At 37.6% G+C, this 144,179-nt stretch overlaps 1 pseudogene; it reads left to right on the top strand.

Annotated features, from left to right (window-relative positions):
* The first annotated feature begins 37,996 nt into the window (after window positions 1–37,996).
* On the top strand, window positions 37,997–99,466 carry LOC119542954 (annotated as a pseudogene).
* Window positions 99,467–144,179: the final 44,713 nt, after the last annotated feature.

The raw sequence follows: 144,179 nt of genomic DNA, 5'->3' as shown, positions 1-144,179 counted from the left end.
AAATAAAAAAAATGAATTTATGAAATGGTGGAATATGCTAATTTTATGCTCTCTCTTAATTCCTTAAAATGTTCTTCATAATTGAAAGTAAAGACTACCCAGTATATGATGCATTAATCAAGAAGCAAATAAACCCAACTCCATATTTCAGTGAATCTCCATTGAGTTGGGGCAGTTTGGGTTGACCAATTCATGACTTGATTGAATTTTGCAATGCAATCTACATGACAGTAGGAGTTATGGCAGAGAGCATAGAACATATAAATGCACTCTTGTCTACATCAACTTTTTCTCCTTCCTCTCTGCTATGTTAAAGAGCTCTCCTTCCTCCTGGCCGAGGCTAATACCCTCCTTGTACTCCATGGGAACCCTTCAGTTTCCTTTGGCATCTTTCTCTAGGTTTTATGCTCTTTTTCCCTTTACCTGTTTCATACGCTCCCTAACTACTGCCTTTTTTGTCATCAGCATTTAAACATGCTCCGGTCTCTTCCAACCTTAGAAACACAAATGAACAAAGCCCCATCAATCCCATGTCCCATTTTTGCTCCTGCTATCTTCCTCTCTTCTCCTTTGGGTGAGATATTTTGAAGGAATCTGTTTTCCCTCACTGTCTCTATTTCCGTACCTTCTATTCTCTGTTTTTTACCTTCTATTCTGTCTTCAACTCAACTCCCTGCAAGATGAACTTACCATTGTTATGACACTTAATATTTCTCGTCTTTGAGCTTGCCTCTGACCTATTGTACCACTCCCACCCAATTTTTTTTTAATTCAATTTTATTGGGATATATTCACATACCATACAGTCATCCATGGTGTACAATCAATTTCACAGTACCATTATACAGTTGTGCATTCATCACCACAATCAATTTTTAAACATTTTCATTACCACACAAAAAGAGTAATAATAAAAGTCGAAGTAAAAAAGAACACCCAAAACATCCCATACCCCCATCCCTCTCTATTATTCATTTACTTTTCATCCTCATTTTTCTATTCATCTGTCCATACACTGGATAAAGGGAATGCGAGCTACAAGGTTTTCACAATGACACGGTCACACCATATAAGCTATAGAGTTATACAGTCTCTTCAAGATTCAAGGCTACTGGGTTGCAGTTCAACAGTTTCAGGTATTTCCTTCTAGCTATTCCAATGCACTAAAAACTAAAAAGGGATATCTATAAAATGCATTAGAATAACCTCCAGAGTGACCTCTCAACTCTATTTGAGATGTCTCAGCCACTGAAACTTTATTTCGTTTCACTTCTCTTCCCCCTTTGGTCCAAGAAGGCTTTCTCAATCCCATGATGCCAAGGCCAAGCTCATCCCCATGAGTCATGCCTCACATTGCCAGGGAGATTTACACCCCTGACTCCCACCTAATTTGTGTGAACATTTTCCTCATTCCCATTACATGGCCCTCTCTTGGCTTTTCCTTCATCTTTTCAAGTGTTCATTTCCCATCTCTTTGGGGGTTCCTCCTTCTCTGAACAACAGTTCTTAAATTATGATATCCCTCTGGATTTTATCAGGATTCTTTTTCTCACTTTACAGTCTCCATTGGGTGACCTCAACACTCTCATCACTTCAACCAATACACTGATGACTCAAAAATATGTATTTCTACCTCTTTGGGCAAATGGGATAAAAAAGGTCATTGAGAAGACTAGAGACAACATTTAAAACTTGTCTGATAAATTATAAGCATCCTGTGGAAATGTAGCTATTATTAGTATGTATTTGAGATACCTTAAACAAAGCATGTTCAAAGCTGAATCATTTTCTTTTCCTCATAGTATTTCCTCACACTGGTTCCTTATCAGCCATCCTGTTCTCATACTTTAAGCCCATCTTAGTTACGAGCTCCACCAGGAGGACTCCCTTATCCCTCTGAAGTCAAGGGCTCCTCTTACGGGTTATCAAAGCAGTCTGTCTTATCAAAATTTATATCCTACTGCATTGTAATTACCTATTTACTTGGCTCTACTCATTGTGAACAGGCAAAACTGTATAACTTTACTCACTATTTTGTCCCCAAAGGAGTATTTATTGAGCCATGAATGAATGAAATGGCATAAGCACATAGAATAAAGCACTGACTAGAAATACCTTAAATATTCCCCCATGGTTACCCCATAAGGCTCTTGGCAATTTCCCTAACTTCATCCTTTCTGGCCTCCTTTGATTAGAGTCCACTTGGTGCAAAACAACTTTATGGAACTGTCCGTTATCACTTTGGTTTCAAAATTACATTGGATGTCATGAAATTTTAACTAATACCAGGGGAGTACAAAGTATGAAAACAGAAAACCTGCTGAAAGGTTAAGGATATGATATATGCAAACATATATGCCTTTGCACAAGCAATGTTTTCCCACAGTTTAGGTGGAAATCCCTCTTTTATCTGAACAACATATTTGGTGTTTATCGTGACAATTAATTGCCTGTAGAAAGAGTCTTCTCTGAAATATTTACATTTAGTGATGTGGATGAAGCCTTTCTATGGGTATCATGCTCAGGAGAAGCTCTCAGTCCTGGTGCTTAGAGGACCCTCATACTATTGCCACTTAGCAGCTGGGCATTGTTTTCAGGTAGCAATTGAGAGAAAAGAAGATGAGGGGTGGGGAAGTATGTGGCTACCATCAGCTGCTGCTATGGGAAGAAAAACCCCTCAGATCAGTATAAATGCACAGCTATCTCAGAAAATAATTAAGTATGACCAAATCCCAGTGTCTGGCAGCCCTTCTGACATACAGAGGAACACACATGCAGTCACTCACTCACATACACATTTAGGCAGCTGTCACCTTGTGACTTACATTCTCATTCACAGACACGCTTTGTGTTCAGTTTCACACACTTACATCTTATAAAAAATTTGCAAGGGCTCGGTTTGGATAGGTGGGAATAAACACAATGTGTATTATTCTGATCTCTTTACCCAATGGGGAAACCATTGAAATTTCCCTGACAACCCACTTGGGGAGGTTGCATGCAACAGCCAAGCTTTGATAAGCAAGAGATTTGATTTTGAATCTAGCTGTGCTTCTTACTGACATGTGACTTTGGGCAAATTCACTTAACATCAGTTGCCTCCCTTGAGAAGAACTGATAGTAGAACCAAATACAGAGGATTGTTGATGAAATTATATGAAGTTATGTGGATAAGATTAAGTCAACAAATGTTCAGTAAAATGTAGCTAAATTAGAGGGCGCTACCCAGATAGCTGCAGTCCACATGAGGTCATTACATCTCAAGTGAACATTGCTAAATCTTTCAGTGCTTTGATCAAAGTGATGGGGGATAAATTGGGTGATATATTGTTTTACCACCTGGAACATCACTGAAGATGTGAACACTAATAACTGTAGCTATCTCTTTAGCTCTGACACTTGTGGGAACACATAATTTCAGAATATATTTTGCAGCAGTAGAAGGTTTTCAACCTGATCTTTATCATTAAAAATAGAAATTTTAACTTGTTTATTGAAAGAAATAAAGGCTAAAATAATTTTAATGACATGGTATGGTGCAGGATAATTACATATTGGAGAAAAAACATTTGCCTTTTTAATTTTCAACAATTCTCCTATATAGACAGAGGGGCTTTTTTTTCCTCTGCTTTTCTCTAGTAGTAAAAGTGTAACTTTATGCAAGAATGAATTTTGAAGTTTAGCCCCGCTGACTTGATTCACTAATTTGCACTTTACTTGTTGAGAATCCATCATAAGATATTGTGGCACATATTTCACATCAGTTAACTAATTTAACCCTCAAAATAATAAAGAAATATATGTAGGTTTGGGGGTAATATTTTCATTTTTATAGATGAGATTAAAACTCAGAGAAGAAAGCAATTTCCCTAATTCCAACAAGAATTCGGCAGACTCAAGATTGAAACTTGGGTGTCTCACAACAAAAACTATTTTTTTCTTGGATACGACCTTGACTCTTGATATGTCGGCACTTCATCTGCTTGGTATCGCAGTAGTTTTATAATTTCAGTGTCATATATTCTTTCTTCCTTTGCTCTTCCTTCCTTCCTCCCTTCTGTAAATACTTTCATTCTTTCCTTGTGTTTTTGCTTTTTTCTTCCTTTTCTTCTTACCTTTCTTCTTCCATTCTTTCCACAAAGTTTTCTACATGTCAATATTTCTCCTAATTGAAGCACCTACCCAGTATTTGGAAAATTATATAGCATGGTCATTTATCTGGAAAAGCTTTATCTCTTGTTACTATTTCTTTTTTTTTTTTTTAATGAAAAGGAAGAACATTCTCTTGTTAGTAATTTACAGTGCCCTCACCCCAGAGAACTCTCTGTCATGGCCCTTTTACATCTTCTTGCCACAAACTTGTGCATAAATTTCCAGTGTGAGTTAGGGAACATGCATGCTTTGCTCTTACTTTCTTCTTCAATTTTAGTTTCATATCTACTTTCGGAATATGAAATCATGGATTAGGAGACCTCAAAATTTTAGGAATGTGAACATTCCTATAAAATTTCTCAAATCCAACTTCTAGTTTATGAACCTCAATATCCAACATTTCACAAGTAGAATTTTCTACTGGAAGTAAATATAGTTAATATATAAATATAATAAAGCAATCCTGTTAAAACCATTCTTCAATGGTGGACTCTGTAGATAATTCAAGGGAAAAAGTTGAAAGGATGAAAGTACCACACTGCACAGATTGGAAAATGTCACCTTTTGAGAACAAAAGGAGACCCATTACACACTTATTGCCTCCGTCAACCTGACACACCTTCTCCAAGTTAGAATCTGAAGTACCGGGATAATTCTTTTTTTTAATCTCTCATTGTCATATGTTTGTGGCTTATGCCACCAATTTCTATTTCTCTGGTTTATTTCTCAAAGAGAACTCAAGGAAAATGAGGGAAGATACATTAGCAGTATCACTTTTATTTGTTAATAATAATTGGGGAAGGCAACTTTTGGCTTGGTGTTTTCTCCTTCCACTCCCCTTTGCTATGAAAGAAAGAAGGTGAAGGACAAATAATGCAAATGAGTAAGGTGGTGTTATTTCTAGAACTCAATGAATCAGATTCTTTGAGTGCTTAAGCCTCACTCAATTGCTTTAAGCAACCTGGGAGGTTATATTGGGTCTTTGAACTCCTCTCTCTACAGGGATACTTGCATTGCTTCAGATATTAAACTCAGTCCTCTTCAGTTGTCCTGAACAATAGGATGGGATAAGGAACCAATGTTTTTTTAACCTCCAGGTATTCCTCTGAAAATGGCCATTTAAGGAAAATGAAGCTTAGAGATGAAGCAACTTGCCTGTATTGATATAGCTAATCCAAGTTAGAACTGATATTCAGAGCCAGATCATTCCACTATATAATTCTGCACCCCTTACAAACCTAATTCTATCTTTTAAATAAAAATGGGTGTATATTATAATGTAACTTTGAGTTCTGATTTTCAGTAATTGTAGAGAAGCTTGTACCTGACTAGTTCCCCTGCTAATAACAAATATATATATATATAATTTAAAAAAACACACAACTGTTAAAGGCACTAGAGAGTGACCAAATGAACTGGAGGGAATTCAACTCTTGAAAGAAAGGAACCACACTGGTTAAGATCCATGGTAGTGAAGGTTTTTTCTCTGAAGGGTAGTACCCAGTCTTCTGAGCCAAGGATGGATAAAAATCAAACAAGAAGACACAATTTCACTACCTTGATAAGTCAGAGTACAGAGTTTGGGGATCCAAAGGGATTAGGAATTAAACATGGGAGGGGAATTGTGAAAGAATGGGATCACAGAGGGGAATATTCCCAAACTGACATATAAACTTCCTTCAAATACTTCAAACTTTGAACTGTGTATGTGTGAGGTGACGCTCCAAGAGCTCAGGAGGAAAACAGCAGCTTAAAGACCAAGGGAGCTGAGAAATTTCAGTAGCTGATCCTGCGAAGGAGACTGAATTAGGACTTCAGATCCCACTAAGTTAGAGGGGCTTGATACATACTTTGGACTTTCTATTGACCCCTCAGAAAGATTAGGAGTACTAGGTCCAAGAACTAAGGGATTAACCTTGGAAGTAATGGGAAAACCAAAATAGAACTACCTATAAAGCTTAAAATAAAGCTTTTGCAAGTTCAAATGGATTCTAGAACAAAATTCTTCATACCTTAGAGAGAGATAATGGAATTCAGAGTCTCAATAATGTATACACAACAATAAAATAAAAAAAAGAAGATATACAAAGAGAAGAATAAATTAATAGAAAAAGACTTATGATAAATGAACCAGATGTAGAAACCAGCAGACAAGACTTTAAAAAAAACTTTGATAAATATGTCAAATAATCTACAGGAATGATGAATGTAAATGTATAAATATAAAAATATGATAGTATGATCACAAAGGAAAGAAGAGGTATAAATAGAATTACACTGTTGTAAAGTTCTTACATTAATCACTAAGTGGTGTAACATTTATGTCAAGATAGACTGTGCTAAATTATGAACATGTATGCTAATCCCTACTGGAATTATATAAAAATCATTTAGAGTAGTTAAGTAAAAGCCAATATAGAATATAGAATGAAATACAAGAAAATGTTCAATTAATCAAAAGAAGACTGCAAAGGAGGAATAAAGAAACAAAAAACAGAAGGAAGAAAATAATAAGATGATGGACTTTCACCCAAACATATTAAAAAATACATTAAATAGACTAACATATGACTTTTACTTAAGTGATATTTTTCTCCAAATCTTTCAAAGCATTTTTGCAATAATTATGGCCTTATTTTCACAACTTTAATTTATTTATCAAATTTATAAATGAATAAAAGCTGAGAATGTTACCACTTAGATTTGCTTATAGAATCAATGGAAGAAGCTACCAAACAACCCTCTATCACCACCCTAGATCAGAAAGATGGGCTAAACCCGTGAACATGAAATAAGTTTCAGAGTTGGAGAGACCTAGTTTAATAATAATTCATATGGAAAAGACTGTAAGGTCATTAACTTCTAACAAGGAGTACATCAGCTAAAAATAAGAAATGCCAACTTAAACTGCAGTAATAGAACTGAGTGAGGAAGTACAGTTCAATGAATGAATCAGACTCTATGTACCAAAAACTGCAGCGTTACATTTAATTTGGGGTGGTTTGAAGGGAGGTTATATTCAATTAGAGTATATTCACAGGAGGATGAGTAGAGTCATAAAGGGTTAAGAAATCATGCTCCCCCCTCCCCCGAAAAATTGATGCTTAAGGAGTGCGGAATGTTTAATAAGGTTGATTGTAAAGGTTCAGAGATGGATAGCATAATATTGAGTGATGCTAGCATGATATTTAAGTGTAATTAACAGAGTTGAGTGTGAGTAGGGTTGAAAGAGGAAGATTAGGGTTGTATATGTCACCAGAAGGAAAGCTAGAGGATAGAAACTTGGACTCTATAACTTACTGAAACCTAGAGTGGACGGTGATGGTGGGTAATTGTACAAACATAAGAAAGATTTTACATGAACTAGAACAAATGTATGTCACTATTACAAAGCATTAATGTGATGGTATATGGGGAAAATGTAATTAATGCAAATGGGAATGTTCTCACATAGATTGTGGTGGTGGATGCATAACTGTGATTATACTATTGATTATACACTTAGGATGGATTTTATGGTGTGTGAATAAAGCTGTTTAAAAAAAAACACAATATCATGTCCATTAGGGATAAACCTGTAGGCTAAGGGAACAATTAGGCTGGAGAAGAAAGTCCTTGGGGAGATGCACTATTTGAAGGACCCTTGTGAGGAAAATGATAGTCTTCTGCGTAGCTCCAAATGACAGAGATATCAGCACCTGCCTCCTCTGTTTCCATTAACACTGGGGTGATAAGTGGTTTCATAAGGTAAGGAACACCACATAGGAGAACAGCTTCTGTCTAGGCATCATTCAGTAAAAGAAGCTGTTTATATGATCTACTGTCTCTGAGTACCAGAATCTTGACTGCTATTAAATGTGTATCATCATTTAATTCTGGATGTCAGCAGGGCTCTCAGCTGATTGTGAAATAAACAATCCATTTTCATAATAATAAATGCATGTGTGTATGTGTGCATGTGATATGTATGACATACATCCTATTCTCTCTACAGTAATCAACTGACACTACCATTTGATGGATGAGGTTATGAAAGCATCTATTCTGTCTGGGCCTTCTTCTTTCATCTGGATTCTGCTTAAGTTCATCTTCTTTGACTTCTTACAATGAGGATAGTATTCATACGATCAGTTCTTTCACTCAGTATTCCTCTGCTAATTCCAGAGAGCCCTCCGTCTTCATATAATAGTTCAATCTTCTGAAGTGTGGAATCTGTACTTACTTAGCTCTATATTGCTCTTTTTACTTTGCTTTTGCCCGGGTCCTGGTTAAATTAAAGCAAATTACATTTCTTTTTCATGAAGCTGCCAAGGGAAAGAGCTTCTTTCTTGCAGTGTAGCTTAGTGGTTGAGTGCAAACTCAAGAGCCAGACTGCCACCATGCAAATCCTAGCCCTGCTGCATACCAGCTGTGGGACCTCGGACCTGTTAATTAACCTCGTAATGCCTTGGTACTGACCTCACTGTGTTGAGTATTAAATGATTAAATAATAGCAAAGTGCTTAGAACGGTGCCTCATACAAAATAAGCACTATCATAATTTTTATTACTCTGTTTTACATTTGGAGTGCCATCTGGTCAAAGTTTCCTACATAATGTACTAGTCATCACTCATTGTGCTACAGGAACCTCTTGAAACTATAGCACAGACTTTTGCCTTTTATTCAGCATGCTCGTTAAATATCAGTATTATAATTGCTTGTTTGCATATCTGTTTCCTCTACTAACTTGAGATATTTTTGAGGTCAGGGACAATGTCTTACATTAACTTCAGTAGAACTTAATATATGCTCAATAAAATCTTGTTTGGTAGGCACTTTTTGAAGCTTGAGTGAAGCATCATTCTTTTGGCATAGGGAAAAAGTAACAAGTTGTAAAAAAAAAAAAAAGGGCTTCCTTTTTGTTAAACACAAAAGCCTGGGATCCATATGTCAAGAACATTATAAAGGGAATTCAACCCAGAATCAGAATTAAAAAAAAATCCCCTGCCATTTCCAAACTCTATTATTTTCTTTTATATTCATTGAATATACATTTATTGAGATTTATAATTAACCAAATGTTCCAGTTTGCTAATGCTGCCATTATGCAAAATACCTTTGGATTGGCCTTTATAAAGGGGGTTTATTTGGCTACAAATCTGCAGTCTGAAGGCCATGAAAATGTCCAAATTAAGGCATCAACCAGAGTATACCTTCACTGAAGGAAGGCCAATGGCATTCGGAAAACCTCTCTTAGCTGGGAAGGCACGTGGCTGGTGTCTGCTGATCCCAGGTTATGTTCCAGCTTCCTCTCAGCTCCTGTGCATTCTTCAAAATATTGCTCTTGGGGCATTTGTCCTCTCTTAGCTCCTCCAGAGCAAATTCTGGGCTAGCATCTCCAAAGTTCAGCAAAAGTCTGCTTTCAGCAGCTGTCTCCAAAATGTCTCTCTCAGCTGCCCTGAGGTCCTTCTGTTCATGAGTTCTCTTATAGAACTCCAGTGATTAAATCAAGACCCACTCTGAATGGGCAGGGTCCATATTGTCATGGAAATAATTCAATCAAATGTTTCATCCACAGTTGATTGAGTCACGTCTCCATGGAAACACTCAATCAAAAGATTCCAACCTAATCAACACTAATATGTCTGTCCCCACATATTGCATTAAAGAATATGGCTTTTGGGGGGACATAATATATCCAAACTGGCACACCAAGCATTAGAGTGAGAAGTGAGAAAACAGCACATGGTCACAGGGAACTTTCTAGACTGAAGATGAATACATGGAGAACCAAAATAAATAATTCAACTGTAACAGAGGTAATCATAGGATTATCCTGCAAGATCAGCTCTAATGGGAGGTCCCCTGAAGAAATGAGAGCTGAGCCAAGTAAAGAAGGCTGAGGTTCAGCCTGGGAAATTGCCAGGTAGGAGAGGACCTTGCAGGATGAAGGTAATGGATGATGGTGATGGTAGCACAACATTGTGAATGCAATTAACAGAGCTGAGAGAGATCTCTGAATGTGATTTAAAGGGAAATGTTAGGTTGTATATATGGTAACAGAATAAAATTTTAAAAAATCCATGGAACTATGCTAGCAGTGAACCCTAAGTTAAACCATGGACTTGAGTTAACAGTACAATTATAAAAACATGCTATCATCAATTGTAGCAAATATTCCATACCAATGCAGAGTGTTGGTGGTGGATTGGTGTATAGGACTACTTTATTTTATGCACAATTGTTCTGTAAACTCACAACTTCTTTAATAAAGAAAAAACATTCTCTCCATTCTCTCTGGTAACATTTTAGGTGATAGGAGCTATCTCAGTAACTCCATTTCTCAGAAGGCAAAGTAAGGACTTGGAAAAGTAAAGGGAATATCTTGTTTTAAGGTTCTTATTAATATCCAGATTTTTAAAGTTTCATCCTCCATTCTACACAGCCATGTCTTCCCTTATGCACCTGATAATTTTAGAGTCTATTCTATACCCATCCTAAGATTCAACATTCGTTGATTAGTTCTCATAATAACACATTCTAACATACATACAATTAAATGTTAATTAAAAAGCATGAGTACGTCCTTTAAGTAAGCAGGAACATTTTAAAGTTTTCCATCTAACTTCCATTCATTTTTTAGAATTTGATAGTTATTCCCAAGGCACACTGGTTTGGATGTCCAGATCTCTGAGTATAGCCTTTCCTTTTGTTTCTTCTTTCAGGCTAGCTCAGTGGATTGTGATCTTTGTGCTCATAAGAATTACACTATAAATCTACATATAAATATATATGAATTTAATGGGTGATTTGCACAATGTTAAGGTTAATTTAATGGTACCTAATTTTTACTTCATAAGCTACTTTTACAATGAAACAACACATAAAATGTTGCTCCACTGTTCTGTAACTGACAGGGCTCTCCAATGAAACAGAACAAACTGGTTTTGTGTGAGTGCATGTCTGTGTGTGTGTGTGTGTGTGTGTCACACTAAGAGATTTATTATAAGGAATTGGCTTATAAAATTATGGGAGCTGGCAAGTCCAAATTCTGTAGGGCAAACCTCAGGATGGAAGTTCCCATAAAAGGTATGTTGAAATCTTCAGTCCAAATTCCTTAGGGAAAACTGGTAGGCTGGAAATTTAAATGCTGTTCTTTAAAACAGAAAAAAAACAACCAAACAAAAACCCCACTATGTGTTAGTTTGATAAAAGGATCAAAGATAATGTTTTATAATGTACTTACACAATAGTCCAGGGCCACATTAAAAAGTATTAAAAAATGGGCAGCTACCCTTGTTGTAATAACGGCAACCAGCCTATTGGGAGATTAAGTTATGCATTGTCTCCTTGCTTAAGAAGCTAGAAAGAATGGGGGATAGGGGGCATTTTCCTTCACCCACCCATAAAAGGCAGCCATATTTTATTTTCTGAGTTACAAGGTCTTTTCTTCAAACAGTTTTTATCAACATTTTGCTCACAGGCCAAAAAAAAGATTGCCAGTTCCTCAAAAGACAAGCTTCATCAAGACTTTTGTTTTGGATAGAAGTCTAAATTCGGGGAGGTAAATCTGACCCATTTGTCAAAAGAGAGAGTTTGGAGAGCATGGCCACCATGGCAAGTTTGGTCTGTCTTAAGAGTAGCAGGGGTTACGAGTGCTCTAGGAGGGGCAGGGCCTCAGAGGTGGAGGGGAGAAGCAGTGCCTGACTGATGGGACATTCCAGAACTCATGCAGCAGTGGTGAAGATGTGTAGAGTTGTAGACTCAGACACCTGTGCCCTCACCTGGCGCTACCAGCCCAGGATTCTTGCATTGTACAACAAATGGAATGCAGGTACCTTGGTGACAACAGCGACTGAGTGTTCAGTGGGCTGAATTTGATGGGGAGAAAAAAAGGAATATCGCATCCCTTCAATTTGTGCATTGTGGTATCATTATTTATAGCAGCCCCTTCATAATGCCTTAGCAAAAGGCATTGACTATTTTTAAAATTCTTCATATTGAGAACTGATTTTCTTCCAGTGTTGAAAAATTCAAACCTTCTACCCCCAAAGTAATGAGTATAGAGTTTATAAAAGGTTTGGGGGGGGGGGGTTGGTGAGAAGGAACTTATCGTGACTGGTTTAGATATATTTTCTTTCATTGATAATGAAGGCTTCAACTACTGGGAGTTAAATGGAGAGGGGGAGTGGCAAAGAAGAAAGAGAAATAACAATCAAATAATACCCTACTGTGTGCTTGGTACCATGCTCTGTCTTTGGGGAGGTATATATTATCAACTCCATATTTGTAGAAACAGACAGTCTCATAGAGTTAAAAATTTGTCTCTGCTTGTTCTAGTTTGCTAATGCTGTGGAATGCAAAACACCAGAGATGGACTGGCTTTTATAAAAAGGGGGTTTATTTGGCTACACAGTTACAGTCTTAAGGCCATAAAGTGTCCAAGGTAACACATCAGTAATCAGGTACCTTCACTGGAAGATGGCCAATGGCCTCCGGAAAACCTCTGTTAGCTGGGAAGGCACGTGGCTGGCGTCTGCTCCAAAGTTCTGGTTTCAGAATGGCTTTCTCCCAGGACGTTCCTCTCTAGCAAGCTTGCTCCTCTTCAAAACGTCACTCACAGCTGCACTGAATTCCATCTCTGAGTCAGCACGTTTATATGGCTCCACTGATCAAGGCCCACCCTCAATGGGTGGGGCCACGCCTTCATGGAAATATCCCATCAGTTATTGCCTACAGTTGGGTGGGGCGCATCTCCATGCAAACAACCTAATCCAAACATTCCAACTTAATCCCCACTATTATGTCTGCCCCACAAGATTGCAACAAAGAATATGGCTTTTTTCTGGGGGACATAATACATTCAAACCAGCACACTGCTAATACAGTTAATAAGTGGCAAAAAATGAGATCTACAACAGGACCTTCTCCTACAACTATTGTTCTTTCTCCCATATGTAAATTGTCTCTCAAAGGTACCTGGTTCTCCCTGGGGGGAGAGAACATATGGGGCAAGTATGAGGTGCCTCCAATTGAGTTATGAACATTTTATGTCACCTGCCATTTGTCAGGGAAACTCTACTTTTGAGAGGGCTGAAGAAATTTTTCTAAACATATACATTTTGAGCTATGAGACTAAAATGTTAGGGACAAGAAACAAGAGTGACTGGAACTACAGATTATCCCAAAAAGACTCTGGGTTCCTGACAGCAGTCCCATGCCCTGAGGTGAGTTGTCTTGGGAAAAGTTGTGCTGAGGTTCTGATTTTTTTTTCAGCTCTCAGCTCACCTGCTCCTGCTGTTCACACCTGTGAATTTGGGCAAGGACCATCCTTTCTATTCATTTGGATGGTAGGGAAAGTCTTTAATTTGTTGGGGCAATGATAAATCACAAGACAATCTGGCTGTTGTAAATTCTACATATTCTTCCTAATTTGACACTCACTACATATGTACAGAAATAGGAAGCCCTATTATCTTTCTCCACCCAACATTTCTTTTATTCTCTCTGAAACAGAATCTGCCCCAAATCAACCACCATAAATGCCCTTCCCCGTGAAGGAATTTAGCTGACAAGCACATGGAAGTGGATATCTTATCTCTCCAGTGGCTCTGAATTCATAGGCCATGTCCAACTTGAAGATATTTTTTTTTCTGATACATTTCACACATTAAGAAAAAAAGCAGAAGAAATGCAAATTTGAAAAATGCTGGCAAAATAATTATAGCAGTTCTTGAAATATCCATAAAGGCTGGGTGAATATTAAGAATGCTTATGTATGAAGAGGCAAAGCATCATTGCTAATTTTAGAATGGAAAGGCTTTTCTCCTTGTCTTACCCTCCCCTTCTCCCTTGCTCAGTAAGCAATATTTCTAGCAAGCAAGTCAAGAACAAACAATACATAGCCAGATTAAATAAATGCAATGAGATGAGGTGGATGGTGTGGACTTCTGAGGACAGTAGTATCTCCATTCTAAATTTCCAGTCACACTGTGCTGCATCCAGAGTGTAAACCAAAGATGAGCAAGATACTTCAGAAGTAGTAAGTGGTGCTTCTGTATACAGAGAAGGATGATTAAGGAGACCGGGATGTAAATGTCATTCAGAATGGCCTAGATGCACCTCTTTTTCTTGTTCCATGTATGCTCTTCCTCAAAATCATTATGTGGTTATAGAATATTTCTTTGCATAAAATACCTTCCTTGGTTTGAGACACGTCCATCTCTTCCCTTCTGCCTCTACTTCTCTCTCTCCATGACAAATTGGACCTCAGAGTCATTGAGAAGAGTAGATAATTTTTCAGATATCAACTTGCTGTCATTATGAGTCCCAGTTTTCTTTGATGTTTTTCCCTTCCCCCTTTATTTTCCTATTTCCTTTCACTACCCCCCCCCCTTCAAAGGCATCTATTCTGTTTTAAATGTATGTCATTAACTATGTATGTGCTCATCAAAAAGGTTTACGTGTGTATGTGTGCTCATTGAATTTAGATAAGTGAAATTGTGCTCTGTATTTCTTTTTTATTTCTTATTCTTTTCAGTTAACATGGTGTTTTAGAAAAAAAAAAAACCTGCTCATGTGTCTTAGCCTGGGTTCTCCTGAATGATCCTGAGACAAAGGATTGTACATAGATCATTTGTTTGTAAATGATCCTAGAGTAATGATGTGAGGAACAAAAAAGACTGAACAGGGGTGGAAGAAGATGGTGGCATATAGAGGAGTGGAAGATAGTTAGTCCCCCTGGAACAACTAATAAACAACCAGGAATAAGAAATAAATAATCTGGAATAACTATGCAGGGACAAATACGATTGTCCACTCATCATACACCGACCTGAATTGGGAAGAATTCCCGAGATCACAGCATAAAATCTGTATGTAAAAACTGTTGATCCAAGCTGAGAGCCCCCTCCCCACCACTGGCAGCCCAAACTACAAAGCCTTGTTGTGCTAGAGAGCAGCACTCTCTGAGCAAGCAAATATACCTCAGCCCAGCTCCAACTGAAGTTCTAATTAACAAATGTGGACTGCTCAATACAAGCTACAAATCCTCAAGCAGACAGAGGCTTTTGATGATGACTGACCTTGGAGAGCCAGAGGACCTCTCTGGGAGGGAGGGGGAGCCCAGAGGACCAGGTGCTATCTCTGGCTGATGGGTGAAACAGAGGGTGGCCACAGATGGGCCCTGAAGGGGGGCTTTCTGCCCCTTTTTTGGCTCAGTGGAGAAAGCCTCAGCCATTTTCAGTTCCCAAGGCTCTGACCCAGACAAGAGTGGAGACAGCAGAGTCAGAGAGACTATTCAAATGCAAATGATATCTCCCCAGGGAGTGTATCTTCCTAAAAGGAAAGAGCTGGGGCCAAGCTCTACTACCCACCTTCCATTTAGAATCAGACCCCAGAGCCTGGGGGAAAACAGCCATGGGCCATACCTCCTTACACCAGTCTGGAGCTACAAGCTGACAGGTGCCACCTGCTGGGCAGAAAAGCACAGTGACTTGAGACCTTGCAGGGTGTATCAGTCTTCTAAGACAGCCTCAGGGAAACCAGATACTGTTGCCTCCTTCCAAGATCTGATCCTCTTCTGGTTTGAGAAAACCAGATTGGGGTAACCAAGAGAACCAGACTCCTAGACAACAGAAAACTACAACCTACACCAAGAAAAATGAAGTTATGGCCCAGTCAAAGAACAAACTTACACTTCAACTGAGATATAGGAATTTAAACAACTAATGCTAAATCAATTCAAAAAGTTTAGGGAAGATATGGCAAAAGAGATGATGCACATAATGAAAACACTGGGTATGCATAAGGTAGAAGTCGAAAGTTCAAAAAAACAACCAGCAGAATCTATGGAAATGAAAGGCACAACAGAAGAGATGAAAGACACAATGGAGACAGTCAACAGCAGATCTCAAGAGGCAGAAGTAAACACTCAGGAACTGGAGAACACGGCCCCTGAAAGCCTCCACACAAAAGAACAGATAGAGGAAAGAATGAAAAAATATGAGCAACATCTCTGGGAATTGAATGACAAAATGAAATGCAGGAATGTATGTGACATGGGTGTCCCAGAAGGAGAGGAGAAGGGAAAAAGGGCAGAAGCAATAATGGAGGAGATAATCAATGAGAATTTACCATCTCTTATGAAAGACATAAAATTACGGATCCAAGAAGTGCAGCATACCCCAAACAGAATAGATCTGAATAGGCCTACACCAAGACACTTAATAATCAGATTATCAAACATCAAAGATAAAGAGAAAATCCTGAAAGCAGCAAGAGAAAAGAGATCCATGACATACAAAGGAAGCTTGATAAGACTATGTGCAGGATTTCTCAATAGAAACCATGGAGGTAAGAAGGAAGTGGTGTGATATATTTAAGATATGGAAAGAGAAAAACCAACAATGAAGAATCCTATATCCAGCAAAGCTTTCCTTCAAATATGAGAGAGAGCTTAAAATATTCTCTGACAAAAAGACAATGACAGAGTTTGTGAACAAGATACCTGCTCTACAGGAAACACTAAAGGGAGCACTGCAGACAGAAAGGAAAAGACATGATTGAGAGGTTTGGAACACAATTTTGAGTGATGGTAGCACAATAATGTAAGTACACTGAGCAAGGATGACTGTGAGTATGGTTGAAAGAGGAAGGTTAGAAACATGTGGGACACCAGAAGGAAAGAGGAAGAATAAAGACTGGAACTGTATAACTCAGTGAAACCTAGGGTGCTCAATGATTGTGATAAAAGGTACAAGTATGTTTTTACATGAGGTGGAACAAATGAATGTCAACATTGCAAGGTGTTAAAATTAGGGTGGGATTGGGGGGAAATGCAATCAATGCAAACCAGAGACCATAAATAACAGAAACATTGTATTATGCTTCCTTTAATGTAACAAAGGCAATATACCAAAGCTAAATGCATATGGTAGGGGGGACATAGGGGAATGGTATGAGACTCTTGGTATTGGTGATGTTGTCTGACTCTTTATTCTACTTTAGTTTAATGCTATCTTTCCTTTTGTTTCTTCCTAGCTGTGATGTTTTGTTTTGTTTTACTTTGTCTCTCTTTCTTTTTTCTTTTTCTTTTGTCTCTCATTTCTTTGATTCTTTCTCCTTCTTTGTGGAAGAAATGTAGATGTCCTTATATAGATAGAGATGATGGTGGTGAATACATAAATATGTGACTATACAGGGAACCATCAGTTGTTTACTTAGGACGGAATGTATGGTGTGTGAACAAAACTGTCAAAAAAAAAATGGGTTGATGAAGAAAGCTTGAGGGCACTATATTGAGTGAAATAAGACAGACACATAAGGCAAATATTGCAGGGTCTTACTTATATGAACTAATTATCATATGTAAACTCATAGACATGAAATATAAGGTACCAGTATATAGAACAAGGCTAAAGAATGGGGAGCGGTTGCTTATTATGAGCAGAATGTTCAACTAGGGTGAACCTAAACGTTTGGAAATGGACAGAGGTGAGGGTAGCATGTTGTGAGAATAACTAACAGTGCTGAATGGTGTGTGAATGTGGTGGAAAGGGTAAGCTCGGAGTCACGTATGTCACCAGAAGGAAAGTTGGAGGTTAAAAGATGGGAATGTATAAACAGTGAATCTTTTGGTGGACAATGTCCGTGATTAACTGCACAAGTATTAGAAATCTCTCTCATCAACTAGAACAAATGTATGGCACTACAACTAGAAGTTAATTACAGAGGGGCATATAGGAAAAAATATATACCTATTCAAACTATATACTATAGTTAGTAGTATTTTAACATTCTTTCATCAACAGTAACAAATGTACTATATCAAAACTATGAATTAATAATGGAGGGAGGTGGTTAGGGGTATGGAAGAATTCGAATTTCCTTTTTTTGTCTTTATTTCTTTTCTGGAGTAATGAAAATACTCTAAAAATTGAAAAAAATATTAATTGTGGTGATGGATGCACAGCTGTATGATGGTACCATGGGCAATTGTACACTTTGGATCTTTGAATAATTGTATGGTATGTGAACAACCACAATAAAAATAAAATAAAAAAAAAAAGAATGAACTGGGAAAGAAACCAAGCAGATACACAAACACATTATAAGCTGATGCCGCATGCTGTTCCTGGTTTCCTGTGATGAGTGCTTGATCCCTCAGGATCTTCTTAGGAGTCTTATGAAATGTATCTTAGAATCATCACCCCCTGGGCATCAAATTGGGAAGCATGTGTTTATCCATTGTTTTCTGTCCTCTGGAGCACATTATAATATTTCATTGGTGGAATACACCACGTTTTACTTACAGAGTCTCCTGACGTAACATGACTCTATGAAACCAGGGCTGTAGTGAGTGTCCTCACACACAGTAATGCCCTTAGACCTGACACAGAGGCCCGTGTCCTGGGCCTCAGCATTCAAGGGTCTTCCACTTTGAAGTGCCTTCCTTGATGTTTTCTAAGGAATTTTTTTAAGCTCCTCTCTGAATAACCACCCGTGGTACCTGGAACTGGGCATCTGGCAGAGCCAACAGGGTCAGTTACTGTGAACATGGATCTCAGTTCCCATTTCTTCCCCTTGGGGCTTTTTGGCCCTTTACCCTGGTTGACCAGTTGCCTTGGGGAGTTGAATTCATGCCTATGGGTTTTCCTGGGTCTTGGGATCCCAGGTTTTAGCAGAGCATTTTGGGGTGCAAATTATTCCCACTGTTCAGGGTGGAATTTCTTTCATGACATTCCAATGGTTTGGTTTTCCAGGATGGTGTTGACACACTAATTTGGGATAACTTTTTAAGGTGGCAGGGTGTGCTAGTTTGCTAAAGCTGCTGTTATGCAAAATACAAGAAATGGATTGGCTTTTATAAAGGAGATTTATTAGGTTACAAATTTACAGTTCTAAGGCCATAAAAGTGTCCAAACTAAGGCATCAACAAGAGGATACCTTCACTGAAGGAAGGCTGATGGCATCCAGCACACCTCTGTCAACTGGGAAGGCATGTGGCTAGAATCAGCTCGTCCTTTGGTCCAAGGTTATATTTCAAAATGGCTTTCTCCAAAATGTCTCTGGGCTTATGTCTTAGCTTCTCCCTCTCAGATTTTGTGCATCCTTGCTTCTCTCTCCCAGGATGTATCTCTTTAAGTTTCTAGGGGTCCTCTCTTAGCTTCTCCAGGGCAAACTATGGGCTTCATCCCTTTGCTTAGCATCTCCAAACAACCTTCTGTCTGCATCTCCAGGCATCTATAAGTGTCAGTGTGTGTATTGGCCTTTGAACTCTCTTAAGTACTCCAGTGAACTACTCAAGACCCATCCTGAATGGACAAGATCCACACCTCCATGGAAATATTTTAATCAGAGGTCTCACCCACAGTTGGGTGAGTCACATCTCCATGGAAAAAATTGAAAGTTTCCACCCAACAAGATTGGGTTAAAAGATCTTGGCTCTTTGGGGTCCATAATTGTTCTAAACTGGCACACAGAGTGATGGCACCCATCCTTTAACTTCTGTGCTGCAACAGGGTGCTCCTCCTCTCACAGCTGGCACCTGGAATGTCAGGTGATCCTTGATGGTTAGCCATCCCTGTCTCCTCCAAGGGCATTTGAAGCCAAAACCCTTGCTCTGCTATGTCAGCAGTCCTTCCCAGATATATTTTCTCTTGCCTGTGATCAATGTGGTGACATCATGCTCTCACTGATTGGTCTTAAGCAGTGACAGACAAGGGATGGACTTTCCTGGAGCAAATAGTACTGGTGTCCTCCCCACTGATGGCAATGTGTGAAAGACATAACATTGAAAGAAATCACATCCTAGGGATACAGTGATTACAGCCTAAAGTTTATGAGAAGACATGGGGTTGGATGATGTGTTACTCTAGGCTGTCATTTTTGCTAGAAAATTCCAAAGGTTAACTTTAGTATGAAAGGAGAATAAATTATCATTCACATTTTCTGCATCATCTGACACTCACATTTGGAGTTATCAGCAACGAAGCAGAGTAGCAATCTTTGAGACAGCATGGAAACAAGAATTCATGGACGGCACAAAGGACAACACGGCATCATTAAATATGGTGCAACCAGCATTAAATAATTGGTATTATGTAACCACAGAGGCGAGCAGATCTATGTTGTCTCAATAAAAATAGGTTCCAAAAAGCCATAGCATTATGATTAATAGAAGTGTTTTTCCTCTTTCCCATGGTAGGAGATATGAAATTGGCCAGAAACAGCATGTTGGACAATAAAGAACTTGAAGAAATGATTGCTAGAGCTGAACAAGAAGAAATAGTACCTGACAACTCTACAGTCGATTTGTTCAAACACAATTGCATGGAACTTTGACTAGGAAGTGAGATACGGTAGGTTAGTATAGGCTGGAGTGAAATAGTGACACATCCTAGAGAAATTTGGGCAGATAATAAAAAATAAATTTACAGCCTCCCCCTCCCCAGCCCCGAGGATCTGCGGGAAGGTGTGGATGTGTTGGACATCCTCACCTGGACTGGTGTTGATGTTGTCACAAACATTGGGACTGGCGGTTTGATGTGCTGAGCCCTCGAGCATGGGACTTGCCCTTATGAAGCTCATTACCACAAAGGAGAGTCTAAAGTTGTATGTAATGGTGCCTAAGAGTCTCCCCCTGAGTACCTCTTTGTTGCTCAGATGTGGCCCTCTCTCTCTCTAACTGAGCCATCTCGACAGGTGAACTCGCTGCCCTCCCCACTACGTGGGACCCTACTCCCAGGGGTGTAAATCTCCCTGGCAATGCAGAGTATGACTCCCGGGGATGAATGTGGACCCAGCATCGTGGGACTGAGAGTATCTTCTTGACCAAAAGGGAGATGCAAAATGAGATGAAATAGTTTCAGTGGCTGAGAGATTCCAAATGGAGTCGAGAAGTCACTCTGGTGGACATTCTTATGCACTATATAGATAACACCTCTTAGGCTTTAATGTATTGGAATAGCTAGAAGTAAATACCTGAAACTACCAAACTCCAACCCAGCAGTCTGGACTCCTGAAGACAATTATATAATAATGTAGATTACAAGGGGTGACAGTGTGATTGTGAAGACCTTGTGGATCACACCCCCTTTATCTAGTGTATGGATGAGTGGAGGAATGGGGCTAAAAACTAAAGAGCAAACGGGGTGGGATGGGGGGATGATTTGGGTGTTCTTTTTTCACTTTAATTTTTTATTCTTGTTCTGGTTCTTTCTGATGTAAGGAAAATGTTCAGAGATAGATTGTGGTGATGAACGCATAACTATGTTATCATACTGTGGACAGTGGATTGTATATCATGGATGATTGTATGGTGTGTGAATGTATTTCAATAAAACTGAATTAAAAAAAAAAAAAAGAAATAGTACCTGAACACTGTAAAGAATCTCCGTAGATACTGATTAGATGATATACAAACACATTAACACCTCTTCTCTGCTCGTTATTCTAAATTGTCATCAATAAATCACTATACCCCATGTGGATCAAAATTTGAGTACATTTTCTCATCAAATTTTACATACAGACAGGACTCTGTCAAAAATATTTGCCTGGATTCCTGCATACCCTAGGGGCCAGGAAAAATTATGGGAGATATTCTTGGGTACATACTCTGGTACCTGAAATATAGCATATGTATAAACATATTTATTTTCACTAAGTTCCACCAGTTGGCTTTCCATAATGGCCACAGCATTCTAAACTCCCATCAACACTGCTTGTGGTTCTTGCTTCCTCACATCCTCACCAACACTTATCATCTGACTGTCTATGTTTTATCAGGATAATGGGTTTAAAGAGATAGCTCATTGTTTTAAGTTACATTTTGTTGATTAATACCGATACAGAACATCTTTTTTTACTATCTCTCGTCCATTTGGTTTCTCCTTCTGTTAACTGCATCATCATATCTTTTACTATGTGTCTACCGATTAACAAACCTTTTCTTGCTGGTCTGAAGAAGTTATTTGTAGAGTCTGTATATTAACCCCTTTTTATATCACATATTGGAAATATTTCCCCAGTCACTAATCTGGTATTTTTTTTTAATTGGAGAGAGATCCTTAATTTAGATGCAGTAAAGTCTATGGTTCATCCAGGCAGTCTGCCTCTAGAATTTGTTTTGTTAACCACTTCATTAAGCAACCCAACAAGTATTAATTTCTCAGATAGCAGTCACTGCTGTCTCTACCACAGCTGACAAGCCCTGTGGACAAATAAGAACTAAAATACTTAAGTGCACATTCTAATTAGGGAAATTTCTTGATGACATTTAAATTGCTAGGCACAAATGCCCATACACCTCCAGGACACTGTCAAGATTAAATATTCCTTGAGCCTGTTTTACTCAGTCAATGACCAATATTTTGGGCTCTGTCAGTTGAGAGACAGTTCTCCATGGATTTCCTGTGATTCCGAATGTCTTGGGGGCAGAGGCAGTGACTGTTTTTGTTCCAGATTATCCTTTCAGGAATGGTTGCTGTCTTAGTTTGCCATGGCTGCTGCAACAAAGTACATTGGACTACTTGGCTTGAACAAGAGGAAATCATTGACTCAGTTTTGGAAGCAAGATGTCCAAAATCAAGGTGTGAGCAGGGCCATGCTTTCGCTGAAGTCTGTAGGATTCTGGTGGTGGCAATCCATAACTCAATCTCTATTCCTATCATGTGGCCATCCCTCTCCCTACTGTGTTCAAATTTCCTCTGCTTATAAGGACTCCAGTTATACTGGATTAAGGCTCACCGTGATTCAGTTTCACTTCATCTTAACTATTTTCATCTTCACAGATTTTATTTACAAATGGGTTCACACACACAGGATCCTGGGCTTGTAGGGGACATGATTCAATGCATAACAGTTGTATAGCAAATAATACTGATAATAGAGAACTTTTCCTTCAGAGCAAAGGGCAGCAAGCATGCCAAATTAGAAAAGATATGGGACCTAAGCTCAGGGCTCTTTTCTGGACATATTATATACTATAAGTGCAGTGTCACCCAGCCCTCTTCTCATTTCCCTGTGGGCTCTGGGACTTGGCGAACTGAAGCAATTATGCTGACAACCATGGGGCTTATATCTGCCAGGTGTCTCGTCTTCCATGAATATGTGGCAGGCTAACTTGGTAGCTCGTGCCTAAGGTAAAATCTCACCTTATACAGTTTTTGACAAAGTTACTAGTTTATTTTTTCACTAACCACCTGGTAATTGTCTATACTTCTGCTTTCATGAACTAATTCTCTCCCTCCAAACTTTTTTTCTTTTTTTTTTTTTTTGAGCTTTCTTATATTCTTGTTCTTAAATATTTTCTTGAGCATTTATGGAATCACATTCCTTTGGGGTTTCTTCTACCTCCCTGGCTTTTTCTTCTCAAGTGTCTGTGAAGTTCCTCCCCCATCAAACTTTAAAATGTTTGTGCTCCCAGGGGACTGGCACCAAACTGTCTTTCCTTCTTACTCAATATTCTCCTTAGAGGAAGTGTCCTCATCCACACCATTGCTGTAGTTACTATCACAATCAAAATTTTACCAACTCTACATCCCCAGACCTCTCTTTTGGGCTCCATATCTAAATATACTACTTCCTGCTGCAACTTTCCATCTGGATTCTCATAGGAACTTAAACTCAACAAACACAAAACAGGACTAATGGTGATTCCCTTCCAAACCTATTTCTCCTGCAGGTTTCCTGTCTTGGTGGATGACATTACCACTTCCCCAGTGATTTAAGGCAGAGGCTGGTGTTCACATTGAATCAATCATAAAGTCCTACGGATTCCACCTCTTAAAAGTCTTTTGAAGCAGTCAGCTTTTCTCCATCTCTACTTCCTCACCCTATTCCAAGAAACCATCGTCTCTTACCCATGTTATCACAGTAGTTTCCTGAATGATCTTTCTGCCTTCTTGCTCCCTGAAAACCCATTCTCCATTCTAACCAGCATGACCCATTGTAAGTGAAAATCTGTTCATTTATTTCTTCATCTAAAATCCTTGAATATGCTTCCATTTACAAAACAGTCCTACATACTGAAGGGCTCTGTAAATCCATGGATTTTCTTGGCCAGGCTTATCTCATGCTCCTTTTTACCCCATCCCCTACACCTTAGCTATCAAGGACAGCATGCTCCAGTCCTCCTTAGAATCAAGGTGGTGCTCTTGGTTCTGCCTTAATGTCTTTCTTCCTAGGAAGGTTTGGAGATGTCACCACAATTCTTTGTTCTCTCTACCTCATTCTAAAACTGGAGTTTATTTCCCAGTCAGCTGAATCTCTACTGGCCATGTAAGGTCACTCTGGGATTAAACTTTAAGAAAGCCTGATAACTTTTGCCTGTGTGCTTTTGGGGAGTCTTGTGCTACCACCTAAGAAGCCTGGCTCCCTTCCTGGGGAGACCATGAGGAAAGTCACATGAAGAGGGAAGACCCGGGAACTACATGGAGAGAGAGGTCCAGCATCGTAGCTGACGCCAACTTTCTAGCCAGGCACCACTTACATGGCAGATGTTTTAGACATTCCAGGCTTGTTGAGATGCCCAATGACTACAGCGCCAATTAGCATCAACGGAAAAGAAGAATTACCCAACTGAGCAGTCAACCCACACAATCAAGACAGATATTAAAATGGTTGTTTGAGTAAGCCACCAAGTTTTGGAATGGTTTATTAGGTAGCAACAGAATTCCCTTGTCAGAAACAGGGAATACCAAGAACATGATGAAGTCATTTAAGTAAGTCCATAGATGGTGATTTTGGCAGAAATAGTTTGGGCAGGTAAGGAAAATACATATCTGAAGTGCAAGTGACTATTCTACTGAGTAAGGAATTTCCCCTTTCATAATGGAAGTAGTCCAAAGTCAACACTCTTTCCCAGGAGGCTGGCTGGCCATCCTAGAGAAATTTACCTTATCAGAGGTTCGGGTTTAGTTTCTGCTATTCGGAGGTTAGACACTTAGAACTGGCTCTATCCAGATCAGCGTTGGTGAGGGAAAGCCCATTTTTCTGGGCTTGCCTGCCGCGCTGATCACCTTGTTCAGGAGTCCTTTCAGCAAGGACAGGGGAGACTGGCGAATGTTGGTTTTTACATGTTAATTGTCTTGCTATAATAAAATGGGGACAGGGAAGGGTTTGCTTGGAATTTGGCACATCATCTGGAGTCTTAGTACTACATGTCCTGGAATATAAGATAACAGGAAACAGCCCAATACAGGTAGGATGGCTATTGATATCAAACACTTAGAAAATGCATTTTGGGGTCATTAACAAGGCAAAGAACCATGGCCAGCGTAGATGCTTGCCAAGGAAAGAGGGAATATGGAATTGGTAGTAGAAGAACATAGTTATAACTATAAGTTATGACCATGTTATGGAGAAATGAGGACTGTAGTATTTATGGTTATTTCTTCTGTATTTTGATATAAAATATTTGAATAGATATTAACCAATTCTTTTTAACCCATTTTCCATTCTGCTGCTTTCTAAACTATGTGCGATTAGCACTTGCAAATTTTATATTTCAGTATTTAAGCATGAGATTTCAAATGGAATGTGACTTTGCTAGAAGAGGAATAAACATCACCTATAATGGTTGAAATAACATATATGATTCTGTACTTCTTTAGAGGAAAAGGTATATTTTGGGCTGTACAATGGAAAGCTTCATCATGTTGTTATTTGGAGGCTATATATGATTAAAGAAGGTATATATGTATGCCAATTTGATAAGGAGTGTGTAGGTTTTAAACTGTCAACTTGGCTAAACTAAAAAAGAAAAATTCCTAGGGTATCCTTACCTATAGGATTTCAGATTAGAGTAGAAATATAATCGTAGATAAAAGAAAAATTTTCGAAATTGTGGGAAGGCAGAAGTAAACAGAAACCATTACTCTTTGAAGTTGTTATGGTTGTTAAAAGACAATTCTCCACGGGTCTCTCACATTTATGCACATCTTTTTTTAGATGCATCTTTTGAGCAAAGCATTAACAGGGCTTTTAAAAAAAAATTTTTTTTTTATGCTGAACTATCTTTCCAAGGATGTTTTTACAGAAAATAGTCTTGAAAGATTGAAAGATAGAGATGCTGTTCACTGCAGATTTGTTTGCTGACCAGATGGGTAAAGATAATTTCTCCTCCAGAGCAAAGGTTGGACAGGTTTAGTAGCAGCCCCTTTAAAAGATTGAGATTCCCTAAGCTTGTTGTTCTTCAGCTGTTATACAAACCACTGTGTACACAGCCTCCATCAGGGCTGCTCCACATTGCCCTCAAGGAACGTGGAGGGCAAAGAGCACACATGCAAACATATACCTCCTGCTGCCTACTGAGTAATAAAGTCATTTATCTCACACCCAGGAGTCTCATGTCTTTTGCTAGCATCTATAAATCTATGGCATGTTAATTTGTTAGCTCTTGATAGGGTAAAATCGGAAACACTTTGCACTTCTTGAGAACAGTTAGATGTTCTGAGAGGCAGAAGCCAAATTCTGACAGATTCCAGCTTTCAGGTTTTTTAATTTTTTATTTAGTTTTTATTTCCTTTCCCGTCTTCCAAGTTCAGCTCTTCTTTCCAACTTCCACCTCTGCTGACCAACTGGGACCCCAGATCCCCACCAGAGACCAAAGCAAAGTTTTTCGTAGACTACTCCACTAGCTCTCCTATATAATTCCCCTCCAATAGCAGAATGTGTCTGGATTCCCATATTTCTTTGCAAACTCCCAGTTGTCCACCCATACCAAAGCTTCCAGAAGGCTGTTTGGTGACTTTTCTCTGATCCTTCAACTCCTTCTTTTACTTTGAACTTTACTTTAAACTTTACTTCACAGCTTCTCCTATGATTATTTAAGGTCTTAGTCCTATAATAAATCATAGTTGTTCTTCTTTCCTGATTAAACCCTGATAAATACACCCTGGCCTTCATCTAGGTCAGTAATGTTCTTCATACCACCCAATAAATCACCTTCAGCATACTTGTCACAATTAAAACTGATAATTTGCATATTTACTCTGTATATTCTTTATTGGTCCTTGCAGAAGACAGCCATTTGTTTCTTGTTCACTTCTCTATTTCCAGCATTTTTCTCAAAAACCACTAAACTATTTATTAAGTTAGAACTTTACATAATTTCTCTGAGACTCATATAATGTCATCTTTACTGGATTGTTTTGAAGACTACGTTAGATAACATACAGCCAATGCCTATTACAGCACATGAAATACATAAAGCAATTACTAAATATATTTTCTGCCTTTCTTATGTACCCACATGGTTCAAAATATTTTTAGATATTCCTTTTTGCTTGATCTAGTTTCAAGAAATGAAAAGAGTTTAGCATTTATGTACAAATGTATTACAACAGGTGTTGTTTTATTTACCTGTATCTCTTTCAGCAAATTTAATTATTTAATGTGTCCTTAATATCTCTATCTTCCTATTTATACACATAAAATGCTTATTAAATTGCCTTAGAATTTAATTTTCGTCTTTTATTAAGAAAACTAATATACTATTATAACTTTCAAAAGTGAATTCCAGAGAAACATTTCAGCCTATATAATTTATACAAGACCACACCATTTCTCTAGATATATCACTTCCTCTTCATTTTGTAGAGTATCAGAAATAGACACTGACTATCTGAAGATATAATTATAAAATTTTAAGGAAAAAGTATAATTTTGTTTCTAACCAATATTATTTCAAACCCAATCTGGATTCAGGATATCATCTGAAAATGGGATACATTATGGAAATGTATTTGTTTTCTTCCCTGCATTAGTAATCTAGTTTTTAAAAATAGTATTGTGTAATTGCTTCCATCAAGAACAATGCATATGGTTAGACCACAGAGGGCTAATATCTCAAAAGAAACTTTGGTTTAAGAAGAGAATTAGATTTGGGAATCAAATCCTAACCCAACTACTTAGTAATTGTGTCAGGTATATTCATGGGGTTGATTAATTTTTAGTGGGTAAAGGAAAAAGTAGTTAGAGTACAAGATGGAAAGGCATTGGTATATGATTCTAAGATAAAGAGACAATTGACTGATTAGAAGATACCTAGTAGAGATGAACTGATGAGTAGACACCTAGTAGAGAAACCAAAAATAAACAATATAAATTGACCTTAAATCAAACACCATGCTCCAACTGCTGTCAAAATGCATGCAAGGATTAAGGTGACAACTTTAAGACATATTCTCAGAGTCCCTTTGTAAATGCATTCAGCCTTCCCTTCCATGAGTATTATGGAATTGAGTAATTGAGGACAGAAAATTAACATGAGCTACAAGTAGCATATTGCTTGTAATGATGGGGCCTCAGCAATTATGATCCAACTTCAAGGGACTGTTGGGTACTGAAGACTTTAGGTATTTCTGAGAAGTCAAAGAGGCTATGATTCACCATAATCTGAAAGATTAACCAACTGAGACACCTTTAAAATATCTCAATTACTATGTTTTACTCATAATTCCAAGAAGGCCATGACTACCTAAAGAAGAAGATCCTGGAACTAATAAAATGAGCAATTTAATCTCTTCATTCTCAGTTCTTTCACATGCAGTGTTAGGATTATAATAATCTCACAGTGAAGTTGGTGATGATTGAGATAAAGTCTACATGGCATCTACCACACTGTCAAAGTTTTTTTTTTTTTTTAATTAAAGAGAACAATTAAAAACAATTATTCACTGAGCAAAATGCATGGCTTCATGGAAAATGTAGACTTTGAACAGACTCCAGTCTCATGAGATTTGCAAATCTACTCAGTATAAATGCAGTAATATGTGGATTCATCAGCTTGATAAATAACAATTATATGCTAGCTAAAGAAGATACTGTGAATTGATTAAGGTCTTCCTTACACAAAAGTGTTGGCCGAGTCTATGTATCTGCGGTAAAATGTGAGTAATGAGAATTATAAACACTCTTAGAAGGGAGTATTTTAGAGTTAGACGTTAAATCTAGTAGATTTTTCTAAAGCCAGAAAATTTCATTTAAATACAGCAAACATTTAACCTCCACATTAGACATTTAAATGGAGCCCTAGTAAATCAATTAATTTCCTAATTTGTTTTGGACATCATGGAAGTGTTCAGCTATAATCTGGAATATATACATTTGTGACACCTGTTTATGGAGAATCCAGTTAATAAGAGGGTCAAATCATATTCTAAATTCAGACTTCCTGAATTCTTTTATTTTTATATCCAGAGTTTTGCCTGGGCAGAAAATTCTCTTAGCCACTTTCATATGGAAATTATTTCCACAATATGCACCATCAATATTCATCAAGTATCACACCAATTAACAAACCGTGAATAATCTGGAAGAAAAATTTAATGCATGAAAACCCACAAACATCTAGGTGGCTGTTAATAAGGCTATGTTTGAGGTAATCACACTCAGATTTAATTTTAAATATGCTTCCTTTAAGGAAGTGGTATCAATGTTAATTTAAGAATTTAATTTGTATGGCATTTTAATAAAATCTCTTTCAAGTAATCTTTGCAAAAACATCATGCCAGTGGCTTTACTTATCAGTCAACCATTTAATTTTCTTTCTTGCAATGAAACTGACTTTTCCATTTAAACTTTGGCTTTGACTTTTGTGCCATTAATATGATCCTATGGCAGTTATATAATTTATAAAACAATTAATTCTGGAATTAGTACTGACAGGACTTTCTTTTCAGCCTTAAGCAATATGAAAATTTAGTTGAGGCAACTTGAAGGTTGATCATTTCTGTAAGTGAGCTCAAACTGATTTTAAAATTTGTGTACATTCTAATTAATTGGCTTTTCATACAGCATTTTAAACTGGCAACTATTAAGCTCAGATAATTTCATAATATTTGTGTATCTTGTCTTGGCTAACCTTCATGACATAGGAAGAATGGATGGCAAGCTCTCCTATACAATGAAAACACCAAAGTATAGAAGAATTATAGAACTTTTCTAACAACTAATGAGAGGCAGAACTTTGACAAGATTATTCTTCCTGTTTCCTTATGTAAGTAATTTCCCCCATCAGTAGAAGAATAAAGTAAAGCCAGTAAATGCAGAGGAGAAAAAATTATAAAGATAGAAGCAGAAATTAATTATACTGAAAATTAAGATATAATAGAAAAGACCAACAAGAATAAAAAATGACTTTAACAAAGACTAATAAAGTAGATACATCAAATCAAGGATCAAGAGACAGCATGGATAAAGAATATTAGAAATGCAAAAGAGGATTAATTCTAGCTAGAGTAGAAGTTTTAAACATTACAAGAGAAAATATATAAAATGGTCTTTATGGCAATAAATTTAAAAATAGACAAAATAGTCATGTCCCGGAAAATGTAATTTACCAAAGCATAGTGAAGAAGAAATAGAAAACCTACATAGATGTATCATGACTAAATACTGGGCATAAACTTGTCCCCCACCCCCAACAAAAAAATCAGTAGAAACTTTCCAGGTCTGATGACTGCTTAGGTACATTATATCAAGCATTCAAGGAAGGGATTATTTCAATATTATAAAGCTTCCTAGAGCAGGGGGCAAAAGGGGATCACATCTCCATTCCACTGACAAAGCTAGCAACATAAGGCAAAAAGAGAAGGAAAAGAGAAAATTACTTTCCAATATTATCAACTATGAAAAAATCCAAATTAAATATTAGCAAACAAAATCCAGCAATGTGTTTATGGAAATATCAATTCACTGATATTTTTAACCTGCAAGAATATCTTTGCCTTTTACCTATTTATTTGATTTCTGATTTATTTCAACCATTGTATTAAATGGTTTCTTCTTGTGTTCATTTTCCTTATTTTTTTTGATCTTCCTTTCTTGCTTTCTCTTTTGATTTTATGAATATTTTTCATTCTCTTTCTGTTTCTATCTTGTCCTGTTTTTCCAGTTCATTTTTTTCTTGTTTTCTTCCACATTGATTATATTAATTTTCCTCGTTTCATATCCCTCTCTTTACATATCTGGAAGTTAGAGATTACAAATATCTACAATTTTTAACACAGTCTAAATGTAATCAATATCTTCACTCCCAACTGGAACAGGACCTTAAAAAGTTTTAGTCAAATTGCCCCCCTTCTAAATTTAGATGATATTGTGCTACAAAATTGTAGCTCTACCCTGTTTTTTTCCTTTACATTTTTATTGACACAGTCAATATTTGTTTTGATTTCCCTACAGATTTTCCAGCAACTGTGCCCATCATTCTTTATTGGTCATAGACATTCCATCCAAAATAATTTTCTTTGTGCCTGACGTATTTCCTTTATGATTCCACTTACTGAAGTTGAAGGTCTGCTGGTAGTAAATATTTATCCACTTTGTTTATTTGAAAACATCTTTGCTTTGCCCTCATAATGCAAAGACAATTTTGATTAGCATAGAAGTCAAAGTTGACATATATTTTATTATCATACATGGACAATACTATTCCACTGTCTTCTAGCTTCCACTGTTGCTGTTGTGTAGTCACTTGTCAGTTTGATGTAGCTCTTTTGTAGCTGATTTCCCTTAAGCTGCTCCCACGATCTCCTTGACTGGTGTTCTGAGCTTTACTGGCATGTGGTTAGGTATGAACATTTGGATTTTCTTCTACTTTTTTTATTGCTGTATATTTTTTTAAATCCTGTTTGGGTTTTGTTGGGATTCTTGGATTTGAAGTTCAGTGCATTTCAACGATTCTTGGTAAATCTCAGCTATTGACTTTTCAAATATTGCTTTGCCTCATTCTCTTTGAAATTTCCTCCTGGAAAACTGATTATATATTCATTAATTTATTTTCCATTGCAACTTTCTTGTCCTTTAATCCCTTTTTCTGATTTTTCTCTCTGTTTTCATATACCACATTAGGCATAATTTTTTTTTTTTGGAGGGGGCGGGATTTATCCTTCAGTTCATTAATTCTTTCATCACATGTGCTTATCTGCTATTTAATCCAGACTTTATGATTTGTTTTTTTTATTTTTTTATTCCTGAAAGTTTCATTTGGTTCTTTAAATATATATAATCATTTAGTGATTCTTTCCTTTTCAAAGTCAATTTCCAAGTTTATCTTTTATGTCTTTAACAATATAATGTACATTTTCCAAAATATTCTGTCTCTGAGATGGTTGTTGGAATTTCCGGATACATATGATATGTCTCTTTACTTTTATTTTATATTTTATGCTTACTTTATACAAAATGTCCTATATTCTGGGAAAACATTCATTTCATATTCTTGCTCATTAATTAGTTTTATTACTGTTTCTAATCAGCAATTCAACTTAACTGAGATTTCTATTTTGAAAACACATTTAAATTCCAACACTTCACCCAAATCTCTGAGGATAATAGCTAGACATAGTTTGAAGTATCCAGTTTGCTGTAAAAGGATTATTTCCTTGGGTGCCACTTTGTTACTTCTTATTAGCGGTGCTTGTTTTTTGGAAATGTTTTTGATTCTTGGTTAGCAAGTTGGGTTTGTTGTTTGAGATTCTGCCTCACCAGGTTCAATTCATCCTGATTGAAAGAGACTGGATCTGGCGGCTATGGTGGAAGGGTTTCTCTGAACATAGTGGCTCCCCTTCCTGCTTACTGTTGGTGATGACCTGGGTCCTGCTTCAGCTCTGTGCCCAAGGCTCACACGTGGTGCTTGGTGCTTTACCGACACAGAGGCGTCATCCCTGCTCAGTCAAGAGGGTTGAGGTGGCGTAAATCAATAGCTTGTTTTTCTGACCCCATTTCCCCTTTTAATTTCCACTGTCCCCTCCTGCCCCTGCTCCAGGCAATTCTGAGCTCTGAGTTTCCCTGAAACTGTCCATCACCAAGTGGTCTCTTTATGCACAGGTTTTGGAGTTTTGTCTCCTCCATTCTTGCTTCTCTTTGATTCTGATCACATCTCATTTCTACCTCTTAGGAAGTCCTGAGGAAGTTTGCTCCACCAATGTCTTTTCTTGTTTTTCAGGGCACATATGACTTTATTTTCTTAAAAGCAAATTATTGCCTGATGTTTCATTGGAACTTTTGATACAAAGAGCAGTTAGATGCTTATTTTCACATTACTGTAATTTTCCTATCCCATCCCTCTGACTTTTTTCTTTCTATTCTCTCATTCATTGAAATAGGATTATAACTTTAACGACTCCACAGCAGTTTTTAAATGGAGTTACCTTCAGCACTTTTTGGGAAAAAGAAAACATAAACCATGATTGAATTTTAGAGAGGATTTTTGCTATAGTGGCCAGTGGATGTCAAATCTAAAGTTTAAGGTAGTGCTATGAAGCGGTGTGCATTCTCTAGAGAAAACAGGAGGCTTAATTTTGGGTTCTTCAGCTGTCAGTCTATCCACAATGCTGATCAGGAACAAAGGACTGATTTCACCATGCTAAGTCTAACAAAATTTCACACTAAGTAGAAAAAGTAACACTTCTCCCAGCTGTTTAAAAATCAGTTTATGTGCTATATATAAGTAAAGGGTGAGAGGAGATGTCATCCTTTCTATTTTTATACTTGATTCTACTAAAGCTATATCTGCATCTATAGTTAACAAAATACTTATTTATAATACATCTACACATCTGTATTTGTATATCTATAAACACACAAGTATATGTGTGTATGTGTGTGTGTGTGTTTTCTTTGACCCAAAATGAAAAGCTCTACAGATGCAATCTAAGGAATTTAAATCCAAACTTGTAACCTCATAATTCAAGGATCCTCTCCTTCAGACACCTAAGAAAGCTTTAGAGAAATGGCCTGTTTCTTCTTGATTCAGCTCTTGGCTCTTGGTAGCCAGTATTTCTGGGTTCCTCCCAAATAACTTAGCTTGCTTGATACTTTTCATATTGTTGAGTCCTGCTTTTAGATGGGGCCCTTAGTGATAACTTTTCATTTATTTTGTTCTATTTTCTGTTAGTTTATCCAAAGCCCCATAATTTTGGAGACTTAACATCATACTTTTTATCCCTGTCCAATGAGGATCCTATCATTTGCAAAGAGATTTTTGGTCTTACATGGAAAGTTTCCACACCTGTGGCCCAGCCTTTCCCACTATTTTCACAAAGTCTTTTTTCTTTCTTATAAAGCCAAACCGAATGGGATGAACAGGTCTGTAAATATACTGATACCTCCAATCATTGTGCAGTATAAATGTCACATTATTCTAGGATTTTAAAACCAATATTCCGGCAGGAAGATTTCCTGAGATGAAATCACAAATTCAGAAGAAGTGAGATTTACACTGCGGCAGAGAAATGAATATAGATTTGGGGACATGGATCTCAGTTGGGTTCCTCTGTCTGTAATGCATGAGCTATGGGACTTTGCATTTGTCCTGACATTAAGTTCATAATCTTCAAGTGGGAATAATAATATCATTCCTTAGCATTGTTACAAAGATAAAAATACTGCATGTGAAGTCTCTAGTTTGATGACTAGCACATAATTGTTCCTAAATGGTGATAGGGTAATGGCGATTATAATTGTTTTTTTTTTTTTTTTTTTTGCTACTTTTGCCACCGTGGCTTCCTGTACTGTCAGTTCTGTCAAAGTATGGAATAATCCTCATCTACTGCCCATGCACACTCTCAGTATTCCAGCCTGGGTTTTGAGTTGTGCAGAAAAGGGCTACTTTGTCCCATATTATTCTCTCTTACCATACAATATTTCTGCTTAACCTGTTTATATCTTAGTTTTTTTCATCTGTGAAAAGGGAATAATAATCAAGGTGCCTCAAAGTCGCCATGAATGTTAAATACAATTATATATGTAAAGCAGCTAGGTTATGTGTTCATAGTAAAATTGTAAAAGAAATTACAGTTTCTCTTAGTGATACTTAATATTGTTAATTTCATAATAAATCCAAAACAAAACAAAACAAAAAAACAGCAAGCAAGAATTTCTGGGAAAACCCATTTAATAGCCTTAAAACTTCTCCCAGTTTGTCCCATATCCATTCACATTTCTTTCCTATACCCAAAGCAAAAATTATTTCCTTTGTTTTCTTTATAAGGGAGAGATGTTTCAGAGAGGAAATCAAGTAAATAATACAACTAGAAAAGGCTGTTAAAATGCCCACCCCTAAACAGATTTTGAAAAGATACTAAATAACCCATTGTCCCCAAAGAAAAGAAAAGCAAACAGATAAAATCACAATATACACCATGAAAAAAATCTCAAAGTGAAAAGGTAGTTACATAAAGAGCTTAGCAAACAATATAACTACTATAAATACATACATAATTTTATCATGTGCTGCTTCACTGCTAGCTCTGCTCCCTTTCAAATTGTTCTCACCCATCTGTTCAAGACAAAGCCACAGTGAGCCTCTTAAATTACTCACAGCTCTTAAAAATATACACTTTGGGTTGCAATTTTTAAAGTATGTAAGTTTTATTTAATGTGTTTATAGACAGTTTTATGTCTAGATTTGGAAGGAGAGAACATATTTCCCATAACCAAACCACTCTTAAACATTTAAGCATTTCACTCAATGTTAATTAAAGCCAGAAAATTTGTTGCAAAAAATTAAAATTTCAAGTTCATTGAAACCACATTTTGTAAAGTGTTTGGAAAATAACAAAGGTCTGGCAGGTGTCAGTGAAAATTAGCTGGCAGGGATTTTTATTTTTTGGTTTATTTTCTTTGCCACACTTCTTATTTCTAAAGACTCTATTATTCCTCAATATACTCAGGATGTTTTATAATTTCATTCCCAAGACTAGATGACATGAGTTTTGGCTAACCCATGGTGTACCAGATCATGAGATCTTGAAAACTGTCCAGTTACAAGTCAAAAGAATACTCTAGTAATCATGCTTATATATAGCCATTCTGTTCTAGATTTTTCTGCATGTAACTCTGACTCAAAAATTCAGCATGATATTTTCCATATTTTGTAAAACAATTCTATAACTGCTTCTAATTTATTTTTAATTACGTTAAAGTATATAAGGAAGAAAATTAATGTTGACTTTGGGGAAGAAACCATGTAGATAAATGAATCCATTTAGAGATAGTAGGCTACTTGCAACATTTTCTTCAGTAATATATGTGAAAATGGCATTGATGAGGATCAAGAATTATGAAGAATGAGCTCTTTAGTAGATTTGTTTGCTAAGGATCTGCAGATAGCAATAAAACACCAAGAAGAAACTGAGTCTACAGACACAATCCTACATTTGTCTACTCTCCAGGAGGAAGCAAGGGATACAGTGGCTTTTTTTTTCTCACCAGGGATTATGGAATATAGGAGAAAGCTGCTAGAAGCAAGAACCCAGTGTTATATCCCTTGCAGAATGTGACTGGGAAATGACCCCAGAGATTATTAGAAATGCTAAGGATGCAAGTTAATATCTTCTTTCCAAAAAAATGAACTGTTGATAATCTTCTGGAGCCTTAAATTGTACAAAAAATAGAAAGAAACTGATGGAGTAATACAAAGGATACAAAGTCAGAAAGCTTAAAGCCTCAAAGAAAATTGTTACAGTCTTCTAGGATGGTTACAAGGTTGCCAGTTTCACTTGGTTTTATATTTTTCTACATCCCCATTTTTCTGCTGTGAAATTATGATTTTGCTCTTAAAATTAAAGCTTACTTTTATTTAATAAACGTATAAAAAATCAAAGCACGAGCCATTTTGGGTTTTCTCTGATATTCTTATTTAGTCAAAGAATTTGCACAAAACCCTGAATTTCAAGCAAAGTTTAAGCAAAAATTTACTCTAAAACCAACATACCGAGATAGGTTACTTCTGAGTAGAGATGGTGAATACATCACTTGCATTTACTTTCATTAATTTAATTATCCACCAAAATCTACTAAAATGTCCACAATGAGGACATGCTTTTTTAAAAGACATAAACCCACAATGTTGCCTGGAATAATGTGCCTATCAAAGACAAGACTTTGGGAAGCAAAGTGGCTGCTTCAAAAGATTGTTATGCTGGAAATATTGCTATTAGGGAAGAAGAGTACATTATATTCTTACTGCACTGACAAACTGGTAGAATGAAAATTAACATCTCAAGGCACAGTTGAGAGAACCTGAGAGAAAGATTCTACAATTGCCATCAAATAGTTTCTTTAAGTTCTCGTGGCTGTAGCTCCAAAGTAACCAAAACACAGATTCCATTTATGGTGCAATTTGACTTCTCAATCTCATCAAATTTCTTCTATGATTGTCAGGTCATTGATAGGAAAAGAACACCACCTCGAGAATCGGAATGAAGATATTTTGGTGGTTTCATTGAATCTGAGCATGGTGACCTCTCTCCAAATCCTTTTAAGTTATCCTTAACAGCAGATCCTGCTCCTGCACCTGCTCCTTCTGCCTGGGAAGGTAGCATTCCCTTTCTTGAGGACACTGCAATGAGCTTACATTGAGAAGGAATGTGGATTTCCAAAATACCAACAGACTATCCCTCATTACTTCTAGTCTCATACTAAATTGAGGTCCAACATACCCCAAAAAATGTTCTTAGTTTATATCAAAAAAATAAGATATTTATGTAGAAATGGAATCCATGGGTATTTGACCAGTGTTGAGGGAAAATAACATTGGAATGGCGGAATGCATCAGCATAGGTACACTTGAGAGAGACTCTAGATACAATAGGTTTGCTTAAGTGGCTGGGAATGACTCCCACAATGTTTTCACAGAAGCCTAGACTCAGTGCTGGCCTACATTATACCAAGTTGAGTAGGGAGTTTCCCTGCTATAATGTAGAGGGATAAATCTAAAGATGTAGGGAAATGGGAAATTTGGAGTGGAATTACCACATATGATGGATGACTCACCTACCTCCTGATTGTGACTCCTGGCAGGGCTCAAAGGACACTCTTTGCACACAAATATTGAGCAGTGCATTGGAGATGGAGTGCCACCATTCTCTGGGAGTTTTGCCATCCTCCGGGAGCACTACCATCCTCCGGGAGCACTGTCATCCTCTGGGAGCACCGTCATCCTCTGGGAGCACCGTCATCCTCCGGGAGCACTATCATCCTCCGGGAGCACTGTAGGAAACATCTGCTGGCAGGATGGAGTTATGATGGGTCCACTTGAGGGAATGCCCTGCTACTGTGTCACAAGAGTGCTTTAACTCCTATCCTCATCCAAAGGGACCTGGGGCCATGAGCTGGAGTAACTATGCCTTTGAGAAAGTGAAAGAGGAAGACTGGGGACTACCTCACCCTGACTCTGAGCTGAACGTGTTCCTGAGGGAGTCACATCTCCCAAGAGGTGGAGATTTGTGATGGCTAGGTTATATATAGGTTTTTAGCTTGAATTTCTTGCCCAGGGTATTCAGTGGGTCCACAAATTTATCTGGAGTTTATTTTTCCACATTTGAATATGCCGTTAGAGTAGAAAAACTTGGAAAATGCCATAATTCCCCTCATTGGCTTCCCTTCACTGACTTGTCCCCTTTTGTAAAACTGCTTGAAAATGCACTTGTCTTTGCAATCACCTTTCTTCCTCTTTTCAGAAGGAAAGCATGTCTTCAGATTCACAACAAATCTTACTATGGTACCTTTAAATGGGTTGTTAAAATGTTCAGGGCAACCGAAGAAGTCATAAGTATTGACTTGTGAGGGGGCTTCTCTAGTCCTGTAGTTGTTCCTGCCTTCCTCCATTCTATACCTAGTCTTAGGGGATTAAGCTCGGCTCACGTTGAAATAGTCTTCATCTGAACAACTGAACCAATAGAGTACAGTGACATTGGTTTTTCTAAATGTATATGGAATGTTCCATGGGTCCCAGATCATTTCTTTTTCAGCTTGTCTTCACACTGTATAAAACCAACACACACAGTTTTACATGATTTATCTTATCAAATTCAGTATGTGTGACTCAATAAATAGTTAAAACATTTTTTAAGCAAATCATGCTGTCACATATTTATTCCAATTACAGGCAATCTTCATCGTATTTAATATTGATTATGCACTACCTCAACAAAAAATACATTCAATGTTATATATATATATATATATATATATATATATATATATATATATTATTGAGATCATTCACATACCATACAATTATCCAAAGATCCAAAGTGTACAATCAATTGCCCATGGTACCACATACAGCTGTGCATCCATCACCACAGTTTATTATTTTTTCAATTTTTAGAACATTTTCATTACTCCAGAAAAGAAATGAAGACCAAAAAAAAAAAAAAAAAAGAAGGAAACTCAAATCCTCCCATACCCCTAACCACCCCCTCTCCATTATTGACTCATAGCATTGGTATAGTACATTTGTTACTGTTGATGAAAGAATGTTAAAATACTACCAACTGTAGTATATGGTTTGCAACAGGTATATTTTTTCTATATGCCCCTCTATAATTAGCTTCTAGTTATAGTGTCATACATTTGTTCTAGTTCATGAGAGAGATTTCTATGTTTTGTACAGTTAATCACAGGCATTGTCCACCACAAGATTCACTGTTTTATACATTCCCAGCTTTAAACCTCCAACTTTCCTTCTGTCGACATACGTGACTCTGAGCTTTTCCTTTCTACCACATTCACACACCATTCAGCCCTGTTAGTTATTCTCACAATGTGCTACTGTCACCTCTGTCCATTTTCAAACATTTAGTTCATCCTAGTTGAACATTCTGCTCATAAGCAACCATTCCCCATTCTTTAGCCTTATTCTATATCCTGGTAACTTATATTTCATGTCTGTTAATTTACATATTATAATTAGTTCATATCAGTGAGACCCTCCAATATTTGTCCTTATGTGTCTGTGTTATTTCACTCAATATAGTTCCCTCAAGGTTTCATCATCAACCTATATTTTTTTAAGATGGTTTTGTTCACACACCATACATTCCATCCTAGGTAAACAATCGATGGTTCCCCGTAAAGCCATGTATTTATGTATGTATCTATATAAGGAAATCTCCATTTCTTCCACTGTGCCATTTTGGATGTATTATGTCCCCCAAAATGCCATGCTCTTTGATGAAATCTTATGTGGGCAGACGTTATTGGTATTGATTAGATTGGAATTTTTTGACTGAGTGTTTCCATGAAGATGTAACTCAATCAACTGTAAGTGAAAATGTTTGATTGGATAATTTCCATGGAGATGTTACTCCACCCATTCAGGGTGGGTGTTAATTGGATCACTGGAGTCATATAAAGGAATTCATAGACAGAGGAACTCAGAGCAACTGAGAGTGGCATTTTGGATAGAAGCTGCAGCCTAGAGAGGAACGTCCTGGGAGAAAGCCGTGGAGCAGATGCCAGCCACGTGCCTTCCCAGCTTACAGGTTTTCCAGACACCACTGGCCATCCTCTGGTGAAGGTACCTGATTGTTGATGCCTTGCCTAGCTAGGAAGCAACAAAAGGAAAGATATCATTAAACTAGAGTAGAATAAAGAGTCAGACAACATCACCAATGCCAAGAGTTCCAGAAACCTCCCCCATTCTCCCCACCGATGCATTCAGCTTTGGTATATTGCCTCCATTATATTAAGGGAAGCATAATACGATGTTTCTGTTAATTATAGTCTCTAGTTTGCATTGATTGTATTTTCCCCCAATCCCACCCTATTTTTAACACCTTGCAATATTGACATTCATTTGATCTCCCTCATGTAAAGACATATTTGTACCTTTTACCACAATCATTGAGCACCCTAGGTTTCACTGAGTTACACAGTCCCAGTCTTTATCTTTCTTCTTTCATTCTGGTGTCCCACATGGTCCTAACCTTCCTCTTTCAACCATACTCACAGTCATCTTTGTTCAGTGTACTTCATTGCTGTTCTACTATCTCCCAAAATTGTGTTCCAAATCTCTCACTCCTATCTTTTCCTTTCTCTCTGCAGTGCTCCCTTTAGAATTTCCCATAGAGAAGGTATCTTGTTCACAAACTCTGTCATTGTCTGTCTGTCAGAGAATATTTTAAACTCTCCCTTATATTTGAGGGACAGTTTTGCCAGATATAGGATTCTTGGTTGGTGGTTTTTCTCTTTCAGTATCTTAAATTTATCACCCCACTTCCTTCTTGCCTCTGTGGTTTCTATTGAGAAATTTGCACATGGTTTTATCCAGCTTCCTTTGTATGTGATAGACCACTTTTCTCTTGCTGCTTTCAGGATTCTTTCTTTATCTTTGATGGTTGATAATTCGATTATTAAGTGTCTTGGCATAGGTCTATTCAGATCTATTCCGTTTGGGGTATGATGCACTTCTTTGATCCATAATTTTATGTCTTTCATAAGAGATGGGAAATTTTCATTGATTATTTCCTCCATTATTGCTTCTGCCTCTTTTCCCTTCTCTTCTCCTTCTGGGACACCTATGACATGTATATTCCTGCCTTTTGTATTGTCGTTCAATTCCCAGAGACGTTGCTCATATTTTTCCATTCTTTTCTCTATCTGTTCTGTGTGTAGGCTTTCAGGTGCCTTGTTCTCCAGTTCCTGAGTGTTTCCTTCTGCCTCTGAGATCTGCTGTTGTATGTCTTCATTGTGTCTTTCATCTCTTGTGTTGTGCCTTTCATTTCCATAGATTCTGCCAGTTGTTTTATCGAACTTTGGATTTCTACCTTATGTACACCCAGTGTTTTCATTATACGTTTCATCTCTTTGGCTATATCTTCCCTAAACTTTTTGAATTGATTTAGCATTAGTTGTTTAAATTCCTGTATCTCAGTTGAAGTGTAAGTTTGCTTATTTGACTGGGCCAAAGCTTTGTTTTTCTTAGTATAGGTTGTAGTTTTCTGTTTTCTAGGCATCTGGTTTCCTTGGTTACCCCGATCAGGTTTTCCCAGACCAAAATGAGCTCAGGTCTCGGAGGCAACAGTACCAGGTCTCCCTGAGGGTGTATCTTAGAAGATTGCTACACCACGTGAGGCCTCAAGCCACTGTGCTTTTCTGCCCAGCAGGTGGCACCTATCAGCCTGTCACTCCAGGCTCTGGGATCTGGTTCTGAATGGAAGGCAGGTAGTAGAGCTTGGTACCACCTCTTTCATCTAGGGAAGATGCAGACCCTGGGGAGATATCACTTTGCATTTGAATAGTCTCTCTGACTCTGCTATCTCCACTCTTGTCTGGGTTGGAGTGCTGGGAACTGAAAATGGCTGAGGCTTTCTCCACTGAGTCAAAAAAGGGACAGAAAACCCCCCACCTGGGCCAGTCCACAGCCACCCTCAGTTTCACTCATCAACCAGAGACAGCACCTGGTTCTCTGGGCTCCCCCTCCCTCCCAGAGGGGTCCTCCAGATCTCTAAGGTCAGTCATCACTAAAAGCCTCTGTCTGCTTTTTGGAGATTCATAGCTTGTATTGAGCAATCGGCATTTGTTAATTAAAACCTCAGTTGGAGCTGGACTGAGGTATGTTCACTTGTTCAAAGAGTACTGCTCTCTAGCACAGTGAGGCTTTGCAGTTTGGGCTGCTATGGGGAGAGGGGGCTCTTGGCTTGGGTCCTCAGGTTTTACTTACAGATTTTATTCCATGATTGCAGGCATTCCTCCCAATCCAGATTGGTGTATGATGTGTGGACAGTCACGTTTGTCCCCATGCAGTTATTCCAGATTATTTACTAGGTGTTCCTGTTTGTTTATTAGCTGTTCCAGGGGGACTAACTAGCTTCCACTCCTCTCTATGCCACCATCTTCCAATGAACCAGATATATTTTTTAAATCTCTGGCTTTAAAGTAGAGTCCCCCTGTGCCAGTTTGGATGTATTATGTCCCCCCAAACACCACGTTCTTTGATACAATCTTGTGGGGGCAGATGTATTAGTGTAGATTAGGTTGGAGTCCTTTGACTGAGTTTTCCATGGAGATGTGACCTGTGAGTGAGAACTTTGATTGGATAATTTCCATGGAGGTGTTAACCCACCCATTCAGTGTGGGTCTTAATTGAATCACTGGAGTCCTATAAAAGTGTTTACAGACAGAAGGAGGTACTGCAGCCAAGAGAGAGACATTTTGAGACAGCCATTAAAAATAGACTTTTGCTACTCTAGAGCTTGTCTGGGAGAAATTTTGAACCATCAGGGCTCACAGAGCTCCTGAAAAAGGCCCAAGCATCATCTTCAATGGCAAACTTCTTAAATCTCACAGCAGGAAAATGATCCACCTGTGCTCTACATTCACTCCATGTAAGAAAAACCCTGGTCTTGCAGCAACTCCTCACTGCATAAAACATCCTGAATCTCCTGCAACAGCAATGATTGCAGCTCACAGCAGCTAAAGCAACTCTGTAAGCCAGAGACAAAAGCCTGGTCATTTCTCACTCCTGCAGAGAAAGAAACATTTTGGCTCCCGACCTCAAAACCGAGCGACCAGATATCGCAATGTTATTTTTGAAAAATGCATATAATTGTTCAGAATTCTGATATTGAGTATGCAAGCAAAACATTTGCTATTTCAGGTCATAACATGGCACAGCCATAATGCAGAAAGTTGAAATACAAACAAGAAGATACAGCAAGTATTGGACATTCACTTATCAATTTGATAATTGTGCATTATTTCAGTACATCACTGGCACTCATCAAATGGTGACAATGTCTTAAAATCCTAATTTTTAAAAATTATTTAACCCTTTCACCTCCACCTAGTATAAATAAGATTATTTGGGGCACATAAGGAACTGAGAGTTGGGAAAGCAAGAGGGAGGAAAGGGTCTGTGTGCATGAGCTGGCAGTGTACAGCCGCCTATATGTCAACTATAATGTGGATTTAATTCACTAAATGGTAGAATCCCCATGGTGGTTTCTGAACAGGGCAATTTTTCAGCTTTTGCAAAAGCTTTAGGAAAGCCTTTTTGGCAAAGGTGAATCAGAGGATTACTAGATTGTGATGTCCATTCAAGTTTTACTGTCATCATCTGAGTCTGTCAAAAGTATATGAACAGAAGATGAAGAGACATTCCCAGAATACCATAGAACATTTGTGATTATCACTTGAAGCTTGAACAGAGTATCATAGAAGATATTGTATGATTGTAGTCAGTATATATTCGGGGCCATCCCCCTAATGGGGCATGGCAAGCAAAGGATCATAAGCAGCTCCAAGGGAAGGTTCATTTCATTATTACATGGGAGACATATGCTGTGGGGAAATAGAGATATATAGGATGCATCCCTGCTATCCAGACACACAAAACCATGCAGCCCAGAAAATGTGCCTGGATGCCTCTGCAGGAGACACAAGCTCAGGCCGGACACAAGATATATAGGATGCATCTCTGCTATCCAGACACACAAAACCATGCAGCCCAGAAAATGTGCCTGGATGCCTCTGCAGGAAACACAAGCTCAGGCCTGACCCAACAGGAGTTTGTGGTCCTTACTGCAGATCTGTGGCAATGCTGTGGGCACAGCCTTTCTTCCCTGTAAGCAGATCTGCTCATTCACTTGCAACCCAGCATCACTTTCCTCATCTTCAGGATACAAACCCAAACCCTTAACAGAACTTGTAAAACCTAATATATTGTGTCCTGCCTGATTTTCTAGCCTCACATGTTATTTCTCCCCGCCTTGTTTCTGCCATCCGGGAGAGTTCCTCAAAGGGTCAGCCGTCCTTCTCACCACGGGTTATTCCCACTCACTTGTCCATGTGCTAGAAATCTGGCACTTCTACTCATCCTTCAAACATCACTTCTTTGCCAGAGCGTGTCCACCCTTCCAGCCTGAAATCAGGTACCCCCATCAGTACTTTCACATTTGTGGCGCTCTCTGCACTTACAGTAACTTGTTCTGCCTCTGTCTTCCCTTCTAGTGCTCTGTGAGGGCAGAGGGACTGTCTCAAGCTTGACCAGAACCCCAGCAACAACCACAGTTTCTGGAGCTTAGTCGGGGCTCAATTTACAGGTGGGATATGAATACCTTAAAGTGAAAGTTACAAAAAAGAGATGCATTCTGTAGACAATTGTACTTCCTGTGATTATTTTTCAGTTTTGTTGCTATTTAACTGAGCTATTAATGCATTGCAAATATTTAAAGTGTAAAATCTGATGAGTTTTAACATATGTATACACTTGTGAAGTCATCCACACACTCAAGATGTTGCATGTTTCCATTATCTTCAAAAGTTAACCCCCTCGCTGACTCCCAGCCCCAGGAAAGCACTAGTCTGCTTGTTGTCATTATAGATTAGTTTGCATTTTCAAGCATTTTGTATGAATGGAATCAAACATCATTTACTCTCTTTCGTGTGCCTTCTTTAATTAAGCATATTTATTTTGAGATTCATCCATGTAGCCTCAAATGGTACCAATGTATCAATATTTTTTTTCCTTTGGAATGTTGAGTGATTTCCCATTGTATGGATGTAGAACAATTTGATCATTCATTCACCTAGTTATGTGAATTTGTACCATTTCCAGTGTATAGTTGGAAATAACAAATAAAGCTGTTATGAACAGTCACATGCATGTCTATGTATGCTTTGCTTTTAATAAGAGCTTTAGCTTCTCCTGGTCATTATACAGGAGTAAAATATCTGTGTTATATTAATTATATATTTGGCTTCTTAAGAAATGATCTCACTATTCTCCAAAGTGATTATAATATTTTATATTCCCATTAGTGGTTTATGAGAGGTCTATTTCTGCCACCTATTTTTGCCATTATCAGAGGTGTATAGTGTTATCTCGTACTTTCAGTTTGTATTTCTGTAATGACTAATGGTATTGAGCATCTTTTCATGGGTTTATTTTTACAACCACTTCTTTGATGAAATGTCTTTAAATGTCCATTTTTAACTGGGTTGTTTTTCCATATTTAATTTTGAAAGTTATTTTTATATTCTGCATACAAGTCTTTACCAGATACACGTTTTGTAAATATTTTTGTCCATGCTGTGATTTGTCTTTTCATCCTCAACAACATCTTTAAAAGAATTTTTTATACAATTCCAATTTATCAATTTTGTTCTTTTATCAATCAATATCCAAGAATCCTTTCCTAATCCATGTTCACAAAAATTCCTCCTTTATTTTCCTCTAGAAGTTTTATAGTTTTAGGTGGTTTTTTTTTTGTGTGTGTCTATGATCCATTTGTTATTTTTTGTATATTTTCAATGAATGGATAGAATTTTTTTTTAAATATGCATATCCAATTTCCCAGCACCGTTTGTTGAAAAGAATGTCTATTCTCAACAGAAATGTTTTTAACTTTTGTCAAAAATTATTTCTCTGTATATACATTGGCCTCCTTATGAACTCTACTCTGTTCTCTTGATCTGTTTGTCTATCTTTCCACCAGTACCACACTATCTTGGTGGCTATAGATTTTACAAATTTTGAAATTCAGTATTTTGGTCCTTTAACTTTGTTCCTTTTCAAAGTTTAATTTCCCACAGTAAAGCTTTATGATTTTCAGTGCACAGGTCCTGCACATCTTTCATCAGATATATCTCTAAGTATTTTATACTTCTCAGTGCTAAGTGGTGTTTTAAAAAAATAACTTTTGAATATTCATCAATAGTATAAAGAAATACAATTTATTTTTACATGTTAATCTTGTATCCTGCCATCTGCTAGCACATTTGCTTACTTTAGTACCTTTCTTGTAGAGTCCAGCAGATTTTCTACATAGATGATCCTGTGAATTGTGAATATGACATTTTGCTTCTTTCTTTCCAATCTGGATGTCTTTTTGTTCCTCTGTGGCACTGGTTAATATGTCCAGTAACATACTGAATAAAAATGGTGAGAGTGGACATCCTTGTCTTATTCTTGAGGAGAGAGGGAAACCATTCTATTTTACCATTAAGTCTGACCTTAGCTGTAGGTTTTTTATAGATGCCCTTTATCAGATTGAGTAAATGCCTTTTTATTTTTAGTTTGCTGAGGATTTTTTTTTTTTTTTGTAATAATATACATTGGATATTTTCAAATTCCTTTTCTATTTTGATTGATAAACCCATATGATTTTCTTTTTCAATTTTTTAATATGGTGAATTTTATTGATTGGTATTTGAATGCTAAACAAACCCTGCATTCCTGGATAAACCCCAGTTGGTTATGATGTATTATATTTTTTTAGATCTTGTTGAATTCAATTTGCTAAACTTTGGTTTAAAATTTTTGCACCTGTGCTCTTGAGCTATATTAATCTGCATTTTTTTTTCTTCTGATGTCTTAGTTTTGTTTTCATATTGTATCATAATATATCATATTATTTCAGGGTAATTCTGACCTCAGAGGAATTAGGACAGGTTTCATCCTTTTTGACTTTATGGAAGAGTTTTCATAGAGTATAGGTATTTGGTGGAATTCACCAGTGGGGCCACTAGGGTCAGGAATTTCTTTGTGTGAAAACTTTAGACTACTATTTCAATCTATTTAATAGATACAGGGTTATTCATATTATCCATTTTTTTCTTCGGGGAGCTTTTTCAAGGAATCCATCCTCATCATCTAAGTTGTTCTATTTATTGGCATAAAATTGTTCTTAATATTCTCTTATTGTTTTATTAATATCTGTAGAATTTGTAGTGATCTCTCTGCTCTTTTTCCTGACATTAGTAATTAGTGTCTTCTCTTTTCTTTTTCTGATCAGCCTGGTTAAGGCATTATCAATTTTATTTTTCTCAAAAAAAAAAAATAAATAAAGGAAAACACAACTTTGATTTTATTAATTTTCTCTGTTGCTTCTCTTTTATTTCTTTTGTTGAATACTGTTTTAAAATTATTTCCTTTTCCTGCTTACTTTGAGTTTAATTTACTCTTCATTTCCTAGCTTTTTATGTAAGAAGCTGAAGTCATTAATATAAGATATTTTTAATATATAGACCCTTTCTGATATAGGCCTTTAATTCTATGGATTTCAGCTGAGTACTGATTTGAAGACATTCCACTAACTTTGATATTTGAGTTTTTATTTTTATTCAGTTGAATTTACTTTGTACTTTCCCTTTTGATTTCTTCTTTGACTAATGGGTTGGGTAGAAGCATGTTCTTTAGTTTGAAGATACCTGGGGATTTTACATAGATCTGATTTCTAACTTAATTCCATTATAGTCAGGAAACATATGCTATTTCACTTGATTCCATTTAACTTTATTGAATATTTTATATGCACAGCATATCTATCTTGGCATATGTTCCAAGTACACTTTATCAGATTTAAACTTTGCAAATATTTTCTTTCATTTGGTGATTTGCCTTTTCCCATTCTGTGATTTGTCTTTTATGTTTTCTCTTGTTGTTGATTGCAGTCTTTTGTATGTTGGTTAATTTCTTCCTATTTTTTTCCATCAATTAAGAATACAGTTTTGAAATCTCCAACTATAACTGTGTCTTTGTCTACTTCTCTTTGCAATTCTATCCATTTTTGTTCCATATCTTTTGAAGCTCTGTTATGAGATGCATTACAATTTATGACTGCTAGATCTTCTTGATGAAATAAACTCTTATCGTTATGAAATTAAATTCTTTATTTTTGGCAATATTGTTTGCTATGAAATCTACTGTTGTGGGAAGAATTCTGAGATGACTTCAAAATTCCTATCTTCTGGTACATATGCCCTGTAAAATTGCCTTCCTGTGAGTGTGGATGGGGCTATGAACAGGATAGATTCATAGGTTAAATTATATAACAGAAGTGAAATGATTTTGCATCTGTTTTTAAAGTGAAATGATTTTGCATCTGTTTTTAAGGTTTTGAATCAACTGAATTTTAGTTGAACTAAAGAGAGATCATTCTGGGTGTACCTGAGCTAATCTGATAAACCTTTACAAAGGAATAGGCCCTTCCTGAAGGAAGAGATTTGACATACAAGATATTCTCCTGCTGGCTTTGAAGAAGTGAACAGCCTATGGAGGAGGCCACATTGTAACAAGTATCCTTGAAATTACATTTTGCACACATTTTCTTAGGATGCATTTTAGAAGATATTAAATTTATAAGTCAGAACTCATATATATATTTTTAAAGAATATTTCTTTTTTTTCCCACCCCAGGAAAACACAAATGAAAGAGCTCAATCTAGGCCCTTTGTAGCCCCAGTCTGCAATTTTACTTTACCACTAATTACCATATAGAGACACAGAATCTGATTTCCCCTTTCTTATATTCCTTAATCTTATCCCTCAGCCATTAAAAAAGAATCCTCCCATCTATCCTCAAGTTCACTGATTCTTTCTTCTACCTACTCACATCTGCTATTTAAACCCTCTAGTGAGTTTTCTTCATTTCGGTTATTTTACTTTCAACTCCAAAATTTTTATGTCATTTCTTTTTACACTTTCTTTTACTTTATTGATATTCTCTGTTTTATGAAGTGTTCTCCTAGTTTATTTTAACTCTTTGTCCATGGTTTCCTCTAGCTCTTTAAAATTTTAAATTAGTTGACTTAAAGTCTTTGTCTAGTAAGTCCCATGTCTGTGCTTCCTCAGGGACAGTTTATTTCTTCTGTGACTGATGCATGCTTTATATTTTTGCATGTTTTATATATTTTTTGCATGCCTTATATTTTTTGTTGAAACCTGGAAATTTTGAACATTAGAATGTGGTGACTCTGAAAATTAAATTCTTCCCCTTCCTCAGGGTTGTATTTTGTTGCTTCCTGTAGGCTGGTAGCTGTTTGTTTATTAACATTTCTGAAATAATTATGTAAGGTTGTATTATTTGTCACGTGTTGTCTCAAGCATCTCTTTTAATGTTCAGTTAGTTAGTCTTTAGAGAAAAATTTCATTGAATTCTAGGTGAGAGAAAGGGGGGAAGGAATAAAAAAAGAAAGAAAAGTAAAACAAGATAAACGCGAAAAAAGGAAAGAAAAAAAAAAACAGGTAAAATCTCTCCCCCAGTCTTTGCAGATTGGCTTGGTGCTGGGATACTCCTTCAATGCTTAGCCAGGCCATTCACCACTCTACCTTATATTTCACTTCATGCTTGCACGGAGTCTACTGATCAGCCAGAGTTGAAAGATTTGGGTGTTCTTAAGTCTTTTCTGAGCACGCACCCTCCCCTGGACACGTGCAGAGTTTTCTAAACTTCCTGGTATACACAGGTGCTTTTGAATGCCTTAATTTCCCAAAGAAGCTCTCTCCCCAGTTGTTCCTCCCAGGTTTTGGGTGCTCCATTGCATTGCCTCAACTCTAATAACCACATACACCCCCATGAAACTGTGGGTTGTTCATTTATCTAATAATGTTTTTGAGGAATGCCTTCTGATTTCCCATCCTGAGTACATTCTGGACTGGATGAAAAAACAGAAGAAAGCAAACAACCAAGCACCTTGATTCAGTCCTCCTGGTTAGATAGGTTAGATAGACAAAGCCATTTCTTTGAGAACAAGGTCTACTCTGCTGCCCAGGGAACCAGGGACCAGAGTTCTGCACTGAGACAGTGAGCTACTATCTTTCAAGGCTGCCGACTGCTCAGGGAGGGGTGTGGGATAAACTCAAATAAAAAACACCACATAGCTTTTCTACCATTTTTAAGTTGTGTTTTTCTTGATTCAGCATTCATCTGGTTTCTGTAAATCTTTAATTATCTTCCAGAGTTTTGACAAAGTTGATTCAGACAGTTGGGATTGACTTTTCAATGTTCCAGTGGGGAGATGGCCTCTTAGAACTGCCTACTGTGTCGTTTTCTCTGATCTCTCTCTCTCAGTAGCTTTTAGGATTTTCCTTGATATAATTTTCTCTCTTACCATCAGCCGATTATAGTTCTGGACTTCCATCATAACTGTTTTCCCTGTTCTGGATACAGACTTTATTCTTGTGTATGTATATCTCCTTTGCTCAAATGTGAAGCACCCAGAGACTGAAGCCTTTGCCTTGTACCTTTATATCTCATCATCATTCCTAATATAGTATTTTTCCACATAAGCTTCCAATTTATGTGTGCTAAATATAATTCAATAACATTAATTTTTATTTTAAATTTTCTCAAAATGTCTCCATTTTCTATTATTAACATTAGTAGACCTGTGCCTAGGTAAATTTATTTATATTAAAAATGCTTTTGGAGTAATTTTCTGGTCCATTTCTTTAAAATTTTTTTTGTTTTTGTTTTTGTTTTTGTTTTTTATTTTATTTTTATTTATTTATTTATTTATTTATTTATTTATTTATTTATATGCCCATTTCTTTTAAAAACTTAGAGTAGGAATGTTTTTACTACAACACAAGAGATACAATAAGAGTTTCCAACATGAGTTTGGAATTAAAGTAAGACTGAGAACTATGCTTTGCTCAAGTTCTCTAGGACTCTCTTTGTGTCCTCTCATTTTTGAAGCTTCTGCATATCTTCCTAGGTAAAGTCAACTACTTTCTGTTTTGTTTCCCTCCTGGAGTACTTTGAACTCTGCTGAAATCAGAGCATGTGGTACAATGCATGCTGTTTATTTAGTTTCATAACCGATTCTTATAAGACATTTTAAACTCCTTGTCAGGGAGGGACTGTCTATTTTGTCTCTGTAACTGTAGTTCCTTGCATAAAACAGTGTTTGTATAATGGCATTTTTATCAAACATAAGCCATTTATACTTTGGATATTAGTGATTGAAACAAATAATTTCTAAAATCTGTAACAGATACAGCCAAAATGTAGAAACAACCCAAGTGTCCATCAACAAATGAATGGATTAAAAAATGTGGCACACGTACGCAATAGAATATGATTTTGCCATAAGAAACAGTGAAGTTCTGAGGCAAGCTGCAACATGAAAGAAACTTATGCTCAGTGAAATAAACAAGACACACAAGGACAAATATTGTATGATGTTACTTATGAGAGATCTCTAGATGTAGCAATTCCTTAGAGAAAGGAAGAGGTAATAAGTTACCAGGGGATGGGGCCAGGGAGAAGCGGGGAGTGTATGTTTGGAGGATATAACATGTATAAATAAAATTAGCTTTTAAAAAGTCTATGACAGCACCTTCCTATTGGATAGACTAAAACAAATGTTATGGAAGGCAACCATAAAACCAGCTAGTTTCTCAGTATTTGGAAACTTCATTAAGGAAAGATACTAGGGTTATGGCATTCAACTTACAAATTTCACCAGAATTTGAAATCAAGGTCTCTGTCCCAGGTATATACCAATTCCAGAAATGCACATATACATTGTGTTCCATTAGTGAGATGGCTTTGCAGTTCCAATAGATGCACAGCTGAGTAACAGTTTCCTTAAAACTGTGGGGTTTTATTGTTGTGGATGTTCGAGCAGTGAATGCCATTCATATAAATATAACTGATGAAATTTCAAAGACGCCACAAGGGAATCTTTAGGGAATTCTTCTTTAGATATGTTTTCTCATCTCATGTTGGTTGAAAGTGATAAATTGAAAAACAAGCTAAGCTGCCTCCTAATGTTTTTCCTCTTCTCATTGGTTATTACCTATTTTGTCCCCTGTTTATTGAAAATTCTAAATATTGGACTGATGTTTAAGGTCTTAATTTAATTAAGATTTAAATGGCAATCTGCTTACTTCATCTTCCTTTCAATTTGCATCAATAAGTACACGCCAAAAGAATATTAAGAAGCATTTTGATTGAAAGTTTGCTTTAGTAATTATCATGTCAACCTCATCCTATTATGTTTTTCTTTTTTATAATTTCTTATACATCACCATACTTCCTATATGTTGAGGTGCCATACAAGAATTGTCTCTATTTTTTCTTCAAAATATTCTGGAAAATTCTCCAAGCCAGTGAAAGAGCATCTAGATCCAGAAGGTTATTGCTATGCCCAATCCTTAATAAGGAAAAGCAAAAATTACTGGGTTCATCTCTGAAGTCACTTGAAAAATGTTGAGCTATGCTCTGAGCTATTCAAGCTTTTCTCATAACCATTTAGATTCCCTTGTTACCCTGAAATCCTGATGCCATTCATTCATTCATTTTGCTGATTTAAGGGAATGGGCAAATTCAACCATCTATTTATTTGTTTCTGTTTCAGGGATGCTAAATTCCAGTCCTGAAAAACATGATATTTGCTATTTTCCTTTGCTGTCTAGATCTACTCTTTATCTATCTCTGCCATGAGGGAGACTGACTTCCATGGATTGCATCACTAAATCTCACTCACCTTCTGGTTTCTTTGTGGATTTGGCCAATTTGAGGCTTCAATAGAAGATGAGACGGTGGGAGGAGAGACCAGTTTAAGTTTATATCCTCAGCTTCAGCCCTGCAGAGATGACTGCCACAGTGAGCTAAGGGCCACAGCTCTTGTTAGATGGCCCTCTCTTAAGTGCAGCTCTCACTAAGTTCCACTAGTGTTGTCTCTTCCTGTCTCTAGCCTCCTACACTACCCAACTTGTTGCTACCCCTAGGACACATCGCTAGCTCCTCATGGTTTCTCTTCAGTTTCTCTTTATAAATGACCTTGTATTAAACTTCCTCAATTGACCCATTTGAGTGGTATGCAAACTTGTTCTTGCCAGAACCATTATTATTATACAATCATTACCCCCAAATAAATAGATATAGATAGATAAAAATATACCTAAGATCATTGATCTTTAGTTGGTAGTAATGTGGTAGACATTTTTCCTCTTTTTATTATAATCTTTTCCATGTTTTCAATGAGCATGTCTTACTTTAATATAAAGAAAAAATGAATACGCATAATAAAACACAGTAAAGTCATGGTATTCAACTCAGCTGTGCTCTAGATGCTACTTTTAAATAAGCCTTTTCATCCCTTGTTAATTCCCTAGGCCATTCCATTGTCTGAGTATTTTCTAATCTCTAAGTGTGTTTGAACCGCCCTCCTTTCACTCACTCTTTTCTGTTTATTGAGCTCCAACTTCAGTGAAATAAAACAAGTAAAACTGATGTGAACTCCCTCAGTTTCCTTCACGACTACTTCAAAACTTCATAACTCCAGTAACACTGTCTTCTTTCCTATCCCTGAAGAATTTGAAGCCAGTTTTCTCTCCACGATCTCCACCTGCGCCTGAGTCCTTAAAACCATCTTCTCCTACGTCCTCTTATGGATTGAATCACATCCCCCATGAAGACCTGATCAGGTCCTAACTCCTGGTCCTGAGGATGTGAACCCATTTGTAAATATGATCTCTGAAGATCTTAGTAGTTAAGGCAAGGCCAAACCGAGTCAGATTGGGCCTTAGTACAATACGACTGGAGCTCTTATGAGCAGAGAAAACTTGGGCACAGAATGAGGAGACAGAGAAGGACAGAAATGGCCATGTGACAAGGCAGAGGTGGAGTTACGGATTGCCAGCAAGCCACCACCAGAGCTCTACAGACTTCAGAGGCAGCATGACCTGCTGACACCTTGATTTTGGACTTCTAGTCCCCAAAGTTGTGAGATAATAAATACATATTGTTTAAGTCAAATAGTTTTAGCAGCTCTGGCAAACTAAGACGCCGTAGGATTTGTCTTCATGAAATACCACTTCACCCTCATACTACTTCATCCTCTGCTATCTTTAGCCTCACTCTTTCCACTGATATCTTCTTTAACATCTATAAATATATTCCATTGTCCGCCCTTATATTTTGAGAGGAAAATGACTATTCTCCTTGATGCCTACCATTCATGCCCCCCTTCTCTCCCATAATCCTTATAAATTTTTGAAAGAGCAATTTATTTTGGATGTGTCTACCGCTTACTGCATCCTCTGTCCCCTGACATTTATTTTGTCCTCTCATTGACTCCTCTGATACCGTTTTAAAGGCCATCAATATCTCAATGTTTATCAAATCCCAATGGACTAATTCTCATTTGGTTCACACTCTGGAGCATTTCAAAGTTTCGAAAATGTATCTCCCTTCCCCCCCAGCCCCCCACCCCCCGGCCAAAACCTATTCTCTCTCTCTTCTTTCTTCAATAACATCCCAGATAACTTGTCCTTTTAATCTCCCTCTGGAGATGCCTTCTTGGATTCCTTCACTGACTTTTCTTTCTTTACCTCATATTTGCTACATGCTTTTTCAAAGTTTGTCTGCAGTCTTCTCCCTAGATCTATACACTTCTGGAGCTTTAACAATATTTTTTAGTTTAATGGCCATGCATTATATTTTAACAATATTTTTTAGTTTAATGGCCATGCATTATATTTTTAGCACTCTTTATAGCTACACAGACAAGTTTGCAACTATTGCTAAATATCTCCATATAATACATAGAAATCTGAATTTTGTTATTTTGACAGAATTCATTTTAAGCTGTTTTGATGTTTTCTCAAAAATAGAGCACTAAACTTTATCAAGCCATGTGTGCAGTACATATCCTTGTTGATTACTCATTCTTGACCTAAACTCTAAATCCAGCCCCTTCTCCATGTTTGATATTTTCAAAGTCTTATTTCAAAGATCTTCCAAACACATATCTCATTATATCACCCCCACTTTGTAAATATAACCAGATGTTCTCATTTTCTTCAGAATAAAAGTCATACTCCATAACATGGCACTCAAACTCTATCTCATGTTCTGCTTTTTTCTTTTTTCAAATTTGCCTCTCTTTGTACCCTATAATCCAACACTGGTGAACTCTTTGGAGGTTTCTGAATATGTCATGCACTTGCATGATTTCTTTTTATGCTCTCCACAGAATGTTCCATCTCCATCCCTGCTACTGAAGTTCTACTCATTTCTAAAGCATAGGTCATTTGCCATTAAATGAAAATTAAGTTCTCTTTTGTCCATGTTACTATACCATGTTGTTTTGCAAACATGTTCATTCTATTTTTATAGAGAGCTCTCATCCGTTACAATGGGAGCTATTATTTTTTAACACATCAAAAGAAGAATAAAATAGAATTGTGGGGTCCTATTATAACCAGATGCCAAAATGAAAAAGAGGGAAAGGGAAAAATAACAAATGCCTAGGACCACTAGGATATGTTATTTATTTTATATAAAGTATTGTCTTTTTAATGTATGTTTGTGTTAATGGAAGTTAATTAGGGGATCTCTCACCCCTCCTTATTTTTAAATAATTACTTGAAAGCTTTTAATTATATGTATTTCATATATATTTCTTCTAAATATTCTGTTTACCCTCTCAATTTGTTCAGCAAACTACTTCTTACCAAATAGTACAAATGCAAACTTCCACAGTGTGTATTTCTATATTGCACCAAATTCTAAATTTAAAATGTTCAGCTCAATGAGAATTTATTATAATCTATTTTCCTTTCATTTTAAAAATACTATAATACTTCTAAACTCTTTCATGATCATTAGCTACTTCTATGCTTATTATATTACTGTGATCTATGGAAGAGAGAATCATTATTTTTCCCTGTTTGAAATATAAGCGAGGAGAAGGACAGAGAGTGTGAGTAGCTTATGTAAGATCACGCTTGAGCCAAGTCCCAAATCCAATTTTGCAACCTGGGCTTTTGCCCTTTGTCCTACAAAGATTGGCTTCATGTTATTCTCCTGCCCACCAAACAATTTTAAGATTTTAAAACATTCCAATTTAACCACTCATTCTATTACTAATTGCCAATATTTCCAAATAGAAAGTTATACTGTAGTTGAAAACTGCTGAATTTGTGTTGTTTATGGCTGATAAGAGGATCAGTTTTCCCAGGTTGTACCTTTTTATAAAACAGGTTTCCCATTATATGGTCCAATAGTGTAGAACTTTAATTTCCAAGCTTGCTTATGGCTTAGAGTGGCAGCGTATGTGACCCAAGAAAACCTAAAACGGTGTCAGCAAGACATACTTAATCGAGGCCAGTCCTACAGGCTTGAGTATCTGTTAATTGTGCTTTAAAACTTGGAAAACTCTGCTCCAGAATCTTAATCCCACTCCTTTGCACAGATTTGCTCTGGCTGACTGGATTTTTAGGATACGTGTAAATTCTTTGAAGTGGAGAGTTCAGTAGAGTAAACCAATGGAAACATCCAAATAAAATCAAGTACTCTGAGAATGTAAATGAAGTTGCCAAGAAAACATAATCCCCTACTGATTTTCCTACCTGAAAGTCCAGGCCAAGATTTGAAACCCACCTAGTCAGTGGCAACAAGCCCAGAGAAGTGAGGCACCTCACCCAAGCCAGGATCTCTGGAATGGGAAAGGCAGGTAAGTGAGGAAATAGGGCTTCATTTTAACAGCACAGATTGCCTCCACCATCCCAGCCAAATGGCCCACCAGGTCTGACAAAGGGGCCAGGAGATGAAACAGATGAAGGCTGGAGTGACTGTTCTAAATAGCACTGGAAAGTGACAGTAATTGGAGCGGTGGATGGAAACAGAGATGGTTAATTCATGGAAAAGTTATAGCCATTGCCACCTGGCAGAATGTCCCTTCAGCATCTGCTTTCCTAGGGCTCTTGGGTTTTCTCAGCCTTGGCAAGTGGTGAGCAGGTGCACAGGCAGATGATATTCTTAGTTCCTGCTAGGATAGAGGCTGAATGGCTGCGCTTTGTCAGTTTTCCCACCTAGGATGATGGATGGTGTCATGAGGAAGTCATCCCTTCATTGAGTTCTCTCCCACCGATCAGGGAGCCAGATCCCACAAACAAAAGTGGAAATCATTTGAGAATTATAAAAGGATAGGCAAAGCAAAGAAGCTACTGAGGATATAGCTGACAGTTTGCAGGATAGGACCTTCTTCATAAGAACTGATCAACACATGCTAGCTCTCTCTGCTTTCCCTTTTAATCACACTATCTGAGCAGGGTTATACACACACTAATTTCTTTCTGCATTCACTCTGTGTTTGCTCTCCTTCATCCTAATGCTTCTCACGTTGATTGATATAAGCAAGAAATTCATCAAGATAGGTCATTTTAGAAATGGAGCCATGAAATATGCCCTCAGCCTTATTTAGTCAAATCCACAAGAGAATTGGGAAATGTCACATAAGGTTGATCAGAACAATTCCCAATTTTCCAGGGTTTTCTTATTGAACTAGTTAGAAGCTACTACTCTTTCCTTTTCAATGAGAGAGAATGAAAAACTATGGTTCTGCTAAAATGCTATGTTGAATCAATGGATGTATTTCTAGAAGCCCTTTAATCATAGGTGAAATATCCTTAGAAATATATATATACATACCCCTTTGATACAGAAATTCAACATCTAGAAATTTTCTTTCAGAAACTAAGCAGAAATGAGCACAATAATTTATCTATGAATATTTATTGAAACATTACAAACAACTAAACATCAGTAGAAGATTCACTAAATATGATACAGTTACACAGTTTTTAAAAATCAGTGACTAAAATTAATATCACAGAAGAATATTCTACAATAAGCTCTAAATTATGCTGTGATAATGCTAATACCAAATTCCCACATCTTAGTGACTTATAAAATATGGATTTATATCTTGTTCACACTGCATGTCCAAGGCAGGCTGATTTGGGGCTCTGCTCTACTTTACTGGGATGTAGGCTGTGCTTGGCTTCATAATGCTCCCCAAACAAGTCCAGGACATAATCACTGGAATCTGTGTGTTACCTTAGATCAAAGAACCTTAGATGGAAAGGTTAAGATGTGATTAAGTTATGGATTTTTGAAATGAGAACATTACCCTGTATTACCCAGCTGGTCCCTAAATATAACCACAAGTAACCCTGTAAGAGGGAGCAGAGGAAGATTTTACTGCAGAAAGAAGAGAGGAAGCCACAGGATGGAAGCAGAGGGAAGCAGAGTCAGAGAGAGAAGATGCCAAGACACTGGCTTTGAAGATGGAAAATGGAGCCTTGGTTCTGGGAATAAAGAAATGCAGCTTTAGATGCTGCAAAAGGCCAGGAAATGAACTATCCCCTAGAGCCTCCAAAGAGACTGACTGCACCTTGATTTTAGCCCCTTAAGACTTGTTTCACACTTCCAGGCTACAGAACTGTAAGAGTGAAAATCCATGTTGTTTTAAGCCACCAGTCTTGTGGTGATTTGTTAAAGAAGCAATAGGAAGCTCATACACAGGCTAAGAATACATGCACTTTCTTGATCATTGTGGGTTTCATGGCAGAAGGAAAAAGGACTTTGGTAGGTTTCTCACTGACAATAAAATGCTCTTTTCCAGAAGTGACATACATTATTTCAACTTATACATCACTGGCTGTGTCAGTTTGAATGTATTATGTCCCCCTAAACGCCATTATCTTTGATGCAATCTTATGTAGGCAGACCTGTTAGTGTTGATTAGATTGTAATTCTTTGATTGAGTGTTTCCATGGATATGTGACCCACCCAACTGTAGGTGATAATTCTGACTAGATAATTTCATGGAGGTGTGACCCCGTCCATTCAGCATGGGCCTTGATTCTTTTACTGGAGCACTATATAAGCTCAGACAGAAGGAGTGAGCTTGCTACAGCCAAGAGGGACACTTTGAAGAATGCACAGGAGCTGAGAGAAGAGCTGCAGATGAGAGATAGTTTGGAGATGGCCTTTGAAAGCAAACTTTTGCTCCGGAGAAGCTAAGAGAGGATAGATGCCCCAAGAACAACCGAGAGTGACATTTTGGAGAGAAGCTGCAGCCTAGAGAGGAACGTCCTGGGAGAAAGCCATTTTGAAACCAGAACTTTGGAGCAGACGCCAGCCACGTGCCTTCCCAGCTAACAGAGGTTTTACAGACACCATTGGCCATCCTCCAGTGAAGGTACCCAATCATTGATGTGTTACCTTGGACACTTTATGGCCTTAAGACTGTAACTTTGTAACCAAATAAACCCCCTTTATAAAAGCCAATCCATCTCTGGTGTTTTGCATTCTGGCAGAATTAGCAAACCAGAATACTGGTCAAAGTGAATTTATGTCCCCGCCTGAACACCAAGGGGCCAGGAATCCTAACATAGGCTTGAAATAAGGAGAACTAGGAATATTTGGTGAGTGGCACTAATGGCTATCATCATATAGCAAAACTGGACAATATAATAATATATTGAAATCAGGTTATTAAACAGTATGGCCCCGATAATCAAAAATAAAAGAAATGTGCACCAACAATTAAACATAGCCAACAAGCGATCAAGAAAAGTACCATGTTTTTTTTCCTAGAAAATGACAGTATATGTAATTTTTGTGTGTGTGTGTATATATATATATATATATATATATATATATATTTTCAAACTTTTTCCTATGAGTATATATTTTTATAAATGGGGGGATGCATGTCATTCCATACGCACTAAGCAGGTAAGTAGCAGTAGAAGAGTGGACAAAGCCAAATCTACTAACTGAAATGTAATATTCTTTTGTAAAGAATGTACAGTTGTGAGTTGGACGCTATTTGTTTCCTAGGGCTGCCATTACAAAGTACCACCCATTAGATGGCTTAAAGAAACAGAAATTTATTTTCTCACAGTTCTAAGGGCTAGAAGTCCAAAATCAAGTTGTCAGCAGGGCCACGTCCCTCTGTGAGCTCTAGAGGAGGCTCTGTTCCATGGCTCTCTCCTGCCTTCTGGGTATGGCCATCATCCTTGATGATCCTTGGCTTGTGGATGCATCATTCCAGTCTGCCTCTGTCATCATGTGGCTGTCTCCTCGTGTGTCCAAAATTCCTTCTTCTTCTAAGGACAGAAGTCATTAGCATAGGGTCCACCCTACTCCAGTGTGACCTCATCTTAACTTGATTATATCTTCAGAGACCCTATATCCAAATCAGGTCTTATCCACACATGCCAGTGGTAAGGACTTGAGCATATCTTTTTGGGGAACACAGTTTAACTCACAACAAAGACTCCAAGTTAGGAGGGCATGAGAGGAAACTGAAGCCACAAGGAATGATAAAATTTGTCTAAGACATAGTGGTTATGTAATATTAGGTTCTTCACAAAATCTCACCTTTCCTGATTCAGAAGGGCTGCATTTTTTTTTCAACCACAACACAATATCCAGTCTTGTGCCTATTAATATATTGGATAATTTCTTATTAATTTTCATTATTGTTTCTCCCTATAGTTTTAATAAAGACTTTTGAATAGCATGCTCTTCAATATATTTATTTAATTCATTTTTTTTTTCTCTTTGGGAAGGAAATGCCTGGTTCTGCTAAGGTGTCTCCTGCCTGAAAGCGGGGCTCCATGTCTTCACTGGGGCTCCACCAACTGGCCTGACACAAAAGAGACTCTCAAATAATGCCAATAATTTCAGCCAAAATGGTCTCCATATCTCTGGACATGGTCTCCATCTTGGAGATTCAGTTTTGTAAGGAACACCGTATGCTAATATGGAAGGAGCCCCCCTTTATTTTTAATTAATGGAAATGTCACATCTGAGACAAGATGTTGTCCAGTAGAGCTAAGTATTATTTGGCCAAGCCTTGAAATGTTATCTTGTGGAGACCAAAATCTTCTTGGAAGAGTGCAGTGGTATGTGTGTGTATGTAAATCTGTGAACACGTTCTGCCAGGCTCTTCTGCCTGGTAAGGGATATGAAGGCCAACATGTGAAAATTCCCGGCCCTCTGCTTCAACACAGCAACTGGAGATAGCAGAAGCTTCCGGAAGAAAAGCAATTTACCTCATTCCCTGCTGCCACCCTCAGCAGGCCTGAATTACTTTATTTCAAAACACCCCAAAAGCCACAATGACTCTGGGGACACTTACCAGCATTCTTACCCTCCCTTCCCCATTTTAAAAAAAATCCTGTCTTGAGTATTTATTTGTTCATCCAAAATCCTGGGATCCAAACTGTTACTGGCTCATTCTTATCTTAATATGGAATAAATTCCCAGAGTTGAACTTCAGACCTGGATTTCTCAAACTAACTGCTGTTAGAATAAAAGGGGACGTTACTGTTTATTCTATCACAGGGCAAAAATCCTATCATACGGCCCTCTAGAACTTGCCCTGTATGCAGAGTGGTGCCATTCTACCAATCCCTGGGAAAAGATCCTCAGTTCTTCTCTTTCCTAAATAGTGGGTGTGTGTGTCTTGTTCCAGCATTTATCAAAAGTCGAGCCAAGTTGTTGTCTTTGAGATTCTTGTGATTTAAATTCATAGACGATGTTTCATGGGGCTAAACACTCACCATAATTAGTCAAAGGAAGTCACTATTACTTTCATCCATTGAGCAAAATTATCCTGGATTGATATTTTATCACTTCAGTCTTGGAAAAGATCAAAAGAGCCTCAGAAAACTCTGAGTCTTATGAATATAAAGCAATTAATGTCCAGGTCAAAAAGGCTCTCCTGGAAGTAGGGAATCTTGGCTTCCATAGCCTTCCACTTGGCTCTGTTACACCAATAAATTTTTCTGCCCCACTTGGTCTCAGTTGTTTTATCTATCAAATGGAGATAAAATACAACCTTTTGTGTACAGACTGCTTTATAGTTTAAAAAACATAATTAGCATTTGATCCTTAAAACTAATCAGTGAGGGAGACAGAGCAGGCTTTATTAATTTTATCATTTAGCAGATGAAGAAGCTGAGCTCAGAAGTGACATGCTCATAGTTACATGGCCAGGGAGTGAGGAAACAGCACTCATTTCTTAAAGGTCAAGGGAGAAACTAGATGTGTCTTTGATATCCTTTCCTGCTCTAATATCTATGGTTTTATTTAAAAAAAAAATACAGAAAACTTTTGGAAAGTTTGCAGTAACCTTGCAAAAAATACTAAAGCCAAATATCATTTATTCATACTAAAGAGATACAAAGATAGCATGAATAATTTGTATCTCCAAACAATACCAATCTCATTTTGCTTCAATGTAATTTCATTTCAGCAAACAAAATAATATGTGTGAAATCATCTGCAGTATCTACTTTCTCTTGGTACTCCTATGTGTTGGCTGAATCTATTACACCTATTTTTTTCCTCAGACAGTTCATCTAGGTGTTAATTTTTTTTCTCCTCCACCACTGTTCTCCCTTTAGCGTGCTCCATGAATCACTGCTTGAGAATATATCAAATCCCAGGAATGCAGTCAGTTTTTGGTGGAAATGGTTTCCAGGAGCAGGACCAAAAATAGCTCCCAAAGCTATTTTGAGAACATTCTCTATTTCCAAGAAAGTTTCTTGGAAACCTAAACAGCAACCTTAGGTTTCAAACTAAGTAAATGCCATATGAGTGTAAGCCTTAGGTGTGTTACCATAACAAATCTCATTGCTTTTGGCTTTTTAATACATTAGGCTTTATTTGTCTATATTCTTCTCTTTTTTGGTAAGCAACTTTAAGGCAGGAACTATTAATTCTTGTGTTTCTTTTCTTTCTTCCCCATTAAAGCACCTAGTAAGGGGAGTGGCATGGGGCAGTAAAAAGAAAGAATATGGCTTTGGAGTTAGAATAACTTGAATTTGAGTACTGGATCCCCAAACCAGCAGATATGTGCCACTGGAAAATTCACAGAATTACTCTAACCCTCTGATTCTCTGCTTCTGAAAATAAGAATAATGATTAAAATATTTCACAAGATTCTTTGTTAACCATTGTGCCAAAACAGATGAAAGAGATTCATAGTGGTATAGGAACCGTACAAAATGCAAGTTCCCAAATCAAACAGAGCCTAGGTAGCACATCTCCAAATACTATTTATTTTAATTTGGACACACAAATATATTAGATTTCAAAGCATCCTCTACAGTTTGACATGGCTGTAAGACTGAGTTATCCAATGGTATGGGCAGAAAGTGACTGATGGTACATCCAGGCCTAACTCATAAAAATATCCTAGACAGTCATTTTTAGGTCAGTTGGTTGGAGGTTGAGGCACAGAATGACCTTGGAAACTATGTATGAAGATGGTAGACTCCAACAACCTGGGTTCCTGAGTGGCTACCTCAGAGGCCCCCAATCTACACTGCTACCAATTTGATAAACCTCTGTTGCATCAATCAATTGACATTTTTAGTTTCTCCAGCTAGCATAACTCAAACCAATACAAGTTGCATTAGAAAATGATAGCCAATATAATTTTCTTCCAAGATCTGTGGTGGTCTCATCCACCATGCTAACAGCACACTTTCAAATACTAGAAGGCTTATTAGCACACCTGAAAGAATTAAAAGACTCTAAAAAGATACAAGTCAACAATAATTACAGGGCAATCACTCCTATAGGGTCCTAGAATCTAGAAAAATCATCTACTACTGCACTGTTTAGTGGACCAAACTTCACCTTGTATGGTTATTTGTATAGTCCAGTTGAAAGCACTAGTTCTGCTTTTTGTATTTGTTCATAAGGCAAATTATTGCACAAGTAGTAACCATGTGCATCTTACCTCTTCTGCACAGCAAGTCATAACCCACACATCACAATGTCATAGGACCTGTGCAGCTCAATGGACGTTTTGATGATATTCCATAAATATATGCACTCACCATTACAGCAAAATATAGTTTTTTTAAGTTCAATTTTATTGAGATTATTCACATACCATACAATAATCCAAAGTGTACAATCAATTGCTCATGGCATGACCACATAGCTGTGCATTCATAACCATACTTAATATTTTTTCAATTTTTACAACATTTTTTATTACTCCAGAAAGGAAAAAAAATAAAAAAGAAATCTCAAATCCTTCCACACCCCTAACTCCACCCCCTCCATTATTGACTCATAGTATTGGTATAGTACATTTGTTAATATTGATGAAAGAATGTTAAAATACTACTAACTGTAGTACACAGTTTGCAATAGGTATATTTTTTCCCTATATACCCTTCTATTATTGACTTCTAGTTGTAGTGTCTAGTTCATGAATATTTGCACAATTAATCATGGACATTGTCCACCACAAGATTCACTGTTTTATACATTCCCATATTTTAACCTCCAACTTTCCTTCTGGGGACATACATGACTCTAAACTTCCCCTTTCCACCACATTCACACACTATTCAGCACTGTTAGATACTCTTACAATAATGTGCTACCATCACCTCAGTCCATTTCCAAACACTTAAGTTCAACCTAGTCAAACTTTCTGCTCATAATAAGTAATTGCTTCCCATACTTTAGCCTCACTCTAGATCCTATATTTCATGTCTATGCATTTACATATTATAATTAATTCATATCAGTGAGACCATACAATATTTGTCCTTTTGTGTCTGACTTATTTCACTTGATATAATGCCCTCAAGGTTCATTCATCAGCCCATTTTTTAAGATGGTTTTGTTCACACACCATACATTCCATCTTAAGTAAACAATCAGTGGTTCCCTGCATATTCACATAGTTATGTACTCACCACCACCACCACTACCTATATAAGGAAATTTCCATTTCTTCCACAAAGAAAGAGGAAAAGTCAAAAAAAGGTAGAGACACAAAAGAACAAGAAAAATAAAGAAAAAATAACAGTTAAAATGCAACAAAAGAAAAAATAAAATTAAAATGAACTAAATAAAAGAGTCAGACAACATCACCAATGCCAAGAGTCCCATAAGCCTCCCTTACATCCCCCTCTTATAGGCATTTAGCCTTGGTATATTGCCTTTATTACATTAAAGGAAGCATAATCCAATGTTTCTGTTAACTGTGGTTTCTAGTTTGCATTGATTGTATTTTTCCCCAATACCACCCAATTTTTAACACCTTGCAAGGTTGACATTCATTTGTTCTCCCTCATGTAAAAACATATTTGTACATTTTATCACAATGTTGAGCACTCTAGGTTTCACTAAATTATATAGTCCTAGTCTTTATTTTCCCTCTTTCCTTTTGGTGTCCAACATGCCCCTAACTTTCCTCTTTTCACCATACTCATAGTCATCTTTGTTCAGTGTACTTATGTTACTGTGCTACCATCACCCAAAATTGTGCTTCAAACCTCGTACTCCTGTATTTTCCTATCTGTCTGTAGTCCTCCCTTTAGTATTTCCATTAGAGCAGATATCTTGTTCACAAACACTCTCGTCTATTTGTCAGAGAATATTTTAAACTCTCCCTAATATTTGAGGAAAAATTTGCTGGATATAAAATTCTTGGTTAGTGGTTTTTCTCTTTCAGTATCTTAAATAGATCACACCACTGTCTTCTTGCCTCCATGGTCTCTACTAAGAAATCTGCACATAGTCTTATAAAGCTTCCCTTGTATGTGATGGATTGCTTTTCTCCTGCTGCTTTCAGGATTCTCTCTTTGTCTTTGACATTTAATAATCTGATTATTAAGTGTCTTGGTGTAGGTCTATTCAGATCTATCCTGTTTGGGTTATGCTGCATTTCCTGGATCTGTAATTTTATGTCTTTAATAAGAGATGGGAAATTTCCAGTGATAATTTCTTCCATTATTACTTCTGCCCCTTTTCCCTTCTCTACTCCTTCTGGGATTCCCATGACATGTACATTCATGTGCTTCATGTTGCTATTCAATTCCCAGAGATGTTGCTCATATTTTTCCATTCTTTTCCCTATCTGTTCTTCTGTGTATAGGATTTCAGGTGTCTCATTCCCCAGTTCCTGAAGGTTTTCTTCTGCCTCTTGAAATCTGCTGTTGTATGTCTCTATTGTGTCTTTCATCTCTTGTGTTGTGCCTTTCATTTCCATAGATTCTGCCAGTTGTTTTTCCAAATTTTCAATTTCTATCTTATGTTCACCCAGTTTTTACCATATATCCTTCATCTCTTTTGCCATATCTTCTCTAAACTTGTTGAATTGATTTAGCATTAGTTGTTTCAATTCCTGTATCTCAGTTGAAGTGTAAGTTGTTTCCTTTGACTGGGCCATAGCTTCATTTTTCCTAGTGTGATTTGTGGTTCTCTGTTGTATAGGCATCTGGTTTCCTTGATTACCTCAATCAGATTTTCCCAGACCAGAACGGGCTCAGGTCTCAAAATGGGGCTATATTCAGTTTCAGGTTTCCCTGAGGGTATGTCTTACAAGATTGACAGGCTTTCCTGTGAGGCCTCTAGCCACTGTGCTTTTCCTAATCTGACCAGTAGGTGACACCCCTCAGCCTTCGCTCCCCACTGGTGTAAAGAGATGTGGCCCCTTTAGTTCTCAGCTTAGGTTGTTTCTTCTTTGATTGTTTCCCCCCAAGCCCTGGGGTCTGAGTTTTATAGGGAGGGCTGGCACTAGAGCTGGGCCCCACCTCCCTCCTCTTAGGGAAGATACACCCCCTAGGAATTTATCTTCTGCATTTGAATTACTCCTTTATCTCTCTGTCTCTGTTAATTCCACCCCTGTCTGGGCCAGGGCATTGTAAACTGAAAATGGCTGAAGCTTTCTCCACTGAGCCACTCAGACTAAGAGGGAAAGAAAAGGGAAAGACAGCCCCTTTTCAGAGCCAATCCATGGCCTCCCAGTTTCATCTGTCTGCCACAGACAGCAACCAGTCTCCTGGGCTCCCTTTCTGGGTCACAGCACCCTCCAGCTCACTAAGGTCCATGGTCTCCAAAAGCTTCTGTATTTTTTTTTCCCATCAGCCCCACTTCCCCTCCACTGGAAGCAACCTCAAGGTACTTTGCTGCTTGCTAGGGGTTTGTCTATGTTTGTGGCTTGTATTCAACAGTACACATTTGTTAACTGAAACCCCAGTTGGAGCTAGGCTGAGCTATATTCACTGGCTCCAGGAGTGCTGCTTTCTCCCACAGCGAGGTCTTACAGCTCAGTCTGCCATGGGGGGAGGGGAATCCTGGCATGGTTCCTCAGTTTCTACTTACAGATTTCATGGTGTGATCTCAGTCATTCCACTCAATCCAGGTTGGTGTACAATGTGTGGACAGTCAAGGTTGTCCCTCAGCAGTTGTTCCAGACTATTTACTAGTTGTTATTGGTTGTTTATTTGTTGCTCTAGAGGACGAACTAAATCCCACACCTCTCTATGTTGCCACCTTGCCCCTCCCCTATTTTGTAAACTTAATATTTGAATAAAACTATTTTATTGCTCTACCAGTAAAATAAATTTGTCAGTCAACAAATATTTTTTAAAATGCAGCATATTTCCTAAAACTGCTGGGATGCGCTGGTGAGCAAATAATATAGACCTTGGGTGGCTGACCCTGGGCTAATGGCCTGGAGGATGGGATGGGCACTGACAGAAGAGCCCCAATATAGTTTTCATATGAATTCTAAGTTAGCATCAGGCCTGTCCTCATGTCACTCACTGAGATCCAGAGCCTGGGAAAACTTTACCACCATTGTGAAGCCTATGGGATAGACACACAAGGAATCTGACATGGGTTGGGAGCTCCCAAAGTGCCGGTTTCTTCAAGGCATGGTCCATACACTGTGGTCAAGATGGTGGGAAGGCTCTCATAATTCATTCCACACCACACTGATCAAAAGACTCTCCAGCTCCTTCTCGATTCTGCCAAGTGTTTCAGTTTGCAGTCACTTTCCTACTTTCTTTGGGCCTTCATCTTTCATCTCTTCCCATATTTTGTCCTTATTTCTTTCATCTTGAACAGTTAACTTAAGATTCCTAATTCACATTTCTCACTCCCTAGCACTTGCTACAGAATCTGAACAAATTAGGGACATGGAGAGGGTTGCTACATCATCTTCTGATGTATGCATAACTAAGATTTCCACCACAAGGCACCAGAGCAAGGTTTTCAAGGCACAGTCACATACTTTGACTACCATAACTCTGAGATCAGAGTGGAAAGAGTACCCATTGTACAGAAGCTAAGAGAGAGAAATCACTTGCTTACATCATATGACAAACATCATATGACAAATGAATGCCAGATTTGAGGCCAGCACCATTCTTCTCTAACTTCCAATCTAGTGTTCATTCTGCTGAATCATACACAGTAATGCCAGCATCTGGTGATGACAAGGAGACAGGATCCGGACCCAGCCATGGTCATGGTGGTATCTTCAACATATCTTCCTGAATAAAAATGGTAAACAAAAGGGGTAGCTAAACTTTTTCTCCCCCTGATTTCTTTTGGGCATTTCTGAATGCATATTATTTGTGAATAAACCAGATAGATAGATAGAACTGCTCTACAGTGTGTAACCCTTCCTACCTAACCTTCTTGCATTGTTATCTGAAGGCTCATCCTGTTTTCTCTGTGTTGCTCCCCTTTATCCTTCATAGCTGTTTCCCCAATAAATCTCATGCGTATCTAATCTCATTTCTGAGGACCTAAAATAACACATTGCTTGTGAAGGACTGAGCACAGAGTGATTGGTTCATATTCTTTTCATATTATTTTTATTCATTACTTCGTTGTGGCAAACTTGGGGGCAGTGAGGATCTGTGGTACATCCTCAAGATTAGGAAAACCATGAGCAACTTTAGAAGTTATCATATCATAGCGCATCCTTCAGTGAATATAATGGCCTTGCCACTTTAAGATAATGTAAAATATAAAAAGCATTAATAAACAAATATAAGGACTCATTCAAAATACATGGTTTGGTTTAATATTTTGGGTTCTTAAAAATTTCTTTCCATTCATCCTAATTTTAGAGATGTGGAGAAAAATGGTTGAAGGGTCAAAGGAAAAAGAAGACTGGCTTATCATATATTGAACATGTGGATTTTATAAAAAGCACACAAATTAGCTCTTTCTCATATTTTTTGCAGCCTCTGAGAAAAAAGAAGTGAGAAGAAAATCGGGTAAGTGAGAAAAACTTGCTCAAATAAACAAAGTAACAGAGCATGATTTTCCGTTTGTGCACTCTTAATACCAGCCAGACATTTACTCTCATATTTGCTGATTGTTTGCCCAATGCACAGCCTGATGCTAAGTGATTCAGGGCCATCTCTTAGGGGTGAAGTCAAAGCAGAGCCTCTCACTGGGCTCCTTCAGGCTTAAATGAACCTCCATATGTGAACAATTTCTTAAAGAATAACAATCAAGTATAACCTATGTACAAGGTGCTATAGCAACTTGGATAAGAAGACTAGTTAAGCACTAAATACACCAGTAGTCACCAGTACCATTTCTTGACGGCCATCTGTGTGCCTGGCATTTTAGATACATTGTCTCATTAAGCCCTCTCAACAATATTGTGAAGTCTTTTTATTTTGTGGGTGAGAAAGCTGGGAAAGGCTAAAATAACAGACGTGGGGTTCGATCTGGGGTGTACCTGGGACCAGCCCCTTTGCTTTTAATTGCCACAGCATGGACAACCCACAGTGGATGGAGTCTGCCACCCCAACAGAATGACGGGAAAGACAGTTTTCAGGAAGGCAAATTGGGAGTAGTTAATGTACGTAGTCGCTTTCACTGCAGGCGGTAGGGAATATTCTAAGCAGAGAACAGAGAGTGAGGGCAAAGGTGCAAAATGGAAAGCAAGCAAGCCATGTGTCCTAGCAAGAAACACCTCCTGGCCTCTCAGTCTTGGAAGATTTGTTTGAGGGAGCAATGAAGCGGAGGAGGTGGCTGGATAGGAGGTGGGGGCATGGATAATTGCTAAGCAGCCTGAAAAGCAGAGAGGGAGGCTGGGCACCTGCTGTTTAAGAACCTCTGTTTGGGCAGTTGGGGATTCTGGCTTAGTTGATTTCCTTGGTCTGGGGTCCTGCACTGAGGGGATGAGGACCTGGCTTAGGGGTATAACTACAGAAAAGGAAAGCCAGGGTAAGGGAGTGGAAGAGTGATGAATAAGGAAAAAGCAATTTACAAAGGAGGCATTGGGCGTACGTGGATGGCATCATATAAAAGCAAGCAAGGATCTACTGTTCTCTTACAGGTTTCATGCTGGTCAGGGAAGTTAGAAATTCAGGGAAGTTGGGAAATGCTGCCCATGGAGAGAAAACAGTAACAACCCAACCCCTATTCCCACATTTATCCAATATTTTAGGTGGGAGCAAGGGGCGGGACTGCATGTCCTCTTAGAGCCCCGTTTGCGTGTAGAATTGCCTGCAAACAAAAGGCTCTGGGTCAAGTAAGAGCTGCCAGAGTCAGTAATTAGCCAGCTGCCAGGAGGACCACAGAGCTGTGCAATTGCTCCCACCGCACCCTTTCACCCAGCTATGGCTAATCCCCTATGAAAAGCCTTGGAGGGGCTGCAGCCCCCACGTCCACAAGCATCACTGTGTTTTTCTGCAGCTTAGGTTGGCCTCAGACTCGCAGCTAGCAGTGGGCGGCCAAGCATGGGGCCCCCTACCCGGCTGGCTAATCAGGGCTTATTATGCTGGATAAAGTGGCACTGATGTGCCTCTTAAAATCTTGCCACGGACACACCTACCGTCTGACATGGTGCAATTAGCCCTGTGCTCAGAGCTGCTGGTAGCGCTATATTCCCACATCCCTGAAATCATTATGTGGGATTCAGTGCAGCCTGGGAGCTTGTAGAGCTCCCCTCCTCTTGTAGGCTAAAGGATTGAAGGTGTTATTCTTTATACTGTCAAAAGGTATTAATTTTCCAGAACATTTTCTCTGAGAAAACTACTGTGCCACATTGTCATCTGATCCATTATGATTTTACCCCACTGGGAAGCGTTACCCCTTCTCCAGATGGAGAAATCTTACCTTGCTGACCATTCCTTCCTGTGTTGGATGGGAGAAGAAAAGCTGTTTGGGGAGTTCTGGCATTTCAGTCCACCAGATAATCAGATAGAAAACGTCCATGACACTTCTCTGTGCTTCACATTCTCTCAGTTCTCACCCCCACTCCAATGCTCCCACCCCCACCGCACACATGCACAAGAGCACTTGTACACAAACACACAAACACACACACATGCACTCATCTCACACACACACACAAATGTACACACAGGAGCACACATTACATAAACACAAACACACAAACACATACACCACACACAGATGCACAAATTCACAAACACGGAGACACACAGATTACATATACACAGCAATACACACACAAACATACAGACATAGTCACACATACCACACACACAGACACACACAGACACAAAAACACACAGACACACAAACACACAGGCACATCACACAGAAATACAAACACACAAATGCAAACACACTACACACAGACATACAAGCACACAAATGCACAAACATGCAGGCGCACACATTACATATACAAAGACAAACACACATAGAGCATACAGCAACATACACAACACACACAGCGCACTAACAGGGACACACACAGAAACACAAAACACAAACAAACACACCATACACAGACACACAAACATGCAGACACAGACATTACATACACATAGGACACACACTCACAGACACACATATGCGCACCCATAGTCCAGACTCTGCTTTTCAAATCCAATGCAAAATACCACAAAATACCAATACCACAAAGGTAAACTTCTGCAGCAAAAAAAAAATGATACTTGAAGGTTACTCAAGCATTCAAAGCAGGCTTGTGTATAAATATTATAATTGGAATTTTAGCATAAAAAGTATCATGGTAACAATACTATGATAAAATGTAGTTTTAAGCAATGAGAACAAAGCGTTTAAAAACCTGGATTCTTGGAAAATCTCAGATATATCCTTGCCAGGGTCATGGAAATGAGCCAGTGGTCAGGGGAGTCTGGGAGACAGATTTGCTGAGCTGTGAACTAAACCATCCTGCTTTCCCCCACCAGGGTGTTTTCTGGAAGAGGAGGGAAAGTATTTGGCAAGCCCTATTTACACTCCACCTATTCTAAGTGGCAGTGAAGATTCTCCAGTGAGGAGCATCTGGGAAGTCAGGGCATGGAATGAAAGGTTTTAGGATAATGTAAACTATTCCCTTTAGTGCTGGTTTCCTAAATAGGGAATGAGACAGTTTCCACCATTCTCCAAACCTGTTTTTATCAATCTGTAGTCTCAGGAATTGAGAAAACTCTCCCACGTCAACTTAGAAAAAATGAAAATAAAAGCTGAGTCTTACGGAATCCAAAATATTTCAATAGCTTCTTTTTTGTTATTGTTGTTTTGATGGAGCGTGGGGGCATGTGGGGTGGTGTCCCCTATCCCTCATTCTGCTTCAGCTCCTGTTCGGAAATCTGTGACATTTATTGCAAGGTGCCAGGAGAAGTTTTTGCTGAATTTCCAGTTGGAAACTTTAGGAATTAAAGTATCCCAATATGTCACTGCAGATGCTATTTCTGGTCTTGTTATGAATAAGATTTGACTAAGAATATGGACTTCCAGATTCTGGCAGAAAAAAAAAATTATTCAACTTAAAACACTTTGAAGAATTTCCAAATTCTACCTATTTATTTAAGGGGGAGGTGGTGGCTACCAGCCAAGGAAAAGGCCTATTCTTTTTAATCTTTGGTATTATAGAAATGTTGAAAACACACTTACACCTTTTTCAAGAGCTGCTTCAGAAGACGTATCTTCTGATACAATCCCTGGGCTACTTCAGGTGGTTGATATTTATGTATCAGAATATCTTCAAGCACAGGGCGTTTTCTTTTCTTCTGTTAAACTGCAGAATCCCTAAATGTAGAACTAAACAAGCTTGAAGAAAATAATTGAATGTAAAATCCAGAAATCAATGTCAGCACGTCTTTGAACGAGGTATAACCACGGTGAACTTGTATACCAGTGACACCACCTGCTCTAGGCAGACAGATGGAGGCCCTACGGGGGTCACGACTCCCCTTGTAAAGAAAGCTGGAGCCACAGACGGGCACGGTTTTGGCAGGAAACAAAGACCAGGGCATCGACACTTCATAGAAGATTGTGGTGACTTTGTAAAAGAAATGTCAACAGTCTCAGCTTCCCGGCTCATTTCTATCCTCCATCATTTTACCAGGCAGGACAGCCACATGGTTCCCAAAACCCATTCCCCAAAGAGCAAAGAGGAAGAATAGGATGGGAAATTAGCATTCTCAGAGGCTCTGGCAATCATGCAGATGGAATATGCTGAATGGCTTGTGTAACAAAAATAAAAACACAGAGCTATGCTTCTATTTAGATCTGCACTCTCCTAATAGCAAATAGCAACTATACAGTAGTGTCAGATTTTGGATGATGGATGAGAGCACTGAAAAGGAAAAAAAAGTGGCATAGAGAGAGAGAGGTTAGATGGAAAAAGACAGGGATGCACTGGATTAGAATTCTACTAGGATAATAAGTGTGAGATACACTATGAGGAGATTATTAAGGAGCTATACATAAAGAAGAAAATTGGTACTCTGAGTGGGTTAAAATTGTGCTCTGCCTTTTGGTAAACAAACAAACAAAATTTCCATTAAAATGACATCAGGAAGATGGTAAAGTAGATTACCTTTTTGCCCCATACAAAGTATGGATTGATTTTTATATTAATGCTTGAGCTTTAAAGACTTTAAAATCTCTTTTTCATTGTTTTCTGGGAACCACATTTTCCATTATTGGGAAAATTGGGGTTGTATTTATTTTTGGGGCAATGGATAGGTAAAGTCATTTGCTCATACATATGATAATATTTTTAGCGCTTACTATAATCCAGATTGTCAGTGATTCTCAACAGAGGTGTTATTGTCTTTTAGGTGGGACATTTCACCACTTTGGGGAACAACTCAGGCCATTTATAGTTATTGCTCCACATCAACTAAATGCCTGCAGCATTCTGCAGTTATTGTGACAGCCAAAAAAAAAAAAAAAAAACCTCCTCATATGCAAGTGCAAACATTTCGTGGAGTCATCTCTACTCAGTCCTACCCATTTTCAAAACTTCTGACTGACTCCCGGTTCAGAGCTCAATTCTTCTCTTCCCTGAAGTCAGGCTAAGCTGTGCCCCTCAAGGATTTGGCATGGAGGCCAGTGGTGTGTACCAGGCAGCTGAGAGGCCTCCTTGTGGAATTGATTTCCCTGGTCAGGTTGGTTTCATATGGTGTGGACAGCCTCTGTGGCAGGAAATGATTCCATGTAAGTAGGGTGTGATGGGGTGAGATGCACCTCACTCTGCATCTCCACTGCTGAGCAACTCCTCTTCAGAGCTGCAGCTTTGGAGCTTTGGTGCCCTTCAGCCCTAGCAACAGTTCATGTTCCTAATCTCTTGCCTAGGCTGGGTTTCCCACATTTGGCCCAGCAGCCATTGGAGCATCTCTATAGCTCATGCTCTACCTTCTGTGCTCCCCTGTGTAGGACCATAGGAACAAATGAGGATTTCTTGTTCATTCTCTTAGGATAGGGTGAGAGTTGTCCCCATCCCCTTCCCAGATCTAAAACATCACATTCCCTTGATGGTCTGGGCTATTAAAGTTGATCACACACCTTAAGTAATCTATAGATTAGAAGAGGGACAATGTCATATGTGCAAGTGTGCTCCCAACTTTGGGACACATATGGAAAACACCATAGTGGAGCAAGGGGAATTTGAAGAGACAGTTGAACAGATTCCTGGGCCCCAGAATGCTCTTCCTAAAACTTTCCCTGAGCACCAAGGAGACTCTCAGGATCTACTACTCAGCAAACAGCTGTGCAGAGGAAAAGATCTCATCTTTCTATATAAAGCATGCTTCCAGCTGTGATAATCGGAACATCCCATGGACAATAATTCTAAAATTTATTGTTCACCTCACAGGAAGCGCAGAGCCTAGTGGTCTCAAAAATATCATCAATGAACTAGATATTTTTGCCCATTTTTCACCTGAGGTTTTGCTTTAGTCTTTATGTTTATCACCTCATGGTGATAAGACTTAGGACCAGGCACTGTGTTCTTGCACATCACCATCCATTTGAAACAGTTGGCAAGAGAAGAGGACGAAAGCCCTTCTTGCTTGGCTCTCACTTTCAATGGGAGTCCCCAGAATCTAATAGCTGACTTACAGCTCAAGAGAAAGACCAAGTGACATGACCAGTCTTAGACTGATCACTGGCAAAGGCAAAGAAAATGACAAACTGGCTTAGATCCATCATAATTCCACTCAAAAAATTTTAAATAAAACTAGACTAGGATGCTTGTAGATAGGAAGAAGAGGGGATGGTTTTGGGTAAGCACCAGAAAAGAAATCAGCCACACTTTCTTCTTGTAGGTACCCCCAAACATCACTCATGATTCTTTGGGAGTTCCCATAACTTGACTTCAGGGAGGAGAAAGGGAATATCCAGGAGGGAAGGAAATATTTTATTATTCTCAATAATCCCAATGACTTTCCCCTGTTTTCTCCAGGTTCTTCTTGTTGACTGGATAGTTAGGTCATACGTCATGATAGTTGTTGTGCCAGTTTGAATGTATTATGTCCCCCAAACACCATTATCTCTGATGTAATCTTGTGTGGGCAGACATATGTATCAGTGTTGATTAGATTGAAATTCTTTGAGTGTTTCCATGGAGATGCGCCCCACCCAACTGTGGGTGATGACTCTGGATAATTTCCATGGAGGTGTTGGCCCGCCCATTGGGTCTGAATTAAATTACTGGAGCACTGTATAAGATCAGACAGAAGCAGCAAGCTGCTACAGCCAAGATGGACACTTTGATGAATGCACAGGAACTGAGAGAGGAGCTGCAGATGATGGGACAGTTTGAAGACAGCTGTTGAAAGCAGACTTTTGCTCCGGAGAAGCTGAGAGAGGAAAAATGCCCAAGAGCAATTAAGAGTGACATTTTTGAGGAACTGCAGCCTAGAGAGGAATGTCCTGGAAGAAAGCCATTTTGAAACGAGAACTTTGGAGCAGACACCAGCCACATGCCTTCCCAGCTAACAGAGGTTTTCCAGATACCATTGGCCATCCTCCAGTGAAGGTGTCTGATTGCGGTTGTGTTACCTTGAACACTTTATGGCCTTAAGACTGTAACTGTGTAACCAAATAAACCCCCTTTATAAAAGCCTATCCATTTCTGGTGTTTTGCATTCTGGCAGCATTAGCAAACTAGAACAGTTGGGGTACCTGAGAAACTCTTAGCAATATCTGTGGGACAATACCTGACTTGGAGAGCTAACAACTCATTGAAGGGTCTCTGAATTTGGAATGCAGATATCTTTTGTTTGTAGAAGAAATTATGCACAGTAGGAAAATTCCTACAGAATATCCTGCAAGGCTTGAATGTATGTTAAATATGATCATTGATATTACGGAAACTTAGGAAGGTAAGACTAGCACATATGAATAATAATATGATTTCTGGAATGGGATGCTGCACATTTGGAGTAAAAATCTCAAGGATTAAGTACCACTCTCCAATAAAAGGAACCAAGACTCCTTGTAGAAATGGATGATTCCAGAAATGGGCCAGGAAATGAAAAGATGACTCTGGAGCATCATGTCATGCCAGAAAGTAAGGAAGTTCTCAAAAGTCAAAAGAATTGAGGCATGTCAAAGGGACATTATGGCCAACTTAAATGACCCACACATTGGCCAAAACTGGGACAATTACAGTAATAAAATAAGGAAAATAGTACTGGATAATAATCCAAATTATTAAATAAAAATACATGTCTCCATACTAATATCAATAAATGAATGAACAATTCAACAAATACATGTAGATCCTCCCTCCTCCAAGAGGTAAAGCTTAAAAACTCCCATCCCTCTTGAGTGTGTGCTAGCTTGCTTCCAAAGAATAGAGTATATAAAGGGAAAAACATCAGCTTTTCTGTGGAGAAACCACATTAACCAAATAACCAAGGTTAACTTGCCCAGCAATAAATCATATTGATATCATTCATTAACCCCCCCGATATGATGTCATGAGAAGGGCAGTTCCACTCTGGGGAATTCTTTCCCTAAACCCATAATCCTGGTCTAATCATAAGAAAAATATCAAATAAGCCCAAATTGAAGGGCATCCTACAAAACATCTGCCTAGTAGTCCTCAAAACTTTGAACGTCATGATAAGAAAGATAGAAACTATCACAGGCTAGAGACAAGTAAGAAGATAATGACACCTAAATGCAATGTGGCATCCTGGATTGGATTCTGGAACAGAATAAAAAGAATATTAGTTGTAAACAAATACACAGTTCCATTAACAGTCATGTACCAATGTTGGTTTCCTAGTTAACATAGTAATGGAAGGTGTCAGCCTTAGGGAAAACTGGTTTAAAGGTGTGTGGGAACTTGCTCTACTACCATTCCAACATGTAAAAGTATTCCAAAATTAATTTTTAAATTATTTAAAAAAAAAATTAAGAGAAGTTAGAACAAACCCTCAACAAGAGGGTGATGGCTTGATCAGAAAGGATTTTGTATGTCATGCAAAGTGTGAAAGACTCTTAAGGAATTTTGATATGGGAGAAAACAGTACATTTTATTCTGGAGAGATTAAATTGTGAGCAGTGTTGGGAGGTGGGGGGGTTACAGGCAGCTGGGAGCAGAAGCAGGGTGGTTGGCATGATGAGTTTAAAAATAGAGCATAAATAAGAAGGCTATTGCAATTGTTGAAGAAATAAATCATGTGAACCTGTGTTGGAGTCTCTGTGTGTGTGTAAGTGTGAGTCTACATATATAGGGCAAACGGCATGGGAACAAAGATTTTTTTTTTTTTTGTCAAGTGCTGGCAAGACCAATATATGCATCTTATAATAAAAGTAAAACATAAAGCATTGCTTCTATTTGGGTGCATTAGCTCCTAATTGTATCTTTTCAGCTGCTTTAAAGCTTTTTGAGAAACAAAGAGCACAGCATCATATATTTGGAAAACAGCATGGTAGGCCGTCTCTCAGTTATTTGTTATGTAATCTCAGTCTTATCACTTCAGTAGAAACAGTTTTTCCATGTCTAAGACAAGGCGATTGAAATAGAATGCCTTTGATTTCTCCCCAAATTCCTGACATTTGGTGATTAGATGCTTTTATAGAAAGATAACTATTGGGGATGTTGCAACATAATTACTGCTTTTGGCAAATTATTGGATTAGAAGATGATTAATCAGTTTCTTCAAGGACTAAGGAGAGAATTAATATTTGTGGAGTTCTTACTATTTTAAAAGTATTTTTTATCTTTGATGGTATTTTATATCATGTGATGCTGTTGGCTTCGGCAATGGAAGATTACTTCATCAACAAGAATTCATCCCAAACTCTGCTGTTTTATGAAATGTCCATTAATTTCAACATGACGTTCCCCATCTTCAACATTTCCCAGCAATGAGACATGTTTTGTAGTTAAGAAATTGTTTGCAGCTCTAAAACGGTTCATAAAAATGGTTTTATGCTTTAAAACTTTAAAACTGTTGAAAAAGAAATCAACCATGGAAAAATTAGACAGCCTGTTCTGCAAGGGATGTTCACTGATAAAAAAACAGCCAAAATGTTGACAAAATTTTATAAGCCTGTGTTAAATATTTTGTAAACCATTATTAATACAAGTATACCAATTATTCTAAGATGAAGTGAACAATTAAGCACATTTAAGAAAATTTCAAAACTGAGAAATTTAATATTATTTCATTGAGACAGGGGACCAAATAAAACTTATCCATCATTTAATTCCACCCATTTATTTTCTTCTTGAATAGGCTTAAGCAAATAGGTTCTTCACAGCATTTACAACCCTGTGACACATCTATTTCCTGTTGCTTCTTGTCCCCAAATTATTTCAGATTAGAATTTCTTTTAGCATTACAAAATAAACTATTCTGGAATTAAGAAATAGACTGGCCCTTATAAATACTTTACTTATATATATACAGTATCGCATTAATGAAGTGCTTATTGGCAATACATATCATATCTACACAGTAAAACTCTACTCCTCTATTTATAACAACATAATTCACACTAGAAACCTTACTAGGGATCCTTTAAAATAAAAACTTGCTAGCCATATGTGCCAGTTCAATGTATTATGTCCCCCAAAACGCCATTATCTTTGATGCAATCTTGTGTGGGCAGACATATTAGGGTTGATTAGATTTTGGAATCCGTTGGGTGTTTCCAAGGAGGTGTGATTCAATCAACTGTGGACAAGACCTTTGGTTGGATAATTTCCATGGAGGTGTTGCCCCACCCATTTAGGGTGGGTCTGAATTAAATTGCTGGAGCACTATATAAGCTCTGACAGAAGGAGTGAGCTTGCTACAGCCAAGAGGGACATTTTGAAGAATGCACAGCAGCTGAAAGAGTAGCTGCAGATGAGAGACAGCACCGTTGAAGATGGCCGTTGAAAGCAGACTTTTGCTCTGGAGAAGATAAGAGAGGACAAACATCCCAAGAGCAACTAAGAGTGACATTTTTGAGGAACTGCAGCCTAGAGAGGAACGTCCTGGGAGAAAGCCATTTTGAAACCAGAACTTTGGAGCAGACGCCAGTCATGTTCCTTTCCAGCTAACAGGTTTTCCAGACACCATTGGCCATCCTCCAGTGAAGGTACATGATTGTTGATGACTTACCTTGGACACTTTATGGCCTTAAGACTGTAACTTTGTAACCAAATAAACCCCCTTCATAAAAGCTGATCCAATTCTGGTGTTTTGCATTCTGACAGCATTAGCAAACTAGAGCACCAGGTAAAATATTTGCCATTGCAATTGAATTTAATTGTATGTTAGGAACATAAGGGAGGCTTGCAAAAGTAGCAAAAGCAAGCTCTCAAGATACTTATCATGTTTTTGCAAACAATTCCTAGTCTCTGTAGAGATTGTAGGAAGGAGAGTGATTTGGTTTTGCCTTACAAATTAGAGCAGGAATCCAAACCTGATCTATCAGAAACTGTTGAAGCTCATTTCTACTTGACAGTTATTTTTGGTTCTGTTTCAGTTTATGCCTTTATAGAATAATTAATACATTTTTAATATCATAAAATTTAGAATGTTGAAAGCACTCATGGAACATTAAAGAGAAAAAAATGATGTATGATTACAGATATAACCCAGGAGAACACACTAAAAACTGCGTACAATCTGAAAAAGGAATTTGATATTTGAATGACTTCTTCTGACAATTTTAGAGAAATACAGAAGAAATGTTCATCTCCCTGGGGACACACCCTCATACCTCATTTATATTAGCATTAAATAAATATCCCCATAGCTGCATTTTTCCAAGTACCCACTGCTTTTCCAAGAGCTAACTTTCTGAGCTTTCTTTCTTAATGCATCACAATTCCTTCTATTAAACCAATGCTTACTTTTCAACTATTTTGGACATCTTCTACCTGTTAATCAAATGAGAAGAAAAGCAGACCCTCTGCAGGTTCTGTTTCCTCCGGCTCCTGTGGTGTCTTTGGTCAATAGGACAGCCTTGACTTTCACTTTCGTATCCGTGACCCATAGATGAATGCCACTTGAGCAATAACAAAGAAAGAAAGAATAAATGGAACTCAATATTAAAGGATTATTTTTAAAGTGTCTAAAAATCCACAGCCTCATTTTTGCTTTTTTTCAACAGACCATCAGAACTCACAGTCCTTGATCTTCAAGCCTGTTATTTCAGATCACCGAACCATGTTGCCTCTGCAAATAAGTGGACAAAGACTTAGAAATGCCTCTGCAGTGTGGGGTGACTTTGGAAAATATATTGTATCTAGAACAAAGAAGCAATGGTGCCTTCCTAATTCATCTTGTTACCACTTCTTAAATCTGAGGTTCACTGCTTCCCTGTGATTGAAAAACTATGCAAAGATACACTTCTGATGAGGGTAGTGCATGAAGTCTCAAAAATAAAATTTTAAAATCCTGATCTGATTTATACACATGCCTCGAGTATATACAAATGATTCCTTTCAAAATAAATGCACCAATGATGCAGAACATTATTCCTATGTTTGAAAATGAAAATAACTTGTCAATATAATAGAAGAAGAGATGAGCATAAAAACAATAGCACTGCATGCAATTAAGTTTTATATATTGAAATAGTTTTAAAAGTGTAAGGATCACAGACATTGTTATTAGCTTCATTTACCCACGAACTCACTGACTACCCATGAACTCATCTGCTACTTTCAATTCTCTTATCTGAGGTAGATGTAATTCTTTATTCTCCCTAAAGCATTCTTCATCATACCTATTGTTAGTTGATGACTAAGAATATTGACAATAGAACAAAAGTGAGTTTATATGATTTTGTGGAAAGAGGACCACACTTCATAAGAATTATAAGGAAGTTTTTCCATCAGCGGTATGAATGTACAGAATATGTTCTTCCTTTGTGTTTGATTACATAGGTCTGTCTGCAGTACTCTGACCTGGAATTGAGCAACATCCAAGCATGGAACAAAATGATAAGACTTGGAATCATTCTACTAGGATGTATAAAATTAAATAATTCATTCACTCAACACTAACCCAAAGTTTCTTTGCAAGCCCTCTGGATAAAGAATAAATAGTAATTTTGTTCAGAAGCTATTGCTAGATGAAACAAAACATCACCTCAATGTAAAATACACATAGAGGTAGTTTAAAGTGTTAAATATTAGCCCCCTCCCCACCAAATAGAAGGTTTTCCTAAGTACCTTGTAACCTATTCTACTAGGCTAGGGTGATGCTGAAAATGCAAAACACACATTAAGATTGTGCTACCCTAATTTTTTGAAGTTAAGTATTCATGTGACTGATTTTTGCAAATCAGTGTGGGAGCTGAAGAATAATACTCCAACTTTTTCTTCTCCAGTTGCAATAGGAAGCTAGCACATGAGGGCTGTCCATCAGGTAGACTGTATGAGTTAGAAGAATAAGAGCAAGAAATCAACATGTGCTATTTTAAGCCCCTGAGATTTTGAGGTAGTTTCTTAGGGCAGCATATCTAGCTATGCTGACTGACACAGATTGTGATGGTTTGAAGCTATTATGTATCCCAGAAAAGGTCATGTTCTCAAAGCTAATTCCCTCCTGTGGGTGGGACCTCTTGATTAGTTGATTTCAGTTGAGGTGTGACCCAGGGAGGTCGTAATCTTCTTTTTGGAGTCTTCTCTAAGAGAAGCCAATAGAGAAGCAGACAAAAGCTAAGGGAGAGAGAAGTCAGAGAAAGGACACAGAGAAGCTGGGAGACAAAAGCCAGAGAAGCTGAGAGAGAAGGACACAGAGGAAACAGAAAGAAGCCACGGAAACAGAAAGAAGCCACAGAAACAGAGAGGAAGCCACTGAAGCCAGAAGTTGGAAGCAAAAAAACCTGGGAGAGAATGGAGAGACCAGCAAACATCCCCATTTGCCTTGAGGATCGCCAGTAGCCCGTCTTCAGGGGGAAGGCATTGCCTGTTGATGCCTTGATTTGGGCATTTTCACAGCCTCAGAATTGTAGACTTGCAAGATAATAAATCCCCATTGTAAAAATCAACCCATTCCTGGTGTGATGGTTAGGTTCATGTGTCAGCTTGACCAGGTAATGGTGCCAAGGTATCTGGTCAAGCAAGCACAGGCCTAACCATTGCTGTGAGGACATTTGTGGCTGCTTGATAAACCAGAAGGCTAGTTTGTTAAATCATCAATCAATTGGCTGCAGCTGTGACTGATGACTCCAATGAATGGCATGTCTTCCACAATGAGAGAATGCAATCAGCTGGATTTAATCCAATCAGTTGAAGACTTTTAAGTGAGACAAAAAGAGGAACTTCTTCTTCAGCTGACCAGCAAAGCGTTTCTTGAGGAGTTCATTGAAGTTGCCAGTTCATTGCCTGAGGAGTTCATCAAACATCTTCAATGGAGTTGCCGGTTTGCTGCCTGCCCTATGGAATTTGGACTCATGCGTACCCACAGTTGCCTGAGACACTTTTATAAATCTTATATTTATAGGTATCTCTTGTTGATTGTGTTTCATTAGAGAACCCTAACTAATACACCTGGTATGTTGCATTTTGTTGGCTGTAGCAAACTAAAACACAGATCCTTTGCATTAAATAAATAGCTTTAAAAAAAACAGCCTTGAAAATGTTCTATTATGCAGGTCAAGCAAATCCTTATGATGTTCAGCTATGGAATTAAGTATTCAAGGGGAAATGGAACTTTTATTCATCATCTAGAATATTACCAAAAATTATTTGTCAGGACCCTGTTAACGACAAAGAGAAATGGGTTTCTCTGGTTTGTGGAGGTCACAAAAGAAGTCATCATTTTAATGTCACTATTTCACCTTTTTAAGGCTTCTCAAAGTCACCAATATAAGAACATGTTTGACTGTATTAAAACCTTTCCTTCCCTCCCTCCCTCTCTCTCTCTCTCTTTCCTTCAGTCCTTTCCCAGGATTTCAACTGGGCAAGATATCTTGGGTCACATTGCTGTAATTTTAGAGTGCTACAGTGGGTATGTGATTCATATACCCACTGGAGGGTCATCAGAAAAAGAAAAACATGGGAAAGCTTTTGATATATTTGTTACAAGGTGAAGATCTATAAAGATGAATAAAGTTTTAGAACCAAAAGGAAAGGCTTTACAGGAAAGGAAAAAGCTTACAGAAGCCCTCTAAAATAACAAAAGTGATAGATTCCACTTCTTTTAAAGCTTTTCCTCTATTGTTGTATCTAATCCATACAACATTTTTTGCACTCTGACCTAGAGTGTTTATAACTTGTTCATACTGATAATAGCAGCAGAAGCAGAACTGAGCTCCAAACCCAAATTTGACCACCGAATCTACTAGTTATATAAATAGCAGTGATCTGCTCAATCCCCCTCCCTAGCTCCAGAATATGGCTATGGTGTGGGCTACAGGGAACCTCCAGGGACTTTCTAAATAACTTTTGAAAATTAATAACCTTATACCAACTCATATTTCAATAATTAACATGCAATTTTAGAACTGTGCTACTATGCATCATGAATGAAATTTTAGGTTAATGAACCTAAATAGAGCAATATCAATGGGTTGTATAATTTCACAGATGGTCCGATGGGAAAATCCATCAAATGACTGTCATTCTCCGTTATTGTTTGTAATACCAAAAAAATGGATTTTTCCTATGCACAGATGAAAACTATTTGGTGATGCATTCCCATTTAGAAAAAGCAGTAATGTGTTGCAGTGTCTCAACTGCTCTGCTCCCCATAAAGCACCCTTTCATGGGGATGAGGCCAGGAGACAGGAGATTTAATGCCAGTACATTAGTCAGCAATTACCATATTATTTACACGGGCACTACCAAAATCTATGGCAAGAATAATAAATGTGATACTGATACTGAAGTCTGTGGCAAACAATAAATGCAATACACAAGAAGCTCTCCAGAATGCAGGTGCAATTTAACCCTTTCATTATTAACTTCTATTTTTCCCTTTATAATCCCAACTGCTACTTGCAAGGCAAACATCCCCACTTCCCCCCAAACCAATCAAACACCAAAAATACCTACTACTAATACTCCCCCTAAAGATGGATGTATTTGTCAGGGTTCAACCAGGTAAGCAGAGTATATTCACTACAGGAAAGCAGAATATATGTATGTGTGTATACATACACACAGCGGTAGATTTATTACAAGAAATTTGCTTACAGAACAATTGTGAAGATACAAAGACCAGCTAAGGAAGTCTGAAATCTAGAGGGCAGGCAATAAGGAAATATCATGAACAGACTAGAAATCATGGACATGAGTAAAAGCTACTGTCCATAGACAGAATTTCTTCTTCTTTATGGTGAGCCTTAGCCCTGTCTTTATGGATTTTTACCTGATTAAATCAGGCATATCCAGAGTATTTAGAATAATCTCACTTGCTTGAAGTCAATTGATTAGGGGCCTTAATTAAATCTGCAAAATAGCTTCATGGCAATGCCTAGGTTGCTACTGGGTTGAATAACTGGGAGCTGTAGCCTAACCAAGTTGATATATCACAAAAACCATCACAATGGACATCTAGACCACATTTTACTTCATTGACATTGTCTTTTTTTATTCGCTTGATCACAGTCATTACTCAAGAGAAGATCCAGTTGTCAGAGCAACAAAAAGTAGAACATGCTCTGAAATATCTCAGTTGGAACTTTTCTTCCATTTGGGTTAATATCAGCTCTCCCAAGAATAGGGGTGGGCAAGGCTAATCAAAGATCTCTGCTTTTGATTAGTGAATTTGGATGGCTGGGTCCTGGCTCTGAGGGCAGCCATTGTTTCAACCCTCCCTGGATAGGGACAGAGGCAGTGGAGATTTAAAGACACAGGACTTCCACAGGGCTGCAGAGAACAGTTAGCTGAAGGGCTGCATTTGCTGGGCAGGCCAGGAAAGCTCAGTTTGGGGCAGCTCTGCACCCCTTTCATGGGTTCCTAGCCCTGTTTTCATTAGGGAAGACTATCTTGTGAAAGTCCTCTGGGAGTGACCCTCCAACAAGAATTTGCCCTCCAAGCAAAATCAGTGTGAGACAACAATGGAATGTGAAAAATTATAGAGGCAGACAGTCTGTAACAAAGGCCTGACAGCTTAAAACACCTGGGAGAGGGAGATCCGTCTCCTGGAAAACAGAGGGCACAACATAATTCCTGGAAACAGAGGAACTCCAAAACAACTAATAAGAAAAAGCCCAGAACAAGACAGAGGTCCCGGAAGACAGGGGAAACCTGCACACTGCCCTCACCTTGGGCAGGCCTCCCTGATAGGAGGGCTGGAGCTGAAGGAAATCTGTCTTATCACCAGCTGGTTACAAAATGAAGAAATGGATTCCTATGGAATAAATTACCAGAGTTCACATGTTAAAATATTAAAATGTACTGTGTGCAATAAAAGAGTGCAATACAAACAAAGAAACAGAAAATGGATGTCCCCATCCAAAGGAAGAGGATAAAAATACAGAAAACACCAACAAAGAAGACAAAAATGGGGACATCCAGAACAATGACTTTAAAAACTGATTTCAAAAATGCTCAATTGATGAAGGACAGTGCAGAGAAAGAACTAAAAGGAATCAGGAAAACAATGAAAAAACAATATGAGAGCCTAAGTAAAGAGTTAGAAAGTTTTAAAAGATATCAACTACCTGAGTTGGAGACCACAATGACTGGAATGACAAATGCCTGGGGATGGGGCGTGGGCTTCAAAAGCAGATTGGAGCTGTCAGAGGAAAGAATCAGTGAACTTGAGGAAGAGACACTTGAAATGAGTCCAGGCTGAGAAGCAAAAAGAAAAAAGAAATCATTAAAAGTAAAATAGTGTGAGAGCTATGTGACAAATTAGGCACACCAATATATGCATTATGAAGTCCAAAAAGGAGAAGAAAGAGAGAAAGGGACAGAAGGAATAGTTAAAGAAATAATGACAGACTTAGCAAAAGATATGACTATGCACATCCAAGAAGCTTGGAGAGCACCAAACAGGAAAATCATGAAGAAAAACACACCCATCATATATTGGTTACACCAGCATATGCAAAGGATAAGGAGATAGTTCTGGAAGCTGCAAGAGAAAAGCAACATATTACATACAAGGGAGTCCCAATTAGATTGAATGCTGATTTCTCATCAGAAACCATGGAGGCAAGAAGGCAGTGGGTTGAAATACTTAAATGCTGAAGGAAAACAAACTAACTGTGAGGCAAGACTTTTATATCTGGCAGGACTCACTTTCAAAAATGAGGGAGAACACATCCTGGGAAATGCACAGATGTAGCAGCCAGGATCCCTTCCACCTCCCACTGGGGACATGGATTTTAAAATCTCTCACAGCAGTGAGACATGTCCCCACCTATATCCAGGCATAGAGACTCAAGCCTGCAGGGATCCATGGCAGGATTTAAGATGTAGGGGAGGGCTAATACAAAAGGACAGCAAGAAAGAGCTTCCAAAATGGAGAATCACAGAGTTACCAACAAAGTCTTCCCTAAAAGCAGTAAGGAGCAAGGCAGAGACTACCCACTTAAAGAGTTTGGGGACCCAGGTTACAGGGGACAATTTCAAGGCCTAGGTCAATGAGATGTAAACAGTCAGAAAGCATGGACAAAAAGTGTGTTACCAGGATTTGATCCCGGTGTCCATCTCCTACCCTTGAGGAAAATAGCAGTGAGAGGCCTGATTCTTGCCTGTGGGGGGGGGGGGCTGCAGAATGGGGAAGCTGGAGGAGTCCTCTACCACAAGTACAGTGGGGGACACAGCCCCACAATGAGCCCCACCCAGTCAGACACTGCCAGGGCTCCAAGAGGTATATGCTTGGGAGGATGATTAAGTCACTGAACAGTGCCATCTGCTGGGCAGGCCAGAAAGTGCAGGGGAACTGCAGGGCTTTTCAGAGCCTCTCCAGACCCTGTCTCAGGTTCTTTGGGGCTAGTCTACACACCCTGCACAGGTACCTGGCCCTGTTTTGGTGAGAAACAAGACAACCCTACTGTCAGAGCAGTATCCTAATACAAACCCAGGCAACAACTAAACCCTATACAAGAAAAATCAACCTTAGAATAGACCCATGAAGATAATCAGATATCCAGATATCAGCAAAAACTCACACAGCATACTAAAACTCAAGAAGATATAACCCAGTCGAAGGAACAAATGAAAAAGTCTGAGTAAATACAGAACAACTAATCAAAGATGTGCAGCCGAATCTCCTGAATCAATTCAAAGAAATCAAGAAAAATGTGTATGAAGAGGTAAAGGATAATAAGAAGACTGTAGAAGAGAATAAAGAATTTGAAAGAATGCATAGAAAAATGACAGATATTTTGGAAATAAAAGACACTGTAGATGAAATTAAAAATATACTGGAGACACACAACAGCAGATTTGAAGAGGCAGAAGAAAGAATCAGTGAAACTAGAAGACAGATCAACTGCGTTTGAACAGAGAAAAGAACAATTGGAGAAAACAATGGAAAAGTGTAAGCAGGGTCTCAGGGAAATGCTTGATAACACAAAGCACTCAAATATATGCATCATGGGTGTCCCAGAAGGAGAAGAGAGGGGAAAAGGGCCAGGAAGAATACTTGAAGAAATAATGGCTGAAAATTTCCCAACCCTTATAAAAGACATAAATATGCAAATCCAAGAAGCCCAACATACTCCATGCAGAATAAATCTGAACAGACCCACTCCAAGACACAGAGTATTTAGACTGTCAAATGCCAAGGAGGAGCAGAAAATTCAGAAAGCAGCTAGAGAAAAGCAATTCACTACATACAAGGGAAGCCAAATAAGACTAAGTGCTGATTTCTCATCAGACACCATGGAAGGGAGAAGGCAGTGGTATGATATATTTAAATACCGAAAGAGAAAAATTGCCAGCCAAGAATTCTCTATCTAGAAAAGCTGTCCTTCAAAAATGAGGGAGAGTTTAAAATATTCACAGAAAAACAGAAGCTGAGAGAGTTTGTTAATAAAACACTGACCCTATGAGAACTACTAAAGGGAGTCTTGCCAGAAGAAAAGAAAAGACAGGGGAGAGAGGTCTGGAGGAGAATACATAATTGAAGAATATTAGTAAGGGTAACTTAAAGGATAAAAAGAGAGAGAAAAAAAATTAGATCTGACGAATGAAAAAACAAAAATAAGATGGTTGAATCCAGAACTGCCTTTGCAGTAATAACTTTGAATGTTAATGGATTAAACTTCCAAATCAAAAGACACAGATTGGCAGAATGGATTAGAAAATATCCTTCTATATGCTGTTTATGGGACATTCATCTTAGACTCAAAGATGCACATAGGTTGAAAGTGAAAGAATGGAAAAGATATGTCATGCAAGCAGTAACCAAAAGAAAGTTAGGGTAGACTTTAAATGCAAAAATGTTATAAGAGATAAAGGACACTTTACAGAAATAAAAAGGGCAATTCCCCAAGAAGAAATAACAATCATAAATATCTATGCTCCTAATTAAGGGGCCCCAAAGTACATGAGGCAAACACTGGCAAAACTGAAAGGAGTAATAGATGACTCTACCATAATCATGGGAGACTTCAAAACACCCCTCTCTCCAATAGATAGAACAAGTAATCAGAAGGTCAATAACGAAACAGAGAACCTAAATAATATGATAAATGAACAAGACCTAACAGACATATATAGAACACTGCATCCCCAAATAACAGGGTCACATTCTTCTCACATGCTCATGGAACATTCTCAAGGATAGACTATATCCTGGGGCACAAAACATGTCTTTTTTCAAAATTTTATTTTATTTTTAATAATTCAATTTTATTGAGGTATATTCACACACTACAGTCATACAAAGCGCACAATCAATTGTTCACAGCACCACCATACAGCTATGTGTCCATCACCAAAATCAATTTTTGAACAGCTTCACTACTGTTCTAGTTTGCTAATGCTGCAGAATGCAAAACACCAGAGATGGATAGGCTTTTATAAAATGGGGGTTTATTTCACTACACAGTTACAGTCTTAAGGCCACAAAACGTCCAAGGTAACACATCAGTAATCGTGTACCTTCACTGGAAATGGCCAATGGCGTCCGGAAAACCTCTGTTAGCTGGGAAGGCACATGGCTGGCGTCTGCTCCAAAGTTCTGGTTTCAAAATGGCTTCTCCCAGGACATTCCTCTCTAGCAAGCTTGCTCCTCTTCAAAACGTCACTCACAGCTGCACTCCGTTCAGTCCCTTTGAGTCAGCATGTTTTATATGGCTCCACTGATCAAGGCCCACCCTGAATGGGTGGGGTCACACCTCCATAGGAGTATCCCACCAAAGTCACCACCCACAGCTGGGTGGGGCACATTCCAAGCAAATTTAACCAGCACCAAAATGTCTGTCCCACAAGACCACAAAGATAATGGCATTTGGGGGACACAATACATTCAAACTGGCACATTCCACCCCTTGGACCCCAAAATGACATTATCTTTCCAAATACAAAATACATTCATTTCATCACAATATCACAAAAACTTAAATCATTTCAGTAACGAAAGTTAAGTACAAGATCCCATCAAAATCAATTACAGGCATGGTGGGTCCTAAGGCACAATTCTCCTTTAGCTTTGGATCTGTGGACTTAGAACAAGTTATATGCTTCCAATATACAAAGGAGGGACATTCATAGGATGAACATTTCCATTGCCATAAGGAGAAACAGTAAGGAAAACAGGGTTAACAGGACCAAAACAGTTCCTAAAACCTGCAGGAGAAACTCCATTAGATTTCAAAGTCTGAGAGTCATTTACAGAACGACGTTGCATCCTTGGGGCTTGAGAGAGCGGGAGTCTAACCCTTCCTAAGGGCCTTTCTGGCAGCCCTTTCCTCTCCAAATGCTTGGGTGAGTGCTCCAACATATCCACACATTGGGGAGACCACCTTCTAGGCCCCACCCTCCTCAAACATCGGGGCAGCTCCCGGATTCCCTTCCATCTCCGGGGCACACGCTCAACCCCTTCAGAACAGTGTGGTGGCAGCCAGGCTCTCTTCAATTCCCTGGAAATGTGCTCCGCCCTCTTTGGGACCTCAGATGGCAAAACTCTACCAGAGCATCGAGGCGGAAAGCCCGCCCTCAACCTCCAGGGCAAACTCACCCTTTCCATGCATGTGGGCTGCTCCGCTCTCCCAGCCCCAAACCTCCTGACTCCAGACCTCAACCTCCATGGCTCTGTCTTTGAAGAGATTTTTCCTTTAATTTTTTCCTTGTCTGTCTTCTCCAGTCCAGACCAGCAATGGCTCTGTCTATAAAGATCTCGCAAAAATTCTGTTGGCTTTGCATGAAGCATGCAGGGGTCAAAGCCATCAGACAATAGGACTTTCCACAAATCTTTTCTGGATAATTCCATCTCCAATCCTGGCTTGTACTGAAATGGTGGCTGGGTTCCATGTTTGGTTACATCCTCATGTTGGGCTGTAGCTTTTGGGATTCCACCCCCTGGAAGCTCGTAATTTTCCAAGCCATCAGCTTCTGGTTTCTTGGAACCCAAGAGTTCAGTTCTAAGTTTATCTCTCTCTGCTCGCATTTTACTATAAGCTGCAAGGAGAAGCCAGGATACGTCCTCCACACGTAGTCTGGAGATCTCCTCAGCTAAGTATTCCAAGTTGTTGCTTCCAGATTCTTCCTTCCATCTGACACCAGGACTCAATTTTGCCACTTTAAAACAAGGATCGCCTTTCTTCCAGTTTACAACACATTCATCATTTCTGTTCAAGTCCTCATCAGAAGTATCTTTAGAGTCCATATTTCCACAAACAGTCTCTTTAAAGTAGTTTTGGCCTTTTCTATCAAGCTCCTCACAATTCTTCCAGAGTCTTCCCCTTATCCATTTGAAAAGCCGTTCCAACATGTTTGGTATTTGCAAACACAGCAGCAAAAGCACCCCACTTCCGGTACCAGAATCTGTTCTAGTTTGCTAATGCTGCAGAATGCAAAACACCAGAGATGGATAGGCTTTTATAAAATGGGGGTTTATTTCACTACACAGTTACAGTCTTAAGGCCACAAAACGTCCAAGGTAACACATCAGTAATAGGGTACCTTCACTGGAGATGGCCAATGGCGTCCAGAAAACCTCTGTTAGCTGAGAAGGCACATGGCTGGCATCTGCTCCAAAGTTCTGGTTTCAAAATGGCTTCTCCCAGGACATTCCTCTCTAGCAAGCTTGCTCCTCTTCAAAACGTCACTCACAGCTGCACTCCATTCAGTCTCTTTGAGTCAGCATGTTTTATATGGCTCCACTGATCAAGGCCCACCCTGAATGGGTGGGGTCACACCTCCATAGGAGTATCCCACTGAAGTCACCACCCACAGCTGGGTGGGGCACATTCCAAGCAAATTTAACCAGCACCAAAATGTCTGTCCCACAAGACCACAAAGATAATGGCATTTGGGGGACACAATACATTCAAACTGGCACAACTACCACACACACAAAAGTGATAAGAATAAAAATTCAAGTGAAAAAGAGCAATTAAAGTAAAAAAGATCACTGTGTTTTTTTTTTTTGTTTTTTTTTTTGCCCCTGTTTTTCTACTCATCCATCCATACACCGCACAAAGGGGAGTGTGGTCCATATGACTTTCCCAATCACATTGTCACCCCTCATAAACTACATTTTTATACAATCAACTTCAAGATTCAAGGGTTCTGGGTTGTAGTTTGATAGGTTCAGGTATTTACTGCTAGCTATTCCAATTCATTAGAACATAAAAAGCTTTGTCTATATTGTGTGTAAGAGTGCCCACCACAGTGACCTCTCGGCTACTTTTGGAATCTCTCTGCCACTGAAACTTATTTCATTTCCTTTCACATCCCCCTTTTGGTCAAGAAGATGTTCTCCATCTCATGATGCCAGGTCCAGATTCCTCCCCGGGAGTCATATTCCACATTGACAGGGGTATTTACAACCCCGGGAGTCAGATCCCATGTAGGAGGTAATGCATCTGCCAAGTTGGCTTAGCTAGAGAGAGAGGGCCACGTCTGAGCAACAAAGAGGCATTCAGGAGGAGACACTTAGGCACAATTATAAGCAGCCCTAGCATGGATGCCGCCTGCTGGTTAGTTAGAGAAACCATGTCTTAAAACATTTAGAAAGATTGAAAATATTCCATGTACTTTCTCTGATGATAATGGAATGAAGCTTGAAATCAATAACAAATGGAGACTGGAAAATACACAAATATATGTAGGCTAAACAATATGCTCTTAAACTATCAGTGGGTCAAAGAAGAAATTTCAGCTGAAACCTGTGAATATCTTGAGATGAATGAAAATGAGAACACAATGTATCAACACATGGAATGCAGAGAAGGCAGTGCTAAGGGGAAATTTATAGCCCTAAATGCCTACATTGAAAAACAGGAAAGAACTAAAATCAATGATGTAACTGAACAACTTGAGAAATTGGAGAAAGAACAGTAAACTAATCCCAAAATAAGCAGAAGGAAAATATGACAAAGATTGGAGCAGAAATTAATGAAATGGAATATAAAAAGCAGTAGAGAAAATCAATAAAAAGTTGGTCCTTTGAGAAGATCAATAAAATTGAGAAACCTTTAGCTAGACTGACAAAGACAAAAAGAGAGAAGCTGCAAATAAATAAAATCAGAAATGAGTGTATGTATGTGTGTGGGGAGATTACCACAGACCCCAGAGAAATAAAAAAAAAAGCAAAACATAAGTGGTTACTCTGCACAATTGTATGCCAACAAGCTAGACAACTTAGATGAAATGGACAACTTCCTACAAACACACAAACAACCTATACTGACTCAAGAAAAAAATAGGAGTTCTCAAGAAGCCACTCACAAATAAAGAAATCTAATCAGTCATCAGAAATCTACCAACAACAACAACAAAAAGCCCAGGACTGGATAGATTCACAGGCAAGTTTTACCAAGCATTCCAAGATGAATTAATCCCATTCTTCCAAAAAATTGAATAAAAGGGAACACTATCTAACTCATTCTATAAAGCTAACATTACTCTTATATCAAAGCCAGATAAAGATATTCCAAGAAAAAAAACTTCAGACCAATATCTCTAATAACTATAGATGCAAAAATCCTCAACAAAATGCTTCCAGATAGAATCCAACAGCATATTAAAAGAATTATACACCATGGCCAAGTGGGTTTTATTCTAGATATGCAAGGTTGGTTCAACACAAGAAAATCAACTGAAGTAATATACCATATTAATTAATTAAAAGGGAAAACCCACATGATCATCCCAATTGATGCAGAAAAGGCATTTGATAAAGTTCAGCATCCTTTCATGATATAAACACTTCAAATGGTAGGAATCAAAAGAAACTTCCTCAACATGATAAAGGGTATATATGAAAAAAATTACAACTAACATCATATTCAATGGTGAGAGACTGAAAGCTTTCCCTGTAAGATCAGGAACAAGACAAGGATGCCCACTATTACCACTATTTAACATTGTGCTAGAAGTTCTAGCTAGAGCAATTAGGCAAGAAAAAGAAATAAAAGATGTTGAAATTGGAAAGCAAGAAATACAACTATCACTATTTGCAGTTGACATGATCCTATATTTAGAAAATTCAGAATAAAAAGACAGCAAAATTACTTGAGCAAATAAGCGAGTTCAGCAAAGTGGCAAGATCCAAGATCCCCAAGCAATAATTGATGGTGTTTCTATACACTAGTAATGAGATATCTAAAGAGGCAATCAAGAAAAAATCCATTTACAATAGCACCTAAAATAATCAAATATGTAGGAACAAACCTAAGCGAGGATGTAAAGGACACAGGAAACTACCAGAACATTGAAAAGGATTCAAAGAAGACCTGAATGAATGGAAAGATATTCCATGTTTATGGATTGAAAGACTAAATGTTGTTAAGTTATCAATTCTTCCCAAATTGATCTACAGATTCAATGCAATACCAATCAAAATTCCAACAGACTACTTTGCAGAAACGGAAAACCAATTATTGATTTTATTTGGAAAGGTAAGCTACCTCTAATAGCTAAAAAAACATCTTGGAAAAGAATAAAGAAGCAGGAGGTATCACACTTCCTGACTTTAAAGCATATTATAAAGCCATAGTGGTCAAAACAGCATGGTACTGGCATAAAGATAGACATATTGAATTGAGAGCTCAAAAATAGACCATCAGATCTATGGTCAATTGATTTTTGACAAGGCTTCCAGGTCCTCATAGGATAGAATAGTTTCTTCAATAAATGCTGCTTAGAGAACTGGAAACAATGTCTGAAAGAAATAAAGAGGACCCCTATCTCACACCCTATTCAAAAATTAATTCTAAATGGATCAAAGGCCTAACTATAAGATCCAGGACCATAAAACTCCTAGAAGAAAATGTAGGGAAACATCTTCAACATCTAGTGATAGGTGATAGTTTCTTAGACATTCTCCGCAAAATATAAGCAATGAAAGAAAAAAATAGATGAATGAGAACTCCTCAAAATTGAATACTTCAGTGTTCCAAAAGATTTTGTGAAAAAGGTAAAAAGGCAGTTGACTCAATTGGAGAAAATATTTGGAAACCACATATCTGATAAGGGTTTATATTCAATATATATAAAGAAATCCTATAACTCAACAATAAAAAGACAAACAGCCCAATTAAAAAATAGGCTAAGCACTGTCAAAAAAAAAAAAAAAAAAAAGGTGAAAAAGAGCCCAGACTTCAATTAGTGATATGAATGAAGCAGGTCTGGTTAAGACCAGGGCAAGCCAGGCCAAAGGGTAAAGGTTGAAACTGATTGTGTTTTAAAACTTCAACTTCCATATGAGACCAAGGGAAGAGATATCTATTTGGTACAGGATCTAAATTTTCTAAACGGTACAACTCTACAGTTGATATGTTCAAACACAATTGCATGGAACTTTGAATAGGAAGTGAGATACGGTAGGTTAGTATAGGTTGGAGTGAAATAGTGACACATCCCAGAGTAATTTGGGCAGATAATAAAAAATATATTTACAGACTCTCCCTCACCAGCCCAAGGATCTGGGGGAAGGTGCGGATGTGTTGGACATCCTCATCTGGACTGGTGTTGATGTTGTCACAAACATTGGGACTGGCGGTTTGATGTGCTGAGCCCTCGAGCATGGGACCTGCCCTTATGAAGTTCGTTACCGCAAAGGAGAGTCTAAACTTGCATGTAATTGTGCCTAAGAGTCTCCCCCTGAGTACCTCTTTGTTGCTCAGATGTGGCCCTCTCTCTCTCTAACTGAGCCATCTCGACAGGTGAACTCCCCCTATGTGGGCCCGACTCCCAGGGGTGTAAATCTCCCTGGCAATGCAGAATATGACTCCCGGGGATGAATGTGGACCCGGCATCGTGGGACTGAGAGTATCTTCTTGACCAAAAAGGGGGATGCAAAATTAGACGAAATAGTTTCAGTGGCTGAGAGACTTCAAATGGAGTCAAGAGGTCACTCTGGTGGACATTCTTATGCACTATATACATAACACCTCTTAGGTTTTAATGTATTGGAATAGCTAGAAGTAAATACCTGAAACTACCAAACTCCAACCCAGCAGTCTGGACTCCTGAAGACAATTATGTAATAATGTAGATTACAAGGGGTGACAGTGTGATTGTGAAGACCTTGTGGATCACACCCCCTTTATCTAGTGTATGGATGAGTAGAAAAATGGGGATAAAAACTAAAGGACAAGTGGGGTAGGATGGGGGGATGATTTGGGTGTTCTTTTTTCACTTTTATTTTTTATTCTTGTTCTGGCTCTTTCTGATGTAAGGAAAATGTTCAGAGATAGATTGTGGTGATGAACGCATAACTATGTTATACTGTGGACAGTGGATTGTATACCATGGATGAATGTATGGTGTGTGTGAATGTATTTCAATAAAACTGAATTTAATTAAAAAAAATGGGCTAAGGACATGAATAGATATTTCTCTAGAGAGGAAATACAGATGGCTAAGAGGCACATGAAAAGATGCTCAGCTTCACTAGCTATTTTATACACACACACACACACACACACACACACACACACACACACATATATATGGAGAGAGAGAGAAAAAGTAAATTTGTTTTTTTGTTTTTATTGGGGTATGGGAGATGTGTTGGGGCATAGCCACCCAGGGAATGTATCAAAACCGCAAATGAGATATGAGTTGGGGCATAGCCTCCCAGGAAATGCAAATCAATCCCACAATGAGATATCATCACACACCTACTAGAATGGCCACTATTAAACAAACAGGCAACTATCAGTGTTGGAGAAGAAATGGAGAAATTGGAATTTATTCACTGCTGGTGGAAATGTAAAATGGTACAGCAACTGTGGAGGATGGTTTGGCTGTTCCTCAGGAAGCTAAGTATAGAGTTACCCTGTGACCCATCAATCCTGCTGCTAGGGATATACCTGGGAAATCTAAAAGCAGGGACATGAAGAGACATCTGCACACCGATGTTCATAGGGGCATTAGTCACTACTGCCAAAAGATGGAAACAATCCAAGTGTCCATCAACAGATGAATGGATAAAAAAATGTGGTATATACATGTGATGGAATATTATTCAGCAGTAAGAAGGAATGAAGTCCTGAAGGATGCGACAACATGGATGAACCTTGAGGATATTATGTTATGTGAAATAAGTCAGACACAAAAGGACATTTTATGAACTCATTGATATGAATTAATTATAATAAGTAAACTCGTAGACACAAATATAGAATATAGGTTACCAGGATATAGAATGAGGCTAAAGATTGGGGAGCAGTTGTTTAATAGGTGCAGAATGTTTAACAAGGGTGAACTTAAATGTTTGGAATAATTGACAGTTCTGAATGGTGTGTGAGTGATGTGGAAAGGGGAAGTTTAGAGTCATGTATGTCACCAGAAGGAAAGTTGGAAGTTAAATCATGGGAATGTATAACATAGTGAATCTTGTGGTGGAAATAGCCCATGATTAACTGTACAAATATAAAATGGTCTTTCATGAACTAGAGCAGATGTATAACACTACTATAAGTAGTTAGTAATAGACGGGTATATAGGGAAAATGTACCTATTGCAAACTATGGACTAGAATTAACAGTAATATTTTATTACTTTTTTATCAGCTGTAACAAATGTACCCCTCAAACAATACAGGTCAATAATATGAGGGGATAAGGAGTATGGGAGGAAAAGGGTTTTCTTTCTTCTTTTTATTTTTTTTTTCTGGAGTAACGAAAATGTTCAAAATTTGATCATGGGGCTGTATACACAACCATGTGATGATACTTTGAACCAGTGATTGTATACTTCAGATGGTTTCTATGCTGTGTGAATATACTCAATAAAACCGCATTAAAAAATAAGGGAGCAATTAAGACCTTTGCAGATAAACAAAAGCTGAGGGAGTTTATCACCACTAGATCTGCACTGCAAGAGATGCTAAAGGGAGTTCTTCAGATTAAAGGAAAAACACTAGACAGTGGTTTAGCACAGAATGAACAAATAAGGACTAGCAGTAAAGATAACCATTGTGTAACTATAAATGCCAGCATTATTGTATTATATTGTTTGTTATGTAACTCTACTTCTTTCTTCCTACAGATGCTAAAATGCACATGAATAAAATAATGATAAATCTATATTTTTTGGACAAATAATGTACAAAGATATAAGTGGTAACATGTACAAAAAAAAGTTGGGGGGGGTTGGTAACAAATGTGCCATGTCTGCTAGGGACAGGGGTCATGGACTTGCCAGAGGCCATTGTCCTTTACTCTGTGAAGTAAGGGACCTGCTCTCTGCTTTTGTGGGAACTTCTTTCCTGCCTCAGCAACGTGAGGCTTTTCATGTGGAATGTGGTCCAGATGCTGTTAGTTAATTTTGAAGGGGGGCTCTGATCCGTGGACCTGAAATGAAGACTGAAGTTCTCCAGAAACCTTTCATCTGCCATCACAAGACCTAAGTGGGAGATTAGATGGTGCACTATGAAAGCTACTTGGAAAAGCATGGCACATTATTTCACTCCACTCACACACATGGCAATGGTCAGCCCATTTCATTTACCCTGGCATCCTAGAGGCACTCAAAGTTGGGACCAGGCCTTGAAGGGAATGTGTGTGGAATAGAATAGAGTACACTGATATTCAACATTGACCTCCTGGAGATTCAAAATGGTGCACAATCCCACAAATCATTCCAAGAAATGGATCTTAATGATGGTTGGAGACTCTCTAAGATGAGGTTAAAGTGTATTTAAAGATGGAGTTTAAAAAGCATGGTGCAGGGAATGAAAGTCATCATCATGTTTTGGTGGAGGATATTTTTGATAAAGAAGACAAAGACAAAGATAGCTTTATATCTGCCAGGAAATTTATATATTAACATGATGAGTTACAAAGATATGCCTGTTCATTTTATACAGCACCAAGGGGGCAATCATCATTAAAAAAGTTTTATTTTTTAACAAGGTTTTGTTCCTGCTATATTTTCTAATTTTATATATATTTTTTCTAAATATTATTTAAAGACCCCTCTTAAGGATTCTGTGTGCCCATTTATCTCTGGTGAATTATTGGGAAGAAAGTATCTTCAAATAGGAGACTTTGGGGCCATTTTGCACTTTCACATATGAACTCTTGTGTTTTATTTGCTTACTTGTAATTTTGAAATATTACAAACGGGAATATGCCAAAACAGGAGACCAGGTTATAGCCCAAATCAACACCCTATATTTCTGCCTCCCTCTATTTCTTCCAAGTTAAATACTGCCATATTTAAAAAGCCTTTTGCAATAGCTAAAAGCTTACTGTTCATGTTATAATGAAATAGCTTTGTCTTTAACTGCTTTTGAGTATGCTTAAGGTAAAGGGGGAGATGGTTGTTCATAGCTACTGTTTTATTGAGGAGATGTGCAGTGCTAAAGCAGGCAACAAAATCATAACTTATAAATATGCATGCATTGAAACATTCTGCCTAGGACTTAAGTGGCTAGATAAGTGACTAGTAACTAGTGACTAATGACTAATAGATTATTAGTGTTTATGATTGATGTGTGTTTCTTTGAGTAAAAGGTGTCAAAATATTGTAGACAAGGTAGAGAGTTTATTTATTCAGTGTTTATGTTTTAAGGTTACCAGATTTTCCTTCTGAATTCTTTGATGAATGTAAACCATAGTGTATTATACTGTAATAGGATTATCTCAAAGGAGAAATTAATAAGTCAATGGTGACTTAACCCTGTTCACACTAATGAAATGAACAAGCTGCAGCAAGTATTTTAGACCAAAATTGCCATTATGAAAACAAAGGAGCAGAGGTTTTTAGGGTCTCCTTTGTTCAAATTTGTAAAACTGTCTATTCTGGGGAGACAAAGCTGCGTGGTGATCTTGCCATCAAAGTTTTCCTATTCCTGTGTCATCAAAAATGAAGCACACCCTTCCAGCTTCTAACCTGGGTAAAAAATTGATGAGTTTTATCTTAAATTGACTTTTATCCTTATTACTTTGAAAAAGTGCCCAAAACTCCATTTACTAAGCATATGTCTTTAAAGTTTACAAAGTGCTATCAAGTATATTATTTTCTTTGATTTTATTGCTCTGAAGTCTATGAAATAAGCTGGTGGATTTTACTGTACCATTTTATAGACAAAGAAATTATCATTCAAAGAGATTGAAGGTCAACAGCCAATGTGTAGAACTGGTTTCAGTCCCCCAAGTTGTGTCTTTCTACTGCCCTCTAGTATTGAAAAAGTGAAATTTTGCTTCTAATTCACTGGGCTCGATTCTCTCTTCAATTTGTTGAGTGGCCATATCTGTTGTTCATTTTTGGGTCCTTATCCTGTAAAGATGGTTGACTGGCTGTTTCCTGTGCTTTAGAAATCTCCTTGTGATCCAGGAATGGCTCTAATTTCACAGAATAATCTTGGGTCTAGTGCCAAATTGCCCTATATATCCTGTGCAGTGAAAGGTTCCAGGTGAATTTTTCTTATCCTTTCATTCCTGTTTACTGCAGGTTTTTGTTTCTTGTTTTTCAAGAATGATGGAAAATTATTAAATCATATATAGACTATTTGTATTAATTGTATATTGGCATTTTCCTCACTAAAACATTTTCCTCATTACATTTTTGGGAAGAATATAGTATAATGCCTTTCACTGACAAAATCAACTATACCCTGAAAAGTCTTATATCATATCATTATTGATGTTTTCCTGATCCTGGAGGAGTTATAAGTTACAGTACAGAAAGCCATACATTGTATTGTAGGAGGAAGGAAAATAGCTTGTCCTGTGGTAGGGAAAGAAAAGTAGAGAGAATTTTGATTATCCAGACAGCATATTTCTTTATCATACGTTGTTCCGGTTTGCTAATGCTGCCGGAATGCAAAACACCAGAAATGGATTGGCTTTTATAAGTGGGGTTTATTTGGTTACAAAGTTACAGTCTTAAGTGTCCAAGGTAAGTCATCAACACAGGGTACCTTCCCTGCAGAAAGGCCATTGGCATCCAGAAAACCTCTGTTGGCTTGAAAGGCACGTGTCTGGCATCTGCTTTCTCCCAGGTTGCATTTCAAAATGGCATTCTCCAAAATGTCAGTGTCAGGTTCCAGTGGCCATCTTCAAAATGTCTCTCAGCTCCAGCTAGCTATGAGCTCCTGTCTGAGCTTTTATAGGGCTCCAGTGAACTAACCAAGGCCCATGCTGAATGGGCAGGGCCACATCTCCATGGAAATGATCTAGAGTCATCACCTACAGTTGGGTGGGTCACATCTCCATGGAAACAACCTAATCAGAAGGTTCCAATCTAATCAACACTAATACATCTGCCCCTACAAGACTGCATTAAAGAATATGGCTTTTTCTGGGGGACACAATATATGCAAACCAGCACACATGTGAATTACTATCAATTCCCATCTCAAATATTTGCACATAAATAGGTTCTGGTTGTTTTAAAATTATCTACATTTTAATTTAGCTGTACCTTTGCACCTCTCCATTAGTGGGAATAATAATAAATGAACAGCAACATCCACATGTATATAATATAGACTCTTTAATACTGGTAGATGTGTCACATTTATGTTTATATGACTATGTTGTGTTGTTATTTTTAAAATAAAGTTTATGTGAAAATAAGAAAAAGGGTGGGGGGACAGAGAGGTATAGGAAAACTGTATGTACATGGTACTGAAGTTAAGTTGTTATCAAACCAAATGTGACTGTTACATATTTAGGATGTTACATTTTAACCCCATTTGTAACCACAAGGCAACAGATAGAAAATACATCCAGATAGAAATGAAAAGTAACTTAATATGTTACAACACAAAAAGCAAATAAATATATAAGTAGGTTTTAATAGAAGTAAGGAACAAAAAAGTTATAAGACTTACAAAGGCTACATAGCAAAATGGCAGAAGAAAGACCTATATCATTGGTAGTGACTTTAAATATCAATGGATTAAACTGTCCAGTCACTAGGCAGAGATTGACAGAATGGATTAAAAAAAAAATGACTGAACTATATGCTGTCTGTAAGAGACTCATCTTAAAGTCAAGATACAATTAAGTCAAGGGTGAAAGTACAGAAAAAAATATATACTATTCAAGTAGGAATCAAAAGAGAGGTGGGGTGGATATACTAATGTTGGATCAAATAGACTTTTAACTGTTTAAGTAAAAAAACAATTATGAAGGGAAAAGGTGGTCATTGTATACTGATAAAGGGAAAATTCAACAAGAAAATGTAACAATTTTAAATATATGTGCACCTAATAACAGAGTCCCAAAATATAGGAAGCAAATACTGACAGATTTGAAGGGAGAGATTCATGGTTCTACATTAATAGTAGGAGACTTTAACACACCACTCTCAATAATAGACAGAACATCTAGTCAGAATATCCATAACAAAGTAAAAGACTTGAATGATACACTAAACCAATTAGAACTAACAGATATGTATAGAAAACTGCTCCCAACAAAAACAGAATGCACATTCTTCTTGAGTGCACATGTATCATTCTCCAGACTCAAAAATTTGGTCACAAAACAAGACTCAAAAATTTTAAAAATATTGAAATTATACAATGTGTATTCTCTGACCACAATGGAAGAAGATAGATAACAATAACAGAGGGAAAAATGGAAAATTCACAAATATGTTGAAATTAACCAAGATATTCTTAAACAGCCAATGGGTTAAGAAGAAATCAGAAGAAAAATTAGGAAATACTTCCAGGTGAATGAAAATGAAAATAACAACATACCAAACTTATGGGACACAGTGAAGGCAGTGCTGAGAGGGAAATTTATAGCTCTAAATGTTTACATTAAAAAAAGAAGATAGACTTCAAATCAGAGAACTAACCTCAAACTGGACAAATTAGAAAAAGGACAAACCAAACATGAAATGAGCAGAAGGAAGGAAATAACAAAGATCAGAGCAGAGATAAACAAAACAGAAAAAAAAAAGAGCAAATCAACAAAACCAAAAGTTGCTTCTTTGAAAAGATCCATCAAATTGACAAAGCTGTAACTAGACTGACAAAGAAAAAAAGATAGAGTATACAAATAACAAATATCAGAAATGAAATGAGGGACTCTGCTACCAACCCTGCTGAAATTTATATATATATGTAAGTGGATACTAGGAACATATGTATGCCAATAAATTAGATAACCTAAATGGAATGGACAAATTCTTAGAAACACACAAACCACCTACCTTGACTCAAGAAGAAATAGAATATCTCAACAAACCAATTACTAGAAAAGAGATTGAATAAGTCATCAAAAATCTCTCCTCCAAAAAATAGCCTTGGACCAGATGGATTCCCATGGAAATTGTATTAAACATTCTAAGAAGAGTTAACCCCAATTCTATTCAAACTCTTCCAAAATATTGAAGAGCAGTAAGCACTTCCTAACTCATTCTTCAAGACCAACATTGCCATGATACCAACAGATATATATACCACAAGGAAAGAAAACCACAGACCAATATCTTTTATGTTTATAGACACAAGAATCCTCAAGAAAATGCTAGCAAACAGAATCCAGGAGCATATTAAGGGAAGAATACACCATGATCAAATGGGATTTATCCCTAATATGTAAGGTTGGTTCAGCATAAGAAAATTAATTACTATAATACATCACATTAACAGAGTGAAGGAAAATAACTATATGATCATCACAATTGATGCAGGAAAGGCATTTGACAAATTCAGCATTGTTTCTTGATAAAAACACTTTGAACAGTAGAAATAGAAGGAAACTTCCTCAACACGATAAAGGGCACACATGAAAAGCCCACAGCCAACAACCTACAAAATGGTGAAAGAAAGCAAGCTTTCTCTCTGAGATCAGGACAAGAAAATGATGCCTACTATGACCACTGCTATTCAACATTGTACTGGAAGTTTTTGCCAGAACAATTACACAAGGAAAAGAAATAAAAGGCATCCAAATTGGAAAGAAAGTAGTAAAACTTTCCCTATTGTCAGATGATATGATCTTGTATACAGAAAATTCTGAAAAATCCACCACATAGCTCTTTAACCTAATAAATGAATTCAGCAAAGTAGCAGGGCACAAGATCAACATGCAAAAATCAGTAGTGTTTCTATACACAAGCAATGAACAAGCCGAAGAATAAATCAAGCAAACAATTCCATTCACAATAGCAACACAATAGCAACTAAAAGCATAAAGTATCAAAGAACAAATCTATCCAAAGTAGGAAATTGCTTATACAAAGAAAACTTAAAAAAGAAAAAATGCTAAAAAAATCAAAGACCTAAATAAATGAAAGGACTTCCCATGTTCATGGATTGGAAGACTAAATATAGTTAAGATGTGAATACTACCTAAAGCAATTTACAGATTCAATGCAATCCCAATCAAAATTCCATGTATCTTCTTTTCATCAAATTTCTATTGAAGAGTAAGGGGCACTAAATAGCTAAAGTCACCTTGAAAAAGAATAATATAGATGGAGTACTCACATTTCCTGATCTTAAAGCTTATTGCAAAGCCTCACTAATCAAAGCAGCATGGTACTGGCACAAGGACAGATACATCAACCAGAGGAATAGAATTGAAAGCTCAGAAATCAACCTTCAAATTTATGGTCAACTGATTTTGACAATGTGGCAAAGAACACTCAATTGGGAAAGAATAGTCTCTTTAACAAATGGTTCTGGGAAAAGTAGATCTCGATTTGCAAAAAAGAGGAAGGAAGACCTCACACCTTATATAAAAATCAACTAAAAAGGGGTCAAAGAGCTTAATAGAAGAGGTAGAACTATCAAACTCCTAGAAGAAAACATAGAGAAACATCTTCAGGACCTTGTGTTAGGCAATGGTTTCTTAGAGTTTACACTCAAAGCACAAGCAACAAAAGAAAAAAGGAAATCATTGAGACCTCTACAAAATTAAAAACTTTTTGGGCTTTATTATGAAAGTAAAATGACAACCTACACAATGGGAAAAAATATTTGGAAACCACATGCTTGATAAAGGATTAATATCCAGAATATATATAAAAAATTCTTCAACCTAATAACAAAAAGATAAAAACCCAATTTAAAAATGGGCAACAAGACTTCAACAGATGTCTCTTCAAAGATATACAAATGGTCAAAAAGCACATGAAATGATGTTCAAAATCATTAGCCATCAGGGAAATGCAAATCAAAACCACATTGAGATACCATTTCATACCCATTAGAATGGCTGCTACTTTAAAAAACTGGAAAATAACAAGTGTTGGAAAGGATGCAGAGAAATAAGACACTCATTCATTGCTGCTGGCAACGTGAAAAGGTGCAGCCAGTGTGGAAGAGTGTTTGGCAGTTCCGCAGAAAGCTAAGTACCGAACTATCATATTACCCAGCAATCCCACTACTAGGTATGTACCCAAAAGAATGGAGAGCACAGGTATTTTCACATCATTAGCCATCACAAAATTGTAAATCAAAACCACCATGAGATACCATTTCACATCCATTACAATACAATGGCTGCTGTTACAAAAATGGAAAAATACAAGTGTTGGACAGGATGTAGATAAATAGGAACACATGCATTGCTGGTGGGAATGTAAAATGGTGCAGCTGCTGTGGAAGACAGTTTGACAACTTCCCAGAAAGCTAAGTATAGAACTACCATAAGACCCAGCAATCTCACTACTAGGTATACACCCCCAAATAATAGAAAGCAGGGATTTGAACAGAATTTTTCACACCAATGTTCATAGTAGCATTTTTCACAATTTCCCAAAGACGGAAGCAACCCCAGTGTCCATTAACTTATGAATGGATAATCAAAAGGTGCTATGTACGTACAATGGGATATAACTCAGCTATAAAAAAGATTGAAGTCCTGATACATGCCACAAAATGGATGGACCTTCAAGACATCATATTTAGTGAAATAAGCCAGACACAAAAAGGACAAATATTGTATGATTTCACTGATTTGAAACAATTAGAATAAGCAAGCTCAAAGAGTCAGACTCTAGAGTATACATTATCAGGGAAAGTGGGGGCCATGGTGGGGGGTAAGGAATGGGAAGTTAAGGTTCAAAATGTGCAGAAATCCTATTTGGAATGATGAAAACTAAAAAAACAGCATTGCTGAAAAATATCAAAGAAGACCTAAATAAATGGAAGGACTTCTCATGTTCATGGATTGGAAGACTAAATATAGTTAAGCTTTCAATACTATGCAAAGCAATTTTGGTAATGGATGGTGGTGATGGTATCACAACACTGTGAACTCAGTTAACAGCACTGAAATATTTACCTGAATATGATTAAAAAGGGGAATGTTAGATTGTCTATATGGTAAAAGAATAATTTTTTTAAAAAAATCTGTGGAAATACATTATGCAAACAGTGAGCCCTGGGTTAATCCATGGACTTTAATGAACAATACAATTGTAAAAATGTGCTATCATCATTTGTAACAAATGATCCACACCAAGGCAGGGTGTTAGTGGGGCTGTGGTGTGTGGGAATCCTGTATTTTATGCATGAGAGTTTGTAAATCCACAAATTCTCTAACAAAAAACTCTAACATATAAAGATTTGGTATTCTTTATGAGATATAAGAAAAAATATTTGAGAAGAAGCAATATTCAAAGAAATCTAATGACTGCAATATGTCCTAAGACAAAGAAAGATCTGTGCATGTATACTGATAAGATTTATCATCTGTCATGGAATATTAATAAACTGTTTTCTTTTTGAAACATTTTAAAGTGGCATGAAAGAATCCTATAAATACCCAGGAATCAAAAATTAGTTACATTAAAGGAAACAAAGTTAGGCAGGCCTCTTAGACATTTATATATCATTACATTTAAAAAAACAAGACGAGAATTTCTGCATACTTCTGAGCAAAATGAAACCAAATCCTATACCAACTTGATGCCATTTTTATAAATTCATGGGAAAAATAATGTCATCAATGCAGTACTGTCAACCCCTCTTTAAAATGAATAATTAAAAATATTGATTGGAAGCTTCCAGAGGATACAGCAGAGACAAACCAGGATGCAAAATTCATCTTTTTTCAACCTACTAAATTATTTTATACAAAGCATAAATTTTAAAAAATAAACTAGCAGCAATTGAGCAAATGAGTTAAAATCCATTGCCCAACTTCTGTTTGACAGAATAACAGTAACTAGTGCTAGGTTTTCCCTCACCCTGGACAAAATATATGCAGTAACTATTTTTTTTCAGCAGAATAGGACTTTGGTAAGGCGTGGAAGGAAAATTTTCTGGTTTGAATTGTGTCCCCCAAAAAAGGCATGTTCACATCCTAACCCTTAGACCTGTAAATGTGAATATACTTTTCACATAAATAGGATCTTTGAAGATATTATTAGTTAAAATGAAGTAGATTAAGGTCAGCCTTAATGAACTAGATTAGGGTCAGCCTTAATCCAATATGCATTATATTCTTAAAAGCAAAAGAGATTTGGACACAGTCAGTAGCAAACAGAGCGAGAGATGGTTTAGTGGCAGAGGCAACTGAGATACACCACAAGTCAAGAACATTGTGGACTGCTGCCCACTGCAAGAACTGTAGAGATCTTAGAGGAAGCACAGCCCTGCTGACACCTTCATTCAGACTTCTAGCCTCCAGAACTGTGAGACAATAAATCCCCATTGTTGAAGCAGCCTTTGCAAACTATTTGAAACAGAAAACATAGGAGGGATGCCTCATATTTGCCCTTGCTTTCTGCCTGAGTAATTTCTTTACCAAAGCAAAAGAAGGTAGACCTGAAACAGAGCATGGCAATTTCTCTGTGCTGAGAGATGTTGCTGTGGACACAGAGTTTGGGGTCACTGAAGCAATTAGAATTTGTGCAGCAAGGCCGTGACAGAAATCTTACTGTAGCTTTGCCATTGGTGTCCATGGACATGCACATGGTGAGACTTTGTGAGGCTTTGTGCTTATACAATGGGAGATGAGCAGTGATATCAAAGATCACATAATTCTGGGAGCCTTTGGAGTTCTGGTCCAGCCAGACTTGGTTGAAAAACTTCACAGAGAACCATAGGCATTCTAGTGAGATCCCATGAAGACCATGATTTAAGAATAATGGCCATATCCTAAAATAAGGGTCATGTGCCAGGTATAAGGACAAAACCAGAATAGATGTGACCCCCAAAATATAACTAAGATTGACAAATAAAACAAATCCCGTGGCAATTTGACTGAAAAAACAAAATTCAACACCTTTTAATGGAAGATACTGTATAGCCCAGGCATTTCATTTTCTTTCCTTTTCCTTTGTTTTTTTTTTTTTTTTTTGATTTTCCTCTTGAAATTTATTTTTCTTTAGATATCAGTAGCATTATTTCTCCTTCAATTTTTTTTCTTTTTTTATTAATTTAGTTTATTGAGACATAGTCACACACTCTACAATCATCCACAGTGTACAATCAGTTGTTCACAGTATCATCATACAGTTGTGCATTCAACACAATCAATTTTTGAACATTTTCATTACTCTAAAAAATCATACACTAACACTGTGTATACTACATAATTATACAATCTTCTTCATGAGTCAAGGCTAATGGGTTGCAGTTCAACGGTTTCAGGTATTCCCTTCTAGCTATTTCAATACACTGAAAACTAAAAAGGGATATCTATATAGTGCATAAGAATATCCACCAGAGTGACCTCTCAACTTCATTTGAAATTTCTTAGTCACCGAAACTTTATTTTGTTTCATTTCTCTTCCCTTTTGGGTCAAGAAGATTTTCTCAGTACCATGACGTCAGGTACAGGCTCATCCCTGGAAGTCATGTCCCATGTATGGGGGAGGGCAGTGAGTTTGCTTGCAGAATTGGCTTAGCCAGAGAGAGAGAGGCCACTTCTGAGCAACAAAGGGTTCTCTGGGGGAGACTCTTAAGAACAATTATAAGTAGGCTTAGCCTCTCCTTTACAGTAACAAGCTTCATAAGGGCAAGCCCCCATATTGAAGGCTCAGCATACCAAGTTGGTAGTCCTCAATGCTTGTGAGAATATTAGTAATAACCCAGGCAGGAAGTCTAACCTTTCCACATTTTCCCCCAGTTCCTCAGGGGGTCCTGCAAATACATTTTCATTCCCTGCCCAAATTACTTTGGGATGTATTGGGATTTCACCCTAACCTGTATAAACGTACTGGATCTGGATCTTACTTCCTATTCAAAGTTCTATATTCTTATGGTGTTTGAATAAACTGAACATACAAGTTAAATTATTTAATGTGCTACAGAATATATAGATCCTGCACTAAATAAACATCTCTTCTCTTGGTCGCACACAGAAGTTGAAATTTTAAAACACAATCAGTATTGTCCTTTACCCTTTGGCCTATTTTGCCTTAGTCCTAACCAGATCTGCCTCATTCATATCTCTAATTGAAGTCTGATCTCGTTTTCAGCTTTTTTAATAGTCAGGCATCTCATTTTCCAAATACAATGTCGAAAATAGATTTTAAAATTACTAGGCAGTAAAAATGTAAAAAAAATGTGACACATAATCAAGTAAAAATTGACAATATAAACATATCATGAGATGGAAATAGTAAAAAAGAAAGATTTTAAGAGAGCTACTACAACTATGTTAAGGGCGTAAAGGAAAAGATATACAGGATGAGCAATCAGATTGGGAACTATAGCATAAAATGCAAATAATAAAAAAATTGAAATATCTGAAAAGAAAAATGAATTAGAAAGGCCTTACAACAGACAGGAGGCTGCAGAAGAAAGGGACAATGAATTTGAAAACACATAAATGAAATTATCCAATATGAATAACAAAAAATTAGAATTAAAAAAAGAAAAGGATAGGAAGAACAGAGCTCCAGTGATCTGTATGACGACATCAAGGGGCTAACGTGAAAATTTGAGTCCCCAAAGCAAAGTAGAGTGATATTGTGGCAAAAAAATATATACATAAAGAAACACTGCCTGCAATTTTCCCAAATTTGCTTAAATTTATTTTTACCTCAGCTAATCCTAACAAGTATAAACAGAATAAAAGCATACTTAGGTATATTTTACCCTGTGGAACTATAAAACCAAAAAAAAATGATGGATGATTTTCATCTGGGACAAAATGTATTCCAGAAGAAAATGGAATGAAATTACTAAAGTGCTGAAAGGAAAAATAAAACCAGTCAGCTCAGGATTTTATATCAAGCAAAATCTCTCAGCTATGAGTGTGGATTAAAGAAGCTCTTAAAGAAACAAAAGCTAAAATAATTTATCACTAGCCTATCTGCACTAAGAAATGCTGAAGAAAGTTAATCTGGTTAAAGAAAATGATAATAGAGAAAATTTTGGTTAATATTAAGTAATAAAGAACACCAAAATGGCAAATAGACTTCTTTTCTTAAATATTTTACTTAAAAGAACACTGACTGATCAAAAACACACATAGCATTGCAGTATGGGTATATTACTCACGTGGAAGTAAAATTATGACAAAAATAGCACAAAGGATTGGTATTAATTGAAATTACACTGTTGTGTATTTTAGATGAAGTGGTATAATATTAATTCATGTGGATTCTAATAACTTAAGAATGGAGTTTTTAATCCCTACAGCAACAATACAGTACAAAAAAAGTAGCCAAGTAGCTAATAGGGGAAATAAAAAATAAACAAAAATACTGTTTCCCAAAGTGGCAGAGAAGAGGGAACTGAAGGGAGAAAATGGTAGAACAAAGAGAAAACAGAAGGCACAGTAGTAGGCATAAATCCAGCCATTTCAATAATTACTCTAAACCACTCAATTAAAATGCCAAAATTGTCAGACTAGAAAAACAAGCAAGTCCCAACTATTTTTTCCTTCTTGCTGAAGTAATTTTTTAGAAATTTATTTGTGAGTAGAAAAGTCTCTATGCCTGAAAATGTCTTTATATTTTCCTCATTTTTAAATGGTGGTTTACCTAGTATATAATTCTACATCGAGTCATTTTCCTTCCAGTATTGGGAAGAAGCAATAAAGCAATGTAGTGGGTGAGATAATGAAGGGATTATGTAGGCAGCGAAGATTTAAGGTACTGCCCCACTGAACAACCACATTTAATTGGCAGGAGGGGGAAGAGGCATCTGTAAAGGAGTCTGTAGTGAGAGTGCTAGGATGGTGTCTTTTTGATTGCATGACTTCTTAGCCTAAGAAATAGCAGCGTCATCAGTCAGTGTTGATGGGGTGATATACAGGCCACAGTAAGTTAAAGAGTTTGGGAGTGGTAGAAGAAAGATAAGAACAAATGTAGAGATTATTTATGAGGTTTAGAAGTAAAGCACAGGAAAGAGAGAAGATAGTAGCTAGACAAGGAATCAAGGTAGGATATTAACTGTAATATTAAGGGTTTGAATGCATTTAATTAATGATGGGAGGGCCAAAGTTAGAGAGGAAAAGGCTGACAATAGAGAACAGAAATGGTTCCATCAATAATATAAATATATTAGATTGTAGAGCTGAAATCTCAAGGTGGAGGGTGCAGGGAGAACACTTTATTAATAGTGTAAGAATTTGGTGTTTATTACACAGAGGGAAGAAAAAGTAAGAGGCAGTCAGAAAGCAGGGAGGGGAGGATTGATTAAATGATGGGAACCTTTCTATTCCTCCCTATAGGAAGAAAGTAGAGGCATCAATATACTTGATTCTATGTGCAAATGGGATATATTGAAAGATCAGTGGTGGTCAGAGACTGGAAACTGTGGTTTCGTGATTTCAGAGATGGCAAGCCTCCAAGTTTTGCTTTGGGAAGGGGTGTCAAGTAAAGTCTTTGGAATTGGGTGGGTTGAAGGAAATGAGAAGTCAGCATAATAACTTGACATTGAAGTCCCTTGATGTGATAGCTGTACACTGATGGAGAGAGAGGAAGACTGTGATCCAAAGTCTTCAATGAACGAAGAGGCAGTAAGTAGATAACTGAAATGGATAGGCAGAGAACAAAAAAAGACCAAATTGGAACAAATGTTCAGCCAAATGAGAACAAGCAAAGGCAATTTGTTTGGAGGAGTTGGCCCCTATCACTTTCAGCAGAGACTCAAAGGCAGGCAGAAGAGTAGGAAACTTTATAGAAGAAAAAAGGCAAGTCTTCAGATATGGCCTGACTTGAGGCTTGGAATGGCGAAACTGGAGGTGAGCTAACTAGAAGAGAGGCACCTTATGTGATTGGGTTTGGGAGCATATTTGGCTTTTTTTGGTTGGTCTTCAGTTGGAAGTGGGGGCATATATTAGAGGGCTGTCAGTTACTGACCAGTTCCTGACCATTTGGGACTGATTGTATAGTGGCTGTTTGGTTTCCTGGACAGGTTGCTGCAGGTTGTGGCTCAGATTTCTACTTTTATAAACGATCTTGCCATTGTCTTTTTGTGCATTCCATCTCTCAGTTTGGTAAATAATATGAGTATAATTATTAGACACTGAAATTCTGGGGCTATGCAAGAATGATTAGCCTCTACTAGAGTGTGCTATGGAGGAAGGCATCCCTCAGAGGAGCGCTGGTTCTCAGACCAAGGAGTGGAAGAAATGTCAATGATGTGGAAAACCTGGGAAGCTTGTTATGGGACCAAATCAGGCCTTGCTGGAAAGATAGGGGAATAATGAAGAGTGGAGACTTTGCATGGTGTCTATCCCCTCTGCTGACCAGTGGAAATGAATGCATGGTGAGGTATCATTGACCTAGGTAGGTCTTCCATTTCTCATGTTAGCTGAAAGGATTAATGATATAATTCATGGCCCGAATTAGCTGACCTCAAGCTTGCTGAAACAAACCCAGACCAATCATTCTCCAAGGGATCACCATACCAATAGCATTTGCACCAACTAGGAAATTGTTAAGGGTGCAAACGGTTAGGCCCCACCCCAGATGTTCTGAATCAGAAACACCAGGGTTGGGGCCTTGAATTTTGTGCTTTAATAAGCCCGCTAGATGATTCTGATGCATAGCTCAAGTTTGAGAATCATGGGCCTTGGTAATCCCAGAGTGCCGGAGAGTGGGAATCTGAGATCTCTAGATTTATTTATGGTTGTGTAAGTGACCTTGAGGGATATGCTAGGAGATGACAGCAGTTAGCAGCAGGTCAGGAGACAGGGCAATGGATTTCCTTAGGATGCTGACCAAATGTTCATAATTGTTCATTGCTGACCCCCTTTTTTGTCTTGATTCAAATATAATCAGGCTTTTCTCCTCCCCACAGACTCCTTCTCTTAAAAAAGCAGAACATGCCCCTTTAGTGCTTATCCCAAGAATCTGTTGACCACAGAAGACACGTTTCCTATCAGGCCATGCTAAATTCCCCTCCTTTGCCCAACTCCCCTTTCTTACCGCTTACCCCTGCCTATAAAAGAAAAACCATTTCCTATTTGATTCTGAGATATTTTCAGATTCCTGGTATCTGAAATAGCACAGTCTCCCTATTGCAACAGCCTTTCTGAATGAAATTTCTCTTTTCTCAGTTAAGATTTGTTTTTATTTGACAATCTCCAGGTAGAGACTATTAAAATATAAGATAACACTTGAGGTTAAAAAGCATGCTGGCATGCACAATTCTGTTCCACAGAATACGTGCACACTTCGTCTAAGTAGTTAAAATATTACCATCTCAGATTAAAAGGTTGTGCTGATATTTGTGCATACCATATATGTTGTATTGATATTGACAGAATATTCTTTCATTTACTCAAAATTTATCTAAGTATGTACTACATGTCAGGTATTACAAGCAGAGAACACTGGAAATTTAACAATATTTCAACTAAAACACGACTAGAATTCTAGGGGAAAAGACAGAGCCATAAACAAATTATTGCAATGAAATAGCAGGGTTATCTGCTATTTTAAAAAAGCAATGAAGGGTGTGTAGTGGAGTCAGAAAAAGTTTTTATACTGTAGGTTACCGTTAAGTTGAATCTTTAATGAGAAAGAGTTTCCAAGTGGAAAAGCTGAAAAAAGAAGGCAAAACTGCACATGGAAAACCAAGAAGCATGATAAGGTGTGTAATATGGTTGGAGAATAGGATGTGTGTGGTGGAAGTAAGTTGAGAAAAGCAAATCAGGCCTGTATATGTGCTGGGCACATGATTTAAAGCCACTGAAATCATTTATTTCCATTCACAAATACATTAGTTGTATTTCCTACAAACAAGGATCTTCTCTTGCATATACCACCATAAATATCAGGAAATTATCACCAATACATTTCCAATACCTAATCTTCAGACCCCATTCAAATTTGCCAATGCCCTTGATAGAAAAAGGACCAAGTCCAGGATCAAGTGCTGCACTTGTTGTCATTTCTTTTTAGACTTCTTCAATCTGGAATATTTCCTTACTCTTCCTTTCCCTTTCTTCACTTCACCACTTTTGAAGAGTGCAGGCCATTTATTGTGCAGAATGTTCCTCAGTTGGGTTCCTCATGACCTCTCCTCTTGATTACTAGCAGGGTTTGCACCTTTCACAGGAATTTCACTTCAGTTATGTGGGTTCTTCTCATTGCATCTTATCACGTCCCAAACATAATTTTGATTTGTCCCCAAACCGGTGGTGTTAACTTTGATCACTTCATTAAGCTGGTATCTGCCAGTCTACTATAAAGTTATGCTTTCCTTCCTATGTAATTAAGAAATATTTCATAGGGAAGAACATGTTTGCATATGCATAGTTCCCATTCCTCATTACATTTTCAACTTATTCCAAGATTCCTATTTTATGCAGATTTATTCAGTGTGTTATGACCTATGATTTTTATTTATGATGATGCACAAATTTTCCTATATTCGACCAGTGGGCTCCTTTCAAGCTTGTTCCTGCAATTCTTTGAGCACACAATGCCTTAGATTTTAGAAACAAGAGATTCTGAGCTCTTCTTCCACCTTCCCTGCTCCATACCTGGAGGAAATGTAGTTCTTCTTATGTGAGAAGGTTATTACCCAAGATCTGAGCCTTAGGGCAGTTCATTTCTATTGTGATGTTACCTCTTCCAGGCCCTCTCAGTGGACAGAGCTGGGAAATATATGTGTCACTGTATCTACACATATACACATGCCTGCATATACAGATATATGTATACAATCTTACACACATTGACATCTGTAGTCTGCATCTACCCCTGTAAACTGGGTTCACACCAATATCTCCATTTCCAATTCACCAACACAGGGATCATTCTGCTTTCTTCCCTTTCTGTATTTGCAATTCTTTTCTGCAACACTGATAAGTATGGCTCCCATTACCCTTATTTACTTATTAGATGAAGCTTTTCTGTATGTACTGAGAGATTGGAAATGCAGATGGACAATGAACAGGAAACTGCAACCCACTATCAGTGGTATTTAGACCAGGAAATACTGGCCCACTACCTGCAGCAATCATGTCCAAGAAGCTGGCCACTATTTACAGCAATCAGCCCAAGAAGTCCAGCCACAATCTCTGTAACAATTGACCCAAAATAGCCAGGGCTTGATCAACGATTGACCGCTTCTCTAAGCTTTGCCTCTGCTTCCAACTTAGGACCAACCAGAGAAAGTCAAATATATTCCCCTCACCAGTCACATAGGATGTCCTGTTTCTGGCTAATCCACCTCCAGCTCCCCCATGCCAACAGCCTTCAATCAGGGCATAATGACTTCTTCCTTTTCTCTACAATAAAGCTTTCTCACTCCTCTGCCTGCCTTTGAGTCTCTGCCTGACACAAATGACAGTGGCTGACTCCCTGGCTACATAGCAAGCTCTGAACAAATAGCCTTTGTTCTCATTTTGGAGTTCTTCATTTATTTTCACAGAACCAATCTCCTTTTGCCACAGGCAACACTCCCCCTCTGGCCTCTGGGATTGGAAGCCCCTGTCACCTTGCTGGGCTTGGATGCACCGGGCCAGGCTGATCCCTAATAAGGTCTCAATCGCCGCTCTCAGGCTTCCACTCTATGTGGCAGGCTGCTTTCCTCATCTTGCTTGGGTTCCAACATCATGCAACAGGCTCCCCTCTACTTGGAGCCCCACATGAAAGCTTCCTCATCCCACTGAGGCTCCCAATCCTGCCCCTGACCTTCCTACCCTGACCTTGGGGTATGCTTTCCTCATCCCTCTCGAAACCCACACCCACTTGAGGTTGCTATCCCACAGTCCCCTTCACCCATCTTTGCTACTGTCCCCCCACATACCCATCCAGGCACTCACACATTGCTTAGCTCTCTCTAATGACTTTTGGAATTAGTTTTCAAGAAAGGAAGGGAAGGGAGAGGAATGTGAAGGAAAATAAGAAAAGGAAGAGAAACAGCCATCAGTAGTATTAAATGGAAGAAATGATGCACTGGATTTGAGTTTTAGATAGTTGACCTAGGAAACAATGAGGGGGGTAAGTCAGGGATGATAAGTGGGGTCAGTCCTGGAAAATTAACATCGCTTTAATACATCAGAAGATGCTGAGATGGGTAAGAAATTGGACAGTCAGAACAGGATATGTTTTTAAATGACAACCTCCATTTACTGGGTGCTGTGCCAGTTTGAATGTATTATGTTCTCCAAAATGCCATTATCTTTAATGCAATCTTGTGGTGTCAGACGTATTAGTCTTTGGATTAGGTTGTTTCCATGGAGATGTGACCCACCCAGCTGTGGGTAATACCTTTGATTAGATTATTTCCATGGAGGTGTGGCCCTACCCATTCAGCATGGGTCTTGATTAGTGTCCTGGAGCTCTGTAAGAGCTCAGACAGAAGGAACTCAGTGCTGCAGCTTAGAGAGACATTTTGGAGATGGCCGTTGAAAGCAGACTTTTGCTGGTGCTTTGGAAATACTAGCCTAGTGCTTGCCCCTAGAAGTGAAGCCTAGAGACATTTTGGAGAATGCCATTTTGAAATGCAACCTAGGAGCAAGCAAATGCCAGCCACATGCCTTCTGAGATAACAGAAGCTTTCTGGACGCCAACAGCCTTCTCCAGTGAAGGTTTACTCATGATTAGGCCTTGGTATGGATACTTTTACAGCTGTAGGACTGTAAATTTGTAACTTAATAAATCCCCTTTATAAAAGCCAACCCATTTCTGGTATTTTGCATAATAGTAGCATTAGCAAAACGAAGTAGGTGCTTAGGAAGTACCACGCATTGTGTGTATGCTTTATAGATGTTATCTTTTTTTAAAATTCAGTTTTATTGAGATATATTCACATTCCTACAGTCATCCACAGTGTACAATCAATTGTTCATAGTACCATCATATAGTTGTGCATTCATCACCGCAATAAATTTTGAAAATTTTCTTTACTCCAAAAGACAAGAAAAATAAGAATGAAAATAAAAGTTAAAAAGAACACCGAAAGCATTCCATCCCCCCAATCCCACCCTATTTCTCATTTAATTTTTGTTCCCATTTTTAGACTCATCTGTTCATATAGTGGATAAAGGGACTGTGAGCCACAAGGTTTTCATAATCACACCATCATACCATGCAAGCTGCATAGTTATACAATCATCTTCAGGAATCAAGGCTACTGGGTTGCAGTTCAACAGTTTCAGATATTTCCTTCTAGCTATTCCAATACACTATAAAATAAAAAGGGATATTGATATAGTGTATAAGAATGCCCACCAGAGTGACATCTCGACTGTTTGAAATCTCTTAGCCACTGTAACTTTATTTTGTTTCATTTCACTTAAGAGCAGGATTTTAAAACAAGAAAGAAAGATAGACAGATGTTTGAGGCTGGAAAAATTCAATGATTAATAAGGTAACCTGGAGGAGAGGGAAATGAAGGAGTAAAAGCCGGCTCTGAATTTTAGTTTTCAGTTTGGAAATTAGCAGAAGGTAGTGTTTAATAACTTGGAGATCCTCTACCTCTAAATAAGATCAGATTGGTTTCTACCTTCCCTAGACCTATTCTCTTGGTTCTGTTTCTTTTCTAGATTCATGCTATCATGTGCACCTCTTAAATTATAGTATATCCTTTAAATTTCTCACCAAAAAACTCTCTGATCAGTAAATATTCCCAGACATTTGTCTTATCGAATGACATAATCTATATTTAGAAATTAGCCAAATCTTTCATTTTGTTCCTAGGTGCCTTATCTTCTGTCATATTGCTTCTCTGATTCTGTACTAAGTGATAAAACATATATGATACTTGACTAGCAGACTTGATAGTACTATCAATGGAAAGCAGGGGAAAGAACACTGCTAAGAAAATATTTAAATTGCAGCCAATTCAGCAACCATGAACTTGAATGTTATCAGCTACTAAACTAAGCATTTCTCATTGAGGAAATGGCTTCTGTCTAATGATTAAAAATGGCTGGAGTGAACATCAAAGAATTAAACAGAAAACAAAAATTAGGAACAGTTTTACAATCAAAGTTTTGAAACATGCAAGTGAATGCAACCTTGTTCAATTTCTGGAAGTTGAAGTCTATATCGACAATTTATTTTTCATTTCTTGTTCCCGCTCCAATATCCCTAAGCCATTATCAGCAGAGCAACAGGCAAAGCCTCTCCGTCATGGATGGCTCCTCGTTGCTGGAAGTAATAAGACACGCTCAATTCAGTTCCTTCTCCAGGGATGGTGCCTTACAAAAATCAGTTAATACATTTTGAACAGTGCAATCTATAGCATCTCGAGAAAGATTGGGAAAATCAAATTAAGTATTTGGAATGTCCTGGGCTATAACTGTGGCCTTAAATATCAGTAAGCATCTTTGGATATTAATTCATCTTTCCTTATCTTATTTTCAATTTTCTCCTATTTAATTTTGATGAACTAAGCCTCATTATAGTACCTGACATAGATGAAGTGCTCGGTAAGTGTTTGCTACTTGAACGAACTTGGCATCTTTACCATCACAAAAGCACTATAAAATTATGATAATACTATCATAGGTGGTTCCAATATGGTGGACACTTACTTATGAAATGGTTTATTCATTAAGAGAAGGTATTGAGAGTCTGCTATCTCCAAAGCACTGGGCTTAAATCTGGAAGAGAATAAAAGAATTAATTACTAAGGGCACAATCTTAAAAGAGTATAATCTTAAAAGAGTATTTGATACCATAGCAGTCATCAGACACAGAAGTATTTAACTATATTCTGCTTGTGTGTTAGATGTGTGTGAATCTTAGAAATTTCTGTTAGGACATAGAGAAGGAAGAGAGAAAGGAAGAAAGTAACCATTATAAGCTGAAGTGACATGAAAAGAAACTTTCTGAGTGGTATTGAGTTTACTACGCTACTGTCGGTGATTGAATTATGTCCCCTACAAAGGCATGTCCAAGTCCTAACCTCTGGCCCTGTGGGTGGGAGCCCATTTGTAAATATGATTTTTGAAGATGTTAGTAGTTAGAGAGTCAAGGTGTGGATGTGAACCTATTTGTAAAAATGACCCTTGAAGAAGTTGTTAGTTAAAGTGTTGCCAAAACAAATAAGCATGGGCCTTAACACAATATGACTGGAATCCTTGTAAGCAGAAGAAATTCCAATGCAGTTAGTTAGCAGAAACCAGGGGAGGAGACAGAAAGGACAGATCATCACGTGTCCAAGGCAGCGACTGAGCCACTCCAATAATGCTACAGACTTCGGAGGAAATACGACCTTGCCAACACCTAGATTTTGGATATTTGGCTTCCAGAACTATAAGCCAATAAATTCCTGTACTTTAAGCCATCCAACCTGGGTATTTGTCATAGCAGACACAGCAAACTAAGACAATTATAGATGCAATTTTTTTCAGGAACCTTGGTATCATCAAATAACGGTTATAGACTGCAATGTTGCATGATGGGTAGAATCGATGTGGTATGGAAGAAATGGAAATATCAGCAAAAAATTTGCAGACACGGCATTCAATACTGTCTCAGTTTGCTAGAGCTTCTGTTATGCAAAATACCAGAAATGGACTGGCTTTTATAAAGGGGATTTATTAGGATCCAAATTTGCAGTTCTGAGGCCACAAAAGTGTCCAAACTAAGGCATCAACAAGAGGATACCTTCACTGAAGAAAGGCAGATGGTGTCTGGAACACCTCTGTCAGCTGGGAAGGCACGTGGCTGGTGTCTGCTGGTCCTTTGCTCCGGGGTTGTGTTTCAAAATGGTTTTATCCAAAATGTCTCTGGGCTTCTGTCTTCACTCCTCTCTCTCAGCTCCTGTGGGTCCTTGCTTCTTTCAACCAGAGCATTTCTCTCTAAGTGTCTTGGAGTCCTCTTTTAGCTTCTTTGGGGCAAGCTCTGGCTTTCATCTCTTAGCTTAGCATCTCCAAACATCCTTCTGTCTGCATCTCCAAGCATCCCCAAGCATCTCCAATCATCAGTGTCTGTGTCGGCTCTTGAGCTCTCTTAAGTGCTCCAGTGAACTAATCAAGACCCACCCTGAATGGGCAGGGTCCACACCTCCAAGGAAATAATTTAATCTAACGTCTCACTCACATTCAGGTAAGTGACATCTCCATGGAAGCACTCAATCAATAGGTTCCAACCTAATCAATAGTAATAAGTCTGCCTCCACAAGATTGCATTAAAGAACATAGCTTTTGTCAGAGACATAATAGATTCTAACCAGCACAGATACCTTCCAAATATTTCAGCCCCTCCTACTTTTCTAATTCTATCATCTGCTATTCCTTGTGGCAGAGCTAACACTATGTGTTCAACACACCATTTTCTTCCATCTCTGGACATTTAGGAAGACTATATTTCTCATTCCTCCTGATATCCGGATGTTACCATGTGTCAAGTTCTGGTCAGTGAAACAATATGCAGTGCATCCAGGCCTGCCCTCAAAAACCTTTTGCATGAAAATCCTTTTAATTTTAATCTCTTTGACTGTAGGCCCACTGAACTCCTTGGGGAAATCCTAGAAGAGGGTTTCATATAGAAGGATCCAGGATTCCTGGGTCACTGTGTGGACCATTGCCAGCAGAACAATTGCTGGAACTGTGAGGTGAACAAGAAACACAATTTAATTTGTAAAGTCGCTGAAATTTGGAGTTTGCTGCAAAGACCAATGTTAATTATCCTATTACATTCTACACACGCAGGCTGGACTCCATACTGTTCGTGTAATATACCTTATGTGTTCCTAGTCCAACTTGGTCTTGGGACTTTTGCTTGGAGCATATTCCACAACATATCCATTTTCCAAAATCCTGCATGTATTTCAAGACTCAAATCAAATACTAACACCCTATAGATTATTTCCCCCTAGACTCCAATCACATGGAAATCCCTCTCTCTCCGTCTCTCTCACTCCCACCACCTCTCTCTCTCTCTCTCTACACACACACACACACACTATATCTATATGCCTTTTTTCTATCTATCTATCTATCTATCTATCTATCTATCTATCTATCTATCTATTATCTATCTTATCTATCCTGTTTTTCCTGTTTCCCTGGAGACTCCTATATATATGTATATGTATATATGTGTATATATATATACACGCACACACATATATATGAAATTTATTTTAAGGAATAGGCTCATGCAGTTGTTGATGCTGGCAAGTTTTAAATCTGTAGGCAGACTGGACACTCAGGCAGGATTTTATGCTGCAGTCTTAAGGCAGAATTTCTTCTCTGGGAAACCTCAGTTTTTGCTCTTAAGGATTTTAAGGGATTGAATAAGGCCCACCCACACACCCTTAGAGTAAACTGATTGTAGTTCTTAACCACATCTGCAGAGTGCCTTAACAGTAATACCTAGATTAGTGTTTGATTAAATAAGTGGGCATGATAGCCTAGCCAAGTAGACACATGAAACTAACCATCACATATAGCACGTCTTATGTGTTCCTATTCTCACCTAGTGTTGTGATTTTACCTGGATACATTTCCCAACATGTCCACTTTCCAAAAGCCTGCATGGAATTCAACACCCAAGTCAAATACTAACATCCCATAGATTCTCTCTTTCTCAGCTCCAACCAAGTGAAATCTCTCACTCCATTGAACTTTTATAATCTTTCTTCTGGCACTTGTAAAATTTCCTCTCTCGTGCTACTTATGTACACATTTCTCCCTTGATTAAAAATCTGTCTAGAAATGTACACTCTGTGTTATATTATTTATTCTGCATTTCCTTAATTTATTACTGCATAAATAGCTTCAAAATATATAAATATATAAATATTTGTTAAATTAATGCACAATGTTTGTTGACTTAAAAATCGGATAAAATCAGTTGCCCTAAGATTCTGCCAATAGATACATGCATTAAGTAAAGTTAATTAAGTTATTTAGGCTACTGTATAATGGGATTTCTGGCTGGACTATTGAATGGCAAATTGGAAGAGGTGGCATATTCCTTTAAATGTTAATTTTCAAGAAATGGTAAAATGAAAGAATCTATGTCTGTCAAAAAATTCAGTTATCAGTGAGGAGAAAAGCAAAGTGGGCAAACAGGAGCTCCTCTTGTAAATTCCACCTTTTTAAAACAATTAGCTACCAATTTTTCACACTATTTATGTATACATCTTATATGCATTATAGATTGTTATTTTATATGTCTATGTACAGTGAGTAATCCCCTCATTTCATCTTAAAGGAGATGACAATGTCTATGAGCCTTATAAGAGCATATTTGTGTTAATTGTAGGTGCTATTTTAAAACCTGTACTATGGGAAAATGTCTTTCTATAATACACTCCTAAATTTGTGTCCTTGCAGTCAAAAAATAACATCATTGAATTTCATTGCAACTACTCCGGAATTTTCATACCCTTTAAATCATATGATCTCTGAAAAATAACAATGAAAGGTTAGAACTTGGAATATATATCTTACTCTATAAAAAAGTCTGAGAATAAGCTACTTGGATTGATCTGAGTAAAGCTATTTCAAAGGCTTTAAAACTGTACTAAATTCTAGTTCTATGTAGGTTCCATTGCAAAGGCCATTTCTATTGCGGGTAAAAAAAAAAAAGACAAAGAAAATCACATTAATCTCTGAAATCTGAGGGAAATATGGAAATCACTGCAAGGCCCCAATTTTACCAAAGGACTCATAGTATACCCTCATGCTCAGGATCATAAATACCTAACAGAACTATAATTCTAGCATGGATTCTTACCATAGACATTTCACTTCTATTTCTTAGTGCCAAGGTCCCCCAATATTTGCCTTGTTTGTGAGGCAACTATTTGTTTTCCTAGACAGACATCATCAAAAATAAAATACTAGGGAAATACATCTTAGTCCTCAAGAACTCAGATTCTGAAGTGAGATAGATCTGGGTTGGAATCCAACCTTTGCCACTTCCTGTGTAACCTTGATAAAGTTATTTTGTGTCCTATGGTGCATTGCTTAATTTCCCAAAGCTTATTTTCTCAGCCTCACATATGAGGAACAATACAACACTGCCATTAAAAACAACTTGAAAAGCCAGATAAAATCCCCAAAATCATCTGCGTAAAGCCATCAGAGAGAAGTGCAAGTAATCGGGATTAGAGGAACTAACTCCATGGAGGAGGGATAATTTCTGAAAGTCAAGCTGAGAGTGTGTAGCCAACTTTTTCCTGGAGGCATTTCCTGATTCTTGATGTAACTAGAGTGTGAAGATATAGGCTTGGCCAAGAAATAAGGCTGTAGATATGTTGGAGGAACCAGCATAACCTTTGGCTGACATTTGAAGAACATTAACACATAGCCAATTTCTTTTCAACACATTTTCATAAGTTAAAGCTGTGCAGGATGGGAAGATAACAAGCTAAGTAAAAAGTCCCTGAAAGGTAGAACAGAATCTTTGAGGCACAAAGACCCATCCAAGAGAGAAGTGATGGTGAAAACATCGTCTCACGTCACACAATTCTCAGGTGAAATCTGTGGAGGGTTGTGCCCTGGAAATAAGCTTGAGCTGGAGTAAAACTGAATGTTACCAAAACTGCAATCCAGTTTCACCACAGCTCAGTCCTCTACTAGAGTAAGGAAACCAGCCCCAACTCTATCAGCATGTTAGGGGAAAAGGTGGGCCCGTTTGGGTGAACTATCATATCATCACGAGTCTCTACATTTCTTTATGCAAAATGCCCAACATTTAATAAAAATTACAAGGAATGCCAAATCTTCCAGTTATATAGTGCTGTTTAACAATCCTAGTCATTAGTGGCTTAAAGTCTCCCCAAATCATTTATCGTGCCCATTAATCTGAAAGTAGAGAAGGATGTAGTAGAATTGGCTCATTTCTATCCTGCACAAGGTCAGCTTAGAAAGTTCAATTCGGCCAAGAAGGCACTCTAATATTAATAGCATGTGATAACAGCTGGGAACTCAGAAGTGGTAGTTTACTGGGGGGCTTTGGGTCCTCTACACATGGGTTCCCCATGTGGCCACTTGGGCTTCCTCAAAGAATGGTGCCTGGCTTACAAGAGTAACTTTTAGAAGAGGCTCTAGGAGAAGCTATAATACTTCTTATGATCTAATCTTTAAAGTCTCACAATATCTCCTTCACCACACAACATTGGTCAAGCAATTCACTAAGGCCAAGATGCATATGAAATACTGCTCAACTTTATGTGTCGAGGAAAAACAAATTAAAACCACAATATGATACTGCTATTCACTTAGCTAAAAGTGTAAAATGAAAATATCTATTTTTGAGAAAAAAATGTATGCCAACTTGAAACCTGTATTGTGAGGAGAAAGGATCTTTATATGGACAGTCAGATGTGGCAAGGATGAGTGACACTAGAGATGGATGACAGGAAAGTTGATTAGTGCCAATGGGTCCTAGAACAGAGAAGAGTGCACACTTCTCAGGGTCACAAGGAGAAACATGGCAGAAGCATAGGCTCAACCAAGCAGGTGAGGCACAAAGTTTTATTAAAGCTGAACATACAGGGGCATAGAAGATGTTCCTCCATCTGAGTGGTAAAGTAAAACTCAAAGTTACGTTCAGAGATTAAGTCAACATATGAAATACTAGAAGGCGAGATAAGATGAAGCCAGTTGAAGAAGATGGTGGTGAAAGATGCTTCAGGGTACTTTTCCTCCACAGAATCTTAGAACAACTAGCCGAAACTGGCAAAGCAATCTAAACGAAAACTCTGGAAAACAGTTAAAGGGTAGCAGTAACTAGGCAAGTAGCAAACCAAGAAAACACAGCTTTAAAAGCAGTAGGAAAAGATTGTTAACACTCCTGCTGGCCCCTCCCTCACCTCTCCTTGGCTTGGTGCCAAGCTTTCCAATTGTGGTCCTTGGACCTGTTCTGGAGGGAGCAGAGGAACCCAGATACATATAATGGGGTGGCTGTATATCAGTGCCAATCTATCAGGTGGCAGCGTAAAAGGCTAAAGCAGGAAGATAGTCTCTGGCTCACCCTCCCAAAACTTACCCTGTAAGCAGAAGCACCTTGGGGGCAGCTAAACAGTGCAAGAAACCGTTAAGTCAAAGCAAACAAATACTGGCTTTAAAACATATGATAGAGCTCCCAGGAGCAGGTGAAAGTCTATTTCATAGGGAATAAAGGGGATATTAGGATTCTTATAAATGGGAGAATTTCTAAGGCTGGAAGGAGTGAGCAAAAGCCCAGGTCATTGTTTGGAAACCTTTCTTCTTTTATAGTATAGGTATTCAGTGCTATAAATTTCCCTCTAAGTACTGCTTTAGCTTCATCCTCCAAATATTGATATGCATATTTTTAATTTATTTCATTTCAAATTACATTTTACTTTCATTTTTGATTTTTTTATCCTTTTATTATATAGTAGTGTGTTACTTATTTTCTAAATATTTAGGGTGTTTCAAGTTATCTTTCTGAATGATTTCTCATTTAACTTTGCTGTGGCCAGAACACATACTTTGCATAATTGAACTATTTTCAATTTGCTGTGTAACTATTTTATAGCTCAGAATATGCTCTACTAATAAAAGTTCTGTGCTTTTGAAGTTACTAAGTATTCTGCAGTTGTTGGGTGGAGTGTTCTAAGGTTGTCCATTCCATTAATTGGTTGATAGTGTAGTTTGAATGCTCCATATCATTGCTGATTATTCCATGTGCTTGTTCCATCAGTCTGGTAATCACTGACTATAATTGTGAATTTGTTTATTTCTCCTGTCAGTTCTATCAGTTTTTGCTTCATGTGTTTTGAAGCTCTGCTATTAAGTACATAAACTTTGATGATTTTTATGCTCTTGATGAATTGACCCATGTCATTATGAAATAACCCTTTTATGCCTGATAAAATTTTTGCTCTAAATTCTACTTTTTCTGGTATTAATATAGTCACTCTCATTTTGTTTTATTGTGTCAGCATGATGCATGCTTTCATATATTTGGCTCTTTATATTTGCAGTGTGTCTTTCATAGCACATACTAAGGAATTACTTTTTTATCCAATCCAAGAATCTTTGCCTTTTAATTGTTATTTAGACAATTATATTAATATGATTTTTAATTTAAAATTTCTAGTGTAGAAGATCAGGTTTCCATCTGAAATTATTTTCCTATGCCTGAGGGACTTTCGTTATCATGTTTTGTAGTGTGAGTCTGCTGTTGATGAATTTTTTCAGGTTTTTTATACCCAAAAGTCTTTATTTCATGACTTTCTTTTATGAAAGATAATTCTATGCATATAGACTTCTAGATTGACAATTTTTCTTTAAATCTTTAAAAAATGACCCTCTTGCATTGTTTCCTATTAGAAATCTGCTCTTGGGCTTACATTTTGTCACTTGTACATAGTGCATATTTCTTTAGTGGTTATTTCATTATTTTCTCTTTGTCACTTGTGTTAAGCAATTTCATTATTATATGTCTTATTGTAGTTTTATTCAAGCTTCTTGTGCTTGAGGTTTGTTGAATTTCTTAGATTTGTGGATTGGTAGTTGTCATTTAATTTGAAAAATATTTCACCATTATTTTTCAAATATTTTTCTCTCCCCTCCTCTCTGTCATTTATATTTTGAGGAATCATGTTATACATATACTAGGCCACATGAAGCTCTTGCACGTATAAGTGATGCTCTGTTGATTGTTTTTTACAGTCTTTTTGCTCTGTTTTTCATGCTTGATCATTCTTAGTTATATCTTAAATTTCACTAATCTTTTCTCTTCCAATGTCAAAACTTCTGTTAACCCCATCTAGTATATTTTTTCATCTCAGGAATTGTGTTTTATTTCCAGAAATCAAATGTAATTATTTCTATAATCTCCATGATTCTACTTAATATGATCAATCTTTCCTCTACCATCCTAAACAATGAAATACATTTATATCTATTTTAATGTTCTTGTCTATTAATTCTATCATATGTATTTCTACATTGCTTTTTAATGATTGTATTTTCTCTTTATTATGTGTAATATTTTGTTTGTTCATATTTGCATACCTCATAATTTTTGGATGACAAAAATTGTGAATTTTTCTTTATTGGATTCTAGATAATCTTACATTTTTTACACATATTCTTGAGTAATATTTGTACTTATCAAGTATGGCAAGTTACTTGGAAATAGCTTGATCCTTTTGATGTTTGCTTTTAGGCTTTGTCAAATGGACCAGAGCAGATTTTAGACTGAGGTTAATTTTACCCCACTACTGAGTCACTCCTTTTTTGAGTACTCTATGTGATTTTTCTTCTCTGGATGGGAGTTCAGTGTAAACTCCATTGTGAAATCCTACTCCAGTCAGGTAGTTTTTATACCAGCCTAGGATAGCTTCTTTGCAAATATGTACTGATCACTACTTAGTTGAACACTTGAGGAAGACTATCTATAGATCTTTGGAGCTCTTTCTGCAGCTCTCTTCTCTCCACCACTCTGTCCTTCTATCTTTATCAGTTAGCTTCCCTGGATTATTGACTTTCTCTCTTTAACTCAGGGTAAATGATGATCTCTGCCTGGGTTTCCCCATTTCTATGCTGACTCCTGGAAATTCTCTCCAGGTTTTGTGCTGGAGTAATTGCAAGGCTCACCTTATTTATTTGCCTTTTCTAGGGAATCACTGTCCTGAACTGCATGTTGTCCAGGTGCAGTCCCTGTTACTCCAACTTGGTTGGATGTAGAATCCACATCTCATTAATTCTATTAACTTTCCTAATGCCACTCTTTGGGGAACTTGGCACTTAGCTCCTTCCCTCTAAATCTTTCAATTCTTAATGGTTTTGTTTTCTGTCCTATGGTGTTGGGTGTACTTGCCAATTTAATGTTGAATTTATCTGTGGTGATAGCAGGCATCTTTGTATTATCTAAGTTTTGAGGAGAGTGCTTCTAATGTTCCACCATTAAATATGATGGGTTTTTTAAAATATAGTTTGGGTATTGATCATTAGAAATTTAACAAAAATGCTTTCTGATCTTTATTTGCTAAGAAATTTAACATGAATGGGTGAGTTTTACCTGCATGTATCAATATGATAATTTAGCTTTACTTTTAGTCTCTTAATATTTAACCCTACTTATATTCTTTTGATGAACCCTACCTACTCATGATGCATTCTTATTCAAAAATGCCCATTGCATTTTGTAGGTAAGGATTACATCATTCTTACGCCTGCATACCACATTATAGTTATGAAAGTTCCTTGCAGATAATGGATAATAAAGGAATTTTAATGGATTAAATCCAATTGCATTGACATTATACATTTCAAAATGCCTTTTCAAGCTCTTCAAGCCCTTGTACTCTATATTATCTAATTATAAGCTAGAATGTCTACCATATGTCAGATATGAAAAAGTAACATCTTGAATGAAGGAAGTTGAAGGGAGGTAAACATTGTTTATAGAGTCACTGAAGCCTATACAAGATGGCATCCCAGCTGCTAAGTTTTGGTTCAACAAATGTAATTTTAATGGGTCACTAGTTTGGGCTCAGCTAGAAAGTATGCAACTATGGAAGCTTTTATCAGTTTCACTGTTGTTTGTATTTGGGCTGCATAGTGGGGCTTCCAAGCACTTAATATTTATACAAAGGCATAATTGCCTCAATAGGGTTGACACCCACCAACCATGAGTTTTCAAGAATGAGAAAGTCATTCTTGAGGCAACATCTTCTACATAGACTTTGAAATGCAAAAATTTTCCTGGTCAGTATCTTTCTGCTCTATTTTGGTTTATTTATTTTGTACCCTTAATGCATTTTTATTGATTTAATTAGTGCCACTTTATTCTGGAATAGTCAAATCACTATAAGTTCATGACTGATTACTGGAAATGTTGAGGTGGGGCTGGAGAAGAGCTGCATAAAATAGAATAGAATGCTACATAAGCAAGGTCTTAAGTTTTATGAGACCTTTAGTCTCTGAATTGAGTTGAAGTCAAGAAATCTTGGAGAAAGTCAGTTTGGACTAAAGTATATTTAATAAATTAACACTGCTGTATACCGAATGAAAACTCTCTTTACAAAGCATGGTTCAAACACATTATTTATGAAGCCCTTTAATGTATAGTCAAACATATTGAATGCTTAATTTTTGACCATCTGTATGCTCAACACTTTACCTGTTTTACCTCACTTAATCCTCTCAAGTTTGTAAGAGGTTAATGTTACTACTCCTATTTTATCAACAAGAAAATGAAAATGAGGAAGATAGAAGGTGATTAAGCTGAGATTAAAATATAAATCAGTCTGATTTCAATACCCACTTTGCACCACAGCCTATCATTAAACATGTTATTTAAATATATTAATTTCCAAAATAAATTCTTAGATAAATTTTTGGCCATATAGAAACTTAAAAAACTATATTTGATATATACATCCTTTCACCCCCAGAAATCCCAAACAATATTCACAGTGGAATTATTATTTTATCCATTTCAAAAACAATTTCCTAGTGCTATGCTTCTTGTCATTTTGAAGCTATTTTGGACAATGGTGGTTTTTACAATAACTTTGCCTCCCTTTGTGGTGGTTGTTGAAGCCCTATTGGCATTTCCTATTTGTTGTTCAATCAACAAAAGGTCAACAACTGAGATGACCCTTAGAGATCTGTGGCTTACCAGACGCATTCTGTACCAAAGCATTCTCTATTTATGATGGTTCTCATTTTTATTAGGGGAGCTTTATTTGTGTAGCTGGGTGTGCCAGTTTGAATGCATTTTGTCCCCCAAATGCCATTATCTTTGATGTAGTCTTGTGGGACAGACTTTTGGTGCTGATTAGATTTGCTTGGAATGTGCCCCACACGGCTGTGGGTGGTGACTCTGGTGGGATACTCCCATGGAGGCTTGGCCCTGCCCATTCAGGGTGGGCCTTGATCAGGGGAGCCATATAAACATGCTGACTCAAAGAGACTGAACAGAGTGCAGCTGTGAGTGAAGTTTTGAAGAGGAGCAAGCTTGCTAGAGAGGAATGTCCTGGGAGAAAGCCATTTTGAAACCAGAACTTTGGAGCAGACACCAGCCACGTGCCTTCCCAGCTAACAGAGGTTTTCCGGACGCCATTGGCCATCCTCCAGTAAAGGTACCCGATTACTGACATGTTACCTTGGACACTTTATGGCCTTAAGACTGTAACTGTTTAGCCAAATAAACCCTTTTTTTATAAAAGCCAATCCATCTCTGGTGTTTTGCATTCTGCAGCATTAGCAAACTAGAACACTGGGTATGATATTTTCTCCTTTCATTCCTATGTACATAAAAGGCCTTACTGTAAAATCACACATTTCTCCCACTCAATTCATGTAAATTTTGTCTTTAAATCATTGACCTTGTACCTACCTGCCTTCGACAGAAAATTCAAGCTTCTTAAATTCACCGTTAGTAATTTACTTCACATACAAGTTTATTTATATAACTTCTGTTTTCCTTCTTCCCTCTTGTAGACCACTTTAATGATTCCTTACTCTTTTTTTTCTCAACTTTCCCTTAACAACTTTTCTCCATGCTCTCTAGCCATTCACACAATATCCTCTAAGCCCACCCCACAAGCCATTAATAAAGCCCTGATTAGCCTACAATCTAAAAAAAAAAAAGCAAGTTTCCTTTCCCCTTGATTTTTCCTGCTAAATATGAATCATTACTCAAAAGAAGTAAAAACAGTTGTCCAAAAATTTATCTCCTTGTACTTGAACAGATTAAGTTTGACTTTCTGTGTGTGTGTGCACATAACAAAGACTTCTCCCATTTCTATTCTAATTGTTAATTCTGCTTCTTTAAGTAATCCTTCTTACTATAACCTAAGGCAACTTAATATAACATCCATATAGGTCAGGTTGTATAAAACGTAATGAGTTCTGCTGCTATTAGTTCAACAGGATCCTGCCTGAGAAATAGGAAGGAGTCAGATACTGCAAGTTTCATTGGCATAGCCAACAACACAGAGATAATTAGACTTGGCCTATGCTATAGGAAGATTTCCATTTAACGGAAAGTAAAAGAGGACTATGAAAATAAGTACAGTATCAGGTAGTATATAAGTGCTGGAAGAAAAGTGCAAACAAATGTCAGCATTTTGAAGCTGGAAGGATCCCAACAAGCAATGGATATCAGAGGAGTTTGACGTAGGTGTTGACATTGGAGCTATACCTGAAATGATGGTAAGATCATGGCAGTGGAGAAAGCATGCAATGTGCAAGCACTGTTGCGCCATGATAAAGACATGGAGTCAGGAAAATGTGGGGTGTGTTTAGGGGGCAGTGACCAGAGCCCCAGATAATTGGCACATTGGGTACAAGTGTGGGAGCTGAGAGGGAAACGATGGCATAAGGGACCTTGAGTAAGAGTCAAATTTTCTGCTTTTAATTGGTAAATAATAGATATGGGATTTAAAACTGTTCAAAGTTGGAAGGAAGGTTTACTATATCTTGTTTTATCTTTTCTCCTTCCGGCTTTTAGAGAAAGGAAAGAAAGTTTTCATGGGAATCCAGAAAGTGAATGTCAGTAATTTTAACTGAGAGGGAAAATGAAAGCCAACCTTTTGGATGCATTCAGGTATCTCTGATAGCTAAGCAATGGGGGAAACTGGAACTTATATGAATGGAGCTCCTTAAATGGCCCTGAGCCAGGAAAGGACAGCATATACATAAGTGAATTTCTAAGACGAGAAGAGAGGCCCTCTTCAAACTTGAGTTTAGGATCTCTTGTGTACTTCCAGAATTTAGAACAGAAGGTAGCTAGGAAAAAGATTAGAAATTGCATGTATATAAATTATGCATTCAAATGCATTTATAATTTACCATTTGGGATTGCTTAAACTATGTACCACTATGACTTTGTCACCACCTGGTGACAGATTGCTAAACTTTTAGATGTGTTTGTTAAGCATTAATTTAAAAAATTTTACATAAAACTATACAGTTGCATCATAAATATGACAATGAAAGCTGAAATCAATGGACAAGGCATTTCTGTTACCAATAGAACAAGGAAGAAAAGAAAGCATAATCTAATAGGATGCCATCCCTGCACTATCTCTGATTTCATTTTCCATTAATAAATTATTTCTTATTATTAAACATTTGCAAGGTTAAATTTGGGGGCTACAGAGAACTGAAGGTATACTTTCTGCTTGTAAGTAATTAGTACTCTATTTGGAAAGATATGGCCTGTACATTTAAGAAAAGGAAATGCAGAACAGTGTGAGATGCAGTGGATTCAAGAATTGAAATGAGGAAGAGATGGCTATGAATACGGTAGGTAAGGAAAGCTTCGCAGAGAGGGTGCAACTTGGCACTGGCCAAGGAATAAGAAGGAATAAGACTTAGACAAGTTTCAGCCATTCCAAAGGAGTGTGAATGACAGATGTAGAGTTGGCCATTTGTAATAAGACAAATATGAGATACCCGAATAAGGTGGGTAGGTATGGAGAAAAAGGAGTTCACTCGAAGGCCCTCTGATGATGCCTAATTGTTTAAATCTTGTTCCAGGTTGTTATGATATGATACCCTATGCCATGTCTTAGTTATATGCATATATGCAAAATATCATAGGGCAGGTACCATTTTGTATCTATTTATATATTTCCATTAAAGCTGACTATAATTCTTTATAGCTATTATCTACTTGAGAAATATTTGCTACATTCAAGAATGTAGGAAATGTGGAAGGTAAGAAGAATAAATGACAGAGGTCAAACATCAGTAGGTTTGGAATAGCAACATGAAAAATGTTGACTACCTACCCCTTCTTCCTCAGAGATGAAGTTTTGGTTTTGGTAATAGAGATGGATATAAGTGATGGTTAGGCCTTTATTCAAGTTTTTAATAGGCATTAATTAGTACTAATCATATCATGCCATTTTGGTGGCTACAAAGCACTTGCACACCTCCATTATTTACATGTTCATTAATATATGGTTTGAGGTCAATTATAATGGGAAGGAAGACCCTTCAGATAGTGCAGCTTTTATTTTTTTTAATTAGAGAAGTTGTAGGCTTTACAGAAAAATCATTCTGAAAATACAGAGTTCCCATATGCCTCCCATCACACAGTTTTCCCTATTTTAAACACTTTGCACTTTGTGGTACTTTCGTTAAAAGTGATGAAAATATTATTAAAATTATACTATTAGCTGTAGCTCATCATTTACATTAGAGTTCACTTTTTGCATTGTTTGTGCATGCATTCCTTAGGACCAAGAGTGAATAATAAATCAGATCAAGTTTCCACTCAGAAATCCTGCTAGGCAGTGTGAAAGTAGTCCTTTTCCTCCCTCCAAGTTTTGTGTTGTAATAAAGGTTTATGTTGGGTGAAGCTGGGAATAGCAAATAAGGAAATTGCAAGTCTTCTCAAAAAGTCCAGCTCTTCATTCTAAGGTTACAAGTAGGCAAGCTTATTTTCATCATTTAAATTTTATTAAAGTGTAGTACTTATTAAACAGAATACTCAAGCATCATTCCTTCTTGAGGAAGGCATTTTATTTGTTGTGGTCAGGACTGAAGGGTTAAGACTGTATATTAGAGCTGCCAGCCCTGCCAGTCAGCCTTAAACCCCATGGAGGGAAACTAGCAGACCTTCCAAAGAAAGCTTTGCAGGAAGAGCTAATTACCTTTGCTTCTGCTCAGTGGTGGAGAGGATGAAGGGAAGAGGCAAGTCATATACTCTATATACTTCTACATGGACGTGGGACTCCTACAGAAGGAAAGCCATTCTGCTAATCAGTCCCAAGTTTTCTAGAACATCAACGTTTCAGACTAAACACATGAATTTGCTTCTGCCACTTCAATTTTCAGCATAAAAATTGAAAAAATAATTCAAAACCATATAGTGAACAAAAGCCTACTGCTTCAAACATAAATTTACCTTTGCAAGAATGTTCCCCTACACCCATTACTTACAAACTGAACGTTTGAAAGCTTTTATTAAGCTTAATTCCCTGTGCCTCAAACCATTCAGTTTGGTAACTTATTTTTAAGTCCAAAGACAAGTTCAGTCCTTATTCTTTCAGAATTATTCTTCCACAATAATATAAAATAGCAAAAGGCAGTCTTTCAACTTACTCAGTTGGATTCTTTAAGTTACTTTGTGTGTTACGTTTCAAATTGGAACAAATTGTCTCATAAGAAAAAACAAACATGTCATGAACTGTAACTAGGTTCTTAGCCTGGGGCTATTTAGAACAATTACCAGCCCAGCATTTAGTACAGGGGAACAAAGGAAACAGAGAATAGAAGCAGAAGTCCCTCTACTTAAAATCTGCAACATTTCCATGAGGCTTAAGTCTTTGTTCTTCCTTTAGCTAGACCAAGTGCCCTCATGACGATTTGAGAAATCTGCTGTCACACCCTGCTTGAGGGTAGATGGGTTAGTCTGTCTGTGCTGTTATCCTGCCCCACGTTTCTTCTTTATATTTGGATGAAAACTGGTGCACTGTAGGAGCTGCCAATATCTAGGTGGGAAAGATCAGTGGTCAAGCCCACAGGGCAGCCTTCGCAGGTGCTGAGGCACAGTATGTGCCGTTTCCACTCATACTCAGTTGGGCAAAGCAGGTTACGTGGCCAAGCCTTGAGTAAATGAGGACAGCAGTGTCCTCCAGCACGCAGGCGCTGCAAGTTCTATGAGAATGGGCAGTAACAAACAAGTCTTTCATAGAAAGTAACTAGGAAGAATAATACAACCATTTACAGATTATGACCTCTTGATGGTAAAACCAACACATGACAGATCTCAAAGTGAAATGGAAATAAGCTATGGGGAATTTTCTTTGGTATTTCCCACAAATCTGCTATCTCTACTAGATGAGAGAAGCAATTAAGACTTGGTATCAGATATTGGATGTGTGACATTAAAAGTCACATATCATAAAGATGTCAGTTTTAAGTATGAATGATCTCAGTGTGAGTCACAGAGTCGTTTGCCAAGAAAAGAAAATGGTATCTTTGAATGGAGAGTGAGAGAACTAGAATTAGCTTACAGCACAGTTTTCTTTTGATATTCTGAAGGTGCAGACCAAGTCAAAACAGAATTCAGCAATTTCTGTTCCTCAGTTTGGCCACTTCATAGATCTGTCTTTTGTAAGCAAGAAACATTTTAAATAAAACACAGACCTTGGACTATGAATATAAATGGCCACACCCGTCTAGAGTATTGTTAGAAGAATTCACATGCTAATTTCAGTTTGCAATTAATGGGAAAAGGGAAAAAACTAGAGCAATGGTTCATGCAGTTAAGGAGATTTCTGTTTCCCACTGAGAATGATACTTTGGATGTAAGATGCAGAAAACCTGCTATAATACAAATTAATGTAGAGCCGATGCCTTCATTGTCTTAAAATTAATTGTTTACTTATACCTGTGGGAGGGGAGACTTTCAAAACGCTCCAGGTATAACCTTTAAAACTGAGAGTCCATTGTAAAATTTTATTATTTTTAAACAATTATGAGAGAGAAAGATACTTTCGGCAGAAAAGCATAAACCATGCAATATAATTGAACGAAAAACTGACTTTTAATAACATGAATGTATGAAAAATAATATGAACCCAGCTACCATAAATAGGTACTAATTAAAAACTTGAGGAACTGTTAATGAAAATGCCCTCCATTTATTAAGACTATATTATCTAAATTACCCCAACTGTATTTTTCTTTCACATATAAGAAATAGATGTAGCCATTATCAAAAGCATATTTTACTCTATAAACAAATTAATCTACAGTGTCAGTTTTCTCACAACTATCATGGAAATGAATTAATAAAAATTTCTGCTTCTAACAGTAAGTGAAAGGAAACTAAATGAGCTCATTTTCACATTAAAATGTCTCTTATGATTATGTATAAATCCCACAGGCCCTTGACAAAGGGAAGGCAAGGGCCTCAACCATACACCAGATTATTTTTCACCAAAATGTACAAAAGGTTGTTGCCCAGATTTGGGTCTTCACTGCAACTCTAAGCATTTTGGTCATTGTGTTTATCCCTTGTTGAATACTGCTTTGATTCTCTTGCAAGTGGTAACTTTGATGAAGTAACCTATTCCAGAAGTTACCTATTTCTCTAGCCTTTTCAAAACCTGAAATCTGAGTTGGACGTCCATGACAGGATGCTAACTCTTTGATTGGCTTTCTTTGTGTGGTGCAAAGACAGTTAATTATTGCCCATTGTTATGGGTTGAAATGTGCCTCTTCACCAATATATATATATATGTATATATACATATACATATATATAGAAGTCCCAATCTTCAGTAGCTCAGAATGTGACCTGATGCCTCTTGCCTGATGTGGAAAGAGAGTCACTGCAAATGGAATTAAGCAAATTTAAATGAAATGAAGTCATACCGGATTAGGTATAATTCTATATGACTAGTCCTTATAAGAAGAGGAGATTTGGACATAGAAACTGTCAGATACGCACACTGGAAAAGCACCATGTGAAGATGGGGACAGACACAGAGAAGATGCCATATGAAGACAGAGGCAGAGATTGAGTAATGCTGCCATGAGCCAAGGAAACCAAGGATTGCTGACCACCACTGCCAGTCAGGAGAGAGGCATGGAACAGTTTTCACTAGAGACTCCAGAGGGCAGATGGCCCGTTGACACTTGATTTCAGATTTCTGTCCTCCAGAACTGTGAGAAATGCATTTCTCTTGCTTGAAGCGCTTCGGTTTATGGTAATTTGTCAAGGCAACCCTAAGAAGCTAAGACACCCATGTTATTAAGCTCTGATGCAGATGTGCTCATTAAGCATCTACTTCTTATCTTCCCACACCATACTCTCACAGCATACACTGCTGTCCTCTGTGCTATGAATACTATTTTTGTAGCAATGCATGTTCTGTGAGTGTCAGTGGGCCCTTCCCGTCCCTGATCCTGAACATCTTTAATTTGGAAGTCCTACTCCTGATCAAGTGGCTGTGCTCATGGCTGGACATGATCAGGAATTATGGCCAGGACCTGAAAACACCATGACAGTCTCTGAATAAATTCTTTGACCAATTTGCATTAAGCAGTAATTACAAAGAACAGACTGTGTCATACAATAGGGAGCATCAGGATCTTGATATGCACCACGTTCTTAATTTCCTTTCAGCAAAAATATACTTAACGTTAATCATTTGGGTGGCATTTCTAAAAAAATGTCAAGATACTTATATTGAATCATTACACAGAAGTTGTGTTGTATGTGTACTTAATTTCAGATGAAGAAAGTAAAAAGGTTTTAATTCAGATGGCATTAAAATGTTTAATCACTCTAATGCAGTAGGTTAATGAATAAACCCACTTTTCATTATATGTGAATTAAATTGTACTCCTTTTCTTATGTCTGTTGAAGCAGCTTTGGTACTCATGGATGCCCCATTTTTATCGGACCAAGGTTTAATTAGGAAAAATAAAAATGAAAATAATAGTGGTGCATATATTTTTGAATCCCAGGAAGAATGATGTTTTATGACATGAAATAAATGATGGAGGACTTCAAGCTATGAGAAGATAAAGGTACAAGAATATAAAAAATATTCTTTAAAATATACTTTGTTTATATATATTTTGTTTATAGCAACATGATATACTAACATGATAAAACTACAATTATGAAGCAAAGAGATATCCTGAATAAATTCCAGCAAACATTCGTTAAAATGCATTATTTAAGCTCTCCTTAAATTAAGGGAAATATTCCAGTGTCAAAAATGAGAGCAGAGTTGTAAAATGCATTAATAAAAGAAGTTTGCACAGTAAGATTTCACTTTTGACCACCAAAGAGCTTAAGTTTCAGTGGCCATGGGGAACAGGTGGTACAAACTTGATCCCAGGCAAAGAGAAAAGTTGAACTTTTGGCCTCCTCACACCCAAAAGCCAGGATTTTGATGGCTGCATTCTTCAGGAAAGAGGAGACCAGAAAAACTTTGTCCACCAGTCCAGCTGATAGGGGCAAAAGGGAACCTGTCTATCTTGATCTGCTCTCTGAATAAAAATAATGTGAGTCTGTGGCCACAGAACTACCATCATAAAGGTCGGGGGCTCCAGTGTGTATTACCGCATGTTATAAGAAACCTGGGCTGAAAAATTAACATACAAAGAGGACCCACTTCTCAGACCGAAAGGAGAGGACACCAGACAGTGGATCCAAGTTATGGCAGGAAATAAAGACCCTTGGTAAATGCTAACATATGGGTAACTATAAGGTTGATACTATAGTACAGTATTGCATTGTATTTTTTGGTATTTATTTTGGTATTGCATTTACTTCTTACAGGTCCAAACATGTAAATACATAAAAAGTAATGATAAAGCTACAGTTTGGGAAATACAATGTATAAAGATATGATTTGTGACAAGTATAACAAAAAGGTCAGAGAAGAGAGGTATAGGAAGAGGGTAGGTGTATGCTACTGAAGTTAGATTGGTTTCAAATCAAACATGATTGTTAGAGATTTAGGATGTTAAATTGTAGCCCCAAGGTAACCACAAAGAAGATATATAAAAAAGAAAGAAATGAGAAAGAACTCAAAATGGTACAATACAGAAAAATCAAATAAATATGAAAATTGAAGAGGAGGGAACACTTCCCAACTCACTGTACAAGGCCAGCATCACTCTGATACCAAAGCCAGATAATGATACCACAAGAAAAGAAAATTACAGAACAATCTCCCATATGACTATAGAGGCAAAATTCCTCTACAAAATGCTAGCATTAACAGAAGAATTGAGGATCAAAAAAGGTATAAAACGTACAAAGTCCAAATAGCAAAATGGCAGAAGAAAGTCCTGCATTAACAGCAGTTATTTTAAATGTAAGTGGGTTCAATTCTCCAGCCAAAAGGCAGAGTGACAGAATGAATAAAAGCATTACCATATTTATATGCTGCTTACAGGAGCCTAAACTTAAGTTCAAAGACACAGGTATGATGAAAGTGAAAGGATGGAAACAATATATACCGTGCAAATAGTAACCAAAAGAGAGGTGGAGTAGCTATAATAATATCAGATAAAATAGACTTTATGTCAAAAACAATTTTGAGGAAGAAAATGAAGACAAAAAAATAAATAAACAATGGGTGGGTGATAAGAAGTATGGGATGTTTTGTGTGTTCTTTTTTATTTTTATTTTTGTTCTTATTTTTATTTTTTCTTTGGAGTAATGAAAATGTTCAAAAATTGGTTGTGGTGATGAATACACAACTATATGATAATTTCATGAACCATTGATTATACACTTTGGATGATTATCTGGTATGTGAATACTTCTCAATAAAATTGCATTTAAAATGATTTTCAGGGAAAAAGAAGGTCACTATATAGTGATAAATTGGTCAAATCAACACAAAGACATAAAGATTATAAATACATATGGCAGAGGCCCAAAATACAAGAAGTAAATATTGACAGATTTAAAGGGAGAAATAAACAGTTCAACATTAATAGTAGAAGACTTCAATACACAACTTTAAATAATGGATAAACATCTAGACAGAGGTCAATAAGGAAATAGAAGACTAAAATGATACTGTAAACCAATTAGACCTAACATACATATATGCAACACTTCACTGAACAGCAGAAAAATACACATTCTTCTCTAGTGTACACAGATCATTCTCCAGGATAGACTATATGTTATGTCACAAAACAAGTCTCAGTAAATTGAAAATATCAAAATCATACAGTGTATCTTCTCTAAACATAATGGAATGAAGCTAGTAATCAATAACAGAGGGAGAAATGGAAAATTCACATATATGTGGAAATTAAACAACATAATCTTAAACAATGACTAGGTCAAAGAAGAAATCACAAGGGAAATTAGGAAATATCTAAAGGCAAATGAAAGTGAAAAGGCAATGTATCAAAATTTATGGATGTATCAAAGACACTGAGGGAAATTTATAGTTCTAAATGCTTACATTAAAGAAGAAGAAACATCTCAAATTGGATAACTAACCATGCAAATGGGGTATCTATACAAAGAGGAGCAAACAAAACTCAAAGCAAGCAGAAGGAAGGAAATATCAAAAATCAGAGCAGAGATAAATGAAATAGAGAATAATAATAAAATGACAACAGAGAGGATGAGCAAACCCAAAAGTTGGTTCTTTGAAAAGATCAATAGATTTCATAACCTTCTGTTAGACTCACAAAGAAAAAGGGAGGATGTAAATAAATAAAACCAGAAATGAAGAATTAACAACAATCCTCATCAAACTCTTCCAAAAAATTGAAGAGGAGGGAACACTTCCCAACTCATTTCACAAAGCCAGCATCACTCTAATACCAAAGCCAGATAATGACACCACAAGAAAAGAAAACTACAGAACAATATCCTATATGACTATAGGGGCAAAAATCCTCTACAAAATGCTAGGAGGCTCAATCCAACAACATCTTAAAAGAATTATACACCGTGATGGAGTGGGTTTTATCCCAGGCATGCAAGGATGGTTTAACATAAGAAAACCAATCAATGTAATAAAATACATAATAGAATCAGTTGGGGGACGTCATATCAATAGATGGTGAAAAGGCATTTGACAAAATACAGCACCCTGCTTGATAAAAACACTAGAAAAGTAGGAATGGATGGATATTTCCTCAGCATGATAAATATGAAAAGCCCACAGCTGATATCATACTCAATGAGGAAATCCTGAAAGCTTTCCCTCTAATATTGAGAACAAGACAAGGATGCCTACTCTCACCACTGTTACTCAACATTGTGCTGGAAGATCTAACTAGAGCAGTTAGGCAAGAAAAATAAATAAAAGGCATCCAAATTGGAAAGGAAGATGAAAAACTTCCACTATTTTCAGATGACATGATCCTATATAGAAAAAATCCTGAAAACTCTTCAACAAAGCTACTAGATTTAAAAAGGAATTTAGTGACATTGAGGGGTACAAGATCAACACGCAAAATCAGTAGTGTTTCTATACGCTCATAGTGAACAATCGAAAGAGGAAATTATGAAAAATTTCAATTATGAAAAAATTCAATTTACAATAGAAACCAAAAGAATAACATATCTGGGAATAAATTTAACCAAGGATGTGAAGGACTTATGCACAGAAAACTACAACACATTGCTAAAAGTAATCAAAGAAGACCTAAATAAATGGAAGGGCATTCCATGTTCATGGATTGGAAGGCTAAATATGGTCAAGATGTCAGTTCTTCACACAGTGATTTACAAATTCAGTGCAATCCCAATCAAAACTCCAATAGCCTCCTGTGCAGAAATGGAAAAAACCAATCATTGAATTTAGATGGGAAATAAGGGGCCCCAAATAGTTAAAACCATCATATAAAAAAGAAGAACAAGATTGAAGCATTCACACTTCCCAATTTAAAAACTTACTGCAAAGCCACAGTGGTCAAGCAGCATGTTACTGGCCCAAGGGTAGATTTATAGGCCAATAGAATCAAATGGAGAATTCAAATATAGAACTTGATATCTATGGCCAATTGATTTTCTAAAGGGTGCTAAATCCACTCAATGGGGAAAGAATAGTCACTTCAACAAATGGGAAAACTGCATATCCATATGCAAAAGACTCCTACCTCACACCGTTTTACCAAATTAACTCAAAATGGATCAAAAACCTAAATATAAGAACCAGGCATATAAAACTCCTAAAAACAAAATTATAGGGAGGCATTATCAGGACCTTGTGTGAGGCAATAGTTTCATAGACATTACACTCAAAGCATGAGCAACAAAAGAAAATAATAGATAAGTGAAACGTCATCAAAACTAAAAACTTTGTGCATCAAATCACTTCATCATGAAAGGAAAAGGACAACTTACATGATGGGAGAGAAGTAACCCAAGTGCCCCTCAGCAGATAAGGAGATAAATGGAATGTATTGTGTGTATATATGTGTGTGTCTGTGTATACACACACACACACATATATACACATATATACACATACACACATACATACACACAAGAGAATATTATTCAGCTATGAAAAACAACAGAGTTTTGATACATGCAACAACATGGATGAACCTTGAAGACATGTTGAGTGAAATAGGCCAGAAACTAAGGGATAAATATAATGTGATCTCACTGATAAGAAATAATTAGAATTAAGCAAATTTATAGAGTCAGAAACTGGAATGGAATATGTCAGAGGCCAGGTTGGAGGCAGGGAATGGAGAGTTAATTCTTAATTCTTAGTTGGTCCATATGGGGTGTTCCGGTTTGCTAATGCTGCCAGAATGTGAAACACCAGAAATGGATCAGCTTTTATAAAAGGGGTTTATTTGGTTACAAAGTTACAGTCTCAAGGCCATAAAGTGTCCAAGCTAAGTCATCAACAATTGGGTACCTTCACTGGAGGATGGCCAATGGTATCCAGAAAACCTCTGTTAGCTGGGAAGGCATGTGGCTGGCGTCTGCTCTGGAGTTCTGATTTCAAAATGGCTTTCTTCAAAATGTCAGTGTCAGCTTTCAACAGACGTCTTCAACATGTCTCTCTAAGCTGCAGCTGCTCCAAGGTCTTTCAGTTTGTGAGCTTTTATAGGGCTCCAGTTATTAAATCAAGACCCATACTGAATGGGTGGCACCACACCTCCATGGAAACAATCTAATCAAAGGTATTACCCACAGTTGGGTGGGTCACATCTCAATGGAAACAACCTAATCCAGTATCCCACAAGATTGGATTAAAAGACCATGGCTTTTTCTGGGGATGTAATATATCCAAACTGGCACATGGGGTGACAGAAGTTTTGGTAATATTTAGTCATGGTAACACAACATTGTGAATATAATTAACTCCACTGAATTGTATATCTGAATGCAGTTCAAAGGGAAAATTTTAGGTGGTATACATGTTGCTGAAACAAAAATTAAAAAACAATAAGGAACAACCACAGGAATATATAACACAGTTAACCCTAATGTTTACAAAACAAGCAATTTATCAAAAGACCAAAATTATTTCAAAAAGAACCAAAGAGAAACTCTAGAAATAAAAATTTTAGTCAATAAAATTAAAGCCTCAATGGAAAATCTATCTAAGATAGTTAAAATACTGAAAAACAAATCATTGAACTAGAAAAATAGATATGATGAAACTCCTTATAATGCACACACTAACAAAGTTCCAGTACACATTTTTAAAAATGTAGAATATGGAGAAGCAACACCAGGGACTCTCCTAGTCCATCATAACTGTGCACCACCATCATAGGTATCTGTCTGCTCAAATGGCTTCAGTTCCAGAGCTAAGTAAATTTTCCAGCAGGAGGTGCTGACACAGTGACAGTACTAAATCTAAAAGAATCAAGAACCATGCCAGTTCTAGAAGTGACATTTACGTTCAAGATATATCCACTTCATGTAATGATCAATT

This window comes from Choloepus didactylus, chromosome 8, assembly GCF_015220235.1.
Source record: "Choloepus didactylus isolate mChoDid1 chromosome 8, mChoDid1.pri, whole genome shotgun sequence".
Taxonomy (NCBI): domain Eukaryota; kingdom Metazoa; phylum Chordata; class Mammalia; order Pilosa; family Megalonychidae; genus Choloepus; species Choloepus didactylus.
The sequence above is the reverse complement of the archived record's forward strand: the minus strand, read 5'-3'. Positions and strand labels throughout refer to the sequence as shown.